Genomic DNA, 136,277 nt, shown 5'->3' with positions numbered 1-136,277 from the left:
CGGGGCCGCGGGCCGCGGGAGCCGCGGGCTGGAGTAGCCGAGCGCCCGGCTGGGGCTGCTGGGCCCCGGGCCGGCCCTGCCGCGGGCCCTGAGCGGTCGGGGCTGCGGTGAAACGCGGCGCGTTCGGAGCTCGGAGCGCGATGCGGGCGGTACAGCGTGTGCTGCGTGTTCCGCGTCGGCCTCGCTGGGCTGGGAGAGCGAGTGGAGCCCGTGCGCCATGGATGTGTCGGGGAAGGGATGTGTGCTGTGGAAGTGGCCGCGCAGACACTGATGTAAATCGATGTTACGGTGCTCGGGGCAGTTGGTGGAGAGCGCACGGCCAGGGTGATCGTGGTTGTGTTGGGGTTGGGTGCCTCGGTGCAGTGCCGGACATTCCCTTGTGCAGGGCCCCGGCTGTAGCAGGAGTTGGGCAGGAGAGGGCAATAGGGAACCGTGCCCTGTTTCTGTGCTTGGGAGCGGATGCGCAGGATCCCCGGCCATCAAACCGAGCACAGCCGAGTGCTGCCCCTGCTGTCTGCCATCACTGGGTGCGGGCTTCGGGGGCAGGAGACTTAGCTGGGCTAGTCCCAAGGATGTGGTTGGAAGACCAATAATATGGAAAAACCCAAGCTGATACTTAAAAGATCTGCATACTTAGGGCTTACTGGCAATAGTGAGTCTTTGTAATTGGTGTTTTCTTTCCATAAACCCACATAAACAAGGGAAATGCTCAGCATTGCTGTTATCAAGGAAATGAGCTCCCTTGTGCACTGCTGTGGTGGGACTTGGAGACATCAGCTGCCATGAAGTGCAGCAGGAGAGATTTCACTAAACAGCTGTGGGTGATGACCTGTGTGCCAGGATACAGCAAAGCTGGGAATTAGGGGGTTTATAAGAAAAGGACCTGTGTTTTGCCAGTGGTAACTCATTTTTTCTTGCTTGGTAAAAGGTTGAAACAGCAGGAATTTAATAAAATTCTTTAACAATTCTGAGAAACTACCAATGCTCATACATCTCTTTTGTTGTTGTTCAGAAATGGCTCCTCGTAAGGGCAAGGAGAAGAAGGAAGAGCAGGTCATCAGCTTGGGACCCCAGGTTGCTGAAGGAGAGAATGTGTTTGGGGTCTGCCACATCTTTGCCTCCTTCAATGACACTTTTGTCCACGTGACCGATCTGTCTGGCAAGTGAGTATGGGACAGGCATCACCTCGCTGCACACCCAGCTCCTTCGGGTGTGAAAGCAGAAACTGGGTTTGGCAGGAGGTTCCACCAAATCCTTGCGTTTCTGCTGAGCTTCGTGCATGGTGCATGTACATGAACTGGGGGGCTTGTGAGCTCTTCTGATCGACATGTGTTCAGGGTACTGTGTGGCTGACGCTTCGTGCATGGTGCATGTACATGAACTGGGGGGCTTGTGAGCTCTTCTGATCGAGGTGGTGTTCAGGGTACTGTGTGGCTGATTGGGAGTAACAGGTTCTTGCCTGGGGGAAGAGCAAGGAATGGCTTTCTTTTACCATCATCTTTTCCTTCTGTAGGGAAACCATCTGCCGCGTGACCGGTGGCATGAAGGTGAAGGCAGACAGAGATGAGTCCTCTCCCTACGCAGCCATGCTGGCAGCCCAGGACGTTGCCCAGAGGTGCAAGGAGCTGGGCATCACTGCCCTGCACATCAAGCTGCGTGCAACTGGGGGCAACAGGTACAGCAGGAGGGCTGGGCACTGGTGGGGACATGGCTGTGGGGGCTGAGGGTGAATGGGTGTGGAACACAAGGTTTGGCCTGGGGAAAGTGTGGCTTTCATGTTCCTGGCTGTTTGTAAACTGTGTTCAGCTTCTGGGTCATTAAAGGGGTTGTTGGTTCTGGCTCTCCTCCAGGACCAAGACTCCTGGACCTGGTGCCCAGTCAGCCCTGAGAGCTCTGGCCCGCTCTGGAATGAAGATCGGCCGCATTGGTGAGTGAGGAAGGAAGGGATTGTTTAGTGAAATGAGCTTTGTAGGCATCTGTGCTGCTTGATCTTAACTTTGGGATTTTCTCCATGGCCAGTTAGATGGCACCAGTGAAAGGATTCCATGTAAACAGATTCTTAAATTGACCAGTAGGTGGTGAGAGCAGCACTCGGAACTCAGGTTTCTGTGTGCAGGGCAAACCCCAGCTTGCAGCAGGATGCTGCTGCTCCTCTGATGTCATCTGGCTGTTCTGTCACCTAAAAATACCTTGTTGGTCTCGGTGATTCAGTAATAATGGAGTTCTCCAGCTGTAGGGAGAGTCCTGAACTTTGTGGGGAAGTCACAAGATGCACTGGTGGTGGTTGTGCTGAAAATTCTTCGAACATCCTGTGTTTCTTTTGAATTCATTTGGCTGCTTGATTTAAGTGGGATGGGAGATGGGAATTTTTGCTTGCAGAGTGTTAAAGCCCTGGGTACCCAGCCTGTGGCAAGTTCCCAAATACCTTCACAGAGAATTCCCTCTGCACACGTGCAGCTCCTGTGGTGTCCAGGTGCTGAGGTGTTGGGTGATGGTTGTGCCCAGGTTTCTAGGGTGCCTCTGGGGGGTAACTGTGCTCTGGATTTTCTCCCTGCAGAGGATGTCACCCCCATCCCCTCCGACAGCACTCGCAGGAAGGGTGGTCGCCGTGGACGTCGTCTGTAACCAGTGCAGCACCTTCTGTTATTAAAGCTCTCTTAAACCTCGGTTTAGCTCTGTGTTTTCTTACTGGGGTGTGCTCAGGAGCCAAGGGCCTTCAGTTCATTCCATCCACAGATGGTTTGTGCTCTGGAGCCGGGCCTCTGGCTTGGGGGGGAACCAGGCTGGTTGATCCAAAGCCACAGGGGTCTTGGGCTTCATACAGTAAAAGCTGCTTTTAAAATGAGTCACGACCTCTTGTATCTCCTGGGAAACAAAGCTGGGCTGGGAATGAGCAACTGCTGCTGGGCTTTCTGCAAAATGTTGCTTAATGCATCACTTCCCCTTTCTGTGGAAAAAGTCCTCTCTCTGGATATCTGTTCCTAAGCCAGCATTTCCCTTGGCCCAGCCATAGTGTTTTATTTGTTGTTTTATATGTGGCCATGGAAAATGTTAGAATAAACTTCCCTTACTGTCTTAAACATGCACCATTTGCCATTCAGATCACTGTTTTCCTGTACTTAAAGTGGTGGTTGAAGTCCTTCTGGAGAAAGTGCCAAAAATGTGAAACCAGAAGCAGCTCAGCCAACACGGAGCTGAAGGAGGAGGCAGGACAGAGGAGAGAGCAGGGAATGGGACACTGTTACCAATTTTTGATAGGCTTTGATGGTTTTTGATAGGCTTTGCATGCAGTGAAAGCTGTTGCTGTTCTCCTTAGCCACGCAGGCACAGGGCGGGGTTTTCCTCCAAGGAATGGTGGGTGATTAAAAGGGCTCTAGTAAACAGGAGTGGGCCATGGCACAGTAGTGCAAGCAGGCAGGGTGGCAGGTTTCCTTCTGCTAGTGGGTTTTTAGTTTGTTGCAGTTTTGTTGGTTGGTTTTGGGGTTTTTTTGTTTTTTGTTAGTAATGTTTTTTACACCATGAAAAGCCACAGTTAGTACAAGATTGGATGTGGTACTCAGTGCCATGGTTTAGTTGAGGTGTTAGGGCTGGGTTGGACTCGATTATCTTAAAGGTCTCTTCCAGCCTAGGGATTCTGTGTGCTGCACCTGAGTTACTCTGTCCCAGGGGACATAATGGCTGTTTCATGGAGCACATCTGGGGAGAGCTCTACAGCAGAAATCCAAAACAGGACCTTTGCTGCAGCAAAAACTCAGCAGACTTGGTGCAGGGGGAGATGTTTCCACTCACTCGCTCTGCTGCCCACCCTGGTCCAGGCTGGTTCAGCCCTGCTGGTTTATACACCGGATGCAGAAAGGGGAAGGTGTCTGCTCCACAGGAAGGTGGATTTACTCTATTAACCCTTAATCCTTAGAAGCTGGAGCTGTGCAGGTGCACACAGGGCTGGCTGAGCTGAGTCACTGTGCACCCAGCCTGTGCCACGTGCTGCCCTGGCAGTGCTATGCCATGGAAAGCTGGTGCCTGGGCTCACTGCACAATTAAAGGTAAAAATTGCTTTGATTTCTCAGCCGACCTGATGTCTTTAAAGCAGCTTCCTGTGTTGATGCATAACCCCAAAGAGGAAATGATGAATGAAGAAGAGAAACCGAAGCCCCAGCAAAGGGCAGCTTCCTGGCCCATGTCCTGGGGCTTTCTGGAGGGAAAGGCCCTCCTGTCAGAGGGACATGGATGGGTCTCCTGGCTCTTGACAGTCCTTGGCCTGACCCACCTGGCTTGTCTTGAGTGACTCAGTGAGGAGCTGAATCACCTGCACCCCCTGTAGCTGTCGCTGGGTGATGGCTTCTGGGCTGTGTGAGTGGGGGGACGCTCTGCTTGCCCACCCTGTGTCACCCCAGCAGGGATGCTCATCCTGTGGACGGCAGCAGGGGCTGTGCTTCTGTGCTCCCTCCCCAGACACAGTCAGTGGCCACTGGTGAGCCCTGTGCTCAGCCTTTCTCCTCAGGTTTGCCCAGGGCTGATCCTGTGCTGCTGAGGGTGTCACCTCAGGGTCGGTGGAAATGTGTGTCTGTTCCCCAAACCTTTGTGTAGGGTCTGGAGGCTGAGAGACAAAGCCCAGCTGGAGATGAATGTCTTTCTGTGAATGCCCACTGGGTTATTACACCTCACTGCCTGAAATAATTGCTCTGCGGGCCTGGTCCTCATCAGAGTCATGAAATCACTCCTTGCTCCAGATGGTTTTTTTTCCCCAAAAAATACTTTATGAGTTTTTGATGGGTAGCACCAAATACAAAGCCTTGGGGTAACAGGGTGGTGACAATTCATTGCCAGCCTCAGGCAATGGGAGAGTGAGGAAGGATCAGACAGGATGAAAGCTGCTCTCTGAAAAGTGTCTTCTTCTTCCCTGGAAAATCAATTCACAGACTGAGAGGATGTCACAGCCCTGGGCAGAAAGCTGTGTATGAAGCACTGAAGAGCTGACTGGAAATGTCTGTGTGTGGAGCAGGGGCTGACTTGGGGCTGGCATTGCTCCTCCAGGCTGGGGCTGGAGGGGCTCAGCCTGCCTGGGAAGGGGCTGTTCCCCACCCCCAGCTTATCACCCACGGTTGTGGTTTGCACAGCTCCATGGAATCGCTGGGGTTTCGTTGTGAAGTTCCTGTTCAGATTTTCTCTGGTTCCCCTTGTGGCTGAGGCTGCTCACGGAATGCACCAGGAGCGTGCCTCAAGGCAGGGATTGTGGCCCAAAAATGAGCTGAGTGGGGCTGGGGCTGTGAGAAAAACCTGTGTGTTCCCCGAAAGTCCCAGTGCCCATGGGGGGAGAGGCAAAAAATGTATGGAAGGCTTTTGTGTTCCTTCTTTTTCCCTTCCTTTTTTCTTCCCCTTTTTTTACTTCTCTTTCTTCCCTTTTCTCTCAATCTCCTCTCCCTTTTTATTTTCTTTTCAAACCCCTCTGACAGTTTCTAAACACAGCTTTGTTACAGGCCTGGGGTGAGGCTGATGGACACCCTGGGCTGGTGCTGTGTGAGCCCCTGGGTGCCCAGGCCTTTCTCAGCTGGGTTGCAGGGTAGGGACCTGGCTCCAGGCACCGAAACCCTGTGTGGGGCTGAGTTTCCCACCTGGAAAGCAGGAGAATCATCCCACCACATTTTCTCCAGGAACAGCATCTGCCAGGAGCCCCCACTCTACCCCTGTGAGCGCTTTGAAACGATCCCTTTGTGTGCTCTCCCAGGGCTGTCCTGCCAGCTGGGAGCCTCGGGACTGAATCGGGAAATGAAATGGAGTCGCTGAAACCTGTCCCTGCTCGCCCCAGGGGGTTTGCCAGGTAACTCTGGTGTCTGGTTAGGTGGGGTTAGGTGGGACTTTCAACTCCACATTTGCAGTTTCACTTTTGGCTGAGCTCTGGCCGTGGTCGTGCTGAGTCCTGACGCTGGAGCCAGCTTGGTGCTGGGGTCAGTGTGACCCTTGGCCCAGCGTGGACAGGGGGGTCTGTTACCCCTGGGCTGCTCTGGGACGTTGTGTAACACCTCAAAAACCAGCATTATGGGGTGCATGGCTGCTCCTGCCCATGTGGGGCTCTGGGGGGCTGGAGGCCCTCACTGCCCCACTCCCACTGGTGCTTTGGGATCGCTCACATCTAGGGGCTGTTCCTCCTCGCTTGGCTTTGGGGGTTCAGCCCCTGGAAGCTGCTGCAGGCAAAGCAGAGGGTAATGGTGGCAGGAAGGAGGGCTTGAAAGCCCTTGATCCTTTAGCCACCACCCCCTCAGCCCGACAAGTGCTGGCCAAAAACCCCACACAGGGAGGGTCCAGAGTGCCCCTCAAGGAGGGCTTGAGCCCAAGTGCAGCTTTTCCTCCCCAGGGAGGAGGGTGTACCCTGGCACTGTGCCCCCACAGAAGGTCCTGCTCAGCTTTTGGTCGGGGGGTCCTCCCCATGGTGTCCCACCCCCCTGTCCCAGCTCTGCACCCCACTTCCTTCCTCACGTTTCCTCCACCGCCACCTCCCTTTTCTCACCTCCTGCCCCCCCAGGGGTACCAGAGCCTCCGGACCCATGGCACCGGTGTCACCAGCTGGGCACGGTGACCTGTCTCACCTCCTGCCCCCCCAGGGGTACCAGAGCCTCCGGACCCATGGCACGGTGACCTCCTGGTGGCGTGGGGCGGGCAGTGAAGCCCCACTGAGCGGCCGTGGAGCTCACGGCTGTGTCCAGCATCATTTCTGAACTGGAGACCTCTGGAGCAAAGGTCTGCCTGACAACGAGTGATGCAAGTGCCAGCAGCCAATAGGAGTTTTTTTTTTGCTTCCCCCCCTCGGGGGTCAGGGCGGGGTGGGGACCCGAGGGTATTTCCAGAAGCCACCCTCGGGGTGCTCATTGTCTTCGGGGAGCCCAGCGGAGCCATGGCTGAGGAGCAGCGGGACCTCATCTCCGACCGCGGCAGCGGCGTGCTCAGTGTTGGGGACACGCAGAGGTGCCACTGCTGGGGACACGGGGATGGGGCACACGGGGAGGGCGAAGTGGGCACAGTGGGGTCGTGGAGCAGGGGGGTATGGCGTGGTTGTGGGATGCAAGGGGGTACAGTCGGGTCAAGGGGGCACAGAGCGACTGTGGGGCAGGAGATGAGCGCAGGCTGTGGGAATGGGGCACGGTGGAGCCAAGAGGGCCATGGAAGGGTCTGTGCGGCAGGGCAGGGGCACGGGGAGCCTTGGCACGGGGGGAGCTGGGTGGCTGTGGATGGGAGGCGTGGGGCGGCAGGGGGAAGGGGACACGGGGCGGCTGTGGGACGGGGGATTGGGTGGCTGTGGCACTGGGAGGGCACGGGTGGCAGCGGGATCAAAGGGGTCACCGCGCTTTGGACAAGGCATGGCGGTGGGGCGGGCGGGCTCCCAGGGTGGGGCACGGAGCCATGGCTCCAAGCTTTGGGGGGAACAGCGAGGCTGTGGGACAGGCAGGATGACGGCGTGGCCGTGGGGCAGGAGCGGACCCTGCACCCAAATGGCTTCACGGGGCTGCCCCGCCATGTCCGAACTCGCCCCTATGGCCCCACCCCAACAGGGGGACACCCCGCCCAAAACTTGCAGCCAATGGGAAGGCCTGGAGCTGTGACGTCACCAGTCGCCAGGCAGACGCCCGCGCGGCGCGTCCCGCTCGGGCCTTGTCCCTGGGGACAAGTGACGGGGTGGCCAGCGGGGCAGGGGCCGGCACTGCCTTTAAAAATTAAGTGCAGTCCGACATCCCCTGAGTCGTGTCCTCTGCCCCATGGACCAGCGAGATCGCAAGTGGCTTCATGGTCCCGCAAAAGGCGGTGCCCAGGGTGATGCTGTCCCCAAACCCCCCTGGCAGTGCATGTCACAGGCCCTTCGCTCCCCTCCCGTGTCCCCACGTCCCCCGCCCCCACGGTGGGTTTCGCTTCCCGGTGTGGAGGGGTGCTGAGGTTTCACTTCTGCTCTCTGCAGCGGGGGAATTTGCATTTGTGTGGCTGCAAACCCCCGCCACAGGAGTGTCTGGGGCCGGCAGGGGGTGACAGCAAGATGTCACCTCCTGCTCCGGCGTGCGGCTGACCCGCTGTCCCTGTGCCGCAGGTCCGCGCTGGGGCGCAAAGCCGCCTTCTCCACGCTCTCCATCCTGGTGGCCCTGCTCATCGCCGGCCAGGCTGTCACCATCTACTACGTGTACCAGCAGAGCGGGCAGATCAGCAAGCTGACCAAGACCTCCCAGAACCTGCAGCTGGAGGCTCTGCAGAGGAAGCTGCCTGCCAGTCAGTACCCCATGGGCACCAGAGCGCTGGGAGGTGCAGGGGGAGAAGGGAGGAATCCCTCCAGGACCCTCCTGGACCACCCAACCCGCTGGGTCCCCTCACAGCTCTCCTTCCTTGGCAGATGCCAAGCCAGTGAATAAGATGAAGATGGCCAAGGCAAACACACCTCTGGTCATGAGTGTCCTGCATCCTGCATCCTTTGAGGACCTTTCGGTAAGAGAAGTCCACCACTGCCTGGCACTCCTGGTGCCCTCAGGCCTTGCTGCCGTGCTCACACTGCCCCTTTGCCTTTTCTCTTGAGGTCAATCCCCCTGCTAGCAACAAAACCGAGGACATAGTGAAGCACCTGCTGCTGGTAAGGCCCCCTGCTCCCCCCACCCCACAGCTGCCTCCTGCACTGCTCTGGGGTCTCGGGGTGCTCAGAGCTGCTGGGAGCTCTGACCCCCTGCAGCATCTGTCTGGCTGATTCCAGCAGAATCCAACCCCCACCCCACACCTTGTCTTTCCTTGCCCTCACTGTGGTGGTTGCTCTACAGCAAGCAGACCCCAGCAGGAAGTTCCCAGAGCTGAACAACAACCTGATGGACAACTTGAAGCACCTGAGAAGCACCATGAATCATATGGACTGGAAGGTCAGTGCTTGTCACTGCCATCCTGTCCCACCTGCCTTGTGTCCAGGAGTGCTTTGGGAAGGGACATTTATCAGGATAAACCACGTCTGGCTTTAGCCAGGCTTGGGCTGCTCCCGCCCAAAGGAAGGGGATGGTGTTCACCACCTTCCTATCCAAGCTAGAGCTCATGACATGGCTCCCCTGGGGTGAACTCCCCCCTTGCCCATTAATGTGCTGGGCCCTCTCATTGCAGGCCTTCGAGTCCTGGATGCACAAGTGGCTGCTGTTTGGTCTGGCCAACAACCCCAAGTCTGAGGACCGCAAGACAATCCCAGCAGAGAAAGGTACTGGGGATGGGACTGCTGAGCTGGGGACAGTCAGGGAGGTGTTGGCGTGGGACATCTCACAAGGCTCCCAGCCCTCCCTCCAGTCATGGACCTATTTGTTCTGTGGGGAGCCCCTGTTTTGTGGCTGTTAGGACATCACAGAACATCTCTGCCTGTAGGGTGTTTGGGGTGAACAAAAGGCTAGAGCCCCACCCCAAATCCTCCACTCCTGGTTAGGCCAAGATCCTCAGAAACTGAGCAGGGGCTTGTTCACCTTTAACTGTTTCTGGAGAGAATCTCCTGCTGAGGGGAAGGGCCTGGTGGCATGTCCCCTCTGTGTCCCCTCTGTTTCTGTTGCCCTAGTGCAAACTAAGTGCCAAGCAGAGGCCACTTTTGGGGATGATCAGCTGGGCCGCTTCCGCCCCCAGTGCGATGAGAACGGCGACTACCTGCCCAAGCAGTGCCATTTCTCCACCGGCTTCTGCTGGTGCTGCTACAAAAACGGCACCAAGATTGAGGGCACTGCCACCCGGGGAAAGCTGGACTGCCCCGGTAGGTTGCCAGGAGGGGACGGACAGGAAGGAGTGCATGGACTGCTTGGGAGTAGGGAGGAGAGCATCCAGGCTTCAGGGAGCACCCCTCACCCATCCAGTGCCAGTGTGTCAGGGCTGTAAGGGACCCCAACACTCCCCTGGAGCTGAGGTGTGCAGTCAGGGTTTCCATGAGCCCCCCGCTGCCCTCAGAGGGATGGGGGTGGGTGATGGGGCAGCCCCAGGGCCCAGCAGCCACATCCTGCCCTCCCTTTGCAGGCACTGCTGCTCCCAGTGCTGCTGCTAGCACCGCAGATCCAGAGGAGATGATCTTCTCTGGGGTGGACATGCTCAAGCTGAACCCAAGCAAAGGTGAGTGCCCAAGTGTCCCCAGAGTCCTGGGGACTGCTGGAGAGGGGTTTTGGGAAGTCCTTGAGCTGTTTTTTACTGACTACCTCCTCTTGTTCCCCCACAGAAGAGTAGAAGAGGATGCCAGCAGTTGCCTTCAGCATCCCTGCTCCTTCAGCTCCTGCCTTATTTTTAATTTTTCTGCTCTTACATTGCTTTTCCAAGGCAGTTAACAGTGGGCATCCCTGGGCACCCTTCCCCTACTGCAGAACATCAGCCAGGGCTGAGCTGCCACCACCATCAGAGTCCCCTCAGAGGGTGGGTAGAGCAGGCTGGAAGATTATTTCAACCACCTCAGATCCATAAATCCTGTTCTCTTTGGCTCGACCTCCAACAGCACCCAGGCAGCAGTGCAGCTCACCCCTGCTGAAGAACTTAAGCTTCCTTAGACTGAACAAATATTAAAAGCAGCAAAATAACCCCCACCAGCTTCTTAACTGATCCCTGTAGGCTGGAGCCCTGTTAGGTTCCTGGAGTTAATGGGTTTTTATTGTGGAGTGCTCGGATTTGTACACAGAGATTCGCCTACAGCCTCAGCAGTGGGTAACCATGGGCAGAGGGGCTCCTGATCTTCCTGAATATATCTAATTGTTCCTTTATAAATGATCTCACAAGCTAATAATCTCAAATAAACTTTTGAATAAGAAAGCCTTGTAAGCAACTCCAGCAGACCTTCGTGTGCTGTTTGCAGCTGTCATAAAGAAATGAAACTTAACAAAAAAGAGATAAAGAAAAACCTCTGCAGGCACTTGGACAGCTGCATCTCCAGCCAGGACTGGCCGTGTTCCTTGTCCCATGCCTGGCCCATCCCTTGTTTGATCTCACTGCTACCCAGACAGGCAGACACTGGGCTCTGCTCTCCCACCCACAACATCCTCCAGAGACAGCCCTGGCCTCCCCCGAAAGCAGCTGAAGAAAAATCTGTTTGTTGTTTTTTTTATTTTGTATTTCATAAAAAAAAAACAACAACAAAAACAACACAAAAACTGATTCTGCCTTGGCTGAAAACAGCTGCTGGACACAACTGTTCAGTGCAACTTCAGGGACATGATAATCACCGCTGTCAGTGTTAGAATAAAAAGGAAACCCAAGAGCTTTCTCTGTAGTAGCAAAAGGACTGACACCACAAGTCACAGGAGGAGAGGAAAAAAGATAAAAGTTTTTCTCAAAAATATAGCTCTGTGGTAAGAGAAAGGGATGGCTGGGTGTCAGCAAAGGGAAAAGCAGTTTATGATCTGCTCTGGTCAAACTGCCTCCCCCCATTCCATTTGGAGGGACTATAAACACATCTCTGGGCCTCAGCAGGGCAGGAGGAGGCAGAAAGTTACACAACTGTTCTAAAAGTCACAGTTAAAAGAAATTATAAATTATTGTTTTTTAAAAAGCTGGAATTCTCCAGGTGAGCTTCCTTTTCCTCTCTTCTGATCTTCACCCATAAATCTTTAATCACAGGAATGCGGTACCTTTGGGGAGAGGAGTTAAAAGTTAGGGATGGGGAGGAGGAGAGCAGCCTTACAGCTGAGCAGAGCGTGGGCAAAGGCATCTGGTCCACTTCCAGGTGGCTACAACATCACCATCTAATTCCCATCACTTTTCCAAGCTCCCTGGGGTCAGCAGGGACAGACAGACACTGCCAGAGGCCACTCATCTCTGCTGGTGACAGAGGTCAGCAACACCCAGGCTGGACATCTCAGCAGCTACAGAGTTGAGGTCAGACACATCCAGAGAAGCCAGCACATGGCTGCACGACATTCCTCACACTGCTCCACTCCCTGGCCCTCTGATCCAAGGCCAGGCTGGCTCAGGGAGCTCTTAGAGGGCACTTTGTCTTCCCAAAAGTGGCCAGGAGTTCTGAACGTGGCCAAGGTTACGCCGCTCAGGGTACCAGTGGCCCATCCCCACAGGCCATGTACCTTCTCACAATCCTTCAGGCTCAGCTCCTTTCTTCTTCTAAAACAGAAAGGGGAAAAAACACATCAGTATCATTTGCACCACAGACATGAAGGACCCAGCAAAGCCAGAGAGGCTTCATGGACATGTCCCTGTAGAGGTGGCAGCCACCACAAGGAACACCCTGTAGTCTCCCTCTGTCACCCCTTCCAGCCCCTGGGATGGCATGCAGAAGTCCACCAAGCCCTCAGGAACCCCAGCTTCTACTGAGAATGAGATGAGCAGGCAGCTGGAGAGCAGCACTTACTCCACAGACAGGACTAAGTCCTTTGCCACCAAAAGGGTCCCTGGGTTTGACCACTCCAGGGAAAGGAATCTCCTAGGGCAGCAACACAGGAACAAGCCCTTTGAGTCACTCTAACCCCAGCCAAAGGTCAGGGTGGCTTTAGGCTGGCCACAGTGAACTGCAGGCTGCCCTGCACTGCCAGCAAGGCCACGACATGGCTCTGTTCCTTCTCCAGCTGGGATGAGCACCACAGCCCAGGGTGTGACACATACCTTCTTCTTCTTCTTGTGAACCTCAGCAGAGCCATCTGCTACAGGTGCCCCTTCCAAAGATGCTTTTTTGCTCTTCTTTTCTTTTCCAGTCTTCTTTTCTAGGAGTGGGAAAGAAAAGCCAACTGAGAGAGGGACTCTGGTATTGTCAGCCTCTAAAAGGGAGCACAGGCTGATAGGAGCATCTCCAGTAAGATTCTGATCACGTCCAAACCTGAGCAAGATTTCCAGAGCAGGAATTGGGTGAAGGCAGAGCTCTACCCACAGACAGCTGCACCCAGGGGTGTTTCCCTAATACCCCTGAGCCAGAGCAGCTTGATCCCACCATCTGTGCACACCCATGGCTGGAATTACATAGAATTTCCTTCTTTCCACCTCCTGCTGCCCACCTGCTCCAAGGAACTGCTTCAGGGCTGGAGTAGATGGGCACATGCCAGAAATGAGAGCCAGGAGAGCTGCTGAAACAGGGTGGACACGAGGTCCAGCTCAGCACAACTGCTCAAGAGGCTCCACTCATCCCTGGCAAACAGCTCACATGGGGACAATTGACAAGTCTGTCCCCTCCAAAAATAAGGGCTGAGTTTCAGCAGAACAGAACACCATCAGACCTGGCCCAGTCATTTCACATCCCCTCTCCCCATTTTTCTTTAAAGCCCACCAGACCCAGCACAAAACCAGCTCTGATTTGCAAATACAGGCTGCACTGTAAAGAAAAAAAATGGCCTTTGGATTAGGGCAGAAAGCAGACCACTACAGAACAAGAAGCTGTAGAAGGGTCCAAAGTGACAGGACAAGAGGAAATAGCCTCACGTTGAGTCAGGGCGAGTTTAAGTTGAATATTAGGAAAAAATTCTTCACTAAAAGGGTTGTTAAACACTAGAACAGGCTGTCCAGGGCAGCAGTGTGGTCACCAACCTTGGAGGCATTTAAAGGATGTGTAGATATGGTATGTGATGACATGGTTTGGGGATGGGCCTCAGTTAATGGTTGGACTTGATGATCTTAAGAGACCTTTTTCAAGCCACGTGACTGATTCCATGAGGAAAGCAGCCAAGCAGGAAGCCAATGGGAAAGTGGGTCCTATTTGCAAGGCCCTGCACCACAGGCTGAAAGTGCATCAGCTGCAAGAACCTATTGCAAACTGGGCCCCAAGTGTAGATGCTTACTTTTAGCTGCTTTTTTCTTTTCCTTGCTGCCTGCCACCTTCTCCAGGTCACCATCTGCTTTCTTCTTTTTCTTTTTGGGTACTTCTTCACTAGCTTGCCCTTTCCGTTTCTTCTCCTTGGGCTGCCCCACAGCCCCATCCTCTCCTGCCAGCTTCCGCTTCTGAGACGTTTTCTGCTTCTTGTTCTCTTTGTCTTTGCTCTTGGATGTTTTCACAGCCTTGTCTGCTGTGGAGGATGGTTTCTTTTTCTCCTTTTCTTTTTTCTCCTTTTTCTCCTTTTCTTTTTTGTCCTTTTTCTTCTTCTTCTTCACTTCCAAGCCCTCTACTGTCTGCACTGCAGGGACTTCTGCAGCAGTGGAGACCTCAGTTTCAATCCCTGAGCTTGGCTGCTGTGGCTGTGGGATGGAGGGCAGGGCATGTGATGATGCTGGGGTCACTTGTACCCCTGTTACCCCAACATTGTTCTCTTTCATTGCCAGGGTTTTCTTCAGTGAGGAAGCTTTGAGGCTGGCATGACCTGGCTCTGTTTTTCCTGCCACCTTCTCTTTGTTGGAGGCTCCTGTAGCTTCCTGCCCTGAAGTGGGGTTGTTTTCTGCAGAAACAGACAAAAACAGAGACGACAACTCAGGGAGCATTCATTACACAGACTAGTCACAGGAGAATGGAAATATGCATTTGAAGAGGAGCATCCAGTTCTTCTCCCCAAAAAAAAGTTCTCCCTAAACTTGTTGGCATGTGTAGCAGAGTCAGAGAAAGATGCCTCAGCCTGAAGTGGGTGACAACTGCCACAAGAGCTCTGGGTGTTTGACAAGATGGGTGAGCGCAGATTGAGCAGGTCTTCCCCAAGCCACCATCCCCAATAAGCTGGGGACTTCCCAAGGTGGTGGGGGTCTCCACACTGCCTCCTGCAATCACCACCAATGGCCAAGCCCAGAGCCCCATGGCCCTCTTGAGCCCCTGTATCAATAGCTCTGACCTCCTCAACAGCCCTTTGCACAATTTCATGATGTGCCCAAGGGACCAACAGACCCATCTGAACTTCTAGAGCAGGCCAGAGTTCATCTGAAGGTGATAGGGTCACACCAGAGCTAAAGCAGCTTCCAGCTCCAAGTTTTACAATTTGCCAACAAACCAGGGAAATTCTGTTTCTCCACAGGTCTCCTCACTTGCTTCCCCTTCTCTGCTCTCCAGACATGCAGCAGAGCCCACACAGCCCAAGGGGAGGTTTGAATACCAGCACTGTGCAGCACATGTTCTTCAGGCAGTGTTTGAACCGTCCACAGAAGCCAGCAATGCAGTGTGCACTGGCTCTGGGGAGAGCCCTACCTGCTCCTGTTAATTACTGTGGTTAAAGCACATCTTGGAAGAGGCAAAGGCACTGAGCCTTGGAGGCAGCCAGCACTAGCAGGGTGTTGAAGGCTGTGCTGTGGCCAGGGAAGCCAGCAGACGGCAGCAGTGCTCCATGCTGTGGTTCCACCATAGAGACACACTGGGAACAGGGCCTGTCCCAGTGCCACCCCCTGTGCCAGCACAGCTTTGCTCCAGGGCCAAGCAAACTCCCAACCCTGCCAAAGGAAACCCACCTGCTTTGTGGTTTGCAGCCACCTGGTTGTCATCTGTGTCGGAGTCGCTGCTGTCACTGCTGGAGCTGTTGGCCAGGGCTGTTTTCAGGGAGCCCTGGGCGAGGGAGTTTGCAGCACCCACAGCAGCATTCCCTGGCCTCACCACACCTCCAGGCTGGGGGGGAACCGTCTTTGGTGCCTGGGGTGTTACTGGGGTCTTGCAGACGACTGGGTAGCCTGTGAGGAGGGACTGAAACAGCACAGACACGCTGAGGAGTCACAGCAGGGCAGCCTCCCACACACCAGACACGCAGCTCTGTCTCTGCTGCTATTATCCTCATACTTCAAGTGAAGGGCCCACCTTTGGCCACCTGTGGAGCCAGCTCTGAGAGCGCAGGAGAGGAGCCAGCACTGACAGACACCAGCTGAGCTGACAGCCTCGAGAGCTGGCAGCCAGAGGTTCTCCTTTGTTCTCACCCAGCAAGGCAGGCTGGGGGAGGCTCCTGGCCATCAGCGTGGCCCACGCACACTTAATGCACTGCAGATGTGCTGCACGCCCTGCACGCCACTTACAAAGGGAATTTCATGTCTTGGACACGGCTTAAGTTACAAACTAAAGTGGGGGAAAAAAATCCCTGCTGCTATTGGCACTGTGCAGCAGTTCTGGTTTAACCCTTGCAAGGTACCACATCCTGCTGTCTCTTCTCCCAGGGAAGGCACCATGAACCCTGGACCCAAGGCCTGGCTGCCTGGGGAAGCATTTCAGGTTCAAAAGCTTCTCTCTCTCTGCAAAAAGGTCTTGCTCACACCACTGCAGTGGGGAACCCCCACTTCTCTGCTGGCAAACCCACCCAGCACCGTGTCTGCTATGGCTGAGAATTGTCTCTCAGTCCTATTTAGGAGCCAGCTGTAAGACCTGAGAGGATCCAGCTTGCTCAATACCATACCTGTGATGCTGCATCCTCCTCCTCCTCACTGGACTCTGAGGAGGAGCTGTGGGCTGGCAGGGTCCCTCCTGGTTTCTGCAGGGAGCCTGCTGGAAGAGCAGAGTTCCTCCTGTTAAACCACTGCTGCCTGGGGCTGAGCTCACCTTCCCAGCAAAGGCACTGCCACCAAAAGCCCTTCTGCCTCCAAAAGAAGGGGAGTGCTGTGCCAGGCTGGAGAGGAGGAATGCCTCTCCAACCACTGCCACCCTGTCATGGAGTAACAAACGGCTGTCCCCACCCCAGCAGCACCGAGAGCACCTTCAGGAGAGAACTGACCAGGCTGGGAAGGCTGCTTGGGTGCCTCCTCCTCGTCACTGTCAGAGGAACTGCTGCTGTCTGAGGTGTACCCTGCATGAGTGGGTGGCACGGCCTGGCTTGGCTGGGTGTCCTGTCCTGGCTGCAGGACTGGCTTCTTCGCCTTAGCAGTGGAACTTCCTGAGCTGGCAGTGTTGGCTGGAGGAGCTTTTCCCACAGGAACCGTTTGCTTTTGGATAGAAGCAGCAGGGACCTAGGGAGAGGGAGATGAAACAGATCTGGAAGGAGGAATAACTAACTGCTCACATCCATGAACTATAAGCAGCAGCCCAGAGTAGATGGGCTTGGAGCACCTTGGCCCTTCTTCAGCTGTACTGCTCCAGGTTGTGTCACAGTCAGCCCGAGCCAAGCAGACAACTGCTATCACAAAAGGAAAGAAGCAGCCAGCAGGGAACCAGGGACAGCAAAGGTACCAGGGCTACCCTCTGCTCCATCTCACAGCAGGATCATTGTGGTGAGGATAGGGCAGCCCCTCTGTCCCAGCTTCATGAACACATCCCTCAGCTGGGGACGTGGCACCAGCCCCAGACCCCCGCAGATCCATGTTCTCCCTCTCCCCAGGAAGGCTCCCCACCTTAGTCTCCTCCATCTTTACCTTTCCTGCCAGCAGGTTGTGCTCTGAGGCATCAGTGCTCGAGCTCTCAGACACTCTGCTCACTGCAGGGACAGCAGGGGTTTTTGTCCTCTTCCCTGAAGGCAGGCTGGCATTTGCCTTTGCAGCCACCATGCTCGAAACTGGAGTTACTTTGACATTCTGCTGGAACAGACTCTAGAAGAGATAAGAAAGAAAATCAGGGCAGAGCAAACTTGGAGGGAGAAGATACAGAGGCACACACCAATCCAGCACTAACTCCTAAGCCTTTCCATCATTTTCAGCACACCACCAAGACTTTCTGTTTTTTAATTCTCTCCTTTACAAACCAGTTCTGCCTCCCATGAGCCTCTGAGCATGGCCTCTGGCACAGCCAGGAGCAGAAATGAGGGCCAGGGCAGCACCCCAAAAGTGCCAAAAGCATTAGCTCAGAGCCCCCAAGGCACCTATCCTGAGGGCAGGCAGGGGAAATGTGCTGTGCTTGCAGGCTGTGAATCCCTACCCACTGCAGCACCAGCAAGTCTGCAGCTGTAAACCTTTGCAGAGGGGGCACTTGGACTTCCTGATGTCTTTTACACTCTAAAAATCACACACCAAGAGTTAATTGGCAACAGAGATAAACAAAGACCTCAACCACAGGGAAAATCTGCCTTCAGGTCCACAAGCCAAGAGATTAGGGGTCAAATTAACAAAAGCAATTTTGTTGCCTCACATTTAAAACCTCCCATCAAACATACCATAAGAGGGGTTAAAAATAGAAAGGCCAGGGGCATGGAAACCAGGCACTGAGGACAGGACCATGACACAAATGCCAGCAGAAGAGGGAGAAGGAGCCACGAAGGAGCACTCAGCCTCCTGGTTTGTGTTACAGACAGGCTACGTGAGCAGCTCTCCCCTGCAGATCTCTGACAAGCTGGGCCTTTGTGGGCTGACATTTCCCTCACACATCATCTGGCCTGGGGAAGGAAAAGGCCCCGCTCTGCCAGCCCAACGAGCTCTCGGCCCTCTCACACAAAGCTCAAGTTACAGCAACTGCATTATTTTATACAATCTCAGTAATATAAACATGCTTTACTCAAGGAATGCTCAGGATGGCAGACTGCCCATCAGCTGGAGGGAGACAGCCTTTCCACTGGCCACAGCCTCAGGCCAACATGGGGAAGGGTTTCCTGAGTGCTTATGATGTTCCCCTCCCAGCAAAGGCATGTGTGGGGTATGAAGTGTGCCTGGCCACCAAGCCCTGGGCTCAGAACACAGCCAGGCCACCACCATGTGGAACAGTAGCCATGTTCCTCAGTCAGTGGGGTTTCAGATGTGGTTTCTTGGGCTCAAACTGCAGCACAAGTGCAATCACCCCCAGGACAGCTTCACACCAAGGCAGCTCTGGCCCCAAGGAGCTCTGCCACAGCTTTGCAGGACTGGCATGGAGACAAAGAGACTCCAGTGTGAGAGCTGGGATCAGCTCCATGACACTCAGGGGTGCTCTCAGCACAGATATGGGGTCACCTTCCTTTCTCCAAAGCAGGGGCCTGGCTCCTCCAGCTGAAAGGCAGCAGAACTGCTGTGCTACCCTTCAGGGCAGATCTGCCCTCCTCCCAAGGCTTGTGGAAAACAAAACCAAAGAACTTCAGAGATCTGTGAGGAACCAGGCGGTGGGTTGCCTTGGAGCTGTGAGGATCTGGCTGCTTTTCCAGCCTAAATTCCTGGAGTGGAGCAGAGGGGACAGAGTCCCAGGGAAGGCCTGGGCTTGTGTGTCTACTCACGTTCCTGTCAAAGCACTCACACTGCAAGATTGCTGTGGCTGAGACGTGCACCCAGGGCTGGGGTCAGCCAGACCCATGGACACAGCTGAGAAAACCTAATCCAGCCAAAGGGAGGCTCCCCTGCACTGCTCACCCATGCACAACCACCACCTTCCAACTCCTGAGCGTGCAGCATTAAAGCCTACACAGCCAGGGGGTCAGCAGCTCCTCACCTGGGATGGGGGCACTATTTCATCCTCTGAATCTGACTCCTCACTGGAATCATCAGTGCTGCCCACAGCTGGAGGGGCTGTGGCTGGTGCTGCAGCCGGTGCCTTTTTCACGTTTGTTGGTTGGGGCACAGAATTGGTTTTCACTGCAGGAAAAGTGTAAGAGATTGTCACTGTGAGAAAGAATTGCTCTCTGTGGCTGTCCACAGAAGCTGCTCCATGTGCAGGGGAAAACATGAAACCCATAAGGATGCAGGTGAGGGATCCTGGCTACCACCAGGCAACTTACCAGCTGGTGGAGGCTGTCTCTGTGCTGCAGGAGACTCCTCTTCACTGTCAGACGAGTCACTGCTCCCACTTTCTGAAACCTGGCTTTTCAAGGTGCTGACCACTGCTTTTTCTGGCTGCACAGCTTTAGCAGCCTGGCTCAGGTTGGGAACAGGCTTGGGCTGGTCTGATAACCTCTTAACAAAAGAGAAACACAGGCCCAGAAATGCAGTATTAGTACAGGTGTTGTTTAGGAGTTTAAGTGCAGTTTCAGCTCAGGCTGGGTTTTATTTTACCCTAACAGAGCTGTTACTAACATTCTCACCATGCTTGGTGTGCTATGAGTGGAAGGGGCTTCAGCCACTGCCTGGGCTGAGCTGTGTGGATAGATCCCTCTGAATGTGGCAATTTCCTTCTCACAGAAAGCCCAAGCACATTTTACATGAGCATACAGGCTAATAGTGCTTGTAAGCTTCTAACAGCAATTCTTTCTTGAGACAGAGACACTGGCTGAGGACAGGAGAAGCACTGCAACCCCAAGACTCCCACTCCAAGGAAGCCATTTAAGCACAACCTAGCCACAGTTCAGGGAATCTGGAGCTGGGAAGCTTTGGGCCATGACAATTGCAACATTCGGAGACAGCATTGAAGCAGCTACAGCCCAGAGCTGCTAGAGAGCTCAGTGTAGCCACAGGGCTGACACAAGGGTTGGGAGCACAGGGCAGACAGAGTGTGACTCAACTTGGAAGCTGATTTGTCAACAGGTCTAAGAATTTAGAAATCTCCAGACAACAAAACACCTCTGACACTCACTTGGCTGCGTCTTTCTGCAGCACCTGTCAACACTCAGATGTTCCAGGACAGACCACAAGCCACTTTTCCTGCAGTGTCAGCACCAGGAAGCCACAGTCACCTGTGCCCCAGATACACAACTACCAGGTGAGACTCCCTCTTCCTGGCTCCTCTCCAAGGGCTGCAGATCCCCCCCCCTGCACACTGAAGGTCAGTGGTGGCAGAGGAGAGTGCTTGTGGAATGATGTGGGAATTTCCTCCCCTGCAGATACTCCCCAGGCTGGCAGCTCTGCACCTGCTCATTTACTCCACTCGTGGCTCATCTCCGGGCTGCTCTGCCAAGGAGTACGTGGTGTTTGCCAGGGCAGGCAGGCCCTGTGCACCCTGCATGTGATGCCAGCCTGCTTTGGTGCTCCATGAGGGATTCCTGCCCAGCTGCACCACCCCTGCTATGCTGTTAATGCAGTGATACCCCCACAGCCACAGCAGAGAGCACCAGCTCCTTTTGGGAAGACCAATCCTACTGTGCTTCCTGGCACAGCCCTGCCATGGGCTGCCATCGGGGCACTGCTTATCATCTCCAAGCCAAACACTAAACAGACAACAGCATCTGCATGTTTATCCCATTACAGAACAGCTCTCTGAGCGAGCCAAGCACATTTTGACTTGGTTAGAGAAACAGAAACCTCCACAAGTGCTTGGGGAGGGGGACCGCAAACCTCACTTCTCTGTTTTGTTTTGATACCAGTGAGTCACAATCTCCAGGAGAGAGGCCAGCTTTGCAATGCTGAAGAGACACAAGTACTTGAAGCAGTCAGAAGAATTCACACACACTGCTCTGAACGTGCTAACTCCTCTCTGCTGTTCTGAACACTGCTGTGCAAGGGAAGAGCTTACCAAGATCAGAGCCCACTGAGTTTTAAGCGCTTTATAGCAACGGTCTGGCTTCTCCCTCTATGTGGATGCACAGCACAAGGCTGCTCCATTTCCTAACTTAGCAATGGAGTGGGAAAGAGCTGCCATGTAGGGGCATCATAACACAGAAAGAACATAACAGAAACCACCATAAGGTTTACACAGCCTCAGAATTTCCTGGGAGGCAGCCAAGGTCCATCCATCCACATGAGACAGATGACAGTCTCAGGTGGGATCTGGCCAACAGCACAGCCAAGTTACACCCAGAGAGCAGGTAATGCAGGCAGAGAGCTCCTGACAGCTTGAGAGTCACAGGTACTGAAGTAACTCAGAGAGGAGGAAAATAACTCAAGAGGAAATCATTTTTCCTGCTCCCTCTCCAGCCCCCAAAGCAGGAGCTGCCTGTGGCTCAGTGAGTGTGATGACTCAGCTCCTGCACAACCCATCTGCCACTCGCTGGGTCCATTTGCATCCTGCAGCGCTGCATGACAAGAGGAGGAACAACACTGAGCCACGTGCTGGGAGCACGTTGTAAAATCACACTCCAGCACTGCCTGTACCAGCACTGGGACCAGCTCCTCAGCTGTGTCATGGCCCAGCCAAGGGGCAACTGCTACCTGCACAGGAGAGGGAACAGTGTTCAAGGAGGAAAAGAGACCCTCTGTCTCTTGGGAGATTTGGCCTCTCCCCACGCAGCCTGCAGTCCAAGATTAAAAGTTGCTGGCACAACTTCTGTCAGCACAACCCACGCGGGTTTTCCTGGGATGCTCAAGGAAGACACGGGTTCCCAACACATGGATGCACGTGTATCTCACGCCCACTCCTTGTAAACAGAAGCCAAAGCCTGTCTATAGAGGGCTCAAGTACCACCTTTGGCTCAAAACACTCAGGAAAGAAGCAGCAGAGTAAAATTAGCAGTTCCAAAAGAAAAGCAGCTCACAGCACCTTTAAGGTCAGACTGTCCCCCATCACCATCCCTTTCCCCCCCAAAATATGCAAACACCTTGTCAACTTCTTTTGACTAAATATTCCTGAGTCTTCAGGGGTAAACATACCAATTAAGCAGTTCAATTTAGGCATGATGTTCATTTTAATTGTGCTAATCCACCCCCACAGGGAAAGATGAAGCAGCTTCCAACGCTCTGTATCTGTTTGGATCTTGCACAGAAGCCAGAGGAAGTTGCAGGATACAGTAAGTCAGTGGTTAGCATATGCCCAAGTAGCAGATGGTAAGGAATGAGCTAAGAAGAGTTTGACTGGGAGGACAGGACTGTGGACACAGCTAAGCCCAATGGTTTATCTTCAGGCTTCACTCATAGTCCCTGCCTGTAGGCTACTAACATGGGAAGGAACAGCCTGTATAGCAAAAACAGAGCTCCCTCAATGACAAGCTCTTCCTTGCTGACTCTGGCTGTGGAGGGTAAATGTCAGGTTGCAAGAGGGAACATGCTGAAGTAGTTAAATCAGCAGGTAACACTTGCTGTTGAAAGCTTCACAGAATCAACATTGGAGAACACAAACCTACCCAGCATATAAACCCTGCTAAAATGGACAAATCTCGATCATGGCACAGCCATCAAATAGCTGCTCCTGTCACCTAGAGCTGAATCCTCACATATAATCAATCATGCAGGAAGAGAGCAGCACAGAGCTAACTGTGAGAGAAACATCCCCCTCCACCCACCTTAGCAGACCAAGGCTATGAAGACAAAAATGCAGAGCCTCTCTGGCTCCTGCCTGTCAATAGTCAAAGGACGTGTTGACAAAGAGCCTCCATGCAAGGACACGTGAGGCTCTACCCCCAGCTTCCCTTCCTCCCTTGCAGGCAGTAAGGCTGCATCTCCAAAAGACTGCTTATGGGCACTTTCTGAAGGCCCCTCCAGCTCAGACTTGAGGCAGAAGGTCTCAGTACAATGTGCCTTGGGTTGCTCTCAGGAAGGGATCTGCACCCCTTTGAGTTTAGCCACCTGAGCCCTTTGTGAGCTCCCAGTCCCTCTCCTTTGGTTTGAGAACTCTGACCAAACCCACACAGGAGAGCCAAGACCAAGACACCTGTGACCCTGCACACAAGGCCACTCCACAGGGGCAGGGCATGAATGAAGAGCAGGTATCAAACCATTTGCCTCCCACCTCCTCTGGTACAGCTGTGTGAGAAGAGTGAGGCTGTACTTGCCCCCAACTAGGAAGATCCTCCTCTCCGAGGGACTGAGAAACAAGGCACTCCTGGTGTTTCAAGATCAGTGGCAGCATTTAAGGGATAAACACTTGTCTTGCATACTCTATCCCCTGGCACAGTGCTGAATGCAGCACCTACCTTCTGGCTGATGGGCACAGGGGGGTCCTCCTCTTCACTGGCTGACGAGGCAGAGCTCTCTACTGGCTTTACACTTTCAGCAGGCTTCGTGGGAGCAGCAGTCCTTCCCAGTGAGGTTTTAACCTGCTTCAGCACTGTTGTTTTTGGTGCTGCCTTCCCTTGGGACAGGGGAAGTGTTTTTGCTGGAGCTGCTTTGACAGAGGATGACGCTGCTGGTGCAGGTTTCACTGGGGATGGGACGGCCTGGGAGGATTTTGGAGGTGGCTTTGTCTGGACAAGACATGAACAGGGTGAAATAAGGCAAATCCCACAGCAGCATAATTCATTTGCTCAGACTATAATGAAGGGAAAAAATTTCAGAACCCCCCCAGGAAAGGCAAACCCTGAAGGAAGATTAGTGACTGGCAGGACACGAGGAATTCTTTCATCTAGCTTTCTTCATCAGTCTGCTGCTACTAGCAGTCCCCCCCAGTGAGGTACAAGGCACCACTTTGCACTCTCCACAGTAGGGAAGCTGAGCTGCACCACAGTTTGACAAATTAGACACTATTTATTGCAATTTATACCTGAGAAGCAAATTCCACCATGATAATTTGCCTCTTCAGGTGGGAAAAGAATCACTGCTTTTTTTTTTTTTCTTTTAAAAGTACTGATGGATTTTTCTAAGAAAGGCACAATGGGTTGATTAAAGCTCCCAGCAAAGACATGGAGGTGCCTTTTAACACCTCACGCCTCCTTCCTCCCACCCCCACCATGACTTTGCTACACACTACATGCATTTACAAAATTTTCTTTTCACTGCAGTTCCTAGCCCTGAGAGGCATGCAAGGAGAGGGAGGATCTCAGAGACACGCACTTGGGTTCCCAATGGATGTTCATCTTCACTGTCTGAGGAGCTGCTGCTCTCTGATGTGTCATTGGGCTGTGCAGCCCCAGGAACTGCTGTTGATGCTGGTTTGGCCTGGCTTGTTGCCAGTGTTGTTTGCTTCACTGCATTCTTCTTCAGGGACACTGGAGCAGCAGATGCACTTTTCAGAGGTGCTGCATTAGACCGCACTGTTTTCACAGCTGGCTTGGCCTGGGCACAGGGGGAACAAAAGGGAACAGGAGAAGCAGGTAACACCTCGGAAGAAAACAGCTGAAAGCTCTAACTGCATGGAATCTGTTTTAAAGCCAGCTACCTTGTTAATTTTGACCAGCACAGGCTTTTTCAGACCCATGAGCTGTGGCATATCTGAAGCAAGTCACTTTCTCCATGGACTGCCTGACTATATCCATCAAATTGCATACTAATCACCTCCTACACATCCAAGGATCTCCCTCAGCCTCAGGCACCAGAAAAAACTGGAATAGAACAGTTGATGTCGGCAGGGTTTAGTGGGGCTCTCAGCCACATAGCTCTGGTCTTGGGTTTGGGGATCTCACACACCCAAGGTAAGGGATGCTGTCAGAATACAGCACTGCAGCATCTCCTCTCTTCTTCAAAAGAAGGGAAGCGATTTCCTAGGGACAAAGAATCCATGCTGGAGAGGTTACCTGGATGGCTGGAATTATCAGCTCCTCCTCAGAGGATGTGTCCTCACTTGATTCCTCACTGCTGCTCTCAGCCCCAGCTGCTGGCTCTGAAACACAAGTGAGATGTCACAGCTGCTGCCTGCTCTGAGCCCCAGAGCGTGATGCTAATGTGGCTTTTGAAGTCAGGGAAGCAAAACAAGCCACAGAGAGGGCTAGGGGGATTTGCAGGGAAGAGGACCTAGCCTTGCTGAAAACATCAATAGCCTGCTGGGAACAGCTTCTCCAGACAAATGCTGGCCCACAAACACCTTCCTTGAGAGCAGGCAGAGATGGGAAATGCTTCCTGGCCACCCTCTGACCCTATGGGGTGCTGCCCAGCCACACACAACTCCCTGCAGGGGCACCCAGCCTGGCTGGGCCTCCTCTGGATAAGAGCCAAGAAGAGGATCATTCCCAGAACTTCAATGATCTATTTCTCACCCTCCTCCTCCAACACACACAGACACACTTCAAAGCATTTAAAGATTTCCCTGAAGACTTCAAACCCCAAAACAAATCACTTTGCAATTGGGAATAAAGAGAAAACACTGGAGGGCCTTTCCATAAAGCTGAAAGTATCAGCAGCATTAGTACTGCACCTCCTCCGGACATGCTACACTGTTAGCCCCAAGCCCTGGGTATGTGCTGGGTGCTGCCAGACATCTTAGCACAGGATCTGCTGCTTGAAATGGGAGCAAGCACGTTGGATTCATCCCACGGAGCTCCAGAGCTGGCTGCTTTGCAATGTTCCAGCAGCCTCCCCAAGGAACAAGCATCACTCCGAGCTTTCCAGCAAGCGAGCTGAAAGGAACATGCTGAAGGCACGTCTCTGATCCAATCTGCAAGAGCTGGAGCTCACACACATCTACACCACCCTGCAGGCTCCTTACCCAATTTGGGGGCTGGGGCCTTCACAGCCGGCGTCTCCTCTTCCTCCTCGCTCTCGGACGAGGAGCTGCTGCTGCTGCTGGAACTCTCCGGTGCTTTGGTCGTTCCTGGTGCTTTGCTTTGTCCCACTTTGGCCACAGCTGCTGTGGCAGGTCCAGGCTTTGCAGGACCAGGCAGTTTCTGGGCCTTGGCTGGGGCTGCAGTTGCAGCTGGGGCATTGGGCTGCTGCTTGTTAGAGAGCACAGTTCTGTCAGCAGCAGAGAGCCCCTCTGCTCTGCCTGCTGGGGCAGCAGGTTTGGGAGGAGAATGCAGGGAGTTGGCAGCTTTGCCACCCACCACAGCTGCTGTCACCTATGGGAAATAAAGGAACTTAGAAAGGTACACACAGATGGGGAACTAAACTGGATACAATGTACCTGCAACAGTAATGTGGCAGCAAGGTAAGCCATAGAACTCTTCAAGGCAGCTTTTGGGGGACAGGTATCTAAGATAAGGCTATGGCAGCATAGAAGGGTCATTTAAACCTGATTTCCACCCCAGGACACAGTTCTACACATGCTGAGGAGTCTGGGACAGTCCTGGCCTCAGAGTATCACTAGCCTTCAAAGGCAGCAGCATTGCCTTACCGTCACTGCACCTTTCCCAGGCAGATCCTCCTCTTCCGACGAGGACTCATCTTCCTCACTGCTTTCTACATTCACTACCGAGTTGGTGGCCACAGAAAGGCTGGCTGCTGCACAGGAGAGAGCCACAGAGCAGCTGTGTGAGTGTGTTCCTCACACCAACAGGGTCTCTGGTTTGCAGGAGGGCCCCAGCAGCAGGGCAGGGTCCCACCTGCACACCTGACCCAAGACCATCACCACTGCTGTCCCTGTGACAGGCAAGAACTTTGCTCCTCCACCCCACCCCTCTCCCAGACACCAAGAAGGGAATCTTTAAAGATCTGCACTTTTCTAAAGGCTGGTCTACAGCAGATCAGACTGATCTGCCAAAATATGTCAGACACAAGTTTTTGTTAGACTCTGCAAGCCAACACCTCCCACATCAGCTGCACACAAGATCTGTCCCCACCTCAGACAGAGGCACTGGCCTTCCAGACCAACTATCAACACCTTCCCTGACCCATCAAACATGCCTGCCTTTGCTGGCCCAACACACACCTGGGACCAACTAGAAGGTGCTCCACAGTGGGCAGAAAGAGGTTCCCAAAGCTTCATCTGAGCAGCAACACCCATCCCTCCCCAATGAATCATAACAGGTTTTTTCTAGCTTCAGCAGACATCTGTGCTCCTCAGAAACTCCACATAAGAAGGGGGTGCTAAATTAGTTGTCCTATTTTTCAAATAGCCATCACTTTACAAGCATTTTCTCCAGCCAAGCAAGCTGGGATACTCCTACACAAGTCTCCAGCCCTACTTTGTTGACTTCAGGGAGATAAAAGGCTCCTACCATTTGCAGCTTTTGCCTTCTCTTTCTCATCCTCTTCTTTCTCTGAGCTCTCAGAGCTGCTCACGGGATCAGGAACTCTGATCTTTTCTGGGATTGCTGCCTCCTCATCACTCACAATTCTTCTCTTGGAATTTGGTGGAGTTCTGAGGGAAGACAATAGGTGTCAAAATGGGGGAAAATATCTTGAAGAAATTAGAATATAATTATTCATTTACTCTCAGCTCAGGCTCCAGCCTAAGAATAGGCAGTGTAATTTCTCTGCAGAGGAATTCCTAAGGGGGTGGGAAATACTTCTCTAACCTCCACGGGACATCTCCAGTCCTCAGTAAACTTCCAAGAGCAACATATTCCTGCAACACTCAGGAGAAATACTGAGCCTAGATGATTTTCCTGTGCCCTAGGCAGACTCCTTCTTACTTTAGCAGGGATAAAAACATACACAGGCAGGCAGGTGCTCAATAGAAGGCATCCTACAGAACAAATTCCTTTTCTAGGGGCTACAGCAACAACCTCAGAGTAAGTGCAGCCTCAGAGTTAGGGCACATATCCCCAAAATACCAAGTCCTGGTATTCCACAGGGCCAGGAGAAGCCAATCTAAAGGGCACAAAAGCCATTTGAACTGATGCTCCCAAGTCAAAAGGGCAGGAAAGCCAGGTTGCAGAGAGGATTAAGAAAGGAAGTGGCTGGACCTACAGAAGATGTGTTAGAAAAAGAGGAGGAAGAGGCTACATGAGTATTGAACACTTAAGCTGCTCAATTGGGTTAAAACATTAAGCTGGAGAAAGATTTCTCCAGGCTCTAAATCCTACCTGTACCAGAAGAGAAGATGTGGTTAAAGTTACCCATGTTTGCATTTGAGATTAAAGACAACACATCTGCTTTATTACAAGGGTAACACTGGGAACATGCTGCTGTGACTCACACATGCAATGCTTCTAAGCCCTAGGAGACACAGTTATCAGAAGCAAATACCCTCACTTCTGGGCCAGTTTAGCTCATTTTATTTGTTAATCTGTTTTAAAAACGAGATTAGTTTAACAATTTGATGAGTAGACTGTGCTTGGTGTCAGAGTGCTCTGGCAGCACAGCTGTAACAGCAAGTTTTGTGCAAGCAGGCAAAGCCAAAGGCATGTTTGCTCTTAGAAATTCCTGTAACCACTCCAATAATCCTTTTAATAAAGCAACAGGGCAGCCCCCACAGGCAGCTCTGATCCTGCAACCATCCTGGTCCAGTGGCAGCTGACAGCACAGCACAGACTGATGTGGGAATTTGTTGTGAGTGACCAGGAGCTCAGGGGTACCCTGCAAGGGGAAGGAATGGTGTCTGCCAGCACTGTCCCTGTGGCAGTCTGGAACATCTGAGGCTCCTAGGGCTGAGCTGGACCAGCTTTCCCCAGCTCCCAGGCACCCTCCCACCCCCTCTCTGCATCCTCCAAGTGTAAATGCAGCTCTGGAGGGAGGACACTTCTGGAACTGCAAATCTCAGCTTTAGGGTCACTCTGGAAAAGTTTCTGGAGAACAGCACCAGGGGTGGCCTTGGTGAGAAGGGCAAGAGCCACAGGGTAGATTAAGGAAGGACATTTTTGGGCTAAAAGCCTATGAGAGCAGGATGTGATAAAGACAGCTCAGTGACAGGAGCACTCCAGGATAAAGACACTGGCCAACACATCCAGGATACTGGCCAACACATCCCTCATTCTGACTCCCAAGCAGGCAGAACTCAGACAGACCAGGAATAACAGACGGCTTTGTGGGGCAGGACCAGGACAGAAGGGTGATTGAAGAAAGAGGAATTAAACCTGATGCAAGTGCCCTGCTGCCCCTCAGTTTAAAAGGACAGTGTCTGGGAGGGTTTCCTGCAGCAGGCAGGACAGCCAGCACGTGGGAAGGTCACCATCAGCACCCATGAGAGCAACAATCTGTGAGAGAGAGGAACTGCAAACCCATTTCTATGCTGCTACACCCTCACCTAGATCCAGCCCTTCTCCTGCTCAGCCATGGAGGACAAGAGCAAGGCACGAGGCACTGAGCAGAAAACACCTTTGAAAAAACACTTCCCAAGGCTGCTGGCACGGCCATGCTAAGGAGATCCTCACTCCAGAGCTCCCAGCCCCACAGATTCCCAGATAACCCAGCAGTGAGGCTGCCACAGCCTCTGCAGTGCTGCACTCAACACCCAAAGCACAGGGGGGGTGCAAACATCCCAGATGGGAAAGCCCCTCCTGCAGACCTTCAAAGGGGGGACAACGATGCAGGAAGGCGTTTGGAACATGTAAGGACTTGAAAGGACAGGCTGAAACCAAGAGATTTGCTCTGAGTCACATCAGCTGTGATCCATGCCAGGGTTTAAGTCCGTGTAAGAGCTCTGGCATTTCAGCACCTGCTCAGCTTCTCTGTTCTCGGGTCAGTAATCCTGCAAAGCACGTGGCTTTAAAGAGAAAGTGAAACAGCACAGGGAACAGATTTCTTGCAGTAAAGCATGACTCTGAGCTCCACAACACTCCAGCAGCAACCAGCACAAACAGCACCAGCTGCTCAAAACTAAAGTAACAACTTATCTCCAAGCTCAGGAAATTTTAGACCAGCATCATCCTGAACATCAGAAATGAATTGCTGTGAAACCAGAGGTTAGGAGAAAATCCTACTGAGCACAGTTATCATCAGAAATCCTCTGACAACGTGCAATTCCAACAAATAAAAATCACGCATGCCATGCAGCCTAGACATCAGCACAGTCTGGAATCTATTCCATACTCATTCCCTCCTGTGACTTACTTTTCCCAGTGGGTAAAGATGTCCTCGAGAGAGGCCGAGAGGGAAGGGAGCAATTTCTGTGAAAGCAGAGCAAACACCAGTGAAACACCGGCCCAAACGTGACCCAGGCTCGGGATGTGCCCGCAAGGCAGAAGCAGCGACCGCGGGGGCCCATCCAAGCCTCCCCAGGACAGCGGGACCGCGTCTCCGTGCACACACAGCGCCCGGTGAATCCCGGCACACGCCCGCCCCGCCGCACCCGGGGCCGCGTGTTTCCTCGCAGACTTCTTCCGGAGCAGCACGTGTGCGGGGAGCAGCAGCCCCCGGCACGGGAGGCTCTACCGGGCGGGCTGCCGGCTTTCTCCCGGCCGGCTCGGGCACCGGGAGCTCCCGCTGGGTGCCGGGACGCCACGTGCGTGCAGCACGGACCTGCGGGCCGGCGTGCAGCCACGGGCCCGTGGTGAGCCCGGCACCCACGTGGCGCTCCCTTGGCCGGTGAGGGCGCGGAGCGGGACCGGGCCCTGCGGCCCCGCCGAGGCCCGCGCTCCGGGACCGGGCCCCCTCCCCGCGCTGCCTCTCCCGCGGGCCGGGCCCGGCCGCGCGTTACCTGGCCGCTCTGCGCCTGCAGCTCCCGGGCGGCCCGCGCGAAGCCGCCGCGCAGCAGGTGCTGGTGGATGAGGGCGAGCAGCTCCCGCCCGCCGCCGCCGTCGGCGGCCATGGCGCGGCCCGCGTGCCGCGCCGGAGAGACGCCACTTCCGCTTCCGCCGCGAGGCCCCATGGGAAACGTAGTGCCGGGAGTGTCCGGGGAGTACCACTGGAGGGGGGGGCGGTTTGTCACCTCAGGGGGGTCGGACCGGCCTGGGGGAAAGGGGGAGAAGGAAGGAGGAGATGACCCCAAGGGGTCTCTCATGCCCCGGTGGGAGATGGGGAGAACGGAAGGGCGGGGGTGGTTCGCCCCCTGAGGGTCTCTCCCAGCCGCTGGGCTGGGGACGGGGACAGAGAGGAGCGGGGTCCCTGCACGGCGGGCCCGCATGGCGGGGCACGGTGGGCAGGGAAAGGGCGGCTCCAGGCGGCTGCCTCCACCGCCCTGCAGCGGGATGGAGAGCAGGGAAAGCGGGGAACTCACCCCATGGCCCGGCCGGGCCCTCACGGCCCTGGGCGGGCGGGGCAAGGACGGGCCGCCCACAGCGGGGCTGCTGCGGCAGCGCCATGTGCAATGCTAATTTATTATATATATATAATTAATGTGTAATGCTATTTCAGAGCCCTTTCCCGTTACATTCATCCAAAGTGCTCTGAAGGCCAATCCTCAGAGCTGGTTCAGCGCTGAGTGGACTTTGAGCTGCTCAGAAGGGGCACCCTGGCGTTTGTGGGGCTTAAATAAGCAAAGGGCCGGAGGGAAGAAGCTGCTCGTGATGCAGGGCAGCTGTTGGAGAGGGGCCTGTGAGCACCCCTCACCCCCTGCTGACACTTTCCAGGGAAAATCTGGCTCCCATCACTTTGGCAGGGGTTTATTTTTGGAAGGTTTAATAATGTCCGTGGTGCGCCTGCCGCTCATTCAAAATACAGACCCTGTATTTGTATTCATGGGCAGGATTAAATATAAAACTGGCCTGGCTCCAGCTGGCTCCGGCACCGAACGTCTTTGACACCAGCGTGGTCCAAGGCTGTAAAGGCAGGTCCAGGTGGCAGTTTTACAGCTCCTGTGAATGAAGTGCAGACCTGGACAGCCCTTCCTGGGTCTGACCTCCCCCTGCCCCAGTGGTCACTGCAGCATGGCACAAAGTGGCCTCAGCACACACCGTGGTGGGGTGGCTGGACCACGAGCTGTCCCAGCACGGCTCTGGCTGCTCTCAGGTGTCCTGAGGCACAAAGTCTCAGCTGGTGGGCTGGTTTGTGGGCCTGCCTGGAGAGGAGAAGCCAGATGAAGCCTCCCAGGGCAGAGAGGAGAGAAGGGTGTCTCCTGGGGAGGCTGTGGATGGGGCTGAGTGGACAGAGGCAGCCTAAGGGTGCTGTTCATGTCCTCTGAAAGTCAGGCTGGGGGCAGAGTGAGCCCCTGGAGCCCAAAAAGAGCTCTGTCTTTTTCATATCTCTGCAGGGATGTGGATGAACAGCTCTGGACCTACTTTGATATGGTCTGGAATGGCTTTAGTCCTCCAGGAATTGCTCAGTTTGCTTTGATTATTTAAAGAAAAAAATCCCTAATCAGAACACTAACCCAACAGCCTTGGTGATTAGAGGAGCTGCTGCCCCGGGCTCAGGGTCTCTCCTGGGCAGTAAAACCCTCCAAACATCTTGAAACAAATGTCAGCTATTACTGGAGGCTTGTGTGATGCAGGGAATTGTTTGGAGAGGTCTGGGAAAGGGTGGAATGGACATTTAGCGCTGGGAGGGTGGCAGGTGACCAGATTAGCAAATCATCAAGATGCCAGCAGAGACACAAAGGAGGGCAGCACATCCTGCTAACCTGCAGGGGTGGGACAGTGCAAGGAGACCCTCAGGTCAGGCAGGGCAGGAGGGAGGACTGGAGGTGTTCTGCCAGCCCAGCTTTTCCAGAGCCCTCTGATCTCCTCTGTGCCAAGGGGGTTCTTTACAAGGTGCCCGGGGAAAGCAACCCAGCATTTGGGAGCCTCTGCTCTGCTCAATTTTCAAGCCTCTCCTGTTCTCCCCTGGCCAGGGCACACATGCACTAGAAAGCATAAAGGGTTTGGCTTTGACCAACTTCAATAAAATGTGGAAGGGAGGAAGATAGATGGGCACAGATGGGAGGAAATGCTTCACAAGAGACTGCTTGAGAAAGGCAAATAGAGGATGTTAAAGTTCTGAGCACCCATGCACAAATGGCTTGAAAAATCAATTCCATTTTCCCCCCTGCCCCCACCAGGTATCTCCTCACTGGTCTGCCATGGTTCAGGGTCACCTGAGTCCAAAGCTGCATACCCTCAAACCACGAATATGCTCCACAAACCTCAGCACAGGGCCTGGGAATAACACAACCCACTTGAATGGAGAAATCTGAAAAAAAATAATATGTGTGCTGCACCACAATTACAGGTAGAGAACGTATTTGAGGTGGTTAGTAAACATGTCAAGAAATAAATACAGCTATTCAGTCAGCAAACAGCTGCATGATTATAACCAGGAAAATCTACCCCAGCCCAAAACCAGCTGAGACCCAACAACATGCGCTTATTAAGGAGTGGTATTTTATTTCGTGTGCACATTTTTTGAAAGGAGGTTGAAAATATTTTGCCCACTCTTTATTTTAGGAAGGTGAAATGTCCCTGGTGGATTTCAAAAGCCAACCTCTCGGGTATGTGCTCCCCATGCCAAGACACTGAGTCACGAAGGGATCGGAGGAAGCTGTTGGAAGTCCAGACAGGGATAAAACACAGGGATAAAACAGCTGTAATTGAGGAGCCAGCTCAGCTCCGTCTGCTAATAACCACACAGCCCTTCCCTGCCCTCAGCCTACAAGCTGAGGTCTTTGCTTGCTGCCACTTTCACAGGCTCCCTGGTTGTTGCTTGGGGTCAAACTTGTCCACACCTATTCCGTTCTGAATGACTGCTTGTGTCCCAGCCAAGGCTGGGGTCAGGGAGTGTGCCTGCAGGCTGGGCAGCTCTGTCCTTCCTGGTTTTCCCAGCAGGAGCTGACAGCCCCCAGGCACGTCTGCAGGACCCTTGGGCTTGCAGGGACACGTTGCTGCTCTCCAGGCTTCAGGTCCTTGTCCACCCTGGCATGTCATGTGTGGCAGCAGTGTGGGACACGTCCCCTGTCACGCTCTTGCCTTTTGTTTGGTGCCCGTGGGGTTGCTGATGCCTGCTGAGGGCTTGCAGAATGAAGGGGCTGTGATCCGTAGGGATCACGGGGCAGGGTGGTACACAGCATTTGTGGGGTCTAGATGTGGGAAGGTCCCAGGCTGTTTGCCCAAGGAATTTCTGCTTCTGGTGTTTACATCACAGTGGTGGAGCAGGGACAAGAGGAAAGGGGCTCTGGTTGCTCCTCAGCTGCAGCAGCTCCTTGCCTGACATGTTTCATGGCTGCTGATCCCATCCAGAGCATGAGCTGCAGGCACGATGCTCCTTCTGCCTCAGCTCCAGGGCAGGGTGGGATGGGTGGCCAGGGACAGGACCCCAAAAAAGTAACTGAGGTGTGTCCCATGGATCAGAGCATTGACTGAAACTTCAAGTCATGTTTGGAAGGATAATCCTCATGGCTCAGTTCAGAAGCTGAACTGAATTTCCCTTCTAGGAGTACCCTGTCAAAAGAGCTTTAAGCCCTCTGCCTCCTGGAAAGAGCCCTGGGGGCACCACCTGGGCTGAGCAGAGAAAGGAATATAGAGGAGGTGGAGATGGGGCAGGACAAGGTGCAAGAGGTAGATGGAGATGAAAGGTGTTGAGGGACAGTGAGGAGAGAAGGTGGGAGTGTGGGCAGAGAGAGGCAAAGGGGGAGCTGTGAAGGGACAGAGAAAGGGGTTCTTATTTCCAAGGGAAGATGAGTCAGGGAAGGGAGGCATGAAGCAAAGGAAAATCTGAGGAGGGCTGAGAAGCAGAGGAAATGACGAAATTAGCCTGTGGGGATTTGCTCAGTGGGGCCCCGGCTGGGCAGCTCAGCGTGCGGAGGGGATTGCCAGGTGCTGCTGGCAGGGATTTGAGTCACAGCAGATCTCACCGCCTCTGGACAGCGTGCTGGGAAGTGCCGGGGGCAAGATTGTCTGGCCAGTGCCACTGTCCTCTGCCCAGCCGGGGGCTCGGTGGGCTCAGGCTTTGCAAGGACAAGGAGCAGCTTCGGGAACAGTCTGACTCAGGAATCCCGTTTTCTTCTCCCCCCCTTTGTTTTGCTGTTCTCTCCCCCCTCCTCCTTTTTCTTTGTCTGCTAATGCACAGCAGATGGGAGGAAATGCCATTTTAAATGCCACAGCATCCTGATGAAATGCGATGGGTTATGGCAATCTCGGATGAATCATGGCATTGTTTTGTGCACAGGCCCTGCTGCTGCTCGGCCTCGCTTGGGCAGCTTTCTCCCTCCAGCTTTGCAAGCGCTCTGAGCATCGTTCAGGCCTCCCCACCAGCCTGGTGGCAGGTGCCCTCCCCAACCTGGGTGTCCAAGTCACATCCATTAATTTCACCAGCCACGTTTCTGGAGGCCAAACCAAGCCAGTGGTGAAACCGGTGTTTAGTTTTGAAACATCTGCTCCACATTGCCTTTGGGGGCTTGGGTTATAAATGATACTCAGTTCTCATGTTAGGTTCAAAAGATTTTTGCACAAGGTGGAAGAACAAGATCAAGGGAGCCTGACCTGGTAAATCACAGCCCTCCCCAGCACCTCCAGCTTAGCCCTTGGCCCCTCTGGAAAGCTGTGTCCCCACACCTGCCTCCTGCTTGGCCCCACAGCCAGGATGGACTTACAGAGCCAAACCTGAGGGCTGTGATGTGGCTGCTTGCTATTGCTTTGCTTGGGGTGATCAGATCATTTCCCCTGAGCTATGAGGCAGGCATCGAATAATATTGACTCACTCTCTGGCAGCTTGCTGCCAGATGACAAGGACCAGCTCAGAAGTGAAAAGAAAAATATTAAAATGTATATATATACCCATATCCCAACAGCTCCATCACTGGAACTCAGAGTGACCCAGCCCTTTTAGTTTCAAACTAATTAATTGGGGGGTAAAAAGTCACCTCTAAGCCTGTGGAATATAAAGCAGTCTTTTAAATTTGGTAGCTGAAGGAACAGATTTGAGAACTCCAACGAGCAGAAGACGTGACATTAACATTTCGTTGCAATATGCTTAACAACCTCGGTTGGAAGTGTCTCTGGCTGTGTCTCACTGCCTGTGTGTCTGCTGGCATGGCAGTTATTCAGCGCTGGCACTGAACATCAAGTAGCATTAGGCCATTTAATTTCTCATTTTTTGGGGAGTAGATCCAGTAGACATCGATGCAGTGAGCAGAAGGGCTGTTATTATTAATCAGCCCCCAGCCCAGCCCTGCTTTCCCGCAGGCTCCTGCTCTCCTTTGTAAGCCTATCCCTGTTAAAAGGCCTGGCAGCCTCGCGTGCAGCACGGCCAACAGCAACAGCCACAACAGCTCTGCTGTGTTGATCCAGGGCTCAGCAGCTCTACCTGGGAGGAGAGGGAAGGGGCTCTGTTTGCCTTCATGAAGCCAAGGATCTGGGATATTATTTTTCTCCCATTGAGCACCCTTTGCTGCTCCAACTGAAGTCAAAAGGTGTGGGGCAGGAAAAGGGGAAGGAGACAGCAGGGGGAGGCAGGGGCTGCTTGTGCTGGGGTCCTGCTGTGGGTCTGAGCTGTGGTTTGTGTCCTTTCAGCATCCTGAGCTTCCTCCACTCCGTTCTGAGCAGAGCAAAACTCTTGCTGCTGGTTAAATGTCACAATATGAGACTGAGAAAGGAGGAACAACCCCTTGTTTTTCAGCAGTGAGCTGCCTCACTGCTGTGGCTGTATCCTATTACTTTGCCTCAGGACAGTTGGCTCTTGCTTGTGCTCCCACCAGACCAGCAGCATTTTTCCCCCTAGCCTGGCAGTCTCTGTCCCACTGTCCCTGACCACAACCACCACCTGTGGGCCAGCTGATTTCTCTGAATTCCCCTCCTGTAGAGTCTGGGAGGCTGGGGAAGAGAGGAAGACTTGCTGGGAAGGCTCAGCAGGATGGATCACCCAGGGGAGGATCACTGTGAGCCGCATCACTGTGCAGCAGCATGTCCCACCACCCTCCCTGTGTCACCTCCTAATGGGGCACAGCCATGTGCCAGCAGTGGGGATGCAGCAAGCTGAAAACAGGGTTAAAAAGAGAGAGAAAAAGTAAGAATTTACGTCTCTCTTTCTGAGGGTTTCTGCTTTGTACATTAGCATCCCTTCCTGGTCCCCTCGTGCCTGAATGTGGCTGCTGGGCACGAGAGAGCCCCATTAATGGGCTCTTGATGTGTGTTTATTTCGTTTAGCACATCCTGAGAGCCGTGGTGAGAGCCTCAGAGACGTTCATTACGCTGATTGCTTTCCCTGCTTATGAAGATGGAAAAAGCCACAGTGGTTAAATGAGTGGAGTGGACAGATGCCAGATGCTTTAGTGCTCTGGGCAGTCATGGAGGGCTCCTTCCGTAGGAGTTTTGCCTCAGGAGGAGGAGAGTTGAGAAGAACATGGCTTCCCCAGGACCTGCACTCATTGACCAAGTGGCTCTGGGTTGAGGGGACCCCCACAAAGGACATGACACCCTGCAAGGCTCTACCCTGCTCTGGCAGGGCTCAGTCTGAAGGCAGGGGAGCCTTGTGTGAGCACATCCAGCATGAACATCCTGCCACAGTGCTGCCAGCCCTTCCTGATGCTTGTGGCATGAGCAGCCAGGGCTGCTCACAGCATCCTCATCCTCTCAAAGTGTGAGTGCTGAGCCAGCCTGGCTGGCTGCAGCCCAAGCCCTCTGCCCCTGCCCAGGACAGGCAGCCACAGAAGGGTGGCTGGGTGACCCAGCACAATCTCTGCTCTGCCTGCCCTCTGCCAAACAAGAATGTGGGCAGAATGGAGAGCTCGTGCTCCTGGTACCCAAACCTGTCTGCTCCTGGGCTTCCCAGGTGAACTGTGAGGAACTTTGCTTCTGCTCAAGTGGGACACAACCCCACACTGGCTCCAAACACGTTCTCCAAATTGATGTAACTTTGATGTACCAGAAAAACTCAAGTTTAAGGCAGGAGCAACATGTACATGTGTGCTTGTGAAGAAGTAACATGTGGGGGGACCAGATTTGGACCCGCACTGATGGAGACAGCTAAGATGGGCTTCTGTAGTAACATTAGTCCCTGTTCTCCCTGCCTTGCTGAGGGGCAGCAGGCCAAAGATGCCCTTTTAGATGTGTATGACAACAATATGCAGGAATTGCAAACAGATTTTTGCCTTATCTTGCTCGAGGGTTGTTGCAGTACAAGGATTTATTTTGGCTTTTCTGCCAAAAAAAATGTATGCAGAGATTCCACCAAAGCACACATATATATGTTTCTCTTGGGAGCAGAAGAAAACCATTATCTGAAAAAGCCCTGCACTGTTATTAATCTCTGGAGCTTTATCCAAGTTTCATTAGGAATCTGGACATACTTGAAATGGCTTTCAGATAAAGCTGAATGAATCTCTCTCTGTCTCAGAGGCAGCTTAATTTCCTAGCTGAGATTTGGGTGGGTTGGGAATTGGGTAGGAGATTTTCAGCCACCTAAGCCGGGAAGGAGGGAGTGCCTTAAAGCAACCCAACCTGAGTGACTCACGGGAACTTTCCATGGCTTGCTGGGAATGTGGGGTGAGCAGGGATGTCTTGGTCGAGGGAAGCTCTTCCTTGAACTTGAAATTACCTTGGAGAATCCTGACCCATGGGGCAGGAGAGCTGGGAGAGCCAGTCCTCCAGGGGTGGACAGCCTCCCCTAATCCCTGGGAGCAAAAGGCCAAAGCAGGGATGTGGAATAAGGAGGATGCTGAAGGCACTCCCCTGCCTTCCCTGGACCAGGGCTCCTGGATGTGGCCACCTCAAAGCCACAGCCAGCCTGCCAGCCCTTGTAAGCCACAAGAGGGGGACAAAGTGCCATCCTGTGCTGTGGTGGCCCAGGACAAACCCAGAGGTGTCCCGGGCTGGCAGAGGACAGTGATCCCCTTTGGAGGGTAACCAGAGACTCTTGGAAAGTCCTTGATGAAGTCCTGGATGGAAGAGAGTGCTGGCTGGAAATGGGATGCTGGTACTGAGGAGCTGGGGATTTTTTATTCCACCTAGGTTTAGTTAGCATCAGTTCTGGCATCAGCAAACCATTTTTGTTGCCAAAAGCAGGGGGGGGAACTCCCCAAAATTGCTGTAGCAGACAAGGAGGGAAGCCTTGCCCTTGCTCCCCCTTGGTGGTCTAATGTGAAACCCATGTTTTATAGTAATTTTGGAAAAGCAGAGAGCTGCTCCATGTCTGTCTTTTGTGCTCATGGAGAGCTCGTGGCCAGCCAAACCTGCACCTTCCAGTGCTCCAAACACGCTGGGGCTCAGACACATGGATTGGTGGAGGAGCCACCTGAACCCAGACAGGGTTGGGATGGAGGCAGCTTGGTGCCATGGAAAGGATGCTCCAGGAACACCTGTGCCACCTGAAGTGATACTGAAAAGAGAAGATGCTCCTGTTCCTCTTTCTGCTTGGGATGTCCCCAAGGTGCCAGTGTGTGGTCACCCTGGACGTGTCACACCTCACAGGCTGCGGCCTTCTGTCCACATCCATGTACTGCTGGTTGTCTTTTGGCCCTGTGGGGACTCTGTTGCAGACCCCAATCCTTGTGGTCTTCCCTGGGGAGAACCAGTGGTCCCTTCTGCCTCTTCTCTCTCCCTCTGAGAAGGTAGCATTGCTGTGGTGTAGTGTGGTCAGGGACTGGGGAGCTTCCTGCAGGACGACCTTTGCAATTCTGCTTCTAGAAGGACAACCCGTGCTTCTGAGCAGCTGCCCGAGGCACAGGGAATGGAGCCTGTGTCCAAGGCAGAAGATTGAGTGCCTGGGAGGTTTCCAAGCCGGAGTCTCGTCCCTGCTCTGTCCCAGGGCAGCGGGTGTGGGCTCCAGGCATCTCCGTGCCAGCCAGCTCCCTGGCAGCTTCATCTGGGCTGGTTTGGGCACAGCCCGCAGTGCCGCAGGCAGGGGCTGGCTCTGCCAACCTCTGATCTTACCGGGCTGCTGGGGGCTGGCCCAGCCTCCCGGGAAGGTCGGGCTGCCCGGCTGGAGAGCTGGGCATTTTCCCACGGAGTGTGCATTCCTTTCACCCCTCATGCTGTTGCAGGAGTGCACGTATGGATGTGGTATATTGGGATGTATATTTGCAAATCCCCTCATTCCTAGCTGTTGTTTGTGCTGTTATTGGTAAAAAGACAAGGGGACCAAGGGGTGATTGCCCCCTAAGTGCTTGGGGAGGTGCACGTGTGGCAGGGACGTGGGGTGATGTGAAGGAGGGTGTGTGCCTGGATAACACAGGCTTTTCCTTGCAGCTGCAACTTCTTCACTGAGTTTACACTCCAAGGAGATTCTTTTCTGTTCTCTTTAAATACTAAAAGTAATTAGAAGCTGCTTATGAGTAATTGCTTGGACTAAGGAGTCTGGTTTCATTTAAGTGGTTGGTATGAAATGCCTGATAGTTTGGTAGGGAAAAAAGTAAGAAAGACTCCCCTTTTAGGTTCCCAGGAGCTGCCATGGGGTTATAAAGCCCACCTTTCCTCACCCATCTGGGACTGTGAAGCCCTCCAAGAGGGAGGTGGGAGAAAACATCTTCTCCCTTGAGAAGGGTGGGGAAGGTGGAAGAGGGGCTGGTTACGCCAAAACTAACGGGGCCAGGGTTTTTCAGAGAGGAACAGCTGATCCCACGCTTACCTTCAGTCCCACAGCAACACACAGGAACATTTTCTGCCACTCCCCAAGGCAGAACTGTGAAAGCCTAAAGCCAATGTTAACGACCAGCTTGCAGCACGCTGGCTTTTACCGACCTCAGTGAGAATTGTGACAATAAATCTGCCTCAGGCTCCAGTCGTTAAGTTGTCCTCAATACCACAAAAATCCCTGCAGATTTTGTGTTTACTTTGGCCCTGCAAACGCTGTGCTCTGCTACAGTGTTAATGGCAGGAGAGATTTTCGGGGCCTCGGCCGCTTGTGTTTACTTTGGCCCTGCAAACGCTGTGCTCTGCTACAGTGTTAATGGCAGGAGAGATTTTCGGGGCCTTGGCCGCGGGTTTGGCCGCGGATGGAGGGATGGAGGGAGGGATAGAGGGATGGAGGGATGGAGGGATGGATGGAGGGATGGAGGGATGGAGGGATGGAGGGATGGAGGGAGGGATGGATGGAGGGATGGAGGGAGGGGTGGAGGGATGGAGGGATGGAGGGATGGAGGGATGGAGGGATGGAGGGGTGGAGGGATGGAGGGATGGAGGGATGGATGGAGGGATGGAGGGATGGATGGAGGGATGGAGGGATGGATGGAGGGATGGAGGGAGCGGGCTCTGTTCGGTGTGTTCGGCACATTTCAGCAGCTTATCCGATCTGTAGGCAGATGAAACACTGCGAGTCAGGCAGGGTGAGAAGAGATTTCCCAACAGGGTAAGCAGGCATTTGGAGGCAGGAGGAGTGTGGGAACTGCAAGGAAGAGGAAGGTTTGGGACCTGGGGCTGGGGAAGGCTCTGTTCCCTCCTCCTGGCCGAGAGCTCGGGCTGAGGGGCAGGGCCATGTGTGCAGCATTTCCTTGCACAAGGTGGGTATCTATCCCCCTCCTCATGCTGGAGGCACATCCCGATGCATCCCAGAGACCATCCTGGAGATGTGGTGCTGAGGAGCTGGACCAGGGCTGACCTGCGCCGCCGTTCCCATGTTATCCTCACATCCCTGGGCTCTGGTCACCTAGCAACTGTGCATCAGATCGCACAGCAGCCTGAAATAAACGGTGTTCAGCAGGACTGTGAACCCTGCCGGGCCCCACATCCGCATCCCCACTGCTGCAGCCTCGGCTCTGGCAGCTCTGCAGTTGCCAGCACACAGTCTGTCATGTGCTGCCAGGGCAGCTACATAATCCGTGCTCATGCTTTCCCCTTCCTGAATCCCCTCCATCCTCCCGGATTTAAGCCTGTCCTGTGGCACCTGGTACACTGGGAGCTGCTTCCAGCATATTTGAGAATCCACTTCTCCCAGAGCGGGATCCCAACCCTGCCTTGACTTGGAGCTGCATCCCCTGTTTTCATTTAGCTTGGTGTTTAGGGGAGCTGAATATGGGTTATACCTTTCCATTTATAGTTTTAGCAAAGCATGATTGGATTTTGTTCCAGTCATTTTTTTATCTTTACTAAAATGTCGGTTTTGAAGACCTATTATTAGCAATTTTTTTTGTATAGCTTCTGGATTACTGCAGATAATCATGAATCACCCTCTGCAGTATTGATATAGGTACTCCAAGCCTCCCAACAACCACCCTGTAAGTTATGCCTGCGATTACAAGCAGAAAACCCTCAATGGTAATGGGTGGGAATGGAATATGGGGATGGTGCTCCACATCCAGTGTCTGCAGGGCACATTTCTCCTCCTGTGTGTGGCAGGAGTCCTGGCACACATGCTGAGGTTCAGCTCCAGCTCCCAGTTCCAGCCTGGGACTTCACTTCCAGCCCCTTCCAACCCCTTCTCTACCTTTGTCCTGCTTGGTGCCCATGTTGCCTTACGTGGTCTCCCAGGGCTGGGTTTGGTGCTTTCTGTTTAGGAAACTGCATCTCTTTGCTTGCTCTGGTGGTTTTACTGGTGCCTGGTGGGCAGCTGCCTGCATGGGAGTGAACACAGCTCACCCTGACCCACGGCTCCAGGAGGAGGCTGCTCCACACCCCTCTGCTTTGGAATGAAGTTATTTGCACCCATCATAAAATCTTAGAATCATTAAGTTTGGAAAAGCCCTCTAAGATCATCATATCCAACCATTAACCCAGAACTGGCAGTTTCACTCCTAAGCCATGTCTCTAAACACCAAATCTATATGTTTCAACACTTCCAGGAATGGTGATTCCACCACTTCCCTGGGCAGCCTGTTTCAATGCTTGACTACCCTTGCAGTGAAGAAATTTTTCTCAGCATCCAATCTAAACCTCCCCTGGCACAATCTCACCCTGCAGAGTTTGTCTGCAAATGCCATGTGCTGCCTCTGAGGAATCACTCCTGGAGTTTTCCGTTTGAGTGAAATACTCCAGTGTTCTCCTCAGTAAATTCAGCTGAGAGAAACTGGGTTTTATTCCCATTATTCTGCTCTGTTTCCCATTCAGGAGGGAGGAATACAAGCTCCAAAGTTTAATCCTGGATTTCTCTGCTGACAGAGCTCACTGGGCAGCCAGGAAAGGAAGATCTGCTCAGCTTTGGGCACAGCTGATCCAGCATCATGGTTGTCCTGGACCTCTTCTCTGCTAATTTAAGGTCTATAGGGTGTCTGGGTTTAAACCAGGACCTTCTGGTTTGACTCCTCTTGGGAAAAAATAGCAACAGCAAGGCTGCTGTGTTACAAACCCAGGGTGAAGGGAAACGTGGGTGCTCAGTGTTCAAAGCTCCATTCCCTCATATCTTGCTTTCCACCCTGCTAAAATGTCTGTGGGCACCCTGGGCCTTCGAAGAAACTTCAAAGGAGGCAGCACACCCTCTTCTGTTAGCACTGAAGACTGATGAATAATAGAGTGGACCCACCCACTTGTACTTTAATCTGTCATGTTCTATGGAAATTAAGCCTTTCTTTTACAAGAAGGCAATTTGTGCTCTTGGCATCCTGGGCGAGAAAGAGCTCTCATCTCCTGCTGGATTATTGATACCTTTTGTATTAAGCAATGCAGTGTCTAATTGGGCTCTTTGCCTGTTCTGAACCACTCCCCAGACAGCGCTCAACAGCTCAGAGACCTTTGGAAAGGGTGGGAGTCAGAACTTCCAATGCCTGTGCCTCAGGCTTGCTGCTGCCTGCAGGGATGGGTGGGCAGAGAGCGGCTGCGGGTCTGGCTGGACACACCTACAGACATGCTCCCTGCCCTATGGACACACTCCCTGCCCTACAGACACACTCTGCCCTACAGACACACTCCCTGCCCTACAGACACGCTCCCTGCCCTACAGACACGCTGCCTGCCCTACAGACACGCTGCCTGCCCTACAGACACGCTGCCTGCCCTACAGACACGCTGCCTGCCCTACAGACACGCTGCCTGCCCTACAGACACGCTGCCTGCCCTACAGACACGCTGCCTGCCCTACAGACACGCTGCCTGCCCTACAGACACGCTGCCTGCCCTACAGACACGCTGCCTGCCCTACAGACACGCTGCCTGCCCTACAGACACGCTGCCTGCCCTACAGACACGCTGCCTGCCCTACAGACACGCTGCCTGCCCTACAGACACGCTCCCTGCCCTATGGACACGCTCCCTGCCCTACAGACATGCTCCCTGCCCTATGGACATGATCCCTGCCCTAATCCTGCTCCAGCAGCGCGGTTGTGGACAGCCTTGATGTCAAACTCTTTGAAATGCCACTCCTGAGCTTTCTGACTTCGTCTCCTGCCAGGATGGAAAACAACCCTCGGTGCTGGGGAGCAGCAGCAGCATCTCTGCCGTGGTCCCCCAGGTGCTGAGGAAACACGTCCTGGGTAAACAGCGTCTGTTTGCCCCATGGGGGCACAGGTGTGAGCCCTGCTGGCACGGGCAGCTGTGTTTTCCTTCTGCTGAAGTGGGGTTATAAACAAGCAGGGTGCTGAGGCCATCCTGCCCTGCCCTGCTGCGAGCTCAGCGGTGAGAAAGGGCTCCTTGTCTGGGGCAGGCACCTGAGCCAAGCCGGGGAGTGCTGGGCTCCATCCTCCCCGTGCTCCATGCCTTGGCTCAGGGCAGTGTCAGAGCCCTGGGTGGGCACCCTGCCCACCAGCCCTCGCATCTCCTGCCAGCCCAAACCCACCGGCTGCCTTTGAAGAGGTTGCACCTGAAAGGGGAGATGGAATTTAAGGGCAGGCAGGAGCCACGAGGCTGCCCAGCCCTGGGGAGAGGATGGCCAGTCCCTTGCTCTGCTGTGGCTTGGGAGGAGCCAGGACCCTGGTGGGGTGTCAGGAGGACATGGAGGGGCTGGGGCTGTTCCCAGGACCCAGGAGTTTGCTGATTTGCCTCCTGAAGGCCATGGCTGCTCCAGGAGGGAAGCCTGTTCAGGGGCTACACCAAAGGTGCTGGGTTGCAGCCTGGAATGGCTTTGGGATGGGGAGACATTTGCCAGGCGGGTGCTGGGAAGAATTGCTCTTTCTTTCCCAGCCCGGGTGAGGCTGAAAGTGATGCCAGCATCTTGCATACTTTGAGGATTGAGGAGTTTCTGTGTCTCCCATGATAAATTGTGTCAGGAATGAAGGTGGGGGAGTCCAAAATCAATAAGCTGGGGAAGCCAGTGTCAGGGTCACATGGCAGTGCTGCCAGAAACCAGCTCTACTAAATGCTTAAATCCTTCCTTCCGCTGCCTTGGGACCTTCTCTGCTTCAAAGAGAGCCCTCAGAGGCCAGGGAACTGCTGACTCTTTTTTAATACATTTTTTTAGCAAAGCTCAGTCCTTCTGGAAGGTGAGTGTGTTGGGGGCAAGGTAAAGTCCACCCCAGGAACCTGAGCCATGAGAGCCTGGCAGGACCAGGCCATGCCCAGTGCTCTCAGTCTTCTACCAAACACTGCCACACCTGGGCAGGTTCCTCATCTCCAGCCTGTCCTGCCTGCAAAGCCAGACGTGAGTTTCTTCCTGTCACCCTCTCTGAAACCCGTGGGGGATCCACATCTCAACTCATCCCTGGTTCACAGCAAAGGGAATTCTCCATCCAGACTGCCAAGCCACGTCGGGAGCCCTGGGGCTCTGCCCAGGCTCCAGCGGGGAGCACCTCGCTCCAGGGAGTGCTGGGTGTTGGGCTGGAGAGGAGGGAGCAGGACGAGGAGGGAGAGCACCCAGGAGATGTGGAAAGCTTGCCATAAGGCAAGGGAAGGAGGGAGCGGTGCCAAACCCATGGGCTCCTCTCCAGCTCTTCAAAGCAAGTCGTTAGAGAGAGGAGAGGAGAAGGCGGCGAGCTGCAGTTTCCCAGAGGGTGGAAAAAGGCAAGGGAAAGAATATTATGTGAAGGAAGGGGAGCTGATGGACTGAAGTCTCCTGAATGAAAGAAAAGGAACAAAACAAACATGAGCAGGAAGGCGTAGAAGCAATTTCACAGGAGGATTTGCAGAATAATTGAGATGCATCATCACAGTGACCAAAAACAGAAGAAAAATTCCTTACCCTAAGAGGAACTTTTCTTATTCAGGGCTTTTATTTCCTATTTTACTGTTACTGCAGGACCTGGAGAGGAGGAAGGGGAGCAGCAGTGTTTTGATGGGGAACAAACCCTGGCCAAGCCCAGCATGTGTTGTTAGAGGCTATGGTTTACATTAGAAAAGACTCTAATACTGTGCTATGGCTTCCAAGTGCATTTTGACGGTGATGATTATTTTCAACTGCTCAAATGGTGTGAAATACAGGCAGGGAATTGAAAAAAAGACCACTTGGCTTCAAGAAAAAAATGCAGAGCCCCTGTCAGAGGGACAGCTGATGCTCTCCTCTCTGCTCCATAACGTGCTGCCTTTGGCATCCTGTGCCAGGCTGCTGCTGCACCGCTCCTCGTCCTTTCAGCAGTGATCAGGGTTGCATAACCAGGAACTGATGCAGATTTGCTGTTTTCTCCTCCTCTTGCTCCAGCTCCCAGAGAGTGAATTATGGTGTGTTTAAAAACCTCTGAGTTTCCCCAACCCAAACCCAAACCCTGTAATCTGGTGGAGGTCTTGCCGCGGCGGTTGTCACTAGAAAATTGGTTTCTATCCACAGGGTCCATGTGGCCAGAGGCAGAGAGGTGCTGGGCTCTGTGTGGGAAAAATGAGGTCCTACAGTGGGCAAAAGAATATGGAGGGCTGGAGGGGGAGGAGGCAGGGCCTGGCACTGCCTGGCAGAAATGCTGCTTGCTGCACCAGGGAGGGAGGATGCTCCTTGGGGATATCCCTGGAGGATAAGACACTGGGGAGCAGAGTGCTCCTGACAGGGAGAAGTCCAGGACAGAACCATTCACCAGGCTGAGGACATGATGTCCAGGACCACCTGGAGGCTTCTGAAGTCAGTGGAGAAGCACTCACCTCCAGTCCCATCCTATCCTGTGCTTGGGACTGGTGATGCCTCCAGCCTCTTTCCTTCACCACAAATTACCTGGCCAACCCCTTCTGTCAGCCTTTTCCCCCCTTTCTAGACAAAACAACCTTTCCCCATTCCTGGGACTGCTCCCTTCTTCTCCAGACTTGCCTAGCCTCTTTCATCATGCCAATAAAAGAGTAAATGCATCACATGCTGGCCAGGGAGAGTGGAAACCCTTGAACATCTGAGAGGCGAGAGCGACAAGAGGTGTTTTTCCGAGGCTCCCTGATGCCCTGTTAGGTCAAATGTCTTGCTCTGAAGCAGGAGAGAGGGGACTTATTAAAAACCTTTCATTTTTCTGATTTTTAAGGTCCTGTTTCAGCAGGCCGGAGGCCGAGGCGTGAGTGGGGCTGTCAGAGGGGAAGGGCAGCGAGCTGACGGCGTGCAAACAGATTGTGCAATATTTGCCTTGCACAGAGCTCCCATTGTAAAGCCTGGGAGTTCTGCTTCCAATAAATCCCCTGCCATAATGCCCCATTGATGGCAAGAGAAAGGCAGTATTGAGGGCTGAAACAGCTACGGCCTCAGGAAGGGTTAAAAAATAAAGAAAAGTGGGGAAAAAAAGTAAAAAAAAAAAAGAAAGATTTGAGGCTTAGTTTTAAACTTTGCTGTGTGGCCCTCGTGGCAGATCGCAGGCGCAGAGAAATATGTGGAGCCTGTTTGCATAACCCCATTTGCAGCGAGCACTTTTGGAGCCAAAACACAAGTGCGGCCGGAGCCGGGGGGCGGTGGGGAGAAAAAAGCAGGAAGGGCTGTGTTTATTTTCATTCTTGCCCCAGGCCACATAAAATTAATAATTAAAAAAAAAAAAAGAAAAAGTAATAATTAAATATTTGGTCAGAGAACCAGCTGTGCAAATGTGAGGAGCTGTGACAGCTGCAGGGACATGGGGGGACTTGGTCCAGGCACTGGTCAGGGTTTGATGCCCTGCAGGTCGTGTTCCTGGGCATAAAAGCACCACAAAGGAGCATTTTGGGCTTTGGCTGGTGACTTTACCCTGGTTGCTGAGTGATTCCTCAGCATGGGGATCTTGGTTCCAGCTGGGAAGGGTCTGCAGGTACCTGGAAGGGCTGGGCTGGGGTGCAGGTGGGTGATGCTCTGCCCACAGAGCTGCTGCCAGCCCCACACCCAGCACCCAGCTCACCTGATGGGCCTCCCCATCACCCTGAACTGGTAATGCCACTGCAGACCAGGCTGGGAGGGAGATTCAGAGTCTTTTGTCACAGCAGCTGTGTGATGGGAGGAGCAGGGCTGTCCTTGCCAGGGCAGATGCAGGACCAAAGCAGGCAGGGTCTGCTGGCTGGCTCAGCTCTCACAGCCGGGCCACCTGCCAGGGGAAATCTCCGCATTGTGCAACATGCTGGAGCTCTCCAAGGAAGCTCCTGGCTCTTGAGACATCTTTGAGTGAGGCTGGACGTGTGACTGCCTTGAATTAAGAGCGGTTGAGGGGGTGCCTGCAGGCCCTGAGCACTTTTTCCATCCCGAGACCTTGTGATGCATTAATCACTCTCAGAGCAGCTGTGCAGACAGCTTAAATCGTCCTGACCCCAAAACTCCAGACTTGTCATTTCTTCCTCCTCCCTGCTGGCCGCTCCCTTCTCCTGCCTCCTGTCGTGGTATCAGTGGGGCTGGCTGGAGGGTGCCATTGCACCCCATTTCCTGGGATCTAGGGTGTTTTCACTGCACCCCCTGCTGCTTTTCACCCTTTTCTCATTTCTTGGAGGAGCACTCAGAAGGTGTCCATGTGCTGCTGAGACCCAGCCAGCTGTCCCTGAACCTTCTGAGCAGGTCACTGCCAACAAATTCACTATTTATTCACCCTTTGGCTCTTGGAAAAGCTCCCTGCTGTTTCCTCCCCAGACCTGGGGCCAGCTTGGACCCATCACTGATTTAACTGAGCCGGCTGCCCTGGCTGGCACAGAAGGTCCCCTCCCCGTGTCAGCATGGACCCAGGTCCCTGCTGCCACCTCCTTTCCTCCTTTCAACCCTCTGAGCTTTGGCCACTGACAGCAGCTTAAACTCAGGATGACTCTCCCAGGCTGTGCCTCCTCATCCCAAGGGTGTGAGCTGGATGTGACCCACCACAGGGCTGTGGAGCAGCAAATCCACACACCCAGGAGGTGCTTGGCTCTGCTTTGCTCCTCAGAGGTGGGATCCAGCTCTGCTCCTCGTAGGTGGGCTCCAGACCCACTCCTGTGGCCACACATCCCTTCTGCTGCCCCCTCCTGCACCTCCCTCCTGCTCATCCCCTGGCCCCAGGCAAGACATAGTTTATCAGTGATCTGTGTTGCCTTGAACACAGTTTCTCTGCCATGTCTCAGGCCTGACATCTTCAATTTCCTCTCTCATCTGTAACACTCACCCAAGTGGACCATTATTTATTATTTGGGAAGAGCTCTGATTACAAGCCCTGGCAATAACTCTGTCTCTGGTTTGGGGTGTGTACAGAGCCATGTGTGCAGGAGAACACAGGACCCAGGAGACAAGGATCCCCCGCCTCTCTTTCCCCTCAGTCAGGTCCAGGTTTTTCCAGGAGGAGGATATTGTTCAAAACTAAAGGTTTTGGGAAAGAAGAGGGAGACAAGTGGTGGGAAGGAGTGAGGGAAAGGAGAAGAGAACTGGGTGGAAGCAATGAGAGATGAACCCCTGGGGATTAATCAAAGCTCACTGAAGGGCTTAGCCCAGCCCTTCTGAGCTGTTGAGTGAGCAGGGGTTCCTGCCAGCAGGGAAAAGCACAGAACACAGTTATCCATCCCTGCCTCCCACTCCTGTCCCCTGCACCCTCCCTGTGCTCTGCAAGCCCCTGAGCCCTGGCTGGAGCTGGCTCTGTCCTGCTCCCTGTCCTTGACCCCATCCTCTCTGCCTGTGTCTAAAGCCAGGAGGGAGAAGCCCATCCTCCCTTTGCTGTTCCTGGGAGTCCCTGGGAGTGAGGAGCCTCGTGACCCTCCTCCCCACTCCTCCATGGGGGCTAGGGTCGTAGGGAGCAGGCTGGCATGGAGCAGGGGGGACCAGAGGGTCAATGGAGGGACAGGGAGTGGGGGAGGAGCCCAGGGAGGGGACCCAGAGGAGGGGATCTGGGGAGGAGATGTGTAGGGAGCCACGGAGCCATCTGTCTCATCTGCTCTTCTGAGCCAGCTCTGAAGGCAGAGCCCTCCCAGGCCCCCAGCGAGCCCCCAGCACAGCCCTGCAGTTGTAAAGGCAGGTGGGTGGCTGGGCTGGGGGCTGCAGGGGTGCCCAGCGCACTGGGACCCCTCGGGTCCCCATCATTTTGGGACTGCAAACAGCCACAGGACTCGGCTCCCAGCTCTGACAGGGTGGGTGAATGTGAGTGGGTTTGTGCTAAAAATCCCCTTCCTGGGCCATGTCCTTGGCTGGGATGGTGGAGGGACAAGATTCATAGCAGGCACAAGGGCTTCCTGATGAATGCTGGCCCTGCAGAAGGAATTGCACAGGGCCATTGCTCATCTCTGCCAACCCCTTCGCTGAAGCATCAGGGCACTGGCCCCTTGTCCCAGCACCCCAAGCTCAGATCAGTACCCCTGCACTGGCAGAAGTCTCTGGTTCCCACCAAACCCTGCCCCTCTCATGTGACAATGGCCCTTCGCTGCCTCAGTTTCCCCACTTGGAGAACGTGTGCAGCAGCACCCACCACTCCTTAGTGCTCTGCCAGTCCCCGGGTGGTTTTATTAACACTGAGGATGTTCAAACAAGTTTTTGCAGCTTCTCCTTGTTCAGGGTTTATTTGGATGGCGATCCTGTCAGTGTGGGGAGCTGGCCCCGCAGTCCCTCCCAGACATCCAGCCCTTCCCGCTGCCCTCCGGGGCTGGGTGCTGCGGGGCTTCAGCCGAGCATCCCAAAAGGTCCTGATCCGTGTGTCACACGGCTCGCTGCCAGCAGGGAGGGAAGCAGGGAATGCCACGCTCAGGACCCTGCATGTCCCGGAGCTTCCCAGCTTTCTGCTGGAGCTGCGGAGCTGGGAGGGGCCGGGCCGGCAGCTCCCCATAAACCTGGCGGCTTAGACCAACTCCTGACAGATGTTGGGACGGTGCCTTGCAGCGGAGGCTGGGAAAAGGAGAGGGCGGCTCCTGCCCGGAGCGAGGAGGAGAGCTCGGACCCCTGGGCTTGAACTTTAGCACCCTCTTCCGCAGGAGTTTGGGGACGAGCATCGGCGTATCCCGAGCCAGCCCGCTGGATACCGGGCAGGCGCGGGGCTGGAGCAGACCAGAAGCCGCAGCAACTTTGTCTGACGAGGACTTAGTGGAGCTCTTCATAAAGAAATAACAGCAGGGAGAAAGCCCCAGGAAGCGTTTCCAGCGCTCGGGACGCTGCTGAGCGCTCCGGGCCGTGCGAGGAGCCCGTCCTGCCTGCAGATGTGCGTGACTGGAGCAGCGCGGGGCTCATTTTCCTTGGAGTGAAGGCAACCCAGCCCCGGCGGATTAAGCTCTTTGTGTGCCCGCGAGTGTGCCTTGATGGAAGCTGCTCCCGCAAAACCGGCTGCGGGGCTTGAGAGGAGCATCCTCTAGGTCAGGGAGCCCTCCCGGAGGAGGGGGACACCTCCTGCTGTCGTGGCTCCGAGGCGATGCTGGGGCAGTAACACCGCGCAGCGCTTCGGGATGGCCGTCTATGCCCTCACGGGCTTCTCGCTCGTCAGCCTGCTCAGCTTTGGCTATTTGTCTTGGGACTGGATGAAGCCCAGTTTGGTGGCCGATGTGGCCACAGACCCCATGGAGAAATCGCCGCCCCCCACCTTCCCCAGGCCTCCCCACATCATCTTCATTCTGACCGATGACCAGGGCTACCACGACGTCGGCTACCACGGCTCCGATATCCAGACGCCGACGCTGGACAGGCTGGCAGCAGAGGGTGTGAAGCTGGAGAACTACTACATCCAGCCCATCTGCACCCCGTCCCGGAGCCAGCTGATAACTGGCAGGTAAGCCAGTGCCTGCTCACAGCCTTCTCATGTGCCCCTTTGGTCCCTTCTCCGAGGGGCTTAACCCCAACTTGCTGCTAGAGTGATGCCCTGGTGTGTTGGCAGAGGATGGAGATCCTCCAGCAGAGCTGGATTTCTCTAGAAAGCTTCCTGGGTGAACAGTTGATTTCTACACAGGATAAATAGTGGCACATGGCAAGAGCAAAAATGTGGATGCTGCTGGGTGTCACTTTGAGGTTGCAAGAGCAAAAATGTGGATGCTGCTGGGTAATGGGTGTCACTTTGGGAGAGGGCGGTCTCTAGTCAGGAGGTGTTTGGTGCTGAGCAAGGAGCTGTGTCCCCAGGTAGTTCCTGACACACTGGCCCTTGGAGATTTGCTGTGAGGCCCTTGGTCTGTGCTTTGCCTGCATGCGTGTTCATTGCTTCACTGGCCAGCACAGGCTGGATGTTGCTCCATTGCCCTCTCCCATGGCAGCACAGTCAGATGTCCCCCTATCCTGGGCCATTCTGCCTTCCAGGATAGGTGGGGCTTTCTCTGGAGCAGTGCTGTGTGGTCAGCACTCCCTGTAGGAGGCAGATCCCACCAGACCACCTCCTGTTGAGGAGTGAGCCCAGGGAGGTGCCCAGGGATGTGGTCACCTACTGCCTTGGGGTGATGGAGCCCACCAGGGTCCAAGCCAAGGCCTCCCTTCTCTCCTGATGGTTCTTGAGGGATCCCAGACATCTTTGTGGTATGTAAAGCAGGGGAGGACTGATGGTGGTGACATTCAGGTGGGGCATTGTGAACCCTCTTGCTTGTGCTGCCCAGCCCTGACACAGCCCAACCACCTCCCCAGGCTGGCAGCAGTGGGACAAATGCTGGTAGCATTTTTGTGAGAAGTCTGCTGAGCCTCTCTCTTTGTCCTTTGCATCTCCTTTTTGTACTTATAGAGAGATGAGGAGCTCCCTGTGCCTGGCTGGAGCTTGCTTCATTGGGTTGGGTTGGGTGACATGGAAATCTGCATTTGTTTGGGGTCTCTAACACATGAAGTGCCACCACGTCCTCACCCAGTGCTGCTCCTGATCACCACTGCTTTCCTCTGGCTCTTCCTCCTGGCAGGTACCAGATCCACACAGGATTGCAGCACTCCATCATCCGCCCTCGGCAGCCCAACTGCCTGCCCCTCGACCAGGTCACCCTGCCACAGAAGCTGCAGGAAGCCGGCTACTCCACACACATGGTGGGCAAGTGGCACCTTGGCTTCTACAAGAAGGAGTGCCTGCCCACTCGCCGGGGCTTCGACACCTTCCTGGGCTCCCTGACAGGCAACGTGGATTACTACACCTACGACAACTGCGACGGGCCGGACGTCTGCGGCTACGACCTGCACGAGGGGGAGGACGTGGCGTGGGACCAGAGCGGGAAGTATTCCACCTTCCTCTACGCCCAGCGCGTCAGCAAGATCCTGGCCTCCCACAGCCCCAAGGAGCCCATCTTCATCTACGTGGCCTTCCAAGCGGTGCACACGCCCCTGCAGTCCCCCAAGGAGTACATCTACCGCTACCGCTCCATGGGCAACGTCGCGCGCCGCAAGTACGCGGCCATGGTGACCTGCATGGACGAGGCGGTGAAGAACATCACCTGGGCCCTCAAGAAGTATGGCTACTATGACAACAGTGTGATCGTGTTCTCCACGGACAACGGCGGGCAGACCTTCTCTGGGGGAAGCAACTGGCCGCTTCGGGGTCGCAAAGGGACCTACTGGGAAGGGGGAGTGCGTGGCATTGGCTTTGTGCACAGTCCCCTGATCAAGCGCAAGCGTCGGACAAGCTGGGCGCTGGTTCACATTACAGACTGGTACCCTACTCTGGTCAGCCTGGCCAGGGGCAACCTGAGCAATGTCCAAGGCTTGGATGGCTATGATGTCTGGCCTGCTATCAGTGAGGGCAAGGAGTCACCACGCACCGAAATCCTGCACAACATTGACCCCTTGTACAACCATGCCAAGTACGGCTCCTTGGAGGATGGCTTCGGCATCTGGAACACAGCTGTGCAAGCTTCCATCCGGGTTGGGGAGTGGAAGCTCCTCACTGGCGACCCCGGGTACAGTGACTGGATACCCCCACAGACCCTGACCAACTTCCCAGGGAGCTGGTGGAACCTGGAGCGCCTCACTGATGGCCCGAGGAAATCCGTGTGGCTCTTCAACATCACTGCCGACCCCTACGAGCGCTACGACCTGTCAGAGCAGCGCCCAGACGTGGTCAGGACCCTCCTGATGAGGCTGGTGCACTACAACCGGACGGCCATCCCGGTGCGGTACCCTGCGGAGAACCCCCGGGCTCACCCAGACTTCAACGGCGGTGCCTGGGGACCCTGGGCCAGTGAGGATGATGGGGAGGAGTGGGAAGGCAGTCGGGAGTCCCTGAAAAGCAGGAACAAGAAGAAGAAGAAGTGCAAGATCTGCAAGCTGCGCTCCTTCTTCCGCAAGCTGAACACCAGGCTCATGTCCAACCGCATCTGACGGGACACTCCCCCAGCATCCACCCGTCCTGGCCAGGGAGGAGCTCTGGACTGCAGTGCCGTGGGATGGGAGTGAGGGAGAAGGACAGCCAGGGAGGTGGCCAGTGCTCTCTTGCTCTCCCTTGCTCAGGATTCACTCCAAAACACTTCTCCTCCCTGGCTGGAGTGGTGGCCACAGGGAGTTGCTCCCAGTGGGTGAGGAAGAGCAATGTGGTGTCTGCTGCAGTGCTTGGTGGTGGTGAATGCTGAGCTGGGCTGGCCCTGCACAGCTGCTTCCAAAGAGAGAGACTCTTTCCTCAAGGATTCTGCAGCCAATTTTGGCTTTACGTGCTGGCCATCAAAAGGGCAGGACGAGGCATGGGGGCTCTGCCTTCATGTTAGCCCTCACCATTTCCCTCTATTTGCTCCTGGCTCGCAGCCCGCTGCCCAGCAGCTCCAACCTTTGCTCTTGCTCTGGGAACTTGAGGGCCTCCCCCAAACCCACGACCACATTGCTTCTTTGTGGAGGGCTGGATTCCTGACCATGGATGTCAGACTTGAGATCAACGTGGCTGAACTAAGTCATGCTGCTACAGTGACCTCACGTAGGGCTATGGCTTCCCCTCTCCACTGGCTTGGGGGCCCAGGAGCAGCCCTGATGAGGAGCTGTGGCCCATGGAGGCATGGTTGGATGCTCCCAGAGGACAGGTGGTTCTCTTTGGCCCCACATTTGGGAGGCAGGTTTGCTTCAGGCTCTGGCGGTGGACTCTACATGGGCAGAGCAGAGCCTTTCACCCAAAATTTGCTTGGACTCTACATGGGTAGAGCAGAGCCTTTCATCCAAAATTTGCCTGGACATCCCCCTCATGTGCAAGCCTCTAGGCACCCCTGTTCCTCCCTATGAATCCTGTGCATCCAACCAGCCAACCACCCCTGTCTGCCCCTTCCCAGTGCTGGAGCTGTCCCTGTCCCTGTCCCCACATCCCATTGCTGAACCTGGCGCAGAGGGAAGATCTCAAGAAGGTCTCTGCAGAAGCTGATCTGCTGTTTTGTAGCTGCAGGACTCGAAGCCGTGGTGGGGAACAGGGATGATGGGCGCGTCTCCCGCCTGCCAGCACCGCGCCACATCCGCTCCTTGCAGATGGGCACTGCTCTTCCAGCAGCGCACGCGTGGGGAGGAAAACACCTCCCCATCATCCGCTGCTGAGGGGAGCCAGCCCATCCCATCGCCAGGGGCCAGGGAAGCCAGCAGAGCTCCGGGCCCCCGCGCCTTCGGCGGGGTGAGAGCGCGCGTACGTGCGCTCGCAGGGGAGCTGGCGAGGATGGAAGGGGGTAAATAGCTTTAAAACCGTTTTGGATGCATGGTGCATTTCCATTTACACAATGTGTTTTACATTTCTCCCCACAGGTTTCTCTTGGTGCAGCGTGTGTAGGCGAAGGCCCTGCTGTGAATTTTGAAAATAGTTATTTTTGTCTCTGGAAAATGAGGCCCGTTAGGACTTGTCAGCTCTTGGATGAGCAGTGTGGGCTTTCTATTTTTTTTTTTTTCTTTCCCCCCTCTCTTTCTCCCTTGCAAAATAACATTCATTTAAAATCTGTCATTGAAAGATGTGACAATTGGCAGCGTGCACACTGAATACCTTTCAGTGCTCTTTCAAGCCCTGTGTGTGAGAGAGGGATGAGGATGGGAAGAAAATGACATGTTTGTATTTTTTTTTTCCTTACTCTTAGCTGGATTATTTGGGGGTATTGGGATTTTCTATAGAAACAAAGGAAAAAAACCCAGCTGACAGCAAGGCAGAAGAGAGGAGGCCTCTTCTTGTAGAGCTGGGAAGGAGTTTGGAAAGCTGGAGTGTGGCAGTGTGTGCGCCATCCCCGCAGCTCCGCGCACGCCCATCGCTGTGCCATCCCACCCCGCTGCCTCCTGCATCCCTGCATCCCTGCAGGCACATCCCTAGCGCAGGGTTCAGAGGGGCCTCAGCTCCTCCACCAGCCCCATCTCCACCCCTGCTCCCTTAGCATGCTGCTCCAAGAGGAGTGGTCCCCACGGCACGGCCTGGGTGGGGGTGAGCCCCAAGAGGATGCTCCACATCCTCACACCACCTCAGATCAGCCAGCCTGCTCCCTGGGGATGTGCACCATCAGCGGGACTGCGGCGCCCGCTGCCATTTGGCAAAGCCAAGCAGCTGCTGGAAATAAAGCAACACTTTGCTGAAGAAGAGGAGGCTGCTGCAGGCAGAGCCAAAGCCAGGGGAGAGCAGGGGGTGATGCTGCAGGGGCTTGGGAACAAATATTAGCTGAAGGAGAGTTGGTGCTGAAGGGAATGGGAGAGCAGGGCTGGACATGAGGTGGTGACAACGCTCGGGAAACAGCTTTCATTTCCATATTTACATAAATGCGTCCAAGTTTAATCTTTCTTTTATTTTCCTTTTCTTCAAAAATGGAAATTTCCATGAAAACATGCTCAGTCTTTCTCCCTTCCCTTTTTACTAACATCCCCATGAAAATGTTTGTCTGGTCACACTTCCTCTTTCCAGGTTTGGATCTGCTGGGCTGATGCTGGATTTGCAGTCAGCCTGGCCACAGTGGTGGATCTGCTGTCATCTGTATTTTTAATTAAAGAGTTGAATTCTGAATCTTTGCAAGAAGAAACAGCTGAAGGAAAATCTTAGTCCCTGAAAATAAAGAGGAGAAGTAGGCAGGACCACCTCTGGGTGCTTGGAGCAAGCAAAGCCTCCAGCCCGGGGACAGCAGTTGTCCTTCACCCCTGATTCCAGCTGTGCTGTGTCTGAACATTGGGCTGGGAAAGGAGATGCAGCTGCTGCCACGTGTTCTCCTCATCACAGCAATGTTCATTAATGGTCTGTGCTGGGAAAAACTCAGCTATGCGCCAAAATCCCGTGTTTTCAGAGAGCTGGAGCCCCCTGGGACAGCGTGCACGCTCTGGCTGCCAAGGGGTTAATGCAGCTGGAGAGATGCTCAGGCGGTGGAGTTCCCTGCAGCCGGGAGATGTGTTTTCACAGCAGGCTGAGGCTCCCCTCCTTCCCAGCCTCCCTTCAAAGCGCCAGGCAAGCCCCAGGAGCTGGTGTAGGATGGGGAGGGAAGGGCAGGGGATGCGCCCTCGGGATGGAGGGGAGTGGGGCTGCCTCTGCAGCCATGGACCGGCTGGCTCCACCCGGGCTGTATCCACCCCTGGCTGGAGAGGGAAGGGGATGGGCTGGGAATGAGTGGAGTTGGGATGGGACGGAGATGGGGAGGAGGATAAGAGGAGGGTGGGGCTGGGCTGGGCTGGGCTCGAAGAGGAGGGGAGTGGGATAGGACGGGGATGGAATAGGAATGGGATGCATCAGGCGGGACTGGGGGGACGTCAGAGCCTCTCCAGCCCTGAGAGAACTCCCACCCGAGAGAGGGAAGCCCAGAATCAGGACAGGGGATGGGCATCCCAGCAAACTGCTCAGTGGCAGAGCACCCTGGGCACCTCTGCATCAGGGACACTTGTGCTCTTTCTCATGCCAGTGACCTGAGGACGTGTGGTTTTGCAGGTTCCTCTACTCAGATCCAGTGCACGATGGTTCCAGGGAGCCACATGGCATCTCCTGAGTGTCCCCAGGTATCATGGACATGTCACCAGGAGGTTTTTGCCTATGAACCCTGCTGTAGGGGAGAGGGTGGCACTGAGGGCACCCTGTCTCAGCCTAAAGCACCTTCCTGTGGCTGCAGGAGCAAGTGCTGGGCCCAAAGGGACAGGGCACGTTTGCAAACACAGCCCTAAATGTAAATCATCTCTCCTCACCACAGTATTTATAATCTTAACTAAAAATAACCCCAAATTCAGCTTCCCAGAGGACAGCAACTGAGCATCCCCCAGACCCCAGCTTGCATGTGAAACTGTCCCAGTAATTTTGGGATCTCTGCAGTATGTGATTGGCAGCCTGGCTGGTTTGGTGTGCGAGGCACTGCTGCAAGCCCCGTCCCCTGGGAGCAGGGCACCTGCAGCAGCTCCCCAGGACACGTGGATCCATCCTGAGCTGCCCATCCCGTGTGGCTGGGGTTCAGCATCCTGCCCTGGGGCAGCCCCGTGCTGGGATGCAGAAAGCAAAGCTCTGCAGGCAGAGCTGGAGCAGGGCGTGCAGAGCAGGATGCATTTTTGGAGAGGCCAGCCCAGTGATGGAGAGGAGCACTGGGGATGAAGGTCTCCATCAGGTGGCCAGAGCCGAGCATGGCAGCAGGAGAGCAGCACGGCTCCCAAAGCCCTGCAGGAGCAAACCTTGGGATGGCTGGGCACAGACACATCCTAGCAATATCCTGGGGCCTCTGGGAGAGCACTGGGACTGCTCCCCCCTACAGGGGAGCCCCCAGCCCAGAGGGGGAAGGTTCCACCCAGAGCTCCTCCTCCCCTCGGATTGTCCCCAGGCACCCAGGACGGGGACCACGGAGCAGTTCCTGCTTGGGAAAACATCATCAGCAAAGCAGAGCGTGTGCAGCACAAAGCAGTCTGACACCCCCTTACCCTCAGGAGGAAAAATGTCGAGGAAAAAGAAAAAAATTGAATAGAGGGAAGAGCAGAGAGGGAGAAACTTTTCCTGGAGAGCCGTGCCTCTGCCAGGCAGGAGAGCCCTGGGGAGGGAGGCAGGGTCCTCGTGGGGGGCTGTGCCACCACCCCCTGCCCGGGCCAGGGGTTTGGGGGGAAGGAAGGGACAGATCCCTCCCCCTGGCTCCGGGAGCACGCAGAGTCACGCGTGTGGGGTTGAGCACGTGTGGCAGCGTGGGGGTGGGCACGGGAGGGGGGCAGGTCACATTGCGGAGCTCACGGGGACACGAACAGCGGCGCGGGTGGGAGGGAGGGAGGTGGCACTGAGGCAGGGGCACAGAGCTGCCCACGGGCAGCCAGGGGGTCTTGGGAGCGGGGGGCTCTTGCTCTTGCCTCTAGGGTTCCAAGGAGCTGCTGGGGGCTGGCAGCAAAATGCTGGAGGAGGAAAGTGCTCCCACAAACATCCGGGTGCACCGGCCCCCGTGGCAGCCCCCACCTCCTGGCACAGCCCCGGGGTGGGGAATGAACCCCCTTTTTGTGGGAGCAGCACGGGGAGGAGCTGTGCAGATGCCTGGAGGCGTTTTGGGGACTGTTGTGTCCCCGGGGCACAGATGGCACACGTGCATTGCCTGCAGCCCAAGTGAGGGTGCCTGGTGTGCTCTGCCCATGCCAGGGCACGGCCAGGGTGGGTCTGGATGTCATCAACCCCTGGGCACTGTGGCCCCATCCCTGTGCCCTTCCATGGCTGGGAATCAGTCCCTGCTCTGCCAGCAGGGTCCCCTGGATGGGACCAGCCAGGAGCAGGGGGCTGGATGCAGGGGTGCAAGGGGGGATGAAGGTGGGTAATGGTGCAATTAATGGAAAAGCCATTAGACCTTTCTCCTCCTCCCCCTCCTCTTCCTCACTCCACCACTTGCTGTCCTCCTCCACTTCCACCTCCTTTCTTCTCTCCCTCTCTGCTCCTCCTCTCTCCCCTCTCAAAGATTTCTCCCTATTTTTGTCTGGTTAGAACCTTTTCTTTTCCTTTTAACCCTTCCGTGGCAGCCTGAAAGGGAACTCAATCCATCTCAGCTGCCAAAGGCAATGCTCTCCCAGCTGGCACAGGGAGTCCCTTCTCCTGTTGCAAGGAGGGCCCTGCTGCTGCAAAATCCTCCAGATTCGGGACAAAAGCTCAGCAGAAAGCTCTTCTGGGGAAGTCAGCAGGTGGAAAGTGCAAGGGGTGCTGTAGACAGAGGGGGTGCTGCTGGATCCCCGGTGAGGGCTGGTGGGGACTCAGAGGGAAACCCTTTCCCTGAGGTTTTGGACCTCACAACTCCACTTTTATTGCACTTTTTTGTGCTTTCTTATGTTCAGCACAGCAGAGAGGAGACTCAGCAATAAAAAGTCTGAGGACTGGGGGCCAGACCTTCCTCCTATTCCCATTTTGAAACTCCCCCCTTTTTACCCTGGCTTGGGCAGCCCAGGGACAGCACCCCAGGACACAGCCCCTTGCTCCCCTCTAGCTGTGCCTCAGGCCAGGCTGCTCCTCCCTGTCTGGGGGACCCTCAGGAGCTGCTCCACGGGACCCCCAGGGCCCTTGGGGGACACAGCGTGCAAGGGGGGGAGTGGGGAGCAGCCAGCCCTGCAGTGTGATCAGGGCCAGCCCCTCTGGGGACCCTGGCTGAAGGCAGGACGGTGTGGGGACCTGGGGACCTGCCATGATTTCTGCAGCTTCTCCTGACACACTTCTGCTGCACCTGCTCCCTCCTGCTGCAGCGTGTCCCCACCCCACAGCCCCGGGGCCCCCAGGAATGCTGCTGCAGGTAGCAGCAGGGCCTGTATTTTTCTTTTTTTTTTTTTTTTTTGGGGGGGGGGGTGATAAGCAGTTGCTGGGGTGACAGCATCCTCCTGCAACATGGAGACCACGGTTTCCATGGAAACCTTTTTTGCCCCAATTATTTTACCACTGCCACAGCCTTTAATTTGCCATTAATAGTTGTATTTTAGACATCCCCCCTCGGCAGCAGGTGGGTGACCCCCGGGCAGCCCCCGGGCCGGGTCCCAGCAGGGCCCTGGTCCCCACGGAGGGCGGCGGGTTTGGGAAGCAGTTGCCCCGGCAACAGAAACAGGGCGTTTCTGGCAGCGGTGGTCACCATGGGGACGGCGATGCTGACGAAGGCTTGTGAAGCTGAGAAGACAAATTGCCCTCATCATTATCTCTGGGCTTGTCAATCAAATATATTCCCTTATTTACCTCAGCGAGGAGAGAGCCCCGGGAGCACACGGAGAGGGAGGGAGCCAGAGGAGAGCTGCTTGCCCCAAACTCCGCACTGGGAGGGAGCATTTCCAGCCCCTCAGGATGGCCACCATCACCTGCAACCGCTTCACTGAGGAGTACCAGCTCTTTGAGGAACTGGGCAAGTAAGTTGGAGATGGGGCTGGGATGCTCAGAGCGGGGCTGTGCCCTGGCTGGGAGAGAGACTCAGCAGAGCTGGGAACTGCTGGAGATGAGGGAAAGGAGACGGGCACGGAGAGAATGCAGTGGGAATCAGAGAGGGCACGTGAGTGAGGATGGGGGCTTTCAGCCCCAGACCTGCTTCTCTGTCCCTGCCTGAGTTCAGGGGCTGCTGATGGTGCTTGGCCAGGGGCTTGGGACACCCCAGAGGTCTGGAGTTGCCTGGGAAGGGCTCGGCTGCCCCTCTTACGGAAAAGCTGCTCCCAAAAAAGGAGGCTGCCAGCTCCCTTGGGAAGTTCCCCAGCCGGGAGGAGGGACGGGACAGCTGAGGAGGAAAGCCAAAGCAGAGGACACCCCTCACATTTCTTTAGGAAATTTATCTGTGTGGATTCGCTGGGACTTAACCAGACCTGCAGGAGACCCAGTCTGCCTGGCAGCCCCCAGAGAATCCTGGTGGCTTTTGGAAAGACCCAGGGTATTCCCCACCCCTGTCCCAGTGCGGGTGAGCCACAGCCCTGTCTGACCCTGCGTTCCTGCGAGGGAGGGCTCAGCTCCTCGGGTCCAGGTGTCACCGTGTGTGCCTGGATCAGTGTGTGCGTGTCTGTGTGTTTGTGTGCGTGCAAACAGAGCCGCCGTGCCCAGCAAAGGGATCCCGGGGGGCACGGAGCAGCCCGGGTGCAGCAGGGGATGCCAGGCTCCCCGTGTGCAGGGATGCTCCGCGTCCCGCCCAGCAGCGGCTGCGAGCGGGCGCAGCAGCGAGCAGGCATGTGCCTCTGTTTTGGTTTCTGTGCCTTTTTTTGGAGCCGGTGTGTGAATCTGGGCCGTGTGGCCGCCGTCCCTGCGGAGTGGCAGCGTGGTGGTGGGCTCGGGGTGCCCGTGCTCGGCAGGGAAGCTTTGCCCATGCACGGGCACAGGGATGCTCCGGCCCCGCAGCCCCGCACGGCCCGGCACGGAGCAGCCCGGGCGTGTGCCCGCATCCACGTGGGCGTGTGGGACGGGGGCGAGAGACAAGGGAGAGAGCAGAGATGGGCAAATGGAGAGGCTGAGACGGGAGGACTTTGTGCTGGCTGGGCTGAGTGCTGCTCGCGTTCCCCAGCCAGCTGCTGTGAAGTGCAGCTCCGTGGAGAGAGATGGACCCCCCACCGTCCCGGGACATCCACACCCGTCCCTGTGGCATCAGGGTGACACAGAGGGGCTGGTGCACGGCAGGGGATTGGGCTGCGGAGTGGGTCCCTGTGGCGGGGACAGCCCCAGCTGGCACTGCAGGCAGGGGGATGGGAGCTCTCCGGGGAGCTGGTGGCACGGTGGGATATGGGACCTGCTTCTTCCAGACCTTTCTCGGCTTTTCAGGGCTCTAGGGCTTCGTGCTGGTGGCAGGGGATGGGCAGGCGAGGCAGTGGCTGCTCTGTGCCTGTGGCGAGGCTGTGGGGCTCTGGCTGGGCAGAGGTGGCTGTGGGGATGCGGAGGGGAGTTCGCAGGCCAGGACTGATGGGGGAAGCCCAGGAGGGCTCCTGGCGGTACCTGGGCTGCGGCGCTTTGTTGGGTGGGTGCTGACTGGAGGGCTGAGCACGCAGGCTCAGGGGCTGCCTGCATTGCCCAGCACTGTGGTCTAAAACCACCTGGACAGATGCATCTTAAAAGGAATAAAGGAGCAAAGCTGGCGCAGCAGCTCACCAGCCCCTGCGAGCATCACCCCCGACCACCCCAGTCCCGGGGTGATGCAGGGGCTGCAGCCCCAGCTCCGTGCATCCCACAGCTCCTCCATCCACTGAAGAGGGCAGCTACAACAGCAGCACTGAGGTGTTCCCGAGTTAGGGGCTTCACCAGGTTAGCCAAGGTGCTGTGGGGCGGGTTGGGGATTTTCCACTGGGATGGTTTCCAGCACATCCTGGCACATTCAAAAATCAGCGGTTTCCCACGGGTAAATTTCTGCTTCATGGGTTTAGAGAGGGAAATGAGGACGAAGTGCCGCACCTCTGCTCTGCTGCGGCAGCTGGGAAGAGCCGTTCCTCCTCCGGAGAGATGCTCCCGGTGCCAGGCGGGTCTGTCCTGGCAGGGCCGGGCAGAACGGCTCTCCCCGCTCCAGACCCGGCAGGGAGCAGCGTCCTGCAAGGATTCAGAGCAGAGAGGGTCCACCATGAGTTTGCCGTCCCCAAGGGACTGGGGCGGGCTGCTGTGGGGCGCACGGTGTGTCCCCAGCCCGGCTGGCAGGGCTGGCTGCCCGGCTGCTGCACCCTCCCTGTTTCTGTGCCGATTCTTGGCTGTCACCCACCCCGACAGCCGGGCAGGTGGGCTCTGAGGTGCCACACACCGAATGGCAGCACCGCGGTGGGGCTTTGGGGGCAGGCACAGATGGGGAGGGAGATGTGCGGGGTCTGCCCAGCGGGGCACAAGCCCCATCCCTGCACCTCCCAGGCACGGGAGGACATCTGTCCCGAGCGGGGGACACGGAGCCGGGGAAAACCCACTCCTGCGGCAGCCCCCGCAAAGCCGAGCGGGTGAAGGGCTGCTCCGATCCCCCACGCCGGCAGGAGGGAACCAGGCGGAGGGCGGGGGGCAGCGGGGGGGACAGGGAGAGCATCCTGCCCACGGCCCCCCGGAGTAGGACAAACATGAAGTGCAGCTCCATCGGCGCCTCCAAATCCGCCCCCGCAGCAGGTTCAGGGAGAGGCTGGAGACAATTACCGTGCCGAGCCGTAGGATCAGCCCCTCCGCTCCCGGAGCTGCGGGAGAGGGGGCTTATTAAAAAGGAAAAAAAAAATAAAAAAAATGGAGGAACAAAAAATCCCCAGCCCACACTCTTCTCTCTAGAAAGGAGAAAAAATGCCTCGGAGGAGGAGGAGGTGTTGAAGAGAGGGAGGGTGGCAGCAGCACAGCCGGGCACTGGCAGGGAAGGTGTGAAAAAGGGAGAAGCGGAGCATCCTGGTGGCAAAGCCACTGCCTGAGCTGTGGGGAAAGCCGGGGGGACAAGGCAGGGGGTCATGCCTGGCCTGGGGTCAGGGGACAGAGGCTGCAGGGCTGGGGCTCAGCAGTGCCAGGGCTCGGGGCTGCAGAGACAGGGCTTGTGCTGAGCTCGGGGTCCAACATCCCCCTGTGGGGGCAGCCAGCCAGGTGACAAGGACACTGTCTGTACCCATGGCTGCAGGTGACGTACCCGCCCCCTGCTCAGACTGGGACATGCTGTCTCATCCAAGCCAGGCAGAGATCACCTCCGCTGCCACCAGGGCTGATCCCCACCCAAAGACCCAGCAAAGGGTCCTGGGAGCAAAGGGACACACTGCTGCCCATGGCCAGGGGACAGGACATGATTCCTTCCTTCCAGAGGGGTTTCTTGCAGCTCAGGGGGACTGAGCTCCCTGCCTGGCACCCCCAGCAGTGCCTGCAGTGCTCCATGAGCCCCTGGTGTGGAAGGGGATGCTGCCAGTGCCATGAAGATGCTGTATTTAGATGGAGAAAAGGGTTTTTTTCCCCCTAGGGTGGAAAAATCCTACATGGAGCTGAGTAGCAAGGGAGCAGCCCAGCACAGGGAGCAGAGCCTGGCTGGGGGTCAAACACCCAAAGTGGAGGGCTCCTGGCCAATGAGCTGGGTCAAACACCCAAAGTGGAGGGCTCCTGGCCAATGAACTGGGTCAAACACCCAAAGTGGAGGGTTCCTGGCCAATGCAGACCCACTGAAGGACCCAACTGGAACCAGGATGGGGGTACACAAGTACACCGTACCCCTGGGTATCCTGCACCTGCATGCAGTGTTCCATGTTCCACCCACCCTCCAGGCACACAGGCTTTTGCTTATGCTTTACAGACCACAAATAGACATTTGGTTTCTGTTAGGAAGGTCTGGAGGAGCCAAGAGCCAGGAATGCAGATGGGGGAGTGAAACAGCCGCTTCCCATGGCTCCTCCTTTTTCACTGCTCAATTCAAATAAGTAGGTGAGCAAGTGGCTGTGGACACTGGGACCAGGAGTGACCATTGGTCCACAGCCTCCAGTGGGTCTGGGACACCCACAGCCCTCCAGCCTCATGCTGGGCTCTGCAGTGAACCCAGCTGGGGCAGAGGGACATCCCTGCTTGCTGCACTCTCTGCTGCAGACTGTCCTGCCACTACAGAAACATCACACGTCTTTAGATAAAAAAATAGAGAAGAAAAGTCCTGGGGATCCACAGGAGCCCACAAACCCTACAGAGTGTGGGTTCCCAGCAGGATGAAGAGAGCAAGACCGCAGGACTGCCAATAGCTCTGGTCTGCCTACCCATAGCAAGCTGGGTATGAAGCATTTCGCCCACCCTTTCCAGTTAATTCTTCCCCAGGATTCAGGGATATTAACAGCTCAGCTCTTTCGGCAGCCAGGATTAAATGGCAGGACGGGGAAGCTGGGAAGCACCAGGATGTTTCCCCCCAGCTCCTGCCTGGCACGTGCCGCGAGCGATGCTCCGTGCTGGGCGCGTGGGCTGCCAGCTCTGCTGGGGCTCCATCCCCATCCCTCCACACCCGCTGCTCGCCTGCTCTCCTAAAAATCACATTCAAACCCAAATTGCCCGTCTCCACCCGCCCCCGCCGCTAAAATCAATTACCGCCGCTCCCGCCAGCCCGCGGCCTTTTATTCCTCGGCAGGGAGCTGGAGTGGGGTGAAGGGGACTGGGGGAGGTGGGGCAGGAGGTGGGATTGCTTTTGATAGTTGTTGTTTTAGCGATTGGAGAGGTTTGGCAGGGAAGGGAGCCTGGCACAAAGGTTGTGCTCAGCGGGGCTGGAGCGTGCATGTGTGTGTGATTGCAGTGCTGCAGCTCCCAGCGTTGTGCCGGCACTGGCAGTGCCCGAGCTGGCAGGACCTGGGCCAGGGGGTACCAGGGCAGGCAGGAGTCTTTGGAGTGTCCCAAGCTCGTGCTCGCTCACCTGCCAGACCCCAGGAGAGCTTTGCATGTGTGCAAGGTGCATCCACCCCTGTCCCACTGGGCTCCATCCTCACAGAGTCCCCTGGGCTGTCCCTGCCTGGGTGACAGTTTTGCAGTGGGGGGGGGGATCTGGCACTGGTCACAGCTGCCAAGTCCTGCTGTGAGTGAAAGGTCTAGAACAGGAAGAGGCACACAGACTGAAGTGGCCGAGAGCTACGTGACAGCTGCAGCCACCACGGTTTCCCTCGGGAACCAGCACCCAGTAAATCACTGCCCCTTCCCTCCTGCAACAGGTAGGGCAAAGCCAGGGGGAAGAGGAGGAAAAGTGCACAGTGCCTGGGGTGTCCCAGAGGAGCACGGAAGGGAGAAGCCCACATTTCTCTCTAGTTCTGCATGTGCCTCCTCCCGTCATTCCTCAAGGACAGTGGTGCAGGGAAGCCGGCTGAGATCCCTCCAGGCTTTGCACAAGTCCCTGCCCCAGCCAGCACCTACCCCATCCCCATCCTTGTCCCCATGCCTGTGGCTGCCCCTCACCCCACTCGAGGGCTGAGCTGTGCCTGCTGCCACGCCAAGCCCTTCACCTCTGGCTTCTCCCGTTCCCAGGGGCGCTTTCTCCATCGTCCGGAGATGCGTGAAGGTGTTGGCAGGACAAGAGTATGCGGCCAAGATCATCAACACCAAGAAGCTCTCTGCTCGAGGTAAGTACTGAGGGTGTTTTGGGGAAGGCAAGAGGTGAGCAGGGCGCAGGTAGTGGGGAATTTGTCCCCTCTGCATGGTGCTGGGGTGATGCCTTGATGTGCAATGAGGTGGGGACCCCTCATCCCACCCTGTCCCCACTCCCTGAGCTCCTTGATGGATGGGGTGAACATCCCATGGAGGTGCTTTGGTGGCTGCTTGCCACATCCCATCCCATCCCATCCCATCCCAGGGATGCATCCACAGCCTGGCTGTGCCAAGGCCCGGGGGAACTCCCAGACCCCAATCTGCCTCAGGAGCCAGAGGACCCCATTTCTGTCCCTGAGACTCCCCCACCACCCTGCACACACATTGCAGCAAAATGATGGTTACATCCTTGCAACAAGTCAGACCAGCTTTGGGTGCAGGGCAGCACAGTTATTTTGGAAACATAACTTCCTGAGAGGGCTCCTGCTGACACCCCATCCCTGCTCTGGGGTCTGTAAGTTTTCCTACCCACATACCTACACCAATGAAAGGGGAACATCCCTTCAGGTGGGGATTTGACTTCATTTCTACCTGGAATGGCCCTCACCCCTCGCTGCCACCTGCTCTGGTGGAGCATGTGGGCTGTTTGCTGCTGGAGGGTCTGTCCTGGTGGGTCTGTCTCTAGTGAGGCTGAGATGAGCCAGCACAGAAATCATCAACGGCTGCTTGCCACATCCCATCCCATCCCAGGGATGCATCCGCAGCCTGGCTGTGCCAAGGCCCGGGGGAACTCCCAGACCCCAATCTGCCTCAGGAGCCAGAGGACCCCATTTCTGTCCCTGAGACTCCCCCACCACCCTGCACACACATTGCAGCAAAATGATGGTTACATCCTTGCAACAAGTCAGACCAGCTTTGGGTGCAGGGCAGCACAGTTATTTTGGAAACATAACTTCCTGAGAGGGCTCCTGCTGACACCCCATCCCTGCTCTGGGGTCTGTAAGTTTTCCTACCCACATACCTACACCAATGAAAGGGGAACATCCCTTCAGGTGGGGATTTGACTTCATTTCTACCTGGAATGGCCCTCACCCCTCGCTGCCACCTGCTCTGGTGGAGCATGTGGGCTGTTTGCTGCTGGAGGGTCTGTCCTGGTGGGTCTGTCTCTAGTGAGGCTGAGATGAGCCAGCACAGAAATCATCAACCAGCCCTTGCCCCAAGCCAGGGACCCCTCTGCCCCCCTCCTCCCCACCTGGCAGAGGAGCTGTGATGAGCTGGATTGAAAGGACGAGGCAGCAGATGCCGTGTCCCCGCTCCGGCTCCTCCCTGGCTGTGGGGAGTGCAGGATGTGCGCTGGGAGGAAGCACCCTGCCAGGAGGGTTTAATTAACCTCCCTCGGCGTCTCTCCCAGTTCCACTGCTGACCTCCGAGGGCAAAATGAAATGCAGAAAAGAGTGACAAGCTCCTTTCTGACCTGGAATTAAACCAGCATGTCGCAGGATCCCTCCCACAGCGCTGCCAAAGCAGCACAGCACCGGCACTGCGCCCTGAGCTCCTCCAGCACCGGCCCTGCCCCTCTTCAGGGATGCAGATCATTTTCTTCCTTCCAAGCCAAAGGCTGGGCTCTGGGCAGGGTGTGCAGTGCTGGGCTCAGCCCTTGGCTCCTGCCCGTGTTCCCCAGCTGGCAAACGCCTCCCAGTTTTCAGGGCTGCCTGGAGCAGCAGATTGAGCCGCCCTCCCTTTGCTCCTCCTGCCTCCGCTCGCCTCCTCCGGCTGGTTGCCCCTCTCTGTTCTCTCCCGGGGTTTGTGCTGTCCCTGTAGTGCTCAGCAGTCCCCCGGAGAGGCTTCACTGGGGTTCTTTTCCCTGCTCTGCCAGCTGGAATCACCAACGACTCTGGCTAATGGTCTGGAATGTTCCTGCAGAGCTGGCAGGGAGGATGGCATTTCCCCAGATACAGAGGGCAAGCAGGAGAGAAGTGGGGAGGTGAGAGAAGCTGCAAAACATCCCCAGTCATGGTCTGTTTCTTTAGACATCCTCCTGGCTGCCAGCACAGAGGGGCCAGGAGGAGAGAAGGTGGAGATTTTGGAGGAAAAATGGGGTTTGGGTGTGTGCAGGAGCTGGCTTTGTGGTGTAAGAGAGGCTGTAAACCCACATCCCCAGTGAAATGCTTGCCCCACTGCTCATACTGCCCCTCCATCCCATCCCCATCACTGACCCCACAATGGACTGCAGTTGTGAGAACATCCTGAACTCCAGCCTCTCTTTGTCACCTGTCCCACCCTGGGAAGGCTGTCACCCTTAGATGTGGGGAGCTGCATGAGGCCACCAAGGTTCTGTCAGCCTTCAGCTGACAGCCTCCAGCACAGGCTGCAAAGCTCACCCCAAGGCCCAGGGTGCCTGTGGGACAGGACAGAGCCCTGGGGAAGCTGCAGCCCTGCAGGGAAGGGGCTGTGCTGCTTTCACAGCTCAGCGGTCGGAGACACCCAGGTTTGCTTTGATGCAGAGCGAGACTCTGGGGTGTGAACTGCAAGGTAGCAGTGAGAGCACTGAGAGACAGCAGCCCTAATTATATCCTCGCTTGTCCTGGCTGCTGAGAGCCTGCACAAAATGCCTCCAGTCAGGGTGGCTGGGTCAGGTGTGAGCAAGGAGAGAGGGGCAGAGGAAGAAACAAAATGATTTGCAGATTCATTCTGAGCTGTCCCAGGGCGGAGGATTTTTTGGCTCAGCTCAGCTTGCTTTGCCCAGAGCTCTGTTGTCTCACATCCCCAAGCTTGCTGAAAGCTGGGGAGTGGGACCTGTGCTTCCTGTTTGGAGCCAGGCACCAGCTCTGAGACAGGGCTCTGCAGTGTAGGAGAGCAAAGCCCTGGTGTGGAATGGCTGACAATGGTGAGGGGGAGTGAAGCCCACAGCCTCATTTCATCCTCACTCTTCTCACTGGTTCACTCTGCCTTCAATTGCTCCAGTTGCACCATGTGAGGCTGGCAATGTCCTGGCTGATTGCCTGTGCCTGGGTGAATAGGAGAAAGGGAGCAGTGCTGCCAGCAAGGATAACCCAGGCAAATCCAGGTGTTTGGGAGGGGATCAGAGATTGTGCAGGAAAGAGAAGGAAAAGGGGAGAGTGAGGGATCATTCCAAACCCAAGATTGCCCATGGCATCAGTGCCTGAGGGGCTTAGCCAGGGACTGCATCTGTGCTGGGATTGTGCCCAATTGTGCCCTGATGCAGAACTTATCCCAAAATCCGTAACTCTTTAGCAAAAAAACCCAAAAACTGCTCTGTCCCCCAGGTTTCCTGTGCCAACACCTCTCTGAGCCATTGATTCCCTTCCTCAGATCCTAATTTAGAGCTGTTGCCTCTTTCAGATCACCAGAAGCTGGAACGAGAAGCCCGGATCTGCCGTCTCCTGAAGCACCCCAACATTGGTAAGTGCAGGCTGCACCCACTGCTGCTGCTCCCTTCCCTCCCATGTTCCAGCCAGGGCTAGGGAGTCTCCAGCCACAACCCAGCCCTGTCTGCAGCAGCACGGGCTGGTTGTCCCAGAGGCTGAGGAGGGCTCGGTGTCACCCTGCCCTGATCTGCAGAGCCACCCCTCCTCTTCCTCCCGGGAAACAGCATCTTCAAAAGGGGTCATGGGGGAAAGGCCCCCACTGGGCACAGGGGGACTGCAGTCGGTCCGGACTGACCCACTTGGCCGTAGCTCCCTCGGGGAGAAGCGGAGCCCCAGGAGGCTGCAAGAGGCTATTTTTACTGCTCTCCCCCCGCTCGGGTGCCGTGTGCTCTGCATGCTCCAAAAAGCGGCTGCAGCTCGGAGCAGCAGCGGCAGCGCGGGGCGTGTAGGAGGAGCGATGGCGGGGGGAAGCGAAGACTTTCCCACCGACCGTCCATCTGAAAGTAGCCTCCTTCGGAAAAGCTGTTTCAGGAAAACTCCTGAGCCCCTGCAAAAGACAAAAATAGGCCAGAAGGAGAGAGAGAGAGAGAGAGAGAGAGAGAGAGGGGGGGAAAAAACTGCAGGAAAAAAAAAAATAAAAATCCCAAACTCCATTCTGAAAGTGATGCTGATGCAGGCTCTTGATCTCTGTGGATGGTCTGGGTGAACCCCCTCTTGTCTCTGCTGCACCCCAGGATGTACCAACTCCAGTGAGATCCTGCAGCTTTAGGGAAAGCATTTGGTGCTTTCTGTACCCTCTCAACCCACAGTCAGGAGCTGGGAGGGTTCCTGTGTGGCTGAGCTGCTCCCTGGCCCCCTCTCTGCTCTGGTGACCTCGATCCATCCTTCCCCAGGAGCTGCTGCAGCAGATTCAGGGAGCTAGAACCAGGGCCACTGGGACAAGCCATGTGGCTCCTGTCCCATAAATATTTCAGTTCCAAAAAAGACTGTCAGCTTCCATCTGTCTCGGGCACACGGCTGCATGGCAGGTCTCCACTGCCGGGGTGCCGGACCCTGCAGCACTCCCCAGCCTCTGCTCCAGCAGGACCAGGAGATGTCCTGCAGGGGTCCCTCCGGGGCCTCCAGCCTCCTCTTTGCACCAAAATACATGCGGAGATTGCCGAGACCTGAAGGAACAGACTGCAAGGTGTGTGAGTAGGAAGAAATACTAAACCTGGAGGAACTCACCGTGTGAGACTGCAGGATGGCACCTGCAGGTTCCCCAGCTCCCAGGCTCCCCAGGTTCCCAGCTTGGCCACAGATCTTTCCCACCACTGTCTTCCACCCTTCCCTCTCCATCACCTTCCCGTGGGGCTGCCAAGGTCTCTGAGGACCAAAAGACCTCAGCTGTCCCTGTCCCTGTCCCCCATCCCTGCACTACCCCTCACTGTTTGGCTGTGACCTGGCAGCTTCAGCGCTGCAAAGGCTGGAAGGGGTTAACAGCATGAGATGCTAACAAGCCCAATCTGCTGCTATTTATACCCAGGAGGCTCTTCTCCACCCCCCACCCCACACCCTCTTTCCTTTCACCCCCCTCTACTGCTCCTGCTGCCTGGAAACTTGGGCTTGCAGCTTCCCTTCCGTGAGCACAGGCGGCTCCGTACCCACACAGGAGCTGGAGCGACACTGCCACTCACAGCAGCCCGCTGAGGAACAGAGGCACTGCTGCTGATGGGGCAAAACAGCCCTGTCCAGCCCTTCCCCAGCTGCCAAGGGCTTTGCTGTCCTCCTGCTCCCTGCAGGGAGGGAGGTCCTTCCATCTCCCATGAGATGCCATGCTGCAGTTCCTGGAGGAACCAACCTCAGCTCTGCACCATGCCTGCTGGAGAGCCTCACATGGAAAATGTGCACGGGCAGCCAAAGGCAGGCCCAGGTCCCCAGGACCCCACAGCACTGGGTGATAGACTAGGGACAGCTCTTTCCATTCAGGGAAATCTTGCTATATTGGGAAAACTTTGGCTGCACCCAGCCCTGGAGTTTGAACTCCAGGTACTTGTCCTCTGACTCTCATTCCTGACGCTGTGTCCTGCTCCTGCCTTGGCTCTCAGCTCCGAGCTGGAGTGGTTTGGCCAGTGTGGCTCTCTCTGACTATGGGCAGTAACAGATACTTGTAGGATCAGGCTATATTTAGAGCAGCTGCTCCCTCTTATACCTTCTTGGCTCCTGGCAGCCACAGGCTTTGGGACTTCCCCAAGCAGGGAATGTATCTGGACCATATGCTTCTGGTTATCCTGGCCCTATCCACACCAAACTCACCCAATCCCTCTGAGAATACTTTGGCTTCTGTGGGATCCCAGGCGTGATACCCCCAAATCCCTCCCAGGCGAGATGAGAGGGAGGAAATGTGTTTCTTCAGCAGAGGAAGGCAGAAAAGCTGGGGCTGTATGTTGGAGGAAAACGGAGCAGACACAGATGTCAGAGCACAGGGGATGTCTGCAGAGGCCAGCAGTCGGGAGGGATAACTGGGAATGAGATGAGCAAGTTGTGTCAGTAGCCAAGACCACAGGAGAGACAGAAAAGCTGCTGCCCAGCCCATCAGCCCTGGTTTGCTCTGTGCCCTGGCCAGGTGAGGTGACGCTGCTGGCAGCACGCTCTTGGCAGCCTCTGGATTTGCCCACGGAGCTTGGAGACAGGAAAAGGACCAGCAAAGTGGTGTTTGCTGGCCTGGCAGATAAGAGAGACATGCTGCAGTGTCTGTGCTCAGCGCTGGGGTTGTTATCTCCCCTGGCTCACACTGAGTCTGGAGGATGTTTCCATATAGGGCTCAGCTGATTTAGATGCAGTAAAAGGGGCTAGGAGTAAAAACTCCCACAAAATCTCTCACCTGAATGTTTCTTTTTTCTTCCCTGATTCCCAACATTCTCAGATATGTTGAAAGTTGTATCAGGCTGAAACCAGGTGAGAGAGAGGAAGCATTGAATATTCATACCCTCAAGGGAATCAAACAAAATACCAGGTGGGGGCAGAGGATGCTGGATAAATCTCTGTTTATCCACTCTGTTTCTGTGCCAGTCCCCTTGCTGCACAGCTGCCTGCTAAGTGTGAGCAGGGATCTGAGCCTGAAACACCAGCATGCAGCAGGGTGACAGGTTTGTACCTGGCCAGGGATGTGCCCAAGGGGAGAGGGTGCCAGGAGATGGGGAAATTCATCCCCTGGAGATTCCCAAGGAGAAAAGGAAGGTCATGAGCAGAAAATAAAAAAGCCCTGTGGGTGCCAGAGTTGTGAGCTCAGCTCCCTGCTGAGCTCTCCCTCTGCTCGGGCACCTCTCCTGATGGGACTGGGGACACCCATGCCTGCAGCCCTCCCCGTGCCCAAGATAGCCCAGCAGCTTCCTGGAACCCTGGCCAGGCACAGCCCCGGGGCAGTCCCCAGTTTGGATGTGAACTTTGAGCCTTGCACGAGTGCCCCAGGCTGGGGCCATGGCTGGGGTCCCCCCGGTGAGCAGGGACCCCCACCCAGCCAGTGGCAATAGCAAGAGGAATAGCCCTGCTGTGCCCTTCCCCAGCTCCTGCCTGTGCCTGGAGGGGAGCAAAGGCATTCCCAGGGAGTGGGGTGGGAGCCAGGTGTACCCCATAACCCTTCTGTCTCTGCTGCAGTGAGGCTCCACGACAGCATCTCTGAAGAGGGCCACCACTACCTGATATTTGACCTGTGAGTAAAGCATCCCCTAACCCAGAGCAGCTCCCTGCTGCCCCCGGGGTGAGGTGACCTCCACCTCCCCCGAGCCCTTCCCACAGGCTGGCTTTGCACCAAACCCGGGTCCCCCAAGCCGGGCAGAGGGCAGGTCCCTGTGCTGCACCCCCGCTTCTCTCCCATGCATGGTGCAGTGCCATTTTTGGGGGCTTGCCAGGGCTGGGTGTGCTGTCAGTCAGTCCAGCCCCTGTTCTCTCGCAGGGTCACCGGTGGGGAGCTGTTTGAGGACATTGTGGCCAGGGAGTACTACAGCGAAGCGGACGCCAGGTGAGCCGGGCTGTGCAGGGACAGGGGGTGTCCCCTTCTCCCACAGGCTGCCCCCTCCCAGGGTCCTACATGACTGCCTTTCTGCAGCACCAGCTCGTTCTGTGCTGGGAGGTGGTTTACAGCCTCTCTGCAACACATACTCAGAGACTGGAACTGTGGTGCAAAAAAAAACCAAAAAAAACCCAAAAACAAAAAAACCCCCCAACAAAACAAAACAAAAAACCTAAAAAAACCCCAAACCAAAAGAAAACAAAAAAAACCAAAACCCTAAAACAAAACAACCAAAACAAAAACAAAACAAAACAACTCAAAAAACCTCCACCCAAATTGCTCCTTTTACTCGCTCAGCTCATGTGCCAGGAAGTGCGTGTGCTGCCACAGCACTGCTCTCCACTTTGACTCCCAGCCTTGCCCACAGCATCCTCATCCCCAGGGTGCTGGGGCAGCCAACATCTCACCTCACTGTAAATGAACAGGGTGTCGGGGGCTGCCTGGTCAGGGGGCACCAGGGCTCCCCAGGCTGGCAGGGAGGAATCCCAACACGAGGCTGGTGGCCAGCCAGGGCCACGACAGCACAGACACCCTGTGGATGTCATTCCTTCCCCCTGGAGCTGCATTCCAGCCATCTGCAAGAGCTTCTCTGGCATTTGCCACTTGAAAGCACTGAGGAGGAGCAGTCAAGACAGGCTGTGCTGAGCTCTGCTCCCTCCCACACTCCCACTGGCACTTCCCAGGTGCCTTCTGCAGAGCCATTTCATCCCCCCTTTGGTCCCTGCAGCTCATCCAGGGGACAGTATTGGTCTCATTCTTTTGAGGGGACATGATCTGGCCCTCTCCAGTCTCCAGATATCACTGTGCCTCTTGGCTTTGCCCCCAGGCTAAGCATAGCCTGTATGTATGTCCAAGAGGGTGGTAAACTCCACACTGCCTCTCTGCACGGAAATATCCTTTATTTCTAGGCAGAAAACAATCTAATTTAATGGGCTGCCTGCACTGAATCCACTTACAGCCCATCCACTTATTAGTGTCATACAAATAAAATAAAATACATGTAAATAAAGACCTTCTGCCTTGCACATAAGCTGTTTTGGAGCAGAAGTGATCAGTGCCTCTGTCTTTTTCCCTTCCTGTCTCACGCACACAGCAGAGCTGGAATGTAATGAACTAGATGTAAAGCAAGCAGACCCAGTAGAGCCACCTGCATTAGAGGAAAGCAGGGAAATGGGGCTGGAGCAAAGGTTGCACAGTGCACATCTGCTCTGCCTGGGTTTGGAGACCAAATCTTTGCTGGAATTTTGGTTCCACTGTTGGTCTCCAGCTCCTCGCCTCCCGTGCTGCTCCTGTGGGGTCCCCACGGGCTCAGCTGTGTCCCCTAAGCTCCTACTCACCATTATTTGGTGCCCAATAGCTCTGTTAGGTCCTTTCTGGGTTAGAACTGCTCCCCACAGGTGTGTGGGTGTCGGTGGAGGGGGATGCTGAGCTGGGCTGCTGATGGCAGCGCGATGGGGAGAGGGGCAGAGGGGTGAAATGCAGCAGAACAGAAGTGTCTGACAAAACTCTGCCTCACCGGGCACTTGTGTGAGCTTTGTCCTGTCTCCCACAGCCACTGCATCCAGCAGATCCTGGAGGCCGTCCTGCACTGCCACCAGATGGGGGTGGTTCACCGGGATCTGAAGGTAGGAGCTGCAGGGAGAGCGCCCGTGGGAGGACAGGGCACCCCATCTGTGGTGCCAAACACTGGAACAATGCCCAGAGCCCTTCGGGGCTGCTGACACAGCGGGAGGAACACGTGCAGGGCTGCGGGGAACCCACGGAGCAGAGCCCACCCCATAGTGAAATGACACAGGGGAGATGGGGTAGGGAGCTCCTTGCAGTCTGCGATCCCCTAAGGATCCAGGGACGCCAGGACAAAGAGCAGGACAAGGCACTCGGGGAGCACATCCAGACCTTCCTCTGGGAAGTTGGGAAGCTCCCCCTGCCGAGAGCAGAGCCCCTGAGGGGTTTTCACTCCTTGTGCAGCCCGAGAACCTGCTGCTGGCATCCAAGCTGAAGGGGGCTGCCGTCAAGCTGGCTGACTTCGGCCTCGCCATCGAGGTGGAGGGCGACCAGCAGGCGTGGTTTGGTGAGTAGCACTGGCCTGAGCTGGGGTCTCCTCCAGCTCTCCTTGGCGTGGTGGCTCAGGGGGGCTCCAGGACCCCGAGCCCAGGGTTGTGGGAGAGCCCAGCAGCACCAGCCCAGGATGCACTGTGGATGAGCAGGAGCAAACAGCCCCACAGGGACTCTGTGAGTCACCGAGGCGTCCTGGTGAGATGGACAAGCCAGGAACAGGGGCAGAGCAGTGGGAGGAAAGCCTCTCCAAGAGATGGAAGTGCACAGCAGAGCACTCCAGCCTTGGCAGCACCTGGGGTTTGGCATTGGCAGAAACACAGTTTGCTCTGCCCTCGGCAGTCACAGAGGTTCTGGAAGGAGGGTGTCTGTGCCGGGGTGGGGATGTGCCAGCACGCTCGGCTTGGAGCAGTCCCTGCTGGTGAGCCGGGCGTGACGGGCTGTCTGTCCCAGGTTTCGCCGGCACCCCGGGATACCTGTCCCCCGAGGTGCTCCGGAAGGACCCTTATGGCAAAGCCGTGGATCTGTGGGCTTGCGGTGAGTCAGAGCGGGGCTGGGATGCCGGGCTGGGCTGGGCTGGGCTGGGCCGGGCCGGGCCGGGCCGGGCCGGGCTGGGCTGGGCTGGGCGGGATGAGGCAGGCTGCTCACCCAGCGTGTCCCAAACTGCAGTTTCCAGTCACATCTCAGGGAAGTCAGGATGCAGGATTTCCCCAGGAGGTGGCACATCACCCCGGGCAACGCACTCTCTCCCAATCCAGTGCACCCTTCTCTGAAGGATCACCCCCCTTTGGGTACATAACTCCCATTATGTACCCAAAGCTCTCAGTCAGGCGAGACACTGCCTCTCTTCCCTGTGGTGCTGGTGCAGTCAGGCAATGCCTCCCTGCACTTGCAGCCATAGGGGAGCCTTTCTCCATCCACAGTGGGGAGGAGGCATCACCCACCCCTGCCAGGGCACCCACTTTGGGCTCAGTGTGGTGGCTGCCAGAGCCCTGAACCTCCCCAGGTGCTGAACCAGACCCATCAACAAGCCTTTTGCTCTTTAAACACTGAGCAAATCTTCATGCTTCCCTAATTTCTGTTTCTCTGCTTGAGCTTGATCAGTCCCCAGGCTGTGTGTGCCCCTGCCTCCAGCAATGAATTCTTTCCCACTGATCCTGTCTCCTCTCCTGGGCAGGTGTCATCCTCTACATCCTGCTGGTTGGGTACCCACCCTTTTGGGATGAAGACCAGCACCGACTCTACCAGCAGATCAAGGCTGGGGCTTACGATGTGAGTGGGTTTGTCTTGCTTCCCCTTTCACCGTCTCCTCTCTCTCCTGCTGCCCCTTCCTCGCAGCCTGCTGCTCTAGAAGAGCAGCCAAGACAAATTCTGACTGATGGGAGCAAGAACTTTCCTCTGCCCCGGCCACAGAGCATTGTTGCCATGGCCAGGCACACACATTGGCACATTTCAGGGCCCCTTTGTAGGAGAGACAGGTCTTGTCCTGAGCCTTCCAACTTCCTCCTTCCACTCCTGCTTTTTGGTTTTACACCTGGCAACTCTTTCCAGTGACCACCATTTCTCCAACCTGTCCCAAGCTGCAGGAGAAGCAACCCAAGAGCAGAGGAGCTCTCTGCCATCTCTCACCCTGGTCCCTTTGCTTTGGCAGTTCCCCTCCCCTGAATGGGACACGGTCACTCCTGAAGCAAAAGATCTCATCAACAAGATGTTGACCATAAACCCATCCAAGCGCATCACGGCAGCCGAGGCGCTGAAGCACCCCTGGATATCGGTGAGCTGGGGCTGACGGTGGAGAGATGGGGGGATTCACAAGCGGGGAACATCTCATTGGGGATCACTGGTGATCAAACATGCTGCCAGCTCTCTTCTCCATCCTGGGAAGATGGTTTCCTGGCAGGGTTCCTCTCAATGCTCTCACAGCAGCATTTTCCCTGAGGTTTTACAGCAGAAAAAAAGCTTGTGAATGCAAACAGCATGTTCCTGGGGGACCTGGTGATGGGAGGGACACACAGGCTCCCTGCCCTGTGGGAACACACTAATTTCTCAGTGTCACACTGTGCTGGGGGGTCTTTCTTCAGAGACAATGGGAGCAGGCTCATGTTTATCCACCCATCTACTCCAGCAGCAATCCCCCCACCCTTCACTGCATCCCGCTGTTTCAGCTGCTGGTTCTCACTCTGAATCAGATCCGAAAGGCAGGAGGAATCTGTGGGCTTAACCACACACATGCAAACCCTGAGCACATTGCTAAACGTGGCTGGTCAGTCAAGGGGTTAACTCAGAGGGCAGCCAGTTCTCCACACACCCCCACCACCAGAGCAGATCCTGCTGACTCCAAAGCTTCCATCTCCCACTGCCCATTAAACTTTTATCTGCTGCTGCTGCAGGCAGCTCTGGCCCGTGCCTCGGCCATGGGAGATCCTACACGTGTGTGAGCATGTGAGAGCCAGGCTGGGGGTCCCTTCCCCCAGAACTGCTCTGAGCCAGGTCTCTCTCCCCCCAGCACCGTGCCACCGTGGCGTCATGCATGCACAGGCAGGAGACAGTGGACTGTCTGAAGAAGTTCAACGCCCGGAGGAAGCTGAAGGTAACTCTGTCCAAGCTGGCTGCTAAATGCATGATCAGATCACTGGTGGCTCGTTCCCTGGGTGGGAAATGATAGGGTGGTGTCTATGGCAGTGGTGTGGGGGTGATGGGCATTTGGGGACCCCATTGTGGAGAAGGGGAAGGAGGACTGAGTGGGATGACAGCTTCATGTGCTGGGGCTGCCAGCTGCTCAAAGAAAGCCATGGTGAAGGAAAGCACTGAGTCACACTGGACACTGGGTGAGGACTTTTCCACTGGAGCCAGTGTCAAGATAGCTTCTTTTTGGGGCTGGACACAGGCCTGAGAGGCCTGAGACCTTTTGCTTGATGGCCAAGACACTTTGCAGCAAAGAATAAAGTGATCCACAGACAGACAAAAAGCTCACCCACCCCAGCAGCCCCACAGCCTTTCCCTTCTCGGGTGCTGCCATCCACCACAGCCTGGATCCCTCTGAAATCACCACCTCCAGCTTGAGCTCCTCCTGAGGCACCCATCTCCCGGGTGCTGCTCAGCCTCAGCTGGCAGCAGGGCGCTGGGAATGGGCTCTGGAGCTCACAGTGCTGCCTGCAGAGCGGGTGAGGCTGGTCTGTGCCACAGCCCCAGCCATCCGCGCTCCAGGCCTGAGCTCAGCCTCACACAGGGCACTGCAGCTGCACACCGCTTACAGGATTATCAAGCAAAGAAACTGGCTATAAACCATTATTACTTTTCAGCTAGACAAGTAATCAAATTAGTTCAGGCATACGCTTCAAAATAGTAATCCATTATTGTAATCAATTAGTCCAAAGTAATCTCGTTATACACTTAGCAACTAGTTAGTAGAATCAGATGGAAAAAGAGAAGCATTTTTACAAATTTTGTTTTGTAGTGGTGATCTTTGCGTGGCTTCCATGAGCAATCCCTGCCCTGCTGCTCTGAGCTGGCACAGCTTTAATCACAATTAAATCCAGTTCCACTCCCAGTGTGTCCCCTTGTTGCCAGCTGCTGGCCCCAGTCACTGGGGTTGTGCTTCATCCAGGACAGGATAGTATGAGAATGAAAAGTGCCCTGCAGATATTTAATATCCCTTTAATCTCGGAGAGAAGGCAGTTTTAGAGAATGCAACCCAATGCCAGCCATGGTGCTGGGGTATGGAGTCAGGTATTGAGAGCTGCCTTTGATGGCAGGAGGAGAATATCCCTCCGTGGGCCAGTTTCCTTCCTTGCAGTGGCTGGGGGACAGGTGCTGAGCAGGGCTTTCCTCCCCCAGGGATGGGGGCAGCAGCAGGCTGCAGGGGCCCGGGGTCCAGCACACCCTTTCCTTCTGCCTTCCTTGTCTTTCAGGGAGCCATCCTCACCACCATGCTGGCCACCAGGAACTTCTCCGGTAGGTGCTGACTCTGGGACTCATCTCCTTGTCTTACAGGATACCCAGGGCAAACCCATAGGGTCCCTGGAGAGCTGGCTTTGCCTCTTGTGTCACAGAGAGGCTGGGGATGCAGCCTTGTGCCTCTGGGGATGTGTGGCTTTGGGTGCTCCTCCAGGAGAGGTCACCTGGCACCTCCAGGCTGGCTGCTGGCTTGGGATGCAAGAGAAAAATTGTGTGGTTGAGGCTCAGTGATCCACAGTGCTTTAGGGTTTTGGGGTTTGTGTGCACCCAACCATGTGGCTTTTGCAGGGATGGGGATGTGGGTGCTGGGGGCAGCCAGAGCTCAAGCAGCTGGTTTTGTGTCCTCCTGGAGATGTTTGTGGCTCAGGGAGAGCATCCTCTGCATCGGGAGTAGGGAAAGGCCCTGGCGCCACTGCAGGCAGGTGGCAGCAGGATCTCGCAGGTCTCTCCCCAGGCAGGTGATGCTCATCCTGCAGGATTCCCCACTCTCTTCCCTCCATCCCGAGGGCTGCCATGGCACCAGGACAGAGCGTGGCAGCCCAGCCTGTTCTCTGGAGAGGTCTCAGTGCAGCCAGAACCCCCTGCTCCAGTGCCCTCCCTGAGAGCTGTTCCACTGGGGACACCTCACTGCATATGGGATTTCACAGGCGATTCCCCAGGCATGGAACCAAAGGGAGCCGTGTCACTGCAGGGCTCACGCACCCGCTGTCACCTCCTGCCCTCCCCAGTGCTGGGCTGGCCCTGCAGCGATGCTGCAGGGCTGGGACACACCAGCCAAGCCCTGCACGCTGCTCAGCTGGCTGGGGGCAGCTGTTTGGGGTCACTTGGGTGTTTCAGAGGCTCCCCGAGTGTTAGGTGGAGGAGGTGGGCAGGGGTGCCAGGCCAGAGGGCTGTGGCCAGGGCTGGTATCTGCATTTGTCGTGGGGGGATCGTGCTGACACATTTAGCACTTGTGGCGGCGCTGGAGGAGTCCGGCAGCTGGGGGGATCCGATGTCAGCCCCACGCCGGGAGAGGCGGACAGGAAGCATGGAAAGGAAGGAAGTTCAGAGCATCTCTGCCAGCGCTGCCCGTCCCACGCAGGGCTCAGCAGTGTCCCCTGGCCGGGGACAGGCGCTGGGCTCCAGCGGTGCCGCCCCGCGCTGGGGTCCGGGCAGCGGGGAGCGCAGCCGGGGGCTGGGGCAGTGTCCGCAGCCGTGGGTGGGCACGGGGCAAGGCGCCTGCTTTTCATCCGTGTCAAAATGCGGGCTCGCAGCTGTCGGGCCGGCGGGCCGGCAGCACATGATCCCGGCAGCGTGGGGCTAAAATTAGAGGGCGGCAGGCGGGCAGCCCATTCCTGCACACCGCAGCACGCCGGGCCAAGAGCAGCGCCCGGCCAGAGCCCGCCTCTGCCGGGCAGCGCTGCCAGCCCCCTCCCGCCGCCCCAGGGACCTGGCGTGACGTTAGGGCTCGGGTCATGCCCCCGGCCAAGAGCCACCGCGCTCGGACAGGACAGTGCTGGCAAGGTCGCCCCTGAGCTGCCAGGGCTGCAGCGCTGATTGCTGGAGAGAAGCCGGACCCAGCGGGCGGGCCGGGGGCTGCTGCCGCCCTGGCACCCGGCACCATGCTGCTGATCCTCGCCCTCCTGGTGCTGGTGCCCTGCCTGGCTCTGCTAATCTCCTTCCTCCTCTCTCCAGGAGGCAAAAGTGGTGGCAACAAGAAGAATGACGGCGTGAAGGTAAGCTCAGGCCGGTGCCCTGTGCTGCGGGGCGGTGCTGGGGGTCTCTGTGCCGTGCCGTGCCGTGCCGTGCCGTGCCGGCGGTGAGCGTTTCCGTGCCCTGCTGCCCGTGGGCTCCCCGTGCTGTGCCCGTGGTCTCGGCGCCACGCCGGCAGTCCCTGCTGCACCCCGCGCTGTAAAGGGCAGCTGCTGGCTCGGCTGTCCCGGGTGTCCCCGTGCCACCGGCCAGGCTGCCAGGGCAGGAGGCTGTGCAGGGCAGCGGGTGGTGCTGGAGGGGGAGCTCGCTGCTGTTTCAGTGCCGGCAATAGGGGCCTGTCCCCCGCTGCCCCCAGGGAGGGGGACAGGCAGAGGCTGGACCAGGACAGGGGGCAGGAGGAGGCAGCTTTGCAGCCCAGGACCAGCAGCTGTCTAGGGGATGGGTGGCTCAGCTCCTGCTCGCTCAGCCTGGGGGTCCTGCTGCAGCTGGTGAGACTGGTCCCAGTTCCTGTCCCATCCTGTGCCAAGGGCTGGTGTGCTGCTGGGTGACACCTGGGTGCTTTTAACTGCTGCTTGTCCCCTGTGCCCAGTGCAGACAGCAAAGAAACGTGGTGGTGCTTCGACAGAGTAAATGGCTTGGTGATGCTCTAAAAACAAGCTGGTGCTTGGTGGGTCGTGTTTCTTGGGCTGCAGAGCCTGCAGGTTCATCAGCCCCTCCGATGTGGGGTGCAGCACTGCTCCAGCACAAGGAGGCTCCAGGAGGCAGCAGAATTCTGCTGACATGGAGAGGTGGTGGATAACGGTGGTTATTGAGCTCTGTTAAACTCCTCCTGCAGGAAGGAATGGTCCATGTGAGGGTCCTTCTCTCCTTACCTGTTCTCTTCATAAATACAATGGATCTCTCAGCAAGGGAGAGCTGGCGTGGTGACATCCTCCATCGTGGTGACATCCTCCATCGTCAGGCAGAGCTTTGGGAGCTGGACTGCACTGTGGCCACTCTTCCTCCTCCATAGGGGCCCTTTGCTGGGAGAACCTACAGAACCTTCTCCCACCCTTTTTCAGGGACTCAAACTGCTGGGCTGTGACAGGTGCAGGATTTTGGAAGAGCAGAGCCTCAGCCAGCTTCTTCCTTCCTCAGTACAAATGGTTGCTGAAGCTGACAGTCTAGGGATGGCATGTGTTTCTCTCACTCTTCCCAGACCCAGCAGCTGGGACAGGGGAAGCCTGCAGGGACTGAGACTGCACAACCCTCCAAACCTGGGCTCAGCTCCACGAGAGGCCGTTCTGGCCATACAGTGTTATTCTGCAGCATGAGGCTGCTGGCCTGCATGGCTCTGAGAGGACATTACTTTGGGCTGTCGGGATATCATGAGGCTCCCAGGACATAATTAATAGTGCTGGGGCTGGCAGATCCCATGGTAGTCACAACACCCCATGTGCCAGCCACTGCTGGCCTGTCCTCTGCTGCTCTGAGGTCCCAGTTGCTTCTGAGTCACCTAAGATGTGACACCACAGGTAGAGATGACTTGCCACAAGCTCCTTGCTGGAGCACAGGTGAGACCAAAGAGAAGATGCATTTTTAACCTATTAAAGGAGAGATTGCTGGATGAAGAGGCTTCATCAGGCACAGTCCTGAATCTAATTTTCTGGCAAAAAGGGACAGTTTTGAATTTCTGTGTTGTGGTAGACAGCCATTTGCCAGCCCAGCTTGCTAATGATGCTTCCTGTTGGACTTCAAAGGAGCTTTGAGGGCAGACATTATCCTGGGAAAAGAGGCACTTCCTATTGTAGCCAAATAGCTTGTTTGGGTGAACAGCCTACTTGCTTTTCACTGAAACTCAGTGAGGAGAGTCTGGTTTCAGAGCAGGATCAGAGAGGCTGGTTTGCATCCCCAGCCCTCAGCCCTCACTGATGAGAAGGGAGCAGATCATGAGGCTTCATTCCAAGTACCACCAACCCACCAGCACTCATCTGAAGAGTGTGGACAAACTCTGAGAATGAACTTGCTTTTTTATTGCCCCCTTTTCAACAAGTAAAGGGGAGACAGCTTGGCTAGATGGCCAGGAAGGTGCAGGAGGAGAAGACAAGGTAGAGACAACACTGCCAACAGCTTCCTTGCATTGTCCACCTTCAGCATAACCATCCCCACCTCTCATTTCCATGCTCAGCCTGGGGGAACCTGCAGCATAACTCACGCAGGGGGACACGGGGAGGCTGGGTGTTGTGGGTGAAGCTCTAATGGCCCACTGGGCAACCAGCAGATGTCAGGACACTGCTGAGCAGTGTTGACTCCTTTAACTGGCTGGAAAAGCAAGGTAGGAGCCTGGAAGCCTGCCTTGAGTGGTTGGCACGGTGGGAAGGGAGTGGTGCTCCCTGCTCAGAGCAGGGCCACGTGGTGTGGGTCACTGTCAGGGGAGTGGTGTCACCCCTGCCTTTCCTGCCCAAGCTGTGCTGGGGGCAGCAGGCAGCTGGAGCTGCCCTCTGGCCTGTCTGCACAGCCCTCCAACACCAGCACGGTGCCAGCCCAGGCTGAGAGGGCTCAAAACTCACCCTCCTGAGGAAGTTCCTCACCTATAAAATCATTCCTGGGACCAGCAATCCCCCTCGAGCCCTCCTCTGGGATCTGGGGAAGGTCCTCTGGTGCCAGCAGCTATGATACTTTCACTGCCCCGTGTAGTGTCACATCTTGTCCCATTGTAAACTGATGGAGTCACTGCCCCGTGTCCCATCCTGTCCCGTCCTGGACTGGTGAGCTCACTGCCCCGTGTTCATCCTGTTACTGTATGTCCAGACTCGACATAGCAGTCACTGCTTTGTGTTGCATTCTGTTGCGTCTGAAATTTCTGCAGTTTGCTGCCCTGTCTCGTCCTTGGGTAGCAGAAGCTGTCAGTCCTTCCTGCAACAGCCCAGCTCCAGTGGCTCCCTTTCTCCGTGAGGTTCATGATAAAATGCCACAGCTCACTCTGCCCTTTAGGATGTCTTTTTTTTTGGTGAAGGAAGGGTGAGAGATGGCCCAGTGCCTAAAGGGGTTACAAGAGTGCTGGAGAGGGACTTTGGACAAGGGCATGGAGTGACAGAACAGGGGGAATGGCTTCACACAGATAAAGGGCAGGTTTAGATTGGATATAAGGAGGAAATTATTTATTGTGAGAGTGTTGAGTACTGAACAGATTGCTCAGAGAAGCTGTGGGTGCCCCATTGCTGGAAGTGGTCAAGGCCAAGTTAGATGGGGCTGTGAGCAACCTGGTCTACTGGGAATTGGAGAGATCTTTAAGGTCCCTTCCAATCCAAACCATTCTGTGATTCCATGATTCTGTGGCCTAGCAAGGAATGGGAGAGCAGCAGTAGTAGAGGGGGAAACTCACTGAGGATGCTGGTGGGACTCAGGTTATGAAAGGAGCAATGAGGGAAAATGGATATCATCAGTTTTTATGCTGTAGCCCACCCACGCACCCTAATGGGTTGCTCTATGGACTTTTCCAGGAGATTTGCACAGTGTGTGCTGCTTTTCCCTCTGCAGGGCAGACACAGCTGGTGCCTTGTTAAATATGCTGGTACAGCACTTTGTTATTTGCACTGCAGATTCTGATTTGTGCACGTTGGTATTCCCTGACGCACACTGGGATTCATTCCCTGGGAGCCAGAGGTGCAGAAGGGGTACGAGGTCAGCAGGCATGTCCCCCTGTCTCCTGGCTAAATTAAAGATGGAGATGGGCAGCAGAGCACAGTAAGGGAGTCCAGAAGTAGTTTGGGATTTCAAGCAGAAGAGTGGATATGGGGTCATCCAACTAAAAAACCTTAAAGCCTAATGGTAGTGGTCAAAGATGGAGACAAATGTGCAGGTCTTTTCTTTGGAGTCCTGACTTAAAGCACTGGAGCTGTGCTCAGGACTGCTTCCCACACTGTGAGCCTGCCTTGAGGCCTTAATGCCTTTCTGGCCTTAAACCAGCCAGCTTAGTTTCAAACCAGCCACAAAGCTAAAGGAGTGTCTCCCCAGCAGTCAGTGCCATCAGCAGGTGCACCCAGAGCAGATCCAGGGAAGTCAGTAGAGCATTCACACTGGGCACAGGGCTGTGGTGAAGCTGCCTTAGCTTTTCAGTACCCTGCTTCTGTTCCTGTGAGCTTGCCGGCCTGGTGACAGGCCACCAGAGTGGTCTTTGACTCCTAGGAGATTCCCTTTTGGACTAGCCAGGTCCTTGGGATGAGCAGCCCCAGAGATTGTGGCAGGTCAGGAGAGAAAAGTGCTGGCAGGAATGCGGGGAGGGAGCTGCAAGTCACCACCAACGCTGCAGCCAGCGGCACGTCCCCGCAGGAGCAACGAGTCCCTCCGCGCCTTTCGTTTGCCCAAGAGGACCAAGAAGGGTGGCTCAGGAGCTCCTGCCTTTCATGTGCTGCTCTCAGCCTTTCTCACTCTGTGTCTCTTCCTGTTCCATCTCTTCTCCTTGTTTTTCCAGAAAAGAAAGTCCAGTTCCAGCGTTCAGTTAATGGTGAGTGTCCTTCGTCTTCCTAAATGCCGATATTGCTGGGCCTCTCCACATGTTCCAGCTTCCCCCGTTTTTGGAAGTTACCTCGGGGTAGGGAAGAAGGGACAGCGGGGTTGGAGGGAACATCCTCAAAGCCGTATCACCCACAAACCCCATTAACAGGGTTGGTGCAGGCACTTGCTGGCCACCAGCTGGTGGGAAGCCAGCCCTGGTTCTTGCTGATGGGTTCTCATGCCGTTTCTCCCAGTTCTCCTGACTCAGGTCTGCAGGCTGCATCGGTCCAAGGAGCCTTGGAGAAACACCTTCCATGCCTCTGCGGGGACTGTATGGTCATGGGACACCTTGCCAACCTACATCGGGGTCTTCTGGGTAATACACAAGCAAGGCTCTGCTGGGAAGAGCTAGCAGAGCCATTGCTCTAGCTCCGCTAGCAGAGTTGCCTTGATGAGGCTCCCGGAGAGAGACGGGGGGTCAGTACCCCTCTCCCCCCAAATCTGTGTAGTGCTCAGCTGTTTATTGAAAGAGCTGTGTCTCAGCCTTCAGTGGTCCATGTGGGTCTTGGAAGCACTGTTTTATTGTACATTTCTCTCCCTACTCTGCGGTCAGTGTGGTCTCTCTCACTCCTGCACAGTCCCCTCTTTCTCATCCCAGCTCCTTCTCGCTGTTAATTTGTACATCTCTCTCTTTATCGTACAGTCAACATGGTGTCTTCCACCCCTGCACAGCCCCTCTCCCTGCCCCTCCGGCAACGCTCCTAGGAACCCACCACATGGCCCCTGGACCTGCCCCCCTCTCTGTCCCCACAGGTGTCAGTAGGAAGGGCAGCGCCGTTCCTACGAGACCCTCCACAGCCCACCTCTTGTGCCCTTGGCGACAAGGAGTGGAGGTCAGGGAGGGCTCTGCCAGTGCTGCCCCAGAGCTGTGGTTGAGGACAGGTTGGACCTGCTGGCGTTTTCCTTGGTTTCTGTCTGTTGGCACAGTTGAGCGCTGTGGGGTCAGACTCGGGGGGCTGTCGAACACACGAGCACCATCTGGCACGGGGAGAAGACTCTTCTCACCACGCCGTGTCTCCTTTCTGTTCTTTGCTCAGGAATCGTCGGAGAGCACCAACACCACCATTGAGGACGAAGACACCAAAGGTACCAGTGGGGGCAAGTGGGAAGGTGGGCAGGCTGTTTTGGAGGTCTGGCCACCCCTCATGAGATATTTGTCACAGCAAAACCCACCACCACCCAGCTGCCTCAGGGCCTGTCAGAAGTTGCTTTAACTCCTCACTGCTGGGTTGCTGACAGGAGCAGCTGGGGCACTGCTGGTGAGGAGAGAGGTGCTCCCATGAACAGGGATGTTCCCTGAAAGCAGGTGAGGAAATGGCAGAAATCTGCAGGGATAGCAGCCTGGCTGCTCTTTTAAAATAAGCTTCCCTTTGGGAAAAGCCTCCAGGGGAAATCCCTGTCTGCTGCCTGCCTGCCTGCCTGCCAGAGGCAGCTTTCTAAGAATAACCCAGGGAATAATTTATCCGTGTTAATTTGTAAAGTCTCTCGGTGAAGTGATCCCGGCACAAAGCAAAATGGACTTTGGCCTGACATGAGAGCTAATGGAACAACTTGTCCTCCTGGAGAGGGGCTCCTTGGGGCTGGATGTGGAGGCAGGTGGTGCTCAGGAAGGGATGGGATTCCCTCGCCTTTCTGAACAACTCCTAGGAACACGCTCCCTCTCCTTTCATGAGTCACAATGCAAAGGGAAAAAAAAGTCAAGCATGATGCCAATTTGCATTTGAAGCAGAGCTTTGTTAAGAATCCCGGGGTTACCTCTGACAGTTCCTCCTGCATCCCTGGGAGCCCCAGAGCCATTCTTGCAGCCCATTCCTTCCCAGATGAACCAGCAGAGCCTGGAATCTCTGTCAGAGGCTGCACAGTTCTGTGCCCTTTGCAGGGTCCCTTCTTGTATCTGCTGGGGTGGCTGCACATGTCACTCACCCATTCTCCTCCCTTCTGAGACTGTCTTTTCCCATTTCAAAAGGAAGGTGAGAGCATCCTTGGTCCAGCTTGCCCTAGCTGGCTTCTGCTGTGACTTCATGGGCTAGAGGGTCCCAGCTTAGCAAGGTTTTTCAGCCAAGACCATCCTGTCCCAGCTTTTGGGCTGAGGGTAGCTTCCCACTTGGTGATTAACCTTTTGGCTCTTTAGGAGACTACAGGCATTTTCAGTTTTGCCCTGGCTTGGAAAATCTGGAGATGAAGAGCCCTTCTCCACCTCTCTCTCCCCAGTCACTCTCCTGCTTTTTCCCTGTACATTTTCCAAAGTCCCCCCACATCCTGTGGTCTGTTTCTGGTGAGATAAAGATCTCTCACCGATATGGTAACACCAGTGCCTACTTCTGGTTTGTTTTATCCTTTTATTTCCCTTTTCTCTTTAAACCAACAGTACGGAAGCAAGAAATCATTAAAGTCACAGAGCAGCTGATTGAAGCAATAAGCAATGGCGACTTCGAGTCCTACACGTGAGTGTGCCCAGAGTGGGTTTGGGCTGGGAGAGGGCTCAGCCTCCCAGACCAGGGTCTCTCACTCTTACAGTGCTGCCCAGGAGATTTACTGCTGCCCACGGCAGGGTGACCAGGTTAATGTTGTGGGGAAGAGTGGAGACCATCCAAGAGAAGAAGGAAACATCAGTTTCCAAGCCTGATGCTGCTCTTGAGCTCAGCTGACCACAGTTCTCTGATCTCACTGTCACAGATGAGCCCAATTTTTGGTTTGCAGAAAGAGGAATAATTGTAAACATGACTTATGGTGAAAGAAGTGTTTGTATCCATGGAATCCATTATATCCAGATTGCCACAGGCTGCTCTGAAGTGTAGATGATTTCTGCTTGCTGAGCTGATGCTGTTCAGAGTACACTTCTTCTGTGTCCAAGCTGATGTAATTAGTGATGTCTGAGTGAGTGCAGGTTGTCATCCCTGCCTCAGAGGATCGCAGCAGGGATATTTTGACACAGAGAAGATAATATGAGCTTTTTCCCTGATGTATTCCTTTCTTGTAAAGAAGATGACAGTGTTTGAGGAGATTTAATTGCAGAGGGTGACTGATGGAGAAGGCACCCTGCTTTGGTGGGGCCTTGGCTACAGTTAGTGGGCAGGAGGGGAGGTGTGTTGGGAAGAATGCAGGATTGACATCAGATTTTTGCAAGAATTACTGGTGCAGACACTCCTCAGCCTCAGGCTGAGGGAGCCATCCCAAGCAGGAGGCATTTGGGTTCTTCAGGCTCTCATGCCAGAAGTGGTGAGATAACCTCTCCCCTTTCTCTCCCTTTCCTGGCTCCCCAGGAAGATGTGTGACCCTGGAATGACTGCTTTTGAGCCTGAGGCTCTGGGCAACCTTGTGGAAGGCCTGGATTTCCACCGATTCTACTTTGAAAACCGTAAGCAGCTTTCTGAGGGACCCCTCCCACCTCCCAAGTGCCTGTCTTGACCTCCTTCAGTTTTTTGGGGGGAATAGGGCTAGGATTGCTGTGGGAGCATCTCTGGCTCATCTGGAAGATCCCAGTAGGGGCTTTAGGTCATATGGGGCCAGGTGTTTGTAGAGGTTAGCTGTTTTCTAGATGGACCCATCCTGAATCCACCTGTACAGCATTTACTCAGCCCCATCAACCAGAGAGCTTAACACACGTGTCTCCCCTTCCAAAATTGCTGCCACCCTGAGCAAGAGGCACCCAAACTCCTTCCCCTGCCTAAATCCACTTGTGCTTGTCCCCTCTCCAGTGTGGTCGCGGAACAGCAAGCCCGTGCACACGACGATCCTGAACCCCCACATCCACCTGATGGGGGACGAGTCTGCCTGCATTGCCTACATTCGCATCACGCAGTACGTGGACTCCGGAGGGATCCCCCGCACTGCCCAGTCCGAGGAGACCCGCATCTGGCACCGCCGGGATGGCAAATGGCAGATTGTTCACTTCCACAGATCCGGCGCGCCCTCGGTCCTACCGCAGTAAGCCCTGTGAGCATCCAGGCAAGGGGCACGGGGCATGGGCAGGGCTGGCTGCGGGCACGGGCAGCGCTGGGGCTCACAGGGTCTGGGATCCTCTCCTGAGCATCTGTGGGGGGGAGATGGCTGGTTGCTGTGAGGCAGCAACGGGGAGAGGGATGCTCTGCCAAAGGGATGGTGAAAGCGAATTCCGGCTCCTCCCGTTTGTGTTTTGCAGCTGAAGTGTGGCCCTGCCCGTGCCGGGTTTGTCACTGACTGACTACCAAGGGGAGACCCCCTCCGACGTGTTCACCTACGGGACTTTGGCTGTTGGCTCTGCTGCTTGGTTCCCGCTGGAATAACCCCTCGCTTCTCACCGCACACACACGACAGCCCCGCCAGGGCAGCACAAGCATCCATCACCCCCACCCTGCCGGGGCCACGGCGCTGGGCCCCCTTCCTCTGCATGAACCAGAAAAAGAGACACCATGGACTTAAACCCAAGCATCTGGCCGGTGTACAGGCCCCCCTCGGTGGGCCTCCTCACTACCCAGCACATCTCCTGAACTGGGCTCAGCCTCATCATCCACCTCCATCCCCACCTCTGCTGGCAGCCCTCCGAGGAAGAGGGGGGCAGTTTTCAGCCGCTCTCTGCTGCATCCTCCCTGCGTGCTGGTGGATTTTGCTTTGCTGCTATCAAGGTCCCTGTCTGCTGCCATGACTCCTGCCTGCTCCCAACCTGAGTTCCTGCTTCCCAGCAGCCTCGTCCAGGGAACTGCAATTCAATCCATTTGCCAAGTCCATTTTTCATGCGTACCTGTGCAAGGAGGGCCGTGTTTGGATGGGTGAGTAAAGACTATCTGTTCATTTTCTCTTCCCAGCACAGGCTGGCTCTTTCCCAGGAGAGCAAGTAGGTTTGCACCCTGGCTCCAGGCAACTGCTGTGCCAAGAAGGATGCTCTCCCTTCTTCCTCCCTTCTCCCTTTGGAGCAGAGACTGGCGATGCTGGGAGAAGAGAGGAGGAGAATGACAACTGTTTCCCATCAGCACAGACGGGACCTGGGGCTCTCCCATCCATGTCTGGGGCCTCCTCCTCACCCACCACCCAGCCTGGATCCTTTACCCCAGCACCCACCCCTGCCCCCCACACACAGCACTGGCGTTCCCTTGCTCCTGACTCCCAGGGTGGGATGGGGGCAGCCAAGCTGGCTGCTGGCTCGGGGCACAAACCTCCATGGCCCACGTGACTCCTTCCAGCGACAACAAGGAATGCAAGCTTTAGTGACAAACTGCAGAATCTGATTGTGCTTCAACAAAAACAAACAAGCCTTTCGCTGTCTTCTCCTTTGAGCGCATGCCTTTTTATAGGGAAAAAAACCAACCTACCGTGTATTTCGTAACTTGATTTGAGTATTTGCTGAAATGGATCTTTATGTAATAACTAGAAATATTCAACTGTTTAAGTGGGGCAGGAGGGGGGATTTTCGGGGGTTGCTGTTTTTCATTGCGTTTACATTTGAAGTGGGGTTGTTCTGCCACGATGCTCCTGCCAGGGGTCCCACGGCTGCCAGCCCCCTCCTCTCACACCGTGGTGGCTTGTCCCATTCTGTCCCACAGTGCTGGGTGGCAAAGGCACCCATCTCCAGGGGCACCCATCTCCAGGGGCACCCACATCCCCGTGGCACCTTCCTGCACCCCATGGGTCTTCCTGCAGGGCAAACCACAGTGGTGGCTCTGGGAGTGCCACCAGCATGTGGCTTTCAGGACAGAAGACGTGGCCGGGAAGGGGAACGTTGGTCTCACCTCTTTGCCATCAGGTAGAGGTGTGAGGGTGGGTGTTTTTCTGGCAATTCTTCCATTTCACATTCTCTTTTTCCTGACTGGAGCCTCTTCACTCACTGATGTGGGGCTCCTGCAGCACTGCTGCCCCGGGGTACTTTCTAGCTCCACTCTCTTTGTCTGCATGGTGTTTAACTTTCTAGACGGTGCGTGTGTTGAAAAACAAAGAAACGAACAAAAACTGCTTGTTTTGGAACCTAAAAAAAAAGGAAAAAGGAAAAAAAAGGAAAAAAAAAGAGGAAATGTTTCCTCCATGTAAATTCTGAGTGTGTATTTTGCCTTTTCTGTGGTTTTGAATGCTTTGCTCTCTGTTGAGGCAGGGATGGCCACCATGCCAAACGCAGCTGCGTCCTTGCAGACTGCAAAAATATTTTCCCACTGGATGGAGGGGAAGAAATCTAAACTGCTGGGGCACGGACAGGCCCTGAGAAGTGTTTTGGTGTGTTCCTCTGTGCCAGCAGTGCTGCTGGTGATGTTTGTAGGAGATGCCTTTTCAGGGGCAAATCACAGAGCTGATCCATGGGTGCCCATGGGGTTCCCCATGCCTTTGGTGGACCTGTGCACCATAGGCTTGCAAGAGTTCCCCAAAGCAGGGAAATCCATGCAGGGAAAGGATTAGCTTTTAAGGTAGAGTTTGGGTGTTTTTACAGATCTGTTTTTCTTCCTGTAGTCATGTAGTGCTGAAGTTTTTTTAATTTTTAAAGGAAGGACTCAGCTCTTTCACAGTTCTCTCTCTCCCTCTCCAGAGCTGGCTCTGAAGCCAGCCATGGTCAGTGTCATCCACCTTCTGATGTCCAAGCTCTCTGGGTGTCAAAAGGATTTTTGGGAACTGGTATAAGGTGGATGATGATGGAGGACATCATATCAGGGCTCTGCATGGGGGCTGAAGGGAAGATGCCATCACAGCCTGGTTTTGAAGCTGATGATAGCTGTGGACCTTGGATGGACTGTGAGGGTGAAGCTGCTCCAGCAGCTGCTACTGAGAAAGGACTGGGACTGGGGGTCTGGTGGGATTCCTGGGAATAACAGATGAGATGTTGGGGTAGATACAATCTCCTTTCACTGAGAACCCATGGTCACTTCTAGGGAGAAGCATCTTGACTCCCAGGAAGGCTTTGGGGTGTCTTTTTGGGGGGAGTTTCTCCTTGAGGTTTTCCCTAAGGTCATCTCCCCAGGAGGCAGCTGGATGTCCTTGCAACACTCCTTTGCAAGGGAAGCAGAGTCTGAAGTTTAAACTCATTCTAGTCTTCCAGTCAAGCTGCAGCCTGACCAAGGAAGACCCAACTTCCCAACGTGCCCACACTGGCAGCATTAAGCACCTGCACTTTAGGGGTCTGTCCTGCCTGGTGTCTCTGCCCCACCTTGCCCTGCTTCTCCAGAGCAGGTTCCTGTATCTCCAGAGCATCTCAGCAAGCACTGATGGACCTCCACCTTTTATTTCAGTATCCATGGAAAGCATCTGTTTCTGTCTTCCTTTGCAATTGCTGATTTCTCCTAAACTTGCAGGAAAGCTGTATAAATAAGTTTCCATCATCCTTCTTTGGCTGGAAGAGCCAGGGATGCTGCTGTTACATCTCTACTTTTCAGCTGTTGGCACTGTCCTTGACACATGCAAACGAGCACTGCCCCAACAATCCCACCATGGTTCTGGGAATGACAATGTCCAGGGATGTTCCCAATAAGCAACATGGACAGGGCCACCTTGTTGGGATAGAGTTTACCACAATGGACATCCTGTCCCATTTTCCTCAAGCCTGGAGATCAGGCTATGGCACATTTAATTTCCTGGCACAGACAGAACTCCTCTCCTCCGGTCTCCTGGTGCCTGGGTCAAACCAAACTCAGAAGTCCTCCAAACTCATCCTCTCTTCCACCTCTCCCAGACCATGGGGGATGTCTAACTGGAGGCACTTGCTGTAGTGGTGTCGAGCTCCCAGCTCCACAGGTGGGTTTGGGAGCTGCCTGTTTTCCCTTCCTGGCTGCCAAGGTCCACTGGCAACATCATAATTTGTCACATCTTGCTGATGCATCCCCTCTGGAAGACAAAGAGGCCTCTGCTCTTTGCTGGAGGAGCAAGCACCCTCCTCCTCACCCCAGCCAGACACTGCTGGGGGAGTTGTCTTTCCCCTCCAAACCCACATGAAATGCCCTTTCTGCCAGTCACCAAATCCTTGTCTGACCCCACACCTGCCTCTCCTCCCATGGATCTGCAGAAGCTGGAGCAGGCAGCAGTCATCTACTCCCCCTTGGAGCTCTCGGTGGGCTCTGCAGCCCGTGGTGGGATGGCAGTGCCGTGTGTGAGTGGGCAGCTTCACAGCCCCATGGACCAAGAGTGTCTGCCAGCAGGAGATCACATCCTCTGATCACCCCAGGAGACAGACTGACCCTTCTTCCCCACCACAGGACGGGCTATGGTGTGCTCCATGCTCTTGATGCTGCACAGATCCTCCAGCCAGCAGAGACCTCGCCCTTGCCCATGTCCCAAGGTGCAGGTCATGTCCGTATCAGACAGGGAAACCCAGATGTGAGCAGGCTGTGGGGACACCAGAGCAGGGGCTGGTGGCCACTCTGCCACCAGATTGATCTGAATCTCCTTCCCTCCTGCAGGTCATCAGCAGGGAGTGGGAGAGAGGGAGCAGTGGAGGGGACTGTATAGAGTGGCTCCTTCCTTCTTTGGATTGTTGTCCCTTTTTTCTAATTGTTGCACAATTTTAGGGCTTTTGTAACATTTTTTGGACAAGCAGGGAAAATATGTTAACAGTGGTTTAAGGAAAGAAAATGAGATCTATCTCTCTCTCTTATATATTATATATATATAAAAAAATATATATACTTACAGGAAATCTCTATGGAAATATTTATTTAAGATGATAGCAAAAAATATATTATAATTAAGAGTATACCGAGCTTTGTCACGTAACACAAAATCAAGCCCCGGGGAGGGGTCGCTGCCTGTCCCCTCGTGTCTGTTCGTCCGTACGGTTGCAGCTGAAGCCTTTCTCTTCTCTTTTTGTAAGTGCACTCGAACTGTTGAGCAGTGTGACCGTGTTGGATTCAGTGGGAACTTGGGGTGGGGGAGGATTGATTTTGTTTCCTTTTCCTTTGTCTTTTCTGAACCTGCGGCTGTGAACAGAATGATCACTGCTCAAATCGGATGCTCTGTTTGGGGAGGGCGGTGCGGGCGGGACGGGGAGCGGGGTGGGGCTGGGAGGGAGGGCGAGTGTCAGTTTTATTCTTGGTGTTCAAGTGCAATAAATAGCTACCAACTTCTGAGCATGGAAACGGATGATTCTCCGTCACTGCAGTGACTCAGACCGTCTGCCACCCCCTTGTCCCTCCACCACCACACTCCTGTCCTCGAAAGCATCGAGGCTGAGACCAGGCCTTGGGCAGGGGCTGCAGGTATCCTGCTGCCTGCAGGATGCTGGGACTCTGGACACTGCCCCGCTGGTCTCCAGCATCTCTGGGGTTCAGGGAGCTCAGTGTCCTGCCCAGACCTAGCTCATTGCCATCCAGCCCTTTCCCCAGGGACAGGGCTTTGGGTGCTGCAGGTGTCTGGGAGCCCCCAGCCGGTGTTCAGGATAGATAGGGGGTGCCCACTGGGCAGTTTGGGGGAGTTTAGAGGAAGCTGCTGCTCAGGGTGAGGGGCACAGGACCTCCAGCTGAGTCCAGGGAGGGTTTGGGGGGCTCCCAGGGGCACCTGCTGGGCTTTGCTCATGCAGGTGGGCTGGTACCCCAGGGGACTGGAGTCAGGCTGCCACATTCCCTGTTCCTGCTCCACGCCAGGCCCACCCCAAAGGGGTGCCCCTTTGCCCCCTGTCCCTGCCACCTGCCCCAGCAGGTGTCAGCACTGGAATGTTCCCTCTGCTGCTTCCCCCCCAGCCCCGGGCAGCCACGCATGGCACAGCACACGTGTCCCCTGGATGTGCCACTGCCCCACTGCCTTTTGCCCCTGGTGTCCTCCCTCAGTGCCAGCTTTGCCTCCCAGCCACGTCCCTGGCACGGCCTCAGCTCCATCCCTCCCATCGCTCTGCAGCACAGTGCTGGGTGGTGGCAGCTGCCCAAGGAGAGCCCTGAGGATCCCAGGATCGCAGTGGGGATTTGGGGAATATGGCAGGACCCCATGCAGGTAGGAAAAGCTGAGAAATATCAGAGACTGGACCATCTTGGTCAGCCCAGAGCAGCTTCATGCTGTGGGAAGGCATCAGGTTCTCCTGGTTCTTCTGGTGCTTTGTGGCCAGCAGCACCATCATGAACCCCTGGAGTCCACCAGCCCCCACAGACCCCCGTGTGTGCCCCTCCAGGGGCCACCCAGCCCGGGCTCCCTGGCCAGCCCCACAGCGATGGCTGGGCAACACCGTGACCTCCAGAGGCCTCCTGCTCAGTAAATAGTGTCAAGGTTAGAGCAAGGGATTCATTGGGGCCATAAATGTTTATGGCAGGCCCTCCCCGCTCCCCAGCCGCCGTGGCCTGAGCTTTCCATCAGCCACGCTTTTATGGCTGGACTCTAATGATTAACCCGGGGCCAGCAGGCGAAGGGGCTGTGCTGCCAGAGCCCCACACACCCCGAGCAGCTGGAGCTGGGGACCCCCATCACCCCCACCACGGGCTGCAGCCATGGGGGCTATGGGGAGGAGGACGGGGAAAGCCATCGGGGCTCCTGCAGGAGAAAGGAAAGGCACAGCCATCTGGAAATGGGCTCGACATCCCTGGACAGGAGGAGGTGAGCAGGCAGGAGGAGGTGTAGGAGCCAATCCCACGCTCTTGGAGGGGCAAAGGCAATAATTAAATCTCCTATACTGTGGGGAAAGAAGACTGCAGCCTCCTGACAGAATTCACCCTGGAGGCTCAGGCCACAGTGCCAGACCCAGTACACCAGGAGTATCCAGACACAGACCCTCATTTTTCTTTGTCCTACAGTTTTGTCTTTTACCAGGACAAAGATTTGCAGAAAAAAGGCCAGAAGGAGCTGTGCCCCTCTAGATGTGCATGGGAAGCCCTGGAAGCTCCTCTAGGTGTGCCTTTCTTCCATGCTAAAGACACCCCAAATAACCCAGACAGGGGCTGTGTCACACAGCTATGGGTGAGCTGATGGCACAAGGCACACGTGACACTGGGATGGTGGGGACTGGCAGCATCAGGTCCAAACAGCCTCGTCCAGGAGGTCACCAAGCCCCTCAGGCCAGCAGTGTCAGCAGGAGGTGGGACATGGGCTGATCTACCCCAAAATCACACACAGACACTGAAACCCAGCCCTTCTCCTTTCCCTGGGAAAAGCAGCACTCAGGGCTGGGGTCACACCTCGGATCTCCCTTGGCAACAGACACAGGTCCTCCTTGGACACTGGGTCCAGCTGAAACCTGTCCCTGACCTCCTGCACACCTGAGGGACAGGTTACACCATCTCTTCTCTCCCTTCAAATCACCCCAACCCTGCCAGACACCACAGGGAAGGGCCACCCTGACCCACCAAGGTCCTTGGGGGATCTACAGCCTGGTTTGTTTATAAAGCCTTTTCTTTTATTCTTCTGCTCGTTTATAACTGCTCGTTTATTAGGTCAAATTGCTTTAGGAGGACACTGATTTGTGCTGGTTTTGCTGGAATACCTCTGTGGGATCGGAGCACTCTGGCACACACTGTCCTCTGGGAATGGAGGCTGTTACAGATTCTCTCACACGTGTTTATGGGTTATTGGAGTCAAATACAGACAAACAGAGAACAGATCAACACACAGGAGCTCCTTCTCCTCCTCCCCACCTCCTGCAGCCTGGACATGCCTCCACCCTGGACAACCCTGAGAGGGGACAGCAGGGCTGGGGCTGCAGGTGGGAGTGGGACAGGCGTGACACTTCAACCAGACACTGTCACACAAACACAGGGACTCATCACACAGCTTGTCACACTGAACAGAAGCACATTGGGGACGCCAGGACAGGCAGCAGCTCTGTCCTGGCAGGGCCAGGGTGGTGGTGGGGACCCTGGCAGGGTCAGCAGCTCCTGACTACTCCTTGAAAGACCCCCCAAGCCGTCCTGAAGTGCTGCAGTGCAACCTGTGCAAAATGGGAGGCGAGCTCCCCCCCAGCCTGTCCCTCAGATCATGGACTCCTCCTCGTCCTCCTCCTCCATCTCGCGGTCCACCTCGATGGCCGTGTTCTCGTAGCTGGTGATGCCCCCGTATCTCCTCATGTGCACCATCAGGGGTTTGGGGGACTGGCTGCCAGCCAGGCTGGCCACGTACATGCCGCTGCGGTTCTCCTCCAGGGACGGGCCCCAGTCCATGGCCGGCCTGCTGGCCTGCTGGAGCCGCTGTGGGGGACAGGCAGAGCACAGGCACCCTGCACCCTCCGCTCCCCAGCAGCACCCCACCCTCAGCTCAGCCACCACCGCCAGGGCCCTGCTGGCCCACAGGGACTGAAGGAACCCCCAGTGAGGATGGGACGGGGTAAAAACTTGTCCTGAAAACTTTTGGAGAGGTGGTTCTGTCTAAGTGTCTTGCTGTGGGCTGGGGAGGTGTCATGGTGGTGAGGGCTTGGAGGAGTGAGGGGCTTTTGTAGGGCTGCAGCCCTGTGCTGTGGGGTAGAGCCACTCAGACAAGGGGTTAGCCCTGGCCAAGGTGGCTCCTGGCCATGTCACAGTGCCCATGGCTGTGTCAAGCCAGGTTACAGCCAGCAAGTGCTCCAGCAGGGGATTGCTACCTGGAGAGGGCATCAAGCTCTGCTCCTCTGCTTTTAACAGAGCAGTGAAGGGCTGGGAAAGCTGTGAGCAGCCAGCAGCTCTGTAACCTGCTCCTAGGAGAAGCCTTTCAGGGCAGGGATCCCATCTGGGCTGCCTGCACAGTCTGGCAGCTGCCTGCCTTGCTGTGGCATTGCTCTTGCCAAGTGGGTGCAAAGTCCCAGGTGCCCATGGCCACCCCACAGTGGGGACAATGTGCTTCCTCACAGGGCACAGCAGGCTTGTTTTGGAGTGGGAGTGCACACTGGGCTGCCCCTTGGGAAGCTGTTTGACTCAGTACTTGCCTGGCATCATGGGAAGCAGCACTACTGGAAATGCTTTGGGATGTGTCATCTCTCACACCCCGTGGGTGGCAAGGGGGAATGGGGACACATGCCTCCAGGAGAGAGGATACAGAAACCTCCAGGGATACTGACTTGGCAGGGGCTTGTGCTCCCTGCTGCATATTTCTGGGGTGCTCCCCAGCAGTGTCAGCCCCAGTACCTCCTACCTCCCACAGCGTCCCTTCTTCTTGGAGCACAGCCACCACCATGCCCATAGGAATCATCAGGCAGGAGAGGACTCCCATGAGGATGCCCAAGACCTCTGCCCAGCTGGGGAAGCGGTAGCTGCCATACTCAGAAGGCTGGTACTTGACAATGTTATACACCAGCAGAGCCTGTGGGATGGGGAGAAAGTGAGATCATCCCAGAGGTCTCATGCTCAGAAAAGGCCTGGAGATGATGGACAGCTCCCAGAAGAAGCAGGGAGGTCACCCAGGGGTACTGGCAGCACCGTGGTTTTCCAGCACCATCCAGCAGCTCAAGCTGAGCATTTACCATCATCGTTGCTGGGGACAGGACCATCCAGCAAGCTCTGAAGTAGGGGCCTGGTTTGAATCCCAGCATCATGTGGATATCTCGGCAGAACCTCTTCATGCCTGCAGGAGCGAGAGGGACTCAGAAGCTTTGATCCCTCCCCCAGAGCCTTGTGCCTATAGCAGGCTGCCCTGCACTGATCACAAGCAGTGGTTTGTGTCCTCCACAGCAGTGTCCCCCCACCCACCTGGGAGATGCAGGAGGGGGCCCAGCTGCTGCTGCCTGAAGGAGCAGGCTCAGCACCACTCGTATCTTTGGAGAGGTGAATCAAGTGGCAGCCAAGAAGAAACAGGTGGTGGGAGCAGTCTCATGCTCCACTGTGAGGCTGTTGGTTTCCCTACTGCTCCCTCTAAATCCTCCTCCATACAGACAGCACATCCTTCCCTGTGCCCCTGTGGGGACAGGCAGCCTTACCATAGACACGTGTCACCACAAGGCAGGTGGTGATCACCACCACCATGAGACCAAAGCCAGCACTGTAGTCATCCAGCAGGACCAGCCAGTACATCCCACCCTGTGGGGACAAAGCACAGAGGCCAGCATCTCCTGGACCATCATCCTAGCAAACCTCCACCCGTGTCCTCTGACTTTTGGGGACCCTGGGGAGGACAGCAGTCAGCAGCCTCAAGAGACATCAGTCTCCTTATGGGCTTGGTGTAGGAATGGGAATGACACCGTGTCACTCCCCTTGGCCCTCACACCTTCTGCAAGCCCAGGCTGTCTCTCTCTTTCACATGGTTATGTATATGAATATACATGTGAAAACTTGTCCCCTGACCTAAGTTCTCCCTAAAATGAGCCCTAGTTGGTCCCCACCATGGGGCCACCCCCACAGCCATACCTCTGTGGTGAGGATGAGCCCCATGAGGAAGAGGGCGATGCAGATGGCAGCTGAGAAGGAAGCTTTCTTGGGCCGCAGGTAGTAGGGGAATTCGTCTGTCACTGCCGTGACGATGGTCTCCATGAATGCAAACTGCAGCAGGAGAGGGTGCCCTGAGCCCTCAGGCTGCCTGGAGTCCACGGCTGTCTCCGTGGGCTCTGTCCTTACCTGGCTGTCCAGGCCCAAGGTTAACAGCATGAAGAAGAACAGGAATGACCAGAATGGAGAAAGGGGGAGCATTGTCATGGCCTGGGGGTACACCACAAAAGCCAGACCAGGACCTAGGGGAGGCAAAGGACAGCAGGGTGAAAAGGTGGTGACAGAGCTGGGCATGGGGGGATGGAGGAGAGGAGAGCCCAGCAGAGCAGCACCATGGCAGAGACTTGCCAGGACTCTGGCAAGATGGGCAGGAGGTGGCAGAGGGTGGAGAAACAGCCTGTTCCTTGCTCACACCTTCATTAGACATCACTTGTTACTCAATATTTGCACCACAGGAACTTATCTGCCCCCTCCCCTCCCCCTGGCCAGCTGAGCATCCACCTTCATCCCTCATGCTGACACCCTCAGGCACCTTCCATCCTGGAAGGGATGTCCCTCAGCACACTCAGGCAGAGGGAGAAGGGGCAAACATCTTTGTTTGGCCTCACCTGCTTTTGCCACCTGGTTAACAGGGACCCCCAGCTCCTGGGACATGTATCCCAAAACAGAGAAGATGGCAAACCCCGCCAGGATGCTGGTGATGGCATTGCCCAGGGTCACTATGAAGGTGTCCCTACAGAGAAGGAAGAAGATGCTCTGAACACGCTCATTCCTTCCCACCCCACACAGCGCACGGTGGCATTGCCAGCCCCAGATGCCACAGTAAGGTGACCCAGTGACTGTCCTTCAAGGCCTCTCATGCAAGTGCTTTCCAGGGTCAAATGGAGCATGTGTTTAATGGATAATACTGTGGGGTTCCTCTAAAGCTTTCTGTCCCCTGTGAATGGGGTCAGACCAGAGGTCACCCCTCTGTCTTTCAGTGAACTACACTGGATGCGGGGCACAGGGCACACATGCACAACTCCAGCCTCAAATATCCTCAGCTTTCAGCACCTACAACCCAAAATGTCTGAGCTGGGTGCTCTGCCTTGGTGCTTAGGAGAATCCCTCTGTTCTTCTCAAGCCTGTACAAACTGCCAGGAATCCCCTCAGTGCAAGGAGCAGAGCAAGGTCACTGTGCTGCACCACGGGCTTCTGCTGGCTTTGAACCCACCAGGTTTTCACAGCTCCCCACAACCCATAATTTTTACAAGACAGCAGCTGAGTCCCACCTGTAGATATTCTGATGGAAGGTGTTGTACGAGGCGAAGGTGAGGAGGCCCCCAAAGCCCACCCCAAGGGAGTAGAAAATCTGCAGGGCTGCCTCGATCCACACCTGGGGGAAGGAAGCAGTTCTGAGGAGAGCAGGGGTTTGGAATCCTCCACATGATGAAGATGACATTAGAAATCTGCTTCCCCAGAGCCCTGGGCATGTCTTCCCCAGCACTCCAAGCATGCACAGCTATGGGATATTTGTCTTGTTAACACTCACCTCTCATAGTGGATCAGCTGGCTAATGGAAGGGCTAATAAGAATGTTTTAGGGCCAGCCCAGTGTGGCATTAAATGCTGCTGTAAAACTGGGTGGTCTCTGGATGATCATCATTGCTGACCCCCACTCCACATGCTGGGATTTCTTGAGAACCACAAACACTCAAATCCACCATGGGCACCCATCAGCCCTTCACAGGGCTGGGATGATCCTGCCCTGGTCCTGCTACTCAGGGGAGTCTTGATAACATCCCATCCATGCAGAGCCATAACCACATGCAGAGGGTGGGGACACATGGGAATAATGGCCTAAACAAGGTGTGGGACAAAGATTTTTGGTCTAGGAACAACCAAGAGAGCTTTAGACTAGGGTGTGGCCAGAAAAGACACCTGAGTAAGGGAACAGCCTCTGTGGCATTCAGGAGGTGGCAGGAGAAATTTCATTTTTGTGTCTTGAAAAAATTGCACATCCTACTCACCTTGGAGGACAGCAAGTGATCAAACTGGGGTGTGAGGTAAAACTGGATCCCCTTCCAGGCCCCCTCCAGGGTCACGCCACGAATGAGCAGCATCACCAGGATGAGGTACGGGAAGGTGGCAGTGAAGTACACGACCTGTGGGAGAGCAGAGCCAGCAGGGAGAGCTGGGAATGGGAGCACAGCGTGAGTGCTGCCCCCACACCCTGTCCCTAGGGTGGGACACATCACCCTGGGGTCCTTGGGCTGCAGCAGGGCTGGTGTGCCAGCCCTGCTGGTGTCTGGGTGTGCAAGGCATCCCCAAAATATCTTATACCCAGCAGATGCTGCTTTTGGGTCTCACTTTGCCAGTGGTGCAGAGGTGCACACACCGGTGAGCATTGCTGTAGGTCCCCCCAGAGGAGAGCAGCCAGCCCTTACCTTGCCAGAGGATTTGACTCCTTTAAGGATGCACAGATAAACAATAGTCCAAGAGAGGAGCAGGCACAGACACAAGTTCCAGCGGATCCTCCCAGGATCCCCAATCCCCGAGCTTCCTTGGATGTGCAGGACATACCGGCTAGGGAGGAAGGAGAGCTGCTAGTGAGCATGGGCTGCCTTCTTCCAGAGGCCCTCTGACCCTAGAAATGCCTCTGCCTCAAAATGACCTTGTCAGCTATCACAGACACTGGCAGATCCTTGCCAAGCAAACAGGAACACTCGGAGTGATTTCTCCACCACGTATTAAAGAGCCCAGAAGAGAGAGCATCTCGAGAGCAAATTGCCAGCCATCCCAGACGTGGGATGCATTTTAGTCTAGCATATCTCCAGGCCAACAAAGCAGCGCTAGAACATGGACACCTCCCACATGCCAGTGGCTAAACTGAGCTGTCACCCAGAGCTGAGCACGCGAGCCCATCGCTGCACCCACGCCACCCCGCTGAGTGAGACCTGCAGCATCTGTGCTGTGAGCTGTGCACATCCTCACCCCCCATGCCCTCCCTGTCCTCCCCCTGGCTAGATACCAACCACAAGCCCAGACCTGACTCAGGCTGCCCTCGTTACCTCCAGTACTCCTCGCTGGGGCTGACGGTGTTGCTGATGTTGACGGGGAGGGAGCTGTTCCCCGCCCTGAGGACGTGGTGGTCCAGGCACAGGTCAGTGTTCCACCAGTTGCCACAGTGCTGCCAGGGCAAGTCGCTTGTGAGGGATGCAAAGAGGTAGAAGAGAACGTAAGCAATGATCATATTGTAGTAAATGGCCACCAGGGAGACGATGAGGATCGTGCCCATGCCAACGCCTGAAGGAAGGAGAGGGTAAAGAAGGAGTGAGCTGGAGCAGGGAAAAGCACATCCAAAAGCAGGGTCAGACACTGCACCTCAGCAGCCAAATGATCAACCAGTCCAAGGTTCACCTGCTGGGGGAGCCGCTTATTGCCATTATAACATCTGGACATGCCTTCTCTGTATTGGTGATCTATTGCCTCATACAGAAAACTTTACACCAGCCTGATGTTGAGAATAAAAGTATTTGATCTAAGCTTTTTTTTTAAAATGCTTTATTCTTACCTTTGTTTTTAACAGGTATTGGTTAGATTTCATGCTCTATTTTGTACCAGAGCTGGCTTAATAATCTTCATACCATTTCTAGAGTTGGCCATGCCACCCAGAGCCCTCAAAGACTGACCAATCTCATGCAGCTAATAAACCAGCTAACTCAAAATTCCAGCCTGCCACACCTTCCCCCCAGGTTCCTTTGATTCTAACAAGAGCTTTGAAGACCATGGGATGCTGCTGCTGGTGCATGTCCTCATCAAAGAGCTCTTGCAGAGGCCCCTCAGAGGCTCTGGACTTCACTCACGAACCTTTAAAGAGGGGGCTGATCTTCCAGACTGCGAGTGGCCCCAGGCTGGAGAACTGGCCAAGTGACAGCTCCATGAAGAAGATGGGGATCCCACAGATAGCCAGCATGATGAAGTAAGGAATCAAGAAAGCTCCTGCAAGAAGAAAAAAAAAAAAATCTTGAAATTAATACAGAACAAACACCTAAAGCCTTAATGTGAGACGGAATAAAGCTCATTCAATATGTGTGGCTCTGAGGGATCTACATCAAAATCACGAAGAGAGGGAGGAGCAAGAGCTCTCTGTTAGTGTGGGAGAAAGGGGCTGTGATTCACCTGGTGCTGTGCTTCCCCACTGCTCCCAACTCTCTTTTCTCTTTGACTCTTTCACAAACACCATGAAATTCTCCAGTTATTATTGCTCTGGGAGGAGTTGAACCAACATTTTGTACCATCACCCAGGGCTCTTGCATTGCAAAAGGTTCACTCCCTCCTTTGGTAGCTGGGAGGGGTTTGCTGACCCTACTGAGTCCTGGGGGACACCAGGAGAGCTGGTGTTTGGTTCAGCATGGAGACAGGGGTTTGTCCACGGCCAGGAATACAGAGATGGGCTTGCAAATCCCTTCCACACATGGATACAGGTGCTTAAAACCCAAAACAACCATGGGGAGGACAGGAGGAGGCTTCACCCTGCAACAAGTGCTACTTTCCAGCCCCAGGAAGGGGAAGGGATGTTTCTTCAGGGATATTCTACCAGCCCAGGTCAATGGGTGGGAGAGTGACCACTGCAAAGGATGCCCAAGTACCTCCTCCATTGGTGTAAGCCCTGTAGGGGAACCTCCAGACGTTTCCAAGGCCCACGCAGTACCCGATGCAGGAGAGGAGGAAATCCAGCCGCCCTGTCCAGTTCCCTCTGTCCTCGGGGCACTCGGAGCCCAGCTCCCCATCCTGGCTGCTGGGGCTTACCAGGAGACCTGGTGGCACTGGCTGAGTGAGGGACCAGGGTATGGGAGAGGGCAGACAGGGGTTGAACAAGGAATAAAAACAGAGAATGAAGGAGGGAAGAGAGGGAAGAAGCACCAAGAACTCGTGAGTGAATTTGTGACCCCAAGCCTTGACAGCATTGACACTTGTCCCCTGGGAACATCCTGTCCCAGCAGCTCTCTGTTCCCCACCTCAGCCACTGCCCTGCTCTGCCACTGAGCAAACAAAAAGGATAAATGTGATCCCACGTGGCCAAAGCTCTCCTGGGAAACATGGGATTGTCCCAGTTCATTCTGGGAAGGTTCACCAGGACCCAGCTCACAACCCCAGGTTCCAAAGACATCCATTCACAATAAACTTTCTGCACCTCCTGCAGAATACAGGCACGAGGGCAGTGGGAGAAGCACTGTGGGGTGCCAGGGGGTGTGACACCCAGCCCCACGTGTGTGCCCTGCCAGGCACACTGCTGTCTGTCCCTTATTGCTCCCTGCATTTTTCACACTTTTCCAACTGCCAAAAGCCTGCACTGTGGGAATTCAGTGATACTCCCAGTTGTCCCTGCAGAGAGATGAGAGACCTCCTTCTAGAATTCCTAATGTGCTCTGGATCAATGCAGCACAGGCAGGGCATTAACCCTTTCCCTTCCTCCCCACTGCCTCAGCCCTGCAAGTGGAAATGCGAGTCCTGCAATCCATTTGGGCTGGGGTGATGCACCAGGAGGGCACCTCTGTGTTTGTATGGGTGTACATCAGGTTTGCAGGGAGGTGCTCAGTCTGAATTCCCCCAGTTTCCTGACCTCAGGAGAGCAGGGAAAGCATCCCCACTGACTCCAGAGCTGAAGGCCTGAGCCAGCAGCTGCCAGATGAGATCCCATCACAGATCCACCCACAGCAAAACCAGGCAGCACAGAGGGCTGGAATGAGGGTCCTGTCCCTGTGCCACCCTGTGCTGCTGTGCCCTGGTGTGGGAGTTTGTCATGTTTGTATCGAGGCACAGGAGGATTCTGCTGTCCCTGCTGACAAGGTACCAGGACCAGGGCCAGAGGAGCTCATATGGGAACCTTCTCTTCTTGGGCTCTCTGAAGAAAAAAAGCAGCCATCTCCCTGTCCTTGCTCATAATTGTAGGGAACAAACCCTTGGGATGTGGTTGAGGAGAGGGACCTGGCGTGGAGGGATCAGCCAGGAGCTGTGGGGCTGCTGTACCAGTGTGCAGCAGTGCTCAGAGCCTGCAGCAGGTGCCTCACCAGCCAGGCCCCAGGAGCCAGAGCTGGCTGGTGATCAGGGCTCAGTGCTGCCCTTTCTCGGCCTCGGGGAAGGCGGCAGCCACCTCCTCTCCTCCTCCAGTCTCCAGCTGGACTGGACTGGAGGATGCTCCTGCTGCTGGTTCCCATGGAGACACCGAGCACGATGCTGAAGGAGAGGGCTGCCAGCTCCCCCCTGCTCAGGGTGCACCCCAAACCCCAGCTGCTGCCACTGCAGACAGGCTGCTTGCAGCCCAAAGGCACCAAACACAGAGACAGACTCCTCCCCAGCCCCACCTGGAGCACAAACACCTCGAGGGACAGGACAAGGGCAGACTCTTCTCAGAGCCAACATGAAATGTACAGCTCCACCAAAGCTGTTACACCAAAATCCTCTGTGAAAAACCCATCCCTGCTGGATGCCGCCGTCACAAGGCAAGGGCCAGAAGAAAAAGTTGCAAAAACACAGGCTGAAAAGTCAAAATATGACCCAAAAGTGATCCTGTTGCTATAAAACCAGCAGTACCTGGCAGCCCTCCTGCAGTGGCTCAGCACAGCTCTGTGGTTTAGCAACACCTCCAGGCCATGGCCGTACCTGCTGATTAGCCCAGCACCTCAGTGTGTGACCCACAGCTGTCTGTGCTTGCAGGGGATGCATGGGCTGCTCTGAACTCCCTCCCAGAGATTTCAGCAGCTCAAACCTGTACTCACAAAGCTCCCTGCCAAGTAGGGGCCATTACAGCTGGGTCTTCCCTCTGCAAAATACTGTTTCCCTGTCCATCACATTGGCTGGGGAGCTCTTGTTTTCCAGATTTGAATCACAGAAAACCAGCAAGCAGGGATGCTGGGAGATCATTAAATCCTGTTGCCTAATTCCTGCATCTCTGTGTGAATCCCAAACACCTGCAGGAGGGCACAGGTAGAGCTGCAAAATCTCATTACATGTGGGTTCCTATCCATGAGATGTAGCACAGAAATCAACACAGAAACAACAACAGGAAATGAAAGGAGCCAGTGGGGCCTTGTCCAAACTGTAAATGGCCTGGTCCCTGCCTGAGTCACCATTTCAAGGGCCATGGGATGTAGTTTGTCACTTGTGTCTCAATAATGACTGCCCCCCACCATTAATATCTTTATCTGGAGCTCCACAGCTCAAATTTAGGACCCCAGAGCAGAAAGCAGGGACCACCCAAATGTCAGATAAATCCAAAGGACAATGGCACTTGTCCCCATTGGGCAAGGTGAGGAGATACAGGTCAGGGATGCTGCTGGAAAACACACACAAAGGCAATGCTCAGAATTCCCCCAAATCTCAGCCTTTCCATCGAAATCACAGAAAAACCCCTGGCCTATTTGCTTGACTTGAAATGAATTACAAAGCACAATATTTAAGGCTTCCAGCCCATCCTTGTCCCAAATCTCAGAGGGAAGCAAACCTTCCTTCTCCTGACTGCTGGAAATCTCACACACCAGCTTGATTCTAGAGCTTTTATTTTAGGTTTAATGCTCTCTTTCAGCTTCTGTCATAACAGAAATTCTCTTTTCAGCCGCAGCTGAAGTGCTCCAGTGCTCCAGTGTTGCTCTAGTGCTTTCCACCATCAGCTGCCATCCTTCAGGCCAGGCTCCCGCCTTGCTGCTGTAAACAGACAGGGATCAACAGCTCCCTTGGCAACCACGGCCTCTTTGAACACAGCATCCCTTCCCATTATTCACCAAAAGATGCTCCCAAAGAGTCAGCAAAGCAAAGGTCACCAAGAAGAAAAAGCACTTTAGTCTCTGCCAAGATAAGAGCTCGGGTCTGTAAGGAAATGGCTCTGTGCTAATTATTTTCTCTAAACCAATTTGCTTAAACCAAAACTCAGCTGTATCTAAAGGAAAAAACTCCAGCCAGATCAAAGGTATGTTTTCATCCTCTTTTGTCTCCATTCAAGCTGGCATTGTGGGGTTATTTTGTCAGTGTTTTGTGCGTGATCACAGCCTTTGAGCAGGAGAAATGCCACCCGGCACCAGATTTCTCCCCTGTGGATCTGAGAACAGTGAGTCTCTAAAGTGTGAGTCACTTCAGATTAGTTTGAATTGCTTGCTAATCTCTGAGAGAAAAAAAAAATCTTAAAAAGGCATAAAAATTAATTCAAATGTAATATGACTTACAAAGTGAAGTAAATAAAGCACTGCTATGGTGAGGAAGAGCCCCCCTAAGGGCTGAACTGAGCCTGGGTGACCCCAGCCCGGGGTCACAGCTGATGCCATCAGAGGGACCAAGTGATGGCAGAGCCAGCACAGGGAGGCTGGAGATGGCTGGGGCTGATACAGCAATGTCCAAAGTGTAGGGGGCATGCACAGACACAAATGCTTGTGGTTTTTCATCTGAAACCCTGGGGGAGTTTTGAGGCAGTTTGTGGCAGGCAGAGGAGGGCACTGGCTCAGGTAGGAAGATGCTGCTCAGCAGCCTGGCCAGGTATGGGAAGGGACAGCAGGATCCATGGCTCCCACCAGTGGGACTTAGTCCATTTCTACCAAATAAACCCCAAAGAAAATAACCAAATAAATGAAAACAACACTCAGCTCTTCTGGAGCAAAAACCAACCTGAAATCCTTAGAGCCTGAGAAAGGTCTTCTCTAATCAAGAGCTATTTCCATTTGTCTAAAATATGTCTGGTAAGAAGAGCTTAAAACTCCAGCTCACCAATGGGAAATGGGTGACAATGAGAGGAAGAGGAGGCTGCCAGGGTCCTGGGTGGGTGCTGCAGTGGGGATGGGCACATCTCTTCATCAGCCACCACCAGCTCCAGGCAAGCCCAATGCCAGCGTTGAGCACAGTGCTCCCAAGGTGGCTGTGAGCACCAGCTCCTCCATCTGCAGCTCAGCAATGGTATTTTTGTATTTTTGGGTAATGAAGGACAGAGGGCTCTGAGCAGCACTGGGGATGGGGTGAATAACTCCAGACATCTGCTTTCCATCCCAACTGATCACCATGGGACTAAGTGAATTCCTGAATAAATGCTAAAGAAGGTCACCAGCATCAAGTGGCTCAGAAAGGCATTGGAAGGGGCAAAGACCACTTTTAATGGTTATTGCAGTCACAAAGCCATCTGGAAAAGCAGTTTGTAGGAAAGAGGAAGAAAGAGAAGAGCTAAACAAGATGCCTCCAAACAAGAGTGGAGAAATAGGCTGTCAGGGCCTGCTGGCTGTCACCAGGATACTGCTGGGGTTTTTTACGTCATTTCCCAATGCCCTAGGAATTTCCTGGCAGGGATAAAACCCTCCTGGGTTCTCATTCATCTCAACAGAGTCAACCTGCCCTGTGTTCCATGGGCATGGCTTGGCACAGGGTGTAGCTGAAGAGGCTCCCAGCCGTGGGGCACTGCCTGGGGTGCTCCAGGGAGCAGCAGCACATCCCCATAATGGAGCTGTGGCTGGCACTGTCTCTGCCACCCTGCCACCCTGCTCCACTGAGTCCCCAGACTCAGTTCCCAGTGTGGGGGGAAATGGGAGCTCAGACTGGCAAGAGCAAAGTGGCAATGGAGGAGAGCCTAGGATGGGAGAGCCTGACAGCTGGATTAAAAAAGGGTTTCTGGCAGGATGTAAAAAGGGTTTGCTGTTCTGCCAGCTCTGCTCCGAACCCAGAGTTCAGCATCCAGCTGACCCCACATCACCCACACCCTTTCAATCCTACGGAGGAGGATGATGAGGGGGAGGATGAGGAGGCAATCCGAGCTGCAGGTGGGAAGGCACTGCCCAGCCCCTGCCCGCGGGAGGGACCCCGAGCCCGGGCAGTGCTGGGGCTGCTGGCAGCGGCGCTCCCGGGGTGCCAGGCTGCGGGGAGCCAGCTCTGCCCCCGGTGCCACCCACGGCGCCGGGCCAGACACAACACGAGCCACCCACGGCCGGCAGCGCCTGCTGCCCGGGAGGGGAGGGGGCAGCGGTGCCTCGGGAGGAGCGGTGGGCACAAATGCCCCATCCCGCTGCCCACCATCCCGCGCACCAGCGCTATTCCCCAATATCCCACTGAGCCCTGCCGGCTGCCCACGAAGGCTCCCGAGGGCGGGATGCGGGGCCACGGGCATCACTCCCCGCTCCCACCCTGGGTTATCCCCGCTTCCTCTCCCAGCCTGGGGTACCCTCGCTCCCGGCTGTCACCTGCCGCGGGTACCCCTGGTCCCCTGCTCCTCTCCCTGGAGCATCCCCGCTCCCGGCTCACCTTCCGGAGATGCTGCTGCCGAACCTGCTTCATGCCGGACCCTGTTGCTATGCGCTCCCACACTTTCCGTCTCGCTCCCTCCGGCGCCGGGAGGGCGGAGGGGGAGCGGGGCAGCGGCGGCCGGCACGGAGGGTGGGCACGCACCTGCCGCCGGGGAGAGCCGGGGACGCGGGGAGCGGGGCTGGAGGAAAGGTTTGCCTTGAGAGGAGGATGGCTGCGTGCGGAGCAGGGAGGGAGGAGGGAGGTCTGTCTGTCAAAAGCACTCCTGGCGGGGAAAGGGGGGCTCCGGGACCCCAGACCCCCACCCGGGCAGCGAGGGACAACAGCTGCCACCTCACTCACGCCACGAATGCATCAGGTGTCCCTAGAGAAGGACCTGACCTTGGGGTCACTCTGTCACTGAGCACCCCATGTAGTGATGGCTGCAGATGCCAGAAGCTCACAGCACCTTCCTGTCCGGTTCTGAGATTATTTTCCTGTGGCAGGACACAGCTGGATCTTGAGCAGATGAGAAGTGATTTTTCCCCATGCTGCCTGAGCCCAGCCCTCAGTCCAGGGGAGGGGGATGCTCCAGAGCCGCCAGTCCCTTTGGGTAGCACCAACACATCCCACCACACCGAGGGCAAGAGCAATCCTTGGGCAGTGCCCAGGGCGAGCATCTGAGCCCAGCACACCATGGCCCCCGTGCTGGAGCACAGGTCACATCCCCAGGGTCCAGATGTCCCAGTTTGAGTCAGCAGTGGGATACTGGGGCCTCAGTGTCCAGGGAGATGCTGGCTTTTCACCCTCATACTCAGTCAAATTCCCAATGAGGTGGCAGAGCTGGTCTGTGGAAATGGGAGAAGAACAACCCCACATGTTCTAGGGCCAGTGTGGGACCAGGACAGCTCTGGACTCCCAGTGGGACTCTTTCCCATGATAATATCCTCTTGTCCATCACTTCATCCCTGGACTGTGCCCAGTGCTCTGACGCTGGATGTGTCCCTTCTCCTTGCAAGTGCTCTACAGGCTCCAGCCTGAGCCACACTTCTGCCCAGATGCTTTACTGAGGCTTAAGGTGAGTGGGGATGAGGAGGACAATGACAGGGCTGGAACAGAGAGAACCCGGCCTGACTGATATAAAAGCAAATATCCAGGACATCTAATGGCAGTTGTGCTCCTACAGCCCTCTAAGCACTTCTGAAAATTTTCCCTGAAAGGAAAGGTATTCTCAGCACAAAGACACATTTCTGCAGGAATCCAACATGATGAAGTGGCTCAGCATTTGCACAATGGGTCTTTTAGAGCTAATATTTACCTGGATTTCCCAGAGAAAAAAAGGAAAGATCAAAACTAGATAACCCATAAAACATCTCTTTTCACACACTCACAGCTTCCTCAAAAATAAAAGTATCTTTGGGAATTCACTCAGGCTGGTTTTACCTGCCTTGGACTTGCCCACCAATTCTCCATCTCCCAGCTGCTGGCTGGGAATGCTGAGCCTGGAGCTGGCCAGGCTGATGGCCAGGGGCTGCATCAAGCACTGCTCCTACCTTAGCCTTGTTTGCCTTTCATGCCAGTGCAATCTGGATCAGAGAGCCTGGGCCACCTCATTACAGCTGTCCCAGCCCCACCTCACCAGCATGGGCTGATCTCTGCCAAGCCATTCAGCATCCCTGGGCAGATTTCATGGCCTCGCCTTCTTGTGTCCAGGGCAGCATTTATAATTAGAGACACCCAGGCCTGATGGTGCCCTGAAATGTCCATGTTGATGTCCATGTTCTTCTGGGATGCTCTGTACCTGGAACTCGCTCCTCTGGTTTGTCTGGTGCTGCTCTGGTGGCACCAGCAGCTCCTCATGGCCTGGGATCACCAGGGAGTAGATGTCCCACCCCAGGGGCCTGGGATGTTTCAGCTTAGCATTGCAGGGCTGGACCAAGTCTGGCATTGCCCTGGAGCTGGCTAGAAATGCACTTCATGGAACAGCACACACCAGAGGCAGAAACAGCCAGGAGCAGTGCAATCTAGGGACCCCCAAAACCCCAGGAGAGCACAAGGATGGGCACAACTGCTCCCATGCCCTGATCCCCAAGGAGATGGCACTAGGTAGCACACACAGGGCTTGCAAGCATTTCCTAGCAAGTTTTGTTTTCTCCCACTCCACCTCTGAGCCCTGCTGGGACACCAAGTAAACCTTTCCCTTCTCACGGGCCAGAGCACAGCACACATCCTCCACCCCAAAGCAGCACTGACAGCCACTGGCACTGCCAGCTCTTTGTGACTCTGGAGGGCAAGGAGAGGGCAGAACTCAGGCTGGGGAACACCCCTGCCCACCCTGCCCAGGCAGCCCACACAGATCCGGGTGGCAGCCGCCTGGGAAGGGCTGAGAAGGCGGCTGGCAGCAGGATGGGACCGTGCCCAGACGCGAGGAAGGTGGCAAGGCAGCGGCGCTCTGGTTAGTCACTGCTGGGACGTGTGCCATGCTGGAGGCTGCTGGCAGCACATCCCTGCTCGGCCACATGCTGTGCGTGGCTCTACTTTGGTGATGGTTTCAAGATTTCTCCAAGGAGGGGTAAAGCTGGGCAGTGGGAGATGGTGGAAAGTGCAGAGGGAGGAGCAGAGAAAAACTGTAGGAACTTGTAGAGGACAGCCCCCAGGGTCCCCTGGCTACGAGGGCAGGCTGTTCCCATAAGGGCCAGGCTCCATGTGGGACATGTGACTCGGGAGGCAGCTGCTGCAGGTGCTAGAACCAGGTGTTTGTCACCTGCCAGGGGTGAAACCGCCAAGGTGACACGTGTCCAGGAGGTTTGAACCAAAGGTTCCAAAGCTGGTGGGGACATGGTGTCCACCAGTGCCTTTCCTGGCACAGGGAGGGCCCTGCACAGTTCACCCATCCCTGCCCAAACGGCAGATGCAGGGCGCAGGGGAGGACATGGGAGGGGGAGCAGAGCAGATGCATTTCGTCACCCGGTCAAGGGGCGTGTGTGTGTGTAGGGGGAAGGGGTGGCTGGGTGTGTGGGTGCATTTATTGCCTCTTCCCGCCAGCGCCGGCTCCCTGTGCACACACGGGTGGCAGGGACCCAAGGGCACAGCCCACAGCTCCCTGGACTTTTACCCTGCTGTGCAAACAGGCAGGCGCCAGATTAGGGTATCAGTTGGAATTTCATCTTGTCAACAGCGCCCGCAGCCTCTCTGAGCAGGCAGTGGAGCATCTTCCCTCTGCCCCAGCCCCTCACCTCCCTGCAGGCCACCCAACACTGCAGGTGGACTTGGGAGATGCACATTTGTCCCCCACCAGGACTGCTGTCTGTGGGCTCCCCCTTGCAGACAAGAGTGATGCCCAGTGCTGCCATCACCCCTCCCTGCCAGGGCAGGACCCCGCTGCTGGTCTCCACGTGGCAATGGCAAAATTGGGCATTAAGGGCAGCCAAAGCCCAAGGAGGGAGGATGAGTGTGGGGGAGCCAGCCCCCACTGTGGGGACCATGCTGGAGTCTGCACACAGAAGCAGCTCCAGTTTCCCCAGTCCAGCCCAGCTCTTCAGGCAGGTGGCTGGTTCAGCCTCATCCCTTTCCTGTACAGCACCAGCTCCATTGCATTTACATCCCCCTGCCTGCTTTAGTTCCTGATTCCCCACGTTTCCTTGCAGGGGTGCATGAGGTGTTTCTCCTGTGCCATGGGCAGCCTGCCACCATGCTGGTGAGTGCAGGGTCACCAGGGTGCAGCAGTAGGTGCAGCAGTAGGTGCAGTGTCTGTTGCAATTGCAGGAACAAACACTTTGCTCTGTCCTTCTCTCAGCAATGCCACCTCATCCTGTTCCCACTCCTCCATCTCCTCCACCCATGAGGACTTTATCCTGCTTCAGGTGTCCTTCCACATCCAGCTGCCCTGCCCTGGCACCTCAACACACCCCATGCAATGCTTGGCACTGGGAAGAGCTTTGGGGCTGGAGGAGCCATTTGGGGCAGGGATTCGAGGGCAGCTGCTTGCAGCTGCTTGCTCAGTGTTCTGCTAGATGAGGGGAGCACTGATGGGATGGAGAGGGGAGAGTGTCAGGCACCAATGCCAGCTGTCCCAGGCACTATCTCACATCCTCATTCTCTGTTTATTCATCTTGGACAAGGAGGATATTCAGCCCATCGACAGCCATAAAATGAGATTAGAGACCAGGAGGCGCCAACGGGAGGTGGCCACATCCGTGGGCAGCTGGCCTTGTTCTTTGGCCTCTGCCAGCCCAACAATGGCCTCACCCTCTCCCCTCTGCCTCCAGTGCTGCGAGTTTGCAGCCATCGTGTCTGCCATCCCTCTTGGTGCCAAAGGAATGAGACGTGGCAGTGATATGAGCCATGCCACTGCCAGCAGTGTCCCTGTGGGACAGGCACACTGTGTGCAGCAGGGACAAGGCTGCTGCACCTTCCCAGCCCTGGCTGTGCCCAGGAGCATCAGCACCAGTGCGACCCCAAAGCCAGCATCGTCCCCTGCCACACCACCACAGGCAGGAATGACAGCCACAAACCTGTGTCACACAGGATCCCTGCTTGGTTTTATTTTCACCAATGCCTAAAAAATAAAAAGGAAAACCAGTTCTGCCTTATATACACAAAAACTGAGCTGAAGTCCTGAGCTGATGCAAACATTTGTCCTCATCACCGAGCGCACCTGGCAACAGTGGCCGTGGGAAGTGTCACTGGCAGGAGGGAGAGCCAAAGCCTTTGAGGGCTGGAGCAGAGCAGTGCATGCAGTGGGATAACAGGGACACACTTGTAAAAGCCACAGCACACCTGGGGACTTTGTGTTCTGGGGGCTGGGATGGTGGGGGCTGGCAGTGGACGGTGTGGCCAAGGGATGCGAGGCAGCAGCAGTGCCAGGTGGGATGTGAGGTTTGACTGGGTGGTCTTCAGGCAGTGACGTGTCTACTGCTCCATCCTCCCAGAGCTTGGAGAGAAAATGCTGAGAAATGTCACACAAGTCATACAAGGCTCATGCTCCCTCATCCCTTCTTGGTCTTCCTAACTGCAGCTGAGGAGCACGTGGTGCAACCTGAGAAGGAACTAGAGACTCTCCTGTGCCCCAGCTGTGCCCCACTGGCCTTTGGGGTTGCTGAAACTGGGCTGTACATCAACCTGGGGCTGTACAATGGTCAAGACTCAACAGGATAAAGGGATTTCCCAGCTGAAGTTCACCAGTAGGAATGGATGGGGTTTAGCTAACTGGCCTAGGGAACACAGTGGGTGAGGAGTGCAGTGCATGGAGGAACAGGGAGACAGGGAGGACAAAATCTGTAGTCCTGTAATCTGAATTTTAAAGAAAATAGGAAAATAAATGCTTCTTTGTCTTTCTGAAAACCACCTCTCCATCACCTAACACCAGGGCACATGCCAGCCACTTCCTGCATGCCTGAGGAGGCCCCTGCCCACCCGGCAGCAGCTCCTGGTGCCTGCAGTTACTGTGCTTCCTTGGACCAGCACCCAAAACTCTCCCAGTATTGGCCCTTCTGGACAGCCTGGGGCTGGTTCTTGGACCCTGTCCCAATGGCAAAACTTCTGTTCTCCTTCCCTTCCCCAGGGAAGGGCTCAGCAGGGTGGTCTGCCCCAAATGTGCCTGTGCCAGGCTCCCTTCTACCCTCTCCCTGTGCTCCAGGTGGAGGATGGCTGCAGTGTCACCTTGCCATGGCACAGCCAGGAGACCAGGGCTCTGTGTGGCTGCAGGGGCAGGGCTGGGATGCAGGGCTGGGCACTGCCAGGGTCACTGGGGACAAGGGTGGGGATGTTCAGGTACTCTTGCCAAGGGTGTGCTCCAGCTTGCCACCACCACTGTGGTTTGAAGGGCTCCCATGCCACATCCCACAGCCCAGGCCTTGCCTGGCTCCCAGAGCCCAGCTTGCTCTGCCCTCCTCACCTCGCTTCCCGGGACACCAGCTCAGCAGAAATTCATTTTGCCTTGAGTCCAGCCAGGTCTTTTTTCTGTTTCAGTCTTGTTCGAACTGCCCAAAAGCACCAGGCAGCTGGATTGCCAGGAACACCAAAGGAAGCACCTGGAGCACCACAGGAAAGCCCTCCTCCACTATCACCCCCTTCCTTCTGCTGACACCAGGACCTTGGACACAGACCAGAGACCAAACCAGTGTGTGGTTCCTATGGGACAGCGGTACCTAACCCATGTTTTTTACACAGTGGGGAGCCCCCCAGTCCCTTGGGAAGGCCCCAGTGCCACCTGGCCCAGCCTTGCTGTCTGCCCCATCGGTTCAGCCAGGGACAGTCATGTCTTTGGAAGGGGCTGTCACCCTTCAGAGCACGTGGGCTGGCAGGGCTGTGCTGGATAGTGCTTTTCTCTTGGGGTCTGTCACTGGTGAAGAGGGTTAAGGCATGAATTCTTCCTTGATCGTCAGCGGAGATGAGGAGACGAGGTTGGGGGCATTGCTGCTGCAGAGGCCTCCGATGGGGCCCAGGGTGCTGACAGCTGGTGGGGTTGGTGTGGTGGTGCTGGTGGGCTGGCTCTGCTGCTGCAGCTTCTTCTTGTTCACCTTCCTCTCCTTCGCCCTCCGGTTCTGAAACCAGATTTTCACCTGCAGAAAGCAAAAGATGGCAACGAAGAGATGAGGATGGACGCGGGCAAGGATGACAACCTCCACTCCCCATGGGGCAGGGAGGGCATCCCAAAGTTCGGAAAGGAAGGGATGTCTGTGCAGCAAGGTGGGGCTCCTCTAACTGCTTGGGCTAAAGCCCTGGCCCTTCCCCCTCCCCGTGTCCAGCTGGGCAGGTTTCCCTGGGCTCTGCAGCACTGACCTGCCGCTCGGTCAGCCCCAGGGCCGCCGCCAGCTCGGCCTTGCGGCGGATGGTGATGTAGCGGCTGTAGTGGAACTCCTTCTCCAGCTCCAGGCGCTGGTGGTCCGTGTACACCACCCGGTACTTGTCTTTTGTCCTGGTCTTGCCTGGCAGAGAGAGCAGAGTGAGGGGTGAGCCAGCGGAGGAAGGAGGGGAGCAGTGGAATGGAAGGAGCATTCCCGAGGGCACGGAGGAGACACACAACCTGTGGAGAGCTCAGGAGAAACATGGCAATGCCCTGGGGACCAGTGGGAGAGTCAGGAGGCTCCTACTGGCTTTAACATCCTTCCTGTTTCGCACCAGAGTGTTGCTTCTTGTTGGGAAGTACCTGGGCTTTTTGGAATTGCTTGGAGGAAAGAGCAGGAGGGATTCAGAGGCGCCCCAGAGGATGGACCATAAATCCCCATGTCATGACACATGGGCCCTTGAGGAGCAGAGCTGCAGGTCCTGTGCTGGGCTGAGGACAGGCAGCCTGGCAGGGCTAAGGAAAGCCCAGCTCTTCTTCTAAGAAGCCCCAAACCAAGGTGCCATCACTTGAATGTGCATGGATCAGAAGAGGGGAAGGACAGAAAACCCTGCAAGGACCACATTTCTCTGCCACCCTGAGGGTTACTCTCCTTCTCCCTGCACTGAGCTAAGACAGAGGGCAGTGCTTTATGTGCAGTCTTTAAAGATGCCCACATGATGCCTAAGCACCCCTGGGACCTGGCTCCATGGGCCAGGGGTGCTTGGCCAAAGCCAGTCTGAATCTCTCCTTGGTCCCCCAGGTATGGACAGAGCTTGGGGCCATCAGGATCCACACAGATGCACATCCCATGGGTCTGCAAACAGCACCTGCTGCTTTCTAGCAGAAACACACAGTCAAAGGTAGCCCAGCTGTCTCTTCCCGAGTTCCTTTGTTATTCCACAGGCACACAGGGTGAGCTGTGGAACTCTGAGGGAGGACACCCATGCCTGGCAGTTTGCTGACAAGTTCCTGGTGTTTTCCTCTGTAGAAGAGCCCATAGGCAGGGAATAAACACAGCTGTGAATATTTGCTTCTCCACCCAAAATTACAAAATCCTGTTCCAGGGAATTGAGAGGGATGATGCCTGGCCATTTGTTTGCCTGGCAGATGTGTTTGCCCATCTTCTTCTGAATTTCTGATGCTGACAGCAGTGCTGCTGTGAGAAGGAGTGGGAGCAAGCTCAGAACAGCTCCATGGATTTCCCTGGGGCTGCCCTGGTTGTATCAACATGGACAACATACTGCTCACCACTGCTGCAGGTGTGCAGAAAGGGATTTCTAGTGACCCAGCAACCTACATAACCGGGCTTGCAGCCTGGTTCTGCCAGGAAATGGGATCTTTGTGTGCCTGCCATCCTGTTCATCTGTTCTCCCTAATGAGTCTTTTCACATCCACCCATTTAGCCCAAATCACTTGGACACTGGGCAGACTCTTATATTCTGACACCATCTGAGTGGAAGCAGGAGTTTAGGTAGTGCAGAGGAAAACTGGGCTCTAGAAACCTTAATAAGACATCAGAGAACATCCACAGAGCAAAACCCCAACCTCCAGGCTGCAAATCTGTTTGTCAACCAGCTCAGTTTTATTTTTGACAGTGTCTCTCTCCTGCTCTCCCATTGCAAGGAGGTGGAGACATTCCTAAGCCATGCCTTGTGCTGAAACCTAAATGTAAAGACAGGATGACCCATGGCCACAGAGTGCTGCAGGTGGGAGAGCATCACGTGGGATGGAAGAAAGCAGCTGGTTTTCTACTGAATAAGCAGGAGCCACAAGAATCCAGCTCATGGCACTGAGCAAACCAAGAGTGGGAGCACGAGTGGGAGCCAGCAGGACCTGGGATGGGCATGGAAGGCATCTCTCCCTGCTAGGACTGATGCTGGCCCTCCTGGGCACACAAGCAGCAGTCTCTCAGTTGGAGTTAGCAGCCAGCTTCCATGACACTGTCTGTGTCCTCCTGCATTGCTCCTGGTGGTGCTGGCACGGGCTCAGCACAGCATGAGCAGGGTGAAGGCTGAGGGTCCCAGCACAGTCCCCAGCAAGCATTGATGCTCTCCAGTGATCCATGGAAGAGGGAAGGAGCCCAGCAAGTCTGCAGGAATAGAACCAGATTTCCAGCACCAGGACAGGACTTCAGCCACTAACTCGTGTTTGAGGGATGTGATGAATTCAGCAAATGTTTCAGCTCATCCCAGGGCTGGTCAGAAGCAAACACCTAATCCCTCCTCACCACCATCAGGTCAAATCTGTGCATACCACACAGGGTGACTGTGGGTTAAAAAAGGCTAAAAAAGGTTAAATTGATTGAGCAAGGTGTTTGTGGAGTGTCTGCAGAGACAGGGCAGAAATGCAGATATTCCACGTGCAAGGGGTGATGGCAGCTTTGCCAGGCACTTGTCTCCTGCCTGGCACACATCAGCTGTGGCAGCTCCAAACAAAACTGCCCATGGGAGTCCTGCAGGGCTGCAGTGATGCCAGGGGCACCCAGCCCATGCAGGATCCCACCCTGCCCTTACCCTCCCACGGGGCCCCTGTCCATCCCAGGGGTCACTGCTGCCTCTCACCACCCTCCGGGAGAAGGCTTCACCAGCATCAAAAGAACTTCTGCAGCCCAGCCCAGGAGGGACCTGTGCTGAATCTGCAACCACAGCAATTCCCAAGAAGTTGCAGAATAAACCAGATGCTCTGGTGGAGATTTATGTGAGGTTTAGCAGCTCCGTGAGAAACTGGGCTCCCTCTGGCTGCTCCAGGCTCAGGGAATCCTGCAAGATTTTTCTGTCTCATAGATTTATCTTCTTTTTATTTTTTTTTTTTACATTTGAAAGCAAAATCCTCTCTAAAGAGATAATAACTTTAAAATGATCTTACTTGCAATGTTTTTATTTGAATACCACTGTTTGGAAAAAAGGAACACCTGGAAAGTGAAGGAGTTGACAGATAGAGTAAAAAAAAAAAAAGACTAAAGAAATAAGGCGGTTTGTGAATATCACATATGCCATGAATTTCAGTAGGAATTATTATTTCCTGCTGCAGCTGTAAATAGATCCATCACAGCCTGTTCTTTGTTATTCCTTCTTCATCCTTCATCCTGGATGGAGGCTGGGCTCTGCCTCAGGGCTGGCAGAGCCATCACGGGGTGAGCTGGGCACCAGGATCAATATCAGTATCAATATCATCACTCGCTGCTCAATATCAGGTAGAAAAACCTCAAAACAGGGGGCTGACAACCAAGGCAGAGATGGAAAGTTATTCACCTCCACTAATTGCTGTTTTCGGATGTTTGCTGAATTCAGGGATGTACTGTGGGTGATTCACAAGGAAAAGAAAAGGATTTGCAAGAAATACTATTGACAATGAATAATTCAACTACCTTGAATATGAATGCTGGGTTACACTTAACTCTCTCCTGGAGACTTTTTTATGGCTCTGTGAAAAGAAAGAGGAAATTCGGGACCAGCCAATGCGGTTCCTTTTGGGGAGCCCTCGTGCCTGTGGCCAAACAGAGGGAGGGAACTGCTCCTGCACCTCCAGTCAAGCCTGGCAAAGCTGAGACAGGCTGTCCCACGGCTGGGATAACCTGGAGCTGGGGCTGCTGCCCCTGGAGGGAGCGTGGATGGGGTGCACTGGGGTGCCAGTGATGTCTCTCAGCACAGCTGGCAGCCCCTTCCAACCCTGCTATGCATTTACAGCCTCTTGTCCCTGAAAGACCAGGCAAAGGAGCTGCTGGGACAGGCAAACGGAGCCAGCCGTGGGGCCAGTGGGAATGGTTTGGGCTTTGGGATCAAGGCAGGGCCAATGACAGCGTGGGGAGAGGGTATCGTTACCACTGTTAATGTGTAACCCTAATAGCACTCACCTGAGCCGTGATTAGATAAGGGAATCGCTTTAATGTGCTGTGCAAAGCCCAGGGGACGCGCTCCCGAGCACACACAGGGGGATGGAGCCCTGGCCCAGCCTGCATTCCCTGCCCACAGCAGCCCCAAGACAGGGATCCAAGCTCCTGCTGGGCTGGATCAGGAGCCTGGCAGGGTAAGGGAAAATCAGAGTGGATTCTGCGCCCACCAGCCCAAGCTCTCTCCTCTCACAGCCACACTGGAGGCTGCCAGGAAGGGGATATTCCATCTCCAGTCCTGGCCTGCCCAAAGGGTGCTCTCCTCTCGCAGCCACACTGGAGGCTGCCAGGAAGGGGATATTCCACCATCTCCAGTCCTGACCTGCCCAAAGGATAGCTTTGAGTAAAAAACTGTGCCTCAAAAGCCCTACCAGACTGAGAATATGGGCGCTGTGAGACTGGTGCTGAGCAGCTCTAAGAACAGCTGGGAAGGGGCTGGCTCAAGCCAGGCAGGAAAGAGACTGGGGTGGCAGTGGCACCCTGCATGGAGGTGGAGCAAAAGCTGGCATGTTGTGAGGGGATCAGCCCAGCTTCAAAGGGAGGATCCCATCCGTGGGACACATTTCTCCCAGCCACAGCAGGAGCAGCACAGCTGCCAGCAGCCAGGAGCATAAACTGCAGCACTTTTAGAAAAGTCTCTATTTCACAGGTCAAAGCAGCTCAAAATGACCACAACCACAAACTCTGGCTCTGTGGGGAGCTGCTGTGCAGGGCTCTGGTCAGCTGGGCTGTGGCAGCCCCAGGCCACTGGCTGGAGCCACTGAGGTGAGAACCTCCAGGAGTGACAGAGCTGTTGCACCCCACAGCAGAGGTCCCCAAGGCCTGGGGACACACTAGGTGTTTCTTTGCAGAGGAGGTGCTGGCAGGGGGATGGAGGCATTGCTGCCAGGCTGCCTCAGCAGCTCTCCTGCCTTGCTCTGGGCTGGCTCCTTGTGCTCCCAGAGCCATCCTGCCTGATCCCATCTTCCTGGCCATGCTCTGGCCCCAACTGCTCCATCTGTACAGCCTTGTCTGCCCATCTGTCTGCACTGGGGGCCTGCTCCCACACTATCTGATGGCATTGCAATATTATAATGCTGAAAAGCATCAGGTGTAAAAGTCCTGTCCCACAGAGCAGCTGGGAAAGGACTGCTCCATACCAGAGGTAAAGTGCAGCAAACAGGACACAAGGCTGTCCCCTCCAGGTGGGTGCTTCCTCTCCATGATAAAGCTGCTCCATTCTGAATGAGCAGCATCTACCTGCAAAGAGGATAAAATCCTCCCATCCCAGGGGAATCAGTGCTCTGTCAGGATCTGGCATTTCTACCCAGGGAAAGGATCAAGGAAAACTTCCCTCATCCCCAACAGAGGTTAGGCAATGAGACAGCTGGAGAAACTGAGGCACACAGTCCCAGGGTCAGAGCCATGGAATTCCCTGGACAGCTTAATCCCCAGTCCTTCTGCAGCTCCATGGGGAGAAATTCCCCTCACAACCCCACAAAACTGGGGATAGCAGAGAAATGCCCCATGACAGAGACCCCAGGCCCAGGAAAGGGCTGAGGTTGGCTCCTAAAGCTCAGGAGCCTCCAGGCTGGCTGGAGCCACCCTCATCTGGCAGCCAGATGTGCTCCAGCTGCCTGTGTGCAGAGGGGTCGATGCTCCCTCTGCTGAGCAGCGTGATGGGAGCTGCTGCTCAGACAGCCCAGCTCATTCCACCATCCCTAAACCCACAGAAACAGGAACGCCAGAGCCTGCACTGGCGGTGGCAAGGGCTGAACCTCTGATGCCCTCCCTGCTCACCCCCTCCCCACACTCATTTTTCCCCCTTCTTTCCCCTCCAGCTCCAGCAGCCACTCCAAAACACCCACGCTCCTCTGTGGCCTGGGAGGGGGGGATAAACCCGAGCCCCTCACATTCCCCGAGTGCTGGGAACCAGCAGCTCACGCTTTTCACAAGCCTTCCCCTTGCCTTGCATACTTCAACATCCTCAGCTATTTTTCCTGTGCCGCAGGAAGCAGAGGAGTGATGGATGGGATGACCAACATGTGGCTTGTTTCATCCCAGCCAGTGAGAAACGACCCCCTCTGCAGGGCAATCCCCCCCGAGATCCCTGCCTGACATCACTCCTCTGCCAGAATGCATTGCATTCAGACAACTGCTGGGTGTCAAAAACTGGGTGAGAGGAACCACACATCCTCTCTGTACATATTTAATGTCTCACTGCTGAGGAGGGGGGGAACGCTGGATGGATCCTCACTGAATGGACTCTGCCGTCTCTGCTCTGGGTTAGAAAAATGGGCATTTGAGACATCAGGGTGGAGGTAGGACTCATCCTGGAGTCTGAGGGCCCCTCCAAGGAGCCCAACAACGCTCCTACACCCAGAGTAGCTCTTTCCATGGCAGTTCACTTCGCACAACCTGAACACTTCTTCCTGGTGCCAAAGGCTTCAGAGCAAACTGCAATTCTCCCATGTGCACCAGGTAGCAATAAAACCTGGTTCAGCTTGGTATGGTGAGCACTGGAAGCATTTTACTTGCCAAACTACACTGCTTGACCCAATGGTTTTCTGCTCTCCTGCTCCCTGAGGATCAAGCTCTGTGCTCCCTAAAAAGCTTTGCTCTAAGTGTGAATGTGTGGCTGGGGAATGCATGCCTGGAGTTGTAGCAGAGCTCGAGGCAGAGCTTGGTGCACGCACAGTCAAACAGGGCAGGCCTGCTGCCAAGAAAGGGCAGAAACACCTGGTCAAAGAGCTGGATTTGGGGAGTGCAAACCAGTGCACAGGAGCACAGGCTGGCCCTGGCTGGGTTTTGCACAGCCAGCACACAGTGGGACAGGGACAGAGCTATACCCACATCCACACCCAGTGGTGAGGACACCCCTCCTGCAAGCCCCATCCTCCTCCCAGGAGGTGCAAACCCCAAGGGATGAAGAGCAGATCCCTGGTGTTTGCAGTGAGCTGGTGATTCCCCACCACACCCCCAGGCTCCTGAACATGGACAACACAACCAGAAGCCCTTCATCCCCGGGGGCAGCAGCACGAAGCTGGGGGCTGGGGCAGGCTTTTCCCAGCCCTGCAGTGACTCGATCCTTTATTTTGGCAACTGGCAAATTCCTTCCGTTGTTGCCATGTTTTATGGGGCCGAGCTGAGTGCCAGGCTGGCTCCTGTGCTGGGGCAAAGAGCAGAGCAGCGCGGGAGGACGGGAGGTGACACACGGGCTGCTGGCACACGTGGGCTGGGCACAGCCCCATGCAGGACCTCACCTCACCTCGCTCCAGCCTGATCCAGCTCATCCCAACCTGCCTCCTGACTTGTGGCTCATCTGCACTAGGAAGAGCAGGACAGCGAGGCACTGGGGGTCCCACATGGATACCAGGATTCCTCTCCCCCTTTGCAGCCCCATAGGACTTGGCCCATCCTTGCCATGGGGCAGGGTGGGGGAAGGATGCAGCCCCTTATCCAAGCAATCACAAAGCTAACAGGACTGGAGCGGGTGTCCTTGAAAGGTCCCCTGTAGGAAACATCTGTCATTGGCCAGAGGTTTAAAGTGTCCCTCTGTTAATCCCGGGGTATTAGCCAGCCAAGCCCATCACGTAGGTACTGCCAGTGCTCCAGGGAAGCCCTTTTTGTTCAAGGAAAGTCAATTCTAGGAAAGTTTGAGAGGTCTGTACCTTGGCCAGAAGGCTAAGCAGTCAACAAACCCCAGCTGGGGCCAGGAGCAGGTTGTGGGTTAATAATTCAAAGGGAGAAGACTGATGGGGCCTGACACACACCCTAAATGTCCCAGTGAAGGAAAGGGTCTCACAGGGAATGAGCATGGCCTGAAGAGAGGCTCCCCATGCAGGGGCTGACCAGGGCAAGGCACTGTCCTCCAGCCAGCACCATCATCCCAAAACACACCAAGCACGGCTTGAATCCCAGGTATCCAGGGGAAACACTTCTGTCTCATTATTGGGATCTGAACTCTTTCCCCAGTGTTCATGGGCCCCACTAGGAAAACAAACAGAGCTGGAAAACTGACCTAGAAATAATAAAACTGAGATGCAAAACTGCACACCCAGCAAATCAGAGCATCACCGCTTGCTCCCCATCACCCCAAAACCTGTGTGGGCACCACAGGCATTGGCACCACACAAAGCCCTGAGCACATTTGCCTCTGCAAGGGATGCTCCAACTGCACTTTCACTTGCAATATTTAGCACTGCAGCCCCTGCTCAATTAGTGACCTAAAAGCCAGACCCGAGGCAGTATCTGAGGATTTGCATGACTAACAAGCAGAGGGTGAATTTCAAAGTTCAGCCAGCTCCACTTCCAGCCACCTTCCTGAGCTTTTTATAAACCCTGGGTGCAATTCACAGGGAAGTTTGCAAATAATTGTGAATAAGGAGGAAGCATGCGGCTCTGACATGCTGCTAGTGAAGACTTTATGAGCAGAAAAGGAGGTGACATTGGAGAGAGAAATGAGGCCTGGGGACATCTTCCAGCTCGGTTCCCTGTAACTCCCAATTCCTGGTGACTGGTCTTTAATCCCTTCTGCTGCTGGGTTATCTCAGCTCAGCCAGGTGAAGCACGCATGAATGTAGCAACAGGTACAGAAAATCACCCCCCTGTACACCCTGGCTCTGCAGTGAGTCACTGGGAGATTTCTCATTGATTTTTCTCAAGCTCTGGATCACATTTGCAGAAGTGCCTGACACACTCATATTCCCCGCACAACATTTTATTTTGCTACCACGCAGCTCTTCCCCAAAAGCTTTCAAACTATGGCCAGAAGCTGTTCATACAAGCCAAGACAGAAAGGGAACATTAATTTACAACCCTCTGAAGTACTATGATTTATAGCATTCACAATGAAACTGTTGATATTTATAGCAAAAAACCTCTGTGTATTCATTTCCTATTCCCACTGCGGTGAGCTGAGGAGTTTATCAATCCAGACTGATCAAAGTCCAGTTCATTGATTTCAATAAAATGATTCATCTAAGAACTTCACTCTTATCTATGTCAAACCCATCTCTGCCCTACTCTCTTTCAAGCTTAATGAAGACTTTTATTTAAAGGGCAGCACTGGAAAGCACCAACTGCATCCCATTTCCCAGCTCATGATCCCACCAGGACCAAACCCTGCAGCTGCTTAGCAGCAGCAGTGCTGGGCTTGGACCCAGCAGAGGTGCAAGGACAGGTCCTTAATCTATGAGTGACTTAGAAAAGGAGCTTACAGGCCATCCATCCTAAGGAAAGCACCCCAAGAAAGAGCCTTTCACCCCTGCAAGGCTGTGGGGCAGCTGGGGCAGCTCCCCTGTGAGTGAGAGGAACAAGGCTGGTTTATTTGTTCCTTTGTATGTATTTGATCTAAGAGATACAAACTAAGCAACTAATGATATTTTTCCAGAATTCAATCAAGTCAATTGTTGTCTAACTCAATCAGAGGCACTTTCAAGCTCCTGTTTTATCTTGGCCCCACTGCTGGGTGTAAACCCATGGCCTTGATCCAGGGGAGAGGTGTGCTGATGGCTTTCCTTCCCCATTCATTTTCCCTCCCACCTCTCTTCTCAGAAGAAACCAAGATGTTCAGACCTACAAAACCTGCAGAAGTGGCACGGTCTCCACTGCAGGGGAGGGCTGCACATCACATTTCCCTTTCCACCCTGGGCAGAGGGAAGCCCTCAGCTCTGGCACGCCTGTGGGTCTCCATCACTGCAAGTGGGGGGAAGCATTTTTCCTAAATAGTTACATTCAGTGCTTAAAATGGGACAGGAAATACCAGCCTGCCTCTCCCTCCTCTTTCCAGGCTGGGGCTGGGTTTTTTCCATTTATTGGGATGTTCTGCCTGCTCCACTGCACACTGGTCCCCATCCCTGACACACAGATTCTGGGAATACGAGTAGGTATTTTCCATGCTGGAAGACCCCAGGCACCTCTGCAGAAGACCCTTACATGGCTTTTGGCCACTGGGAATAGTGCAGAGTCAAAAACAAGCCAAAAACTGGAAGCACTTTGCAAACAGGGAGCCCAGGCCCTGATTCCAGGGATCTGGGCAGCAGTAACTCCAGGCAAAGTCACCCCTGAGGGATGCCCACAGCCACTCCTGTAATGAGCTGGCCCCAGCAGTGCTCTGAGGAGCTCATGGCCAGCACAGGAGAGGGAGAGGGGTGGCAGGTTCAGGCAAGCCCCATGGGTCCTGCTGGGAAGGGTCCAGGCTGGGAAGATGAAAGGGCGAGGGTAGGTCAGGACAAAGGGCCCGCACCTCACCTCACTGCCAAAGGAGCCAGCCACCATCTCCATGACAAAGAGAAGTCCTTGTCAATTTGGGCTGGCCCCAAGGGGGACCTGCCCACCGCCTTTGAAGTGGGCAGCAGGGCGGGTGGGGGGCTGGGGTCACCCAGACGCTTCCCCCAGGTCAGGAGTTCAGCGGGGACAGGATCTTGGGGACAGCATGACCACTCCGTGCCCAGGCAGAGGTAACCACAGGAACCAGGCCCCCCTTTCCTGCAGAGCTGGGCACCTGCAGCACCCACAGCCACCCTCCACGTGGCACTGTCCCCAGGACACACACGGTGCCCCTCACACACACACACCATGCACCACACAGCTCTCACAGCACCCTGCACACACACCCTGAGCACGCTGTCACCTCCCCCAGCCACAGCTGGTGGCACTGCCTGTACACACACACTGCTCATGGTGCCCTGCACACTCACACAGAGCCTGCAGCACCGCACTGAATCCTCCTCATGCACACACAGACCATGGTACACACACACACACACACACACAGCTTTGGGCACCTTGCACACCCACCATACACAGCCTCTCACACAGCCAGCTCACACTCATGGGCACAGCCACAGCCCCACACTCTCACTCCTGCACTTTTGGGATCCCTCATCCAACACCCCCAGGGTCCTGGGGGTCTCTGGCTCTGCCCATCCTACCCAGGCAATGGCACCGGTTGGGGAAAATGACCTTCCAGCCATGAAAACCCAGCTGCCAGTGAGGAAGGACAGCACCCTCCCTGCCCATCCTCAGCCCCTGCCACCTCAGAGCTCCCCTGCTCTTTGAGGACTGGGTGTCGTGCCCAGGGCAGGCCAAGCTTGTCGTCCCTCTGGTGTCCCCGTGCAGGGAGAGCCACAGAGCAGGACCAGCCCTGCAGAGCTCCAAGGGATGCTCTGCTCTGGGCGGTAAGGGAGAGCAGAGCTGCAGGGCTGGGGCTGCCTTACCGTTGTTGCTGGTGCTGGGAATGCTGCGCCTCATCCACTCGTACGGGGTGCGTCTCTGGGCGCTGGGGGACAGCTGGGGGACCGAGCTGCTGATGGGCGGAGGCAGCAGTCCAGAGCCCGGGGGCTGAATGGGGTTAAAGTCTGGGGGGCTGAATCCAAACTGGCCCGGGCTGGCGGTGGAAGGCGTCGCAGCAGCGGTGCCGTAGGAATGCCAGTCCTCCTTGGCAGGGGTGTAGGGAGAGCCCCAGGCAGCCGCGGGCTGCCCGTGGTGCAGCTCGTTGTTAATCCCCGGCACATGGTGGTAGCCGGCGAAGTCCGAGTACTGCGGCGGCCCCGGCACGTAGTTCTGGGGGTTCAGGTTGAGGCTGGGGTGCCGCACCGGGCTGGGATACATGTTGGTGTCCTTATCCAGCAGATATCCCAGGTACATCTTCCCGGGCCGGCCCCGCGCTCATGCTGCGCCGCCGGGGTTCGCGGGGAGGCGGCGGCCGCCCCTCCTTCGCCAGCGCTCACCTGGGCGCCTTGGGGAGCCTGTCCCGGGGCCAGGCACCTCCCTGCCCACGGGCTTTTATTGGGCCCAACCTCTCGCAGCATTTGCATTGAAAGGCAGGTTTGCATTTCAAAGTGCAGAAACCCCAGCGGGTGAGGGGGACGAGTTCAAGCTTCCCACTCTGGCTGCGAGGAGGATGAGGTAGGGGGTGACCCCAGGGAGCACCGAGGACCCCCCTCAGCCCCTCTGTCACCACCCCACAACTGTGCCCATGCCACAGGACGTGGTCCCTCTGTAACGGGTGGCTTTGGGGACATTAGGGTGCAGCAGGAGTCCCATGAGGATGCCCCAAGGGGCCCCACCACCATCCCTACCCCAGGACAGGGTGCCTTGGGATGAACCTCTGCATTATGCATGCGGGGGACAAGCTGGCCTGCGTGTGTGTGTGTGTGACCTGCCCTGTCTCCATATTGGGGAACACCAAGTTCTTGCTCTGAATGGCATTTTCTTGTGCCCAGCATCTGCCTCTATGGAAAAGAGGTGGAGGCTCTGGGTCTGCATTTCCTTCATCCCAGGGTAAATCCACCCCTCCAATCCTGACAGCAAAGCTCAGCCCAGCCTCAGAGAGCAGGACAGACGGACAGACTCCGTGTGCAGGGAGAATGGACACCGTGGGCACTGCTGGAGTACCTGGCCTCACACATCTCCAAGGGGCTCACAGCCCTGCAGCCAGAGGAGCTGCTCACCCCTTTTCTCTCCTAAGAAAGCAAAACCGTCCCCATATGCTGGTGATAGGGAAAATCAAGCAGAAAGGGGACACTTGTGAAGCCCTGTCTGCCGGCAAGGTGGGAGGTGCCAGCCACAAACACCCGAGCAGAGATCACCCACTGTCACCTGTCGGGGGTGCACTCCAGGGGGACAGGGTGACACTGCCCAGAAACCCCACCACTGGCAGCCAGGAGCCTCGGCCCCACTGGTGTCCCCCTCCCTGCCAGTGTCACCCTCCAGCTGCACTGGCCACCACTGCAGCCAAGCTGTCATTTGCAGGCTGGCTTTTTCTCCTCAGTCAGGAGAGCCCACAGAGGCTCCAGGAGGAAGTTTTGCCACTCCCTCAAGGCTGCCTTTGTCCTTTTCTCTGCACCAGCCCCCTCTCCTGCTACAAATGTGAGCAGGGCAAGGACAATCCTCACCTCTTGGGACCAAAACAGCCTGGAATTTGACAATAGGAAACAGGAAAAAAAAATAAAAAGAGAGAAAAAAAGTAGATTAATGATGACATTGAGAGGAGAGGATAAAACCTCTGGAGCTCTGGACCATCAGTGGTCTGTGCCAGTCCCAAGAACCTCATCCCATTGGTCTAGCCCCAGTTCTGCCTGAAACTGGGTGCACATATTCCCCTGTGCTACATCCACTTCCTGCAGGGTGGGAGCCAGGATGAGATGGAGGGGAGATGGGTAGGAGTGAGGGATCTGGTTTATGAGGACAGAGAAGGGTAAACCCCCAGCAATGGGAAATCACCCCCAGAGCTGGCATCACTTGGGTTCTGCCTCCCCAAACCTGGCATGGCTGGAGGCAGCAGGAGAGGTGAGCACTTTGCAGCATCCTCCCTGGGCCCCCAGCCCCTTGCTCAGCCTTGTCCCAGGTCCCTCCCTCGAGACAAAGGTGACTGTCATGACAAAGGTGACTGTCATGACCGTCCCACCCAGTGATGATCCCAGCTCAGCACTCAGCTCAGATTGCTCGATGTGCCATGTAACCCCATCTATCCTGGATTTTCCTAAGATCTCAGGACAGACATGGCTCTGTGTAAACTAGAGAGTCAAGGCCACCCTACTCCTCCTCTTCCTCCCATCAGCAAAGATGCCCAGGAAGTGGGGGGGAAAAAAAATAAAATAAAATTGCCCCTGAGCAGATGGGGGAGGTACAGAGGAGCACAGGTGGCTGCTGGGTCCCATCCCAGGGGTGGCTGTGTTTTAGAAGCTGGGATTATTCCTGCCACTGGATGTGTCTGACAGGCAGTGACAGGGAGCCCAGGCCCCCCTTGCCTTTTCCCAGTCTGTGGAGCCAATGCCAAGGACTGGGGACTGAGGGGTCTGGGGCAGCAAGCACACCTGCATCCTCCCCAGGGGAGCAGGTGCCAGGCTGGGCAGGGCACAGCATGGCCAGGTGCCCACTGACAGCTGAGCACGATCTCCCTCAGTGTGGGCAAGGGGGAGGACAATTGGGCCATAAAGATCCACCAACAACAACTTCCCTCTTCCTTTCTTTGACCCATTTCCTGCTGGTGGTGAAGCTGATGCTGGGAGGAGCCAGACGAGGAGCCCTTCATGGGCTCCCCAAGGAGCAGCTCAGCTGGGCTGAAGGGGGCTGAGGGGACCCTCGGTGCCTCAGGATGCCACCTGCACGGGGGTCCCACGGGTGAGCAGATGAGGAACTGACAGAGCCCTGGGGGTCCCCAGCTGGGGGACAGCAGGCAGCAGTACCCCCTCCATCCATGCTAGAGACCCCCAGAAATGCACCCAACCTGGGGACCACCCCTAGTACTCCAGACCTGGTACTCCTGCAGAAACCAGGCAGATGAAGCAGAGAGGGAGGGCAGTCAGGGCTCCTGGATGCTCCCTGGGGCTCCGTGCTGCTATCCGTGATCCAGTGATGCCATCTCCTGGAGGGAGGAGGGCTGGGAGGCCCCTGGGGCCAGGCTGCACGCAGCTATCCCGGATGGAGCAGGGACTCCATCCCATCAGCTCCTGCTCCCATGGAGGAGGCACTCAGTATGGAAACCAAGTCCTGCCGTGTCCCCCAGCTTACTCTGAGCGCCACCATGGTTCTGCAGGAGCAGGAGATGCCCACAGAGAGCCAAGTAGATGTCTCCCCTTGTTCCCTTTTTCCCCCACAGCCTTCTGCCCCACCACCTCCCCACTCCCTCCAGCTCCTTTTGCTCTCAAAGGCAAATCTGTGGCTTCAGACCAGCATATCCCAGAGCTGCATGGCCCCGCTCACATCCCAGTCCAGCCAGGACCTATCAGCCATTCCCTAGCTTCTGAATGCCCCAGGAGTGACCCCTCCTCTCAGGCAATGGAGACATCAGTGCAACCCTCTTGCAGAGGACAAGCCCCTGCCTCATCTCCCTCAGCCCCCCTGCAGACTCGTGTGTGGCCTTTGGCTCTCCCCGGGTGCCTGAACCACCCCCGAGCTGTCACTTGTGTCCCCATGCTGAGGAGGGTCTGCAGAGCTGGTCCCCAGAGAGAGGGACCAGGAGAGGCTGAGTGGATGTGCCACCAGAGCTCCGCTCTCCCCACCCAGGGCTCAGTGACCCCTCTGGGATCTGGATCAGCTCTCTTGGCAACTGCAAATGCAAAATGCAAATGCCACAAATTGACAATTCTCAAGAGGGCACTGGGGACAGGGACACATGCTGGCAGCCCTCATTGCTGCCCAGCACGTGTGGGCCCTGCTCTCAGTGGGTTGGGGCTGTGATTCCCCCTGCTCTGGTGCGGATCTCCTGGTTTCACTCCTGGGCTGTGTTTCGGGCACGGGGCGAGCAGAGGGTTAACGATTCCCACATTAAGTGGCTGCAGATGTGTGGGAAAGTCTGGGGCGGGCGGACGGCACCGTTATTAGTATTCACCCAGGAGCTGTGGCTGCCTCCCGGGGCCCTGCCGAGCACATTTAATACCAAGGTTCGTGCTGGGGGTGAGGAAGAGTGCGTGGGATGGGGTCGGAAAGGCCCCGAAGAGGGGAAAGGCAGCGGGATAGCATCGTCCTCTGGCTGCTGCCTCCTCCCAGTGCCCCAGCCCAGGGGATGGATGTAGGGAACGGGCCAGCACCATGAGGACACAGCACCATACATGTTACACCCAGCGTTACCTCCTGCTGGCAGCCTGTGTGTCCATGGGTTTCCAGTGCTGCAGGAGTGTTCCCAGTGCTGGGGAATGCTGCAGGATACTCCCCAGGATGCTCTCCATCATGTTCTGCTTGGGCATACACTCACCTTGGAAGAAACCCAGCACTTTCTGCCTCCCCTTCCTCCCTGGGCACTGGTGTCACCCACCTGGTCCAAGCAGGACCACACAGAGGGGGCACAGGCTCCTCTGGACACCAGGGCACAGCTTTAGAGGTGCTGGATGAAGCCTCAATGCAGCTCCCTGCAGGGCCCAGCAGCTGGATGCAGCCAGGAGCATGTGCTGGCAGCTGCCTCAGCAGATGTGCTGCCCAGATGTGGTGCTGTGCTCCCTGGCACCCGCCACTCCTCTCTTGTGGTCTGCAGCTTGACACCACTTCAGAGCAATGCTGAAATTCCTGGGCTGACTTGGAGTTGATAGAGGCTCTGAAAAGATGAAGCTGGAGCAAATCTGGTCCTCATCAAACCTTCAGAGCAGTGGGGCAGGCCAACATCTGCTGCTTCTTTCGTCCCTGCCTGTCACCTGCAGCTCATGGTGCCTGTTGCTGGCTCCAGCATGGCTGTTTCCACCATTGTCTTGGGTACCTGGCTCTGGTCTCTCTCCTCTATGCCAGGCTTGGCATATGGGCTTTTCTCTGGTCCCAGCTCTGCTTGGGATGGGCCAAGAGTTTGGAGAGCTGCTTTGATCCCCATGATGCCAGAGCAGACCAAATACCCTGGAATGTCCTGTCTCAGTGGCTGTTTTCTCTACCAGAGGAACTGCACTACATGACCCCAAGCCCCCATTAGCACTTAACAATGCTTTTTGAGGCTGAAAATCTCAGCTGAGAGGGGTCTGGCATCTCACACCGCAGCTGTCCCAGCCCCAGGGGGACCACGGGGTCCTGCAGCACCACGAAGCACCAAAAATAGAGGTGAGCAGTGAAGGGCTGATGAGGCCAAAGCAGCAGAGCTGCTGCCCTCCACCCACACTCTTGCACAGGCGAGTTCCTCCGGCTCTGGTGCTTCCTCTGAGCTGGCCTTTCCCAGGAGCTGCCGTAACCCCAACGTGCTGTTCCTAAACAAAGTGTGCGGCTGTGGATGCTCCCTGGGGACGTGCAGAGTGGGCTGACGTGTGCTTGCCGGGATGCTTTGGGTCCCCAGGGCTCTCTCAGCATCCCCAAACAATGAATCCTGGCCTTTGCAGACTGGGAGGTTTTGTTTGCCAGATTCTTCCTGGTCCCAGGCTGGAGTGGGTATTGGGGCCATCTGTTTGCAAAGGACAGAGGGGGAAATATGTCCCACTTCAGGCTCAGGATGCTCTGCTCTCAAGCATGGTCTGTGTCAGCTTTTCCACCCCCTGCTCATCCCAGGTAGCCCATCCCCAGTGCAAGGGGCCCAGCAGGAGTGCACCAGTGGGTTTCTCCCTCTGCCTGGAGCAGTCATGTCCTTGGAGCGGGGACACTGCCAGGAAATAGCTCTGCTGAGCAACTCCCAGCAGCCCTTAGGTCCCCACCAGACACATCTTTTTGTCCCTTGGGGAAGGCCCTGGGGAGAGCCATGTGCACAGCACGTCCCCTCTGCCCCCTGCCCCACACGAGCTGCTCTCACACTCGCTGGCTCCACTTCTGCACAGCAGCCTGGCCCAGGGGTCCCCAGCGCCCAGGGGGTAACAGGGCCCCTGACACAGGGCCACCACCAGGTCTGGAGCTGGGGGAACCCATCCAAGCCAGGGCTGCAGCCCTCCTGCAGCTGTCCTGCTGCTGGCACACCAGCCCCATGCCATGCGTGGCACACAGGGATACCCTGGGTGCTGCAGCCTGGCTCTCCTCACCCTCCACAGCTGCACAGAACAAACCTCCCCTTTGGTTTTCCACAGAGACAAAGAAAACATGGAGATAATGTGAGATAAGCAGCAATTCTCTTGGGCTGGTGCAGCCAGGGAATCATTCTCCATGGCCGTTGTGCAGGCATTTACTAGCTTGGCAGGAGGGGGTGAGTCTGCCTTGCAAAAAAGGCAGAAACACAGATTTCAGCAGTGTTGTCATTATGGGGAGGGCTTTTTCATTCTTAGAAAGGAAAATAAAAGAAAGATGAACAGGTATCTTTTCAGGATAGCCAGTGAGGTTTTGCACTATTTCTTGTTTGGATCAGAGAGAAACACAGAATGGTTAAGGTTAAAAAAGACCTTTAAGATCATCGAGTCCAACTCAGCACTGCCATCTTCACCACTAAACCATGTCCCCAAGTGCCACACCTAGACATTTTTGAACAGTTGCAGAGATGGTGATCCCACCACTTCCCTGACCAATGCCTGACCACCCTTAAGCATCCCCAAGATGAAAATGATGGCAAGAACTGATGGGTCAAAAGGCAGTTTTCATCCAAGACTGACCTGTCCCTTGTTACAGTGCTAAATCAAATTGAAAAAAAATCCCCTCTGGACACATGATAATGTTCTGCCTGCTGAAAATTTCCCAGAAACTTGAACTCGTTAAGATGCTGGGAGGATTTAAAGCTGCTCCATCACCTGGATTCCCTCCCCCAGGGCAGTAGGGGTGTAGGACATCTGAGATGATGGCACAGCTGAGGTGATCCCTCCTGCCACCTCTCCAGCTCTGTGCCCAACAGCTCCAAATCCCCAGCTAAACCCAGCCTCTGCTGCAGCATCCCAGCTGCAGAAGACCTTTTATCACTCTTTCCAAAACAGAAGAAGAGTTGCAAGGGTGGGTTGGTGGTCCCCGAGGGGCAGTGGCCAGTCGGGGTCAGGGGCCAGGAGCTGCAGGGCCAGCCCAGCTCAGGGAGGCATCGGGGGGAGCACACGCAGCCAGTTCAGTGCAGGCCTTCTTTAATAAAAACATGAGTCAGCTGCTGGCGTGGGCAGTGGATTTTCTAAACATCCCCTCATATCCTGAGAAAGGGGAAAAAAAAAGAAAAAAGAAAAAGGGGGGTGGGGGGGGCTTGAGGGGGAAAAAAAGAGAAAGAAAATAAAAGAAAAAGAAAACAGGGAAAAAGGCCAGAATTGAAAGCAGACACAGGGAGAGAGCAGCTCCTTCCCTCCGGTTTAAGGAGGCG

At 55.5% G+C, this 136,277-nt stretch overlaps 7 protein-coding genes across 15 annotated transcripts in view; 4 read left to right on the top strand and 3 right to left on the bottom strand.

Annotated features, from left to right (window-relative positions):
• Positions 1 to 2,668, top strand: part of RPS14 (ribosomal protein S14) — a 3,065-nt gene extending 397 nt beyond the window's left edge. The window contains exons 2-5 of the mRNA XM_039701649.1: positions 1,013 to 1,163; positions 1,514 to 1,675; positions 1,851 to 1,927; positions 2,558 to 2,668. Coding sequence (XP_039557583.1) covers positions 1,015 to 1,163; positions 1,514 to 1,675; positions 1,851 to 1,927; positions 2,558 to 2,625 — 456 coding nt within the window. The 5' untranslated portion in view covers positions 1,013 to 1,014 and the 3' untranslated portion in view covers positions 2,626 to 2,668. The remainder of the gene's footprint in view (positions 1 to 1,012; positions 1,164 to 1,513; positions 1,676 to 1,850; positions 1,928 to 2,557) is intronic.
• Positions 2,669 to 6,814: 4,146 nt separating this feature from the next.
• CD74 (CD74 molecule) lies at positions 6,815 to 10,783 on the top strand. Of its 2 annotated transcripts, XM_039701374.1 has the most exons (9): positions 6,815 to 6,960; positions 8,072 to 8,247; positions 8,369 to 8,460; positions 8,549 to 8,602; positions 8,784 to 8,879; positions 9,112 to 9,202; positions 9,548 to 9,736; positions 9,994 to 10,086; positions 10,190 to 10,783. In XM_039701374.1, the coding sequence occupies exons 1-9, from the start codon at positions 6,890 to 6,892 to the stop codon at positions 10,195 to 10,197; spliced, it is 870 nt and encodes a 289-aa protein (XP_039557308.1). In that variant the 5' UTR covers positions 6,815 to 6,889; the 3' UTR covers positions 10,198 to 10,783. The 2 variants fall into 2 exon arrangements, with proteins under 2 accessions (XP_039557308.1, XP_039557309.1); XM_039701375.1 differs by lacking the exon at positions 9,548 to 9,736 and having other exon boundaries at positions 10,190 to 10,770.
• Positions 10,784 to 11,038: 255 nt separating this feature from the next.
• TCOF1 (treacle ribosome biogenesis factor 1) lies at positions 11,039 to 30,831 on the bottom strand. 5 transcript variants are annotated; one of them, XM_039701370.1, is made up of 18 exons: positions 30,701 to 30,831; positions 30,115 to 30,170; positions 27,339 to 27,481; positions 26,516 to 26,622; positions 25,892 to 26,240; positions 24,984 to 25,069; positions 24,304 to 24,525; positions 23,448 to 23,717; positions 19,449 to 19,623; positions 19,163 to 19,305; positions 17,191 to 17,364; positions 16,557 to 16,788; positions 16,242 to 16,330; positions 15,316 to 15,544; positions 13,734 to 14,324; positions 12,571 to 12,668; positions 12,036 to 12,072; positions 11,039 to 11,585 (listed from the first exon to the last, which is right to left on the bottom strand). In XM_039701370.1, exons 1-17 carry the CDS (start codon positions 30,809 to 30,811, stop codon positions 12,040 to 12,042), a joined length of 3,108 nt encoding a protein of 1,035 aa, XP_039557304.1. In that variant the 5' UTR covers positions 30,812 to 30,831; the 3' UTR covers positions 11,039 to 11,585; positions 12,036 to 12,039. The 5 variants fall into 5 exon arrangements, with proteins under 5 accessions (XP_039557304.1, XP_039557307.1, XP_039557303.1 ...); XM_039701373.1 differs by having other exon boundaries at positions 12,036 to 12,069; XM_039701369.1 differs by having other exon boundaries at positions 11,039 to 12,072.
• A 20,238-nt stretch (positions 30,832 to 51,069) lies between these two features.
• On the top strand, positions 51,070 to 56,420 carry ARSI (arylsulfatase family member I). The gene is made up of 2 exons (XM_039701564.1): positions 51,070 to 51,757; positions 52,857 to 56,420. The coding sequence occupies exons 1-2, from the start codon at positions 51,438 to 51,440 to the stop codon at positions 54,259 to 54,261; spliced, it is 1,725 nt and encodes a 574-aa protein (XP_039557498.1). The 5' UTR covers positions 51,070 to 51,437; the 3' UTR covers positions 54,262 to 56,420.
• A 4,492-nt stretch (positions 56,421 to 60,912) lies between these two features.
• CAMK2A (calcium/calmodulin dependent protein kinase II alpha) lies at positions 60,913 to 95,454 on the top strand. Of its 2 annotated transcripts, XM_039701153.1 has the most exons (19): positions 60,913 to 61,170; positions 66,698 to 66,792; positions 70,121 to 70,180; positions 73,783 to 73,837; positions 74,081 to 74,146; positions 75,750 to 75,822; positions 76,166 to 76,268; positions 76,706 to 76,789; positions 77,430 to 77,524; positions 77,904 to 78,026; positions 78,759 to 78,842; positions 80,164 to 80,206; positions 81,884 to 81,924; positions 86,355 to 86,387; positions 87,475 to 87,523; positions 88,806 to 88,881; positions 89,701 to 89,795; positions 90,136 to 90,373; positions 90,579 to 95,454. In XM_039701153.1, the coding sequence occupies exons 1-18, from the start codon at positions 61,109 to 61,111 to the stop codon at positions 90,366 to 90,368; spliced, it is 1,470 nt and encodes a 489-aa protein (XP_039557087.1). In that variant the 5' UTR covers positions 60,913 to 61,108; the 3' UTR covers positions 90,369 to 90,373; positions 90,579 to 95,454. The 2 variants fall into 2 exon arrangements, with proteins under 2 accessions (XP_039557087.1, XP_039557088.1); XM_039701154.1 differs by lacking the exon at positions 86,355 to 86,387 and having other exon boundaries at positions 60,915 to 61,170.
• A 2,221-nt stretch (positions 95,455 to 97,675) lies between these two features.
• On the bottom strand, positions 97,676 to 111,454 carry SLC6A7 (solute carrier family 6 member 7). 3 transcript variants are annotated; one of them, XM_039701809.1, is made up of 14 exons: positions 110,937 to 111,147; positions 105,317 to 105,497; positions 104,535 to 104,666; positions 103,736 to 103,970; positions 103,112 to 103,250; positions 102,695 to 102,829; positions 101,958 to 102,061; positions 101,295 to 101,419; positions 100,816 to 100,928; positions 100,609 to 100,740; positions 100,182 to 100,281; positions 99,729 to 99,829; positions 99,401 to 99,568; positions 97,676 to 98,484 (listed from the first exon to the last, which is right to left on the bottom strand). In XM_039701809.1, the coding sequence occupies exons 1-14, from the start codon at positions 110,967 to 110,969 to the stop codon at positions 98,269 to 98,271; spliced, it is 1,914 nt and encodes a 637-aa protein (XP_039557743.1). In that variant the 5' UTR covers positions 110,970 to 111,147; the 3' UTR covers positions 97,676 to 98,268. The 3 variants fall into 3 exon arrangements, with proteins under 3 accessions (XP_039557743.1, XP_039557742.1, XP_039557741.1); XM_039701808.1 differs by adding an exon at positions 111,385 to 111,454 and having other exon boundaries at positions 98,342 to 99,568; positions 110,937 to 111,117; XM_039701807.1 differs by having other exon boundaries at positions 98,342 to 99,568.
• Positions 111,455 to 117,221: 5,767 nt separating this feature from the next.
• Positions 117,222 to 129,296, bottom strand: CDX1 (caudal type homeobox 1). Its single transcript, XM_039701658.1, has 3 exons — positions 128,833 to 129,296; positions 117,699 to 117,844; positions 117,222 to 117,478 (listed from the first exon to the last, which is right to left on the bottom strand). Exons 1-3 carry the CDS (start codon positions 129,260 to 129,262, stop codon positions 117,272 to 117,274), a joined length of 783 nt encoding a protein of 260 aa, XP_039557592.1. The 5' UTR covers positions 129,263 to 129,296; the 3' UTR covers positions 117,222 to 117,271.
• Between the last annotated feature and the right edge of the window lie 6,981 nt (positions 129,297 to 136,277).

Source organism: Passer montanus, unplaced genomic scaffold (assembly GCF_014805655.1).
Source record: "Passer montanus isolate IOZ18808 unplaced genomic scaffold, ASM1480565v1 scaffold15, whole genome shotgun sequence".
In the NCBI taxonomy this organism is placed as follows: domain Eukaryota; kingdom Metazoa; phylum Chordata; class Aves; order Passeriformes; family Passeridae; genus Passer; species Passer montanus.
The sequence above is the reverse complement of the archived record's forward strand: the minus strand, read 5'-3'. Positions and strand labels throughout refer to the sequence as shown.

Coding starts and splice junctions, on each gene's coding strand:
- CD74 (XM_039701374.1), top strand. CDS start 6,890: ATGGCTGAGGAGCAGCGGGACCTCATCTCCGACCGCGGCAGCGGCGTG. Junction 8,248..8,368: donor GCAGAGGAAGCTGCCTGCCA/GTCAGTACCCCA, acceptor CTTCCTTGGCAG/ATGCCAAGCCAGTGAATAAG. Junction 8,880..9,111: donor TGAATCATATGGACTGGAAG/GTCAGTGCTTGT, acceptor CTCTCATTGCAG/GCCTTCGAGTCCTGGATGCA.
- TCOF1 (XM_039701369.1), bottom strand. CDS start 30,811: ATGGCCGCCGACGGCGGCGGCGGGCGGGAGCTGCTCGCCCTCATCCAC. Junction 30,171..30,700: donor TGCAGGCGCAGAGCGGCCAG/GTAACGCGCGGC, acceptor CTGCTTTCACAG/AAATTGCTCCCTTCCCTCTC. Junction 12,073..12,570: donor TTCACAAGAAGAAGAAGAAG/GTATGTGTCACA, acceptor TTTCTGTTTTAG/AAGAAGAAAGGAGCTGAGCC.
- ARSI (XM_039701564.1), top strand. CDS start 51,438: ATGGCCGTCTATGCCCTCACGGGCTTCTCGCTCGTCAGCCTGCTCAGC. Junction 51,758..52,856: donor AGCCAGCTGATAACTGGCAG/GTAAGCCAGTGC, acceptor TCCTCCTGGCAG/GTACCAGATCCACACAGGAT.
- CAMK2A (XM_039701153.1), top strand. CDS start 61,109: ATGGCCACCATCACCTGCAACCGCTTCACTGAGGAGTACCAGCTCTTT. Junction 78,027..78,758: donor TGAAGCACCCCTGGATATCG/GTGAGCTGGGGC, acceptor CTCTCCCCCCAG/CACCGTGCCACCGTGGCGTC. Junction 86,388..87,474: donor GTTCCAGCGTTCAGTTAATG/GTGAGTGTCCTT, acceptor TTCTTTGCTCAG/GAATCGTCGGAGAGCACCAA.
- SLC6A7 (XM_039701808.1), bottom strand. CDS start 110,969: ATGAAGCAGGTTCGGCAGCAGCATCTCCGGAAG. Junction 103,251..103,735: donor CCCAGCGAGGAGTACTGGAG/GTAACGAGGGCA, acceptor CTTCCTCCCTAG/CCGGTATGTCCTGCACATCC. Junction 100,741..100,815: donor CCTTGGGCCTGGACAGCCAG/GTAAGGACAGAG, acceptor CTCCTGCTGCAG/TTTGCATTCATGGAGACCAT.
- CDX1 (XM_039701658.1), bottom strand. CDS start 129,262: ATGTACCTGGGATATCTGCTGGATAAGGACACCAACATGTATCCCAGC. Junction 117,845..128,832: donor TCCCAGCACCAGCAACAACG/GTAAGGCAGCCC, acceptor TCTCTCTGCCAG/GCAAGACCAGGACAAAAGAC. Junction 117,479..117,698: donor TGGGGCTGACCGAGCGGCAG/GTCAGTGCTGCA, acceptor TGCTTTCTGCAG/GTGAAAATCTGGTTTCAGAA.